Genomic DNA, 144,179 nt, shown 5'->3' on the forward strand with positions numbered 1-144,179 from the left:
GCTATGCAGCTACTTATCTGAGTTAAGGTGCTCTAGGATGTTGAACAACAATTTGTAAGTACCCTCCTACTCCAGCATGCTCCAAATTGGTCTTACAACTGTGATAAATGTTAGATTTCTCTGCCTAGCCTAGTCCATTGGTCACGGACACACAGATTCGCCGATTTAAGCAGTGTGTAGATACTCATCTTGGTGCAAATCCGCCGATTTAGGCAGCACATTGATAAATCTCAAATTCATGATTTTTAAGCAATATCAAATGCAAATACGCCGATTTAGGCAGCATTAGTGTAGATTCGCCGATTTAAGCAGCACGTCTTATTGGTGTAGATTCGCCGATTTAGGCAATACCAATCACAAAAGCATGCTACAGTGGCTGGCCACCACTGTAACTGGTATGATTTTGTTACCCGGGTATAGAATTTTTTTTGGATTTGGAATTGGAATTGGATTTGGAATTGGTATATGATGCTTTTTTGTCGCGATAGTATTTATGGATTGGACTTGAGATTGATGAGAATTGATTATTGAACGATGAGTGTGACCAATGATATCTTGATTCATAAGGATATGACACATACTGCTTATTCTAGTGGTATGGGACACTAGAATAGGTAGTCTGTGGATGACGGCAGGCATAAGCAATGTTGTTTCATTTTATGGATTTTTATTTTACTATTTGATACAGATACCTAATCCTTGTTTTTGACAAGTATTGTTTGCAAATTTTTATCCTTACAACCGAGGACAGTTGCTTTCCAACGGAGAGGTATGTTTTAGAATTAACATTTTATTACTTATTGCAGCTGGCAGGTGGAACAGACTGGACCAAGCTAGGTCTATGCGAATGGAAATATATATATTGTACATCCTATTATTCAAGTGCTCTTTTATGAGCTTTGGCCATTTATGACCGGCCGGCCAATTTGTAGTCACATTTGAGCATTCAAAAAATCTATAAAACAAATACGTGCAAGAGGGAAATGGTCACTCTTGCACGGGGGGAGATTGCACCCAGTGTTTGTGTTATTCTCCTCTCTTCTCCCTTCTCTCTCGCCGTGCCGGCGTAGCACTCCACTCTAGGAGGTGTGTCTGCACGTGCTATCTTGCTCTCTCTCGCTCTCTATCTCTCTCTGTTTGCATACGTCGTGGTTATGTGCTATGGGAATCGCCAGGTATGCAGATTTGTCCGTTTATGCTAGACATTGTGTTATCTTGGGTATTTTGCAGGGCAGCCATGTTTCCGTCTGTAGCACTAGGTATGGGAGAGTCCTCTTAGGTTGGGTTCAGACGAGATGGAGGCAGAGGAGAGAAAAGGAACGTGAGCTGAGCAGGCCAAATCGGATTGGATGCAAAAAAGGCTCAACAGCTTCCCGACCCACCTTCCATATTTCGAGCCCCCCCTCGGAACACTTCTGTGCTACCTTCGCTTCGAAGTTGACTGGCTGGAGCAACGGGACCCTTTTTCCCATGCCAATGGAGTTGATCCTCATGTCATCGTCTATCGCTTTTTGTGAACATGGTAGAGCACAGAAAGAGCAGTAGCAAGAGTTTCCGCCGCCGCCATCTGAACCCCAGCCTTATTAGCGAGCATATAATTGGCTGCCACGTGGACGTGCTACCATTGACATTGGCCTTACTAAACGTTCCTTTAAGCCCTTTCCTCTTCAAAATTTTTGCCCTGTGAAGAAGCTCTTTTAATTGTTGTGAACCTGCGCACGAGTCTCCGGGGGCACACGCGCGCACACACACACACACGCCCAGCCCGGACGGCAAGAGAGAGTAGCGCAGGCCCCTCCTACGCTGCACAGCAAATACGTACCGCGCGTCTTTGCATACCAAACATCGGGCTCAAACAGAATACTCTTTACAAAGCTGCGCTTTTTATTTGAGACACACTCCTGATCTCTTTGTTTGTGGATGGTCCTGCCCCTTTGGGATTTGTTCCCCTCTCTAATGGCTACATGCCCCTGAGAGCTTGTACATTCCAGTAAGTATGGTCATCGTTTGGGTTCTTTTTCGTGTTTTTTGTCTTTCAGTCTCTGCAATATTTGGGGTTGCTGCTTTTGATGTTTCTGACAAAGAAACTCATGCGGAAGTGGATCGAAGGCATGGTGGAGACACATCGCTCCCAGATTTTCCATGCAGTGGCAGGAGCTGGGGCAGGTACATGCTTGTATTTTGCTCAACTTGCAGCTCGCACGTAGCACGCTTGTGAAACATAACACCTTATCAGTGAATTTATCGATATTTACAGAGTGCTCAGTGACAGAGGTTTTGAAATCTGCAAACTGCATGGCAATGCATGACCATAAATGTGAATCATGCTCAGCTGAAATCGTATCATTACTTGAACTAACAACTGGGCCTATCTTTTTGCGCAGGTGCTATTGCTGCCACTTTTGTCTGCCCCCTAGACGTGGTCAAGACGCGATTGCAGGTGTATGGAAATTCTGATCGAGCTTTTTCAAGGGGTCAAGGTAAGTCAAAATGACCACATTTTTTACCTCTTTGGCTGTTGATTTGATAAGTGTTATGATAGTTATTATACCACATTTGTATTGCAAATCTGTGGTGCAATTCGATAACTGAACTAAGATATATATTTCTTCATTTTTCCTAGTTGTCAATGGATTCACTGAGTGTATATATCTTGGTTTCTTTGGTACTGGCTTTGTAGCAGGAGTTATCCTTCAGGAAAGAATAACTGTACGATGTATCTGGGTTGTGTATCCAGCTGTCTTATACGTATTATGCCTATAAAGTTTCTCAATCATGCTTCTTTTATAGCATGGAGTGCTTTCGAGCTCTTTTGCAAAGAGTTCTTCAACATCAGTTCTTTTGTTTGCTTTTTTAAGAAAAGTCTCTTGCTCGTTAATGGTCTCCGTTCTCAACTACGTTTTGTCACTTTTCATCCCACCGTGTCTCTTGTATGTAAGGCAAGGTGTTGAAGAATGGAAGGCATTTGTGCCTGTACAACTTCGACAGCTTTCTTTGTGGTGCCAATGCAGAGAGTATTTTTCAGGGCAAGTCCAACAGGCTCGACACCTCCATCCATCACTGTCATAGACGCGTCTCTACATGAGGAACTTTGGCGTCACAGTCAGATGGATGCCCTAGGGCCATCGCCATATGTAGAGTGAGACGTCCACGAGGACATTGCTTACAGCTTCCTCATCACCAGCAGATTCTAGCCATGATTGTTTGCCATTGTAAGAATACTGTAAGGTGACTTGATGGACTCTTCTTCTTGAGGCAACCATTCATTGAGATTCTAGGTTAAGGAGAGACTACTTCTACAACTTGCAAGCTGGATCTACAACTTCAGAGTCTTTCATGAGTTTTTTCTTTTCTATTTTAGCTAGGGATTTAGTTGGGACTACACTTTGTGAGGAGAGATTTCATCATCAATTGTACCTTGGTTTGGTCTTATGGGCGCCTTTAAGAGATGTTAATACATCTGTCTTCCTTTCTTTCCTTTATGCTTTCTTATAATGTAGACAAATAGTTTCAGTTTGATGTTTCACATAGAGATGCAATTTTCAAAATTCTTAAGTAGTCATTTGTTGACAAATTTGTCGTGGAATGCAGGAGGCATAATAATAGGAACTTTGCGACAAATATTGAGAGATGAGGGATTTAGGGGCTTGTATCGTGGTTTGTCACCAACAATGTTTGCATTGCTTCCAAATTGGGCAGTAAGTATCTTTGCTTCATATTGTAGGTCTTTTTGTTTGGATGGCGGAGGGATTCAAATTCAGGTCTTTTTTGTTCACACAAGCATGCGAACCATCCATGAATCATGAATTGTGTTGGCAAGCCTTTGAAAGATGGTTGTGCATTGTTCTTGTATAGTCATCTGCTCTATACCGTTGGTGTTTTAATTTGAAGCTTAGGGTGCTTGCCAGGATCTCTCATATAGTTGTCCCACATTTTTCTTACCTGGTTTCGATGGTAATTTTGTACGTTGCTCTCATCAGCTAGCATGATATTGAACTCTAATTACATTACATCTTTGCTTTTAGTTTGTTTATATGGTGTTGTGCACCACAGATACACTATCACTAGACAAGTGCCCTCGGCCCCTGCCTAGCAAATGAGGGCTGGGAATAAACTCAACCCATAATATGGGAAAACCTATGAAGATAGGATAAATGGATGCAGGCCAAAAACTGTGCGACCTAGAGACGCTAGCCGTACAAGCATGCTTAGACCATCATGAAGCAACAGAGTGGCGTACAAGCATGCTTAGACCATCATGAAGCAACAGAGTGGCGTACAAGCATGCTTAGACCATCATGAAGCAACAGAGTGGCGTAAGTCTCCCCCCACCCCCCCCACCCCAGCATCTGTTGCTAAATAAATTTTTAGGAGCCGAAGATACGAGGCCTCGAATGAAGATGTCTATTGCGAAGCAACAGTCTTGGGAACTCCATCCGCAAAGAAATCCGTCAACCAGACAAGGGTGTTTGTGGATAAGCCAGACTAAGAAGTCTCCGCTGTCAAGATCCTCTTAGAAGAGGGTTTCCAGATCAACCTGTCTGAGCCAAAATGCCTATCTCTTGCCTTCAATTCTCTGGTTTCAACCAAAGCACGATCCACACCGAGAAGCTACAAGACCGCAAGTCAGATTGACTATCCTTCCATCAGGCTGGGAGATGACATCTGTACAGGTCGAGGAATGTGTATGTTGCAAGGTTACCGAAGGTGAACTCTAAAGGGGAGAATCCAAGGATCGAGAGAGAAGGAGAGCAACTATACAGCGGAGCAAGTAGTCAAAACGTGTATGATCCCTTGCATCTCACTAATAAACTCTAGAAGGAAGTCCAAAGTATCGAAGCTCTACTCTAGCCTGTAGATTAAGGTCGAGAAATGCTCCTCCAAGGTGATGTACATGTCGTACCAAGGTCCAATAGAAATCTCTGTTTGCATGTGGATGGTGTTGTCTTCTTTGGGATGTAAAAGTTCCCATATGCCATGAGAACAACCATCTCTCTCGTAAATTCACCTGTATGGTATGTACCGATCAAACCATATGTCATACCCCCTGTTGAGTCACAACCATGGAAGTCAAATTGGAATGAAAGATCCCCGGTAAATCTCATGCCAAATAGTGTACGTATGCACGCATCCGTGTGTAAGGGGAGGAGAGGGAGGAGTCACTCAATTGGAGGCAGCTTGAAGGTCTTAATTGATGAGGGTCATCCCTTGGGGGTTGCATCTTCTTGGTCACCATGGGCTGATGCCCCGTTTCTTTTGCAATCTCTCTATCCCTCTCTTTCTCTACCTTCTCCTCCTTGCTTTTGCTCCACTTTGACAAGATGCATACGTCTACCCATCCCTTCCACGGACCTTGGTTCCATAAAAAATCGGTTGGGGCATGGACAAGCCGATTATAGATAAAATGTTCTAGTCACTCATCTCTCAAACTCATACATCCTACTAGTATTGCCCTCATGATTTTCTCAAATTTTGAGGTTTTACACTCCTGCAATAGAATTTACACGTACATGCTTCACACAACATAAAAAGTCTCATAGACAAAGTTTATCTAGCAAGTTCCCGAACAAAACAGTAAGACAAACAACACCGCCTTGCTTGAAAGGGAATTAAACTTCAAACGAGGCAAAGTGGCACGGAGTTTTTGTCGCAAGTTTGTGACGTTGCATGACCGGAGGCCTCCCCAACTTTAGATTGTTCGAGGGGACTAGAAGGGTTATGATTCAATAATCTAGCCCTTCCCAACTTATCAGAGAACAGTGGAGGGGCCTTAAAACCTAAAAACAATGCAAAAGCGTAATTGTGGCTAACCCTCCGCAAATTGTGGTTGCAAATCACACCGAGTGATGACGTGGCTCTACGTCAATTTGTGTTAGCTTTTGGAGGCATAGCTTTTAGAAGTAAGAGCTTTTTGGGGTGCTGTGCTTTTGGGCCCTCTTTTAACCTTTATAAGTGTGCCAAGCCCTCTTCTCTTGACAAATTAACTTGGGAGCAATCGCAAAGAGAGGACCCTTGGACAATGTGCCTTGTGAAGCATCAATAATAAAGAAATAGTGGAAGGCCGCTAGTCTTTGGGGCCAGTGCATATGGAAGCGAAACTTTGCGGGTGAGAGCGCTAGGGACCTGATGCTTTTGAGATTGAAGCTTTTCATGTATTGCTTTTGGGAGGCCATGGGGCCTATTAAATTGTATCAAGGGTCTCTTTGTTTCTCAGTTTTGCCTGAGAGCACTGAGCAAAGAGGACCCTCACTTTGTATTTTGCTCAAGCATTAATATAAAAATAAATACTGAAAGGGGCGGTAGACTTTGGGGCCAATACCTCTAGGCACGGAACTACATCGGGCCGTGTCGTATCTATGGAAGTGTGATAAAGTTTGTGAAGTAAATTCAAGTGATTTATCGTGTGTCGTGCCGGATTTGCAACTTGGGGTGTCCAAGTCTGCTACAGAACCACCCGCTTAATGAGGTCCATTCACGATGGCGTGATGCCACCCTCTCACTTAGCTATGAAGAAGAAAGAAAAGTGCAAAAAAGAAAAAACTGTACTCACAAGAAGAGTTCGATGATTCTCTTGAGCAGAAGGTGAATAAACTAATGAATACTACAAAGCATTCTCAAAAGAAGAGTTGTTCAATTGATTATCTCGGCTACTTAGGGTGAAAAGCTTCTTTCAAGGAAGCAAGCAAATCCAAGAAGTGTGTTCGCTTTGAGGATGATCCTAGTTCGTCGTCTTCGTCTTCAGAGAGACTCAAAAAGGTAAGAGAAGAAGTCTAGAAAGCACCAAAAGCATTCTAGTAGTTCCAACAAGCAAGACCTTATCCTCTGATGGTTTGGACACTGACATGTCATTATCTATTGTAAGGTGCAGCGGAATGAATGTTGTTCTTTCTCAAGATGAGTGCTCCATAATGTGCTCAAGGTTCCTTTTTGTTCTTATGGAAGGGAGAGCCTTCCGTCTTTAATGAGAGAGTGCAATGATCACGAACAAAGTGAGTGGACACTGTGCGTGCAAATGTGTGAGACTGAGAGATAGAGAGAAGAAATACGACACTAGAGACGTAAAACCCTCCTCCGAAGGCCCCACTCGTTGGCGAGAGTGGTCTACGATTGATTGCACAAACTGGTACAAAGTGTATGCATGAAACTGATGCAAGTCTAGACTAGGTCGATGTCGACGACGGGGGTGACGAGACAGACGTTGTGGCTGAAATCTGATGGTCTTTATCTGCTGTCCAAAAAACGCTGCTGGCTGAATTCTGTGACTGCTGAAAACGCTGATTTTTCTGGTCTTATGGCTGAAAATCTGCTGGTACTGTGGGGCTGAAATGGCTATGGAAAGGGACTGAAAACAACCTGCTGAAAATCGCCAAATGCTGAAATCTACAACGGGCAATGCATGGATGAAAAACGCTAGGTTGGATGACGCTTGGCGATGGGTGTTTTGCTGAAAACGCTAGGTCTTGTGATGGCTCTGCGGTGATGATCTGATGAAATCGCCAGGTTGAGGGAGGCTAGGCGATGATGATAAAAAACGCTAGGACTTGCTTGAGGGGAAAATCGCCCAAGTGGGAGTCTTGCTGAGAGAGAGGGAAACCTGTTGCCAAAGGCCTGCATTCTCCTTGCTCATCTGCCAAATAGTGCTGAGCTTGGTTTGCTTATATATTATCTTACCCCATTTGCCCTACCTACTTTCCAACAAAAGTCACTTAAATTAATAAGTGAAAAATGTCAAAAATAGGTAAAATAGGCTAAATGCGTTGGAAAATTCCCCTGAAGGATTCTGATGGAATGCTTATGATCATGCTGTGTGCAACCAGAGGATATGCATCTACACTAAGTGCCTGGTCATGCACGGTCTGCAAACAGACTCACAAAAGTGCCAGAACAATTCTAATCTAGACTTATTGGACTGACGGAACCCTTGTTATCAAGTAGCTTGTCCACGGACACATAGATGTGTCACGTGACATCCCCTCTTTTTTAAAGTGAGGTATTGGTACCGAGCTGCATGGCTTCCTTGTAGTCTGCCAACAACTCTGGATAATCCTTGAAAAACTCTTCGTCGACCAACACCGCTTCGCGGGTTCCTCGATCCTTGAACTTCAAAAAGTATTGTCTCACTTGCTTCTTCGAACCATGTCGAAACCGATGCAACAACACTTGCTCCGGCTCCCTGACTTCAGCTTCATCGATGATCTCCGGCTCTTCTTCTTCCGAAATGTCCTTTGGAGGTGTTCCCTGAAACACTTTCAACCAAGACACATGGAAAACGTTGTGCATTGACCATGAGTTAGGCAACTGCAATTTCATTGAAACCTCATTTATCTTTTTAATGACTGGAAATGGACCATACATACGAAAAGACAACTTTGGACACTTCTTTCCAACTTGTTGAAGACGTTGCTTCATGATTCTTAAATACACCCAATCTCCTTCCTTGATTGAAACCTCCTAACGATGCTTGTTAGCTTGCCGTGAATAAGATTCTTGAGCCTTGCTTAGCCGAAGCTTCACACTCTCAGAAATCTCATCCAATGACTGACTTTCAACATTGGCATCACGCATTTGCCGTGAATAAGATTCTTGAGCCTTGCTTAGCCGAAGCTTCACACTCTCAGAAATCTCATCCAATGACTGACTTTCAACATTGGCATCAAGCATTTGCTGTGAATAAGATTCTTGAGCCTTGCTTAGCCGAAGCTTCACACTCAGAAATCTCATCCAACGACTGACTTTCAGCATTGGCATCATGCATTTGACTGACCGAGCGAGTCAAAAGTGACTGGAGCGGACGGCCAAAAGCTGACTCATACGGAGTTCGACCAATGGCAGAAGAAAAAGAGTCATTCAAAATAGCCTGAACCAATGGGAGATAGAGCTGCCACTGAGACTGCTGATCATGCATATTTGACTTTAAAACATCAAAAGCCAATTGATTGTGAATTTCTGTTTGACCATCTGACTGTGGATGAAAAGTCGATGAAAAATTCAACTTAGTGCCAAAATTTTCAAAGAGTGCGCGCCAAAAATTGGACGTGAACTTATCATCCCTATCTGAAACAATTGATTTTGGCAAACCACAGAGGGGGTACCAATGCTTAATGAACAACCGTGCTACATCTTGTGCAGTAACTGTGGCTTTACAAGGAATCAACATGCAAAACTTGCTGAAACGATCAACAATTGTCAAACATTGAGTGTTCCTTGAATGCAAACTTGGTGGTCGGTTAGTCACAAAATCCATGGAAACATCTTGAAAAGGTTTATCGGGAATAGGCAGCGGAAGCAAGAGGCTTTGCTGCGTACCTCGATGAGCTTTTACTTTTTGACATATAGTGCACTGTGTGACATAACGATACACATTTTTTCGCATTTTAGGCCAATAAAAGAATCTTTTAATTTTTTCCAAAGTGGGGTTCATTTCCTGTGCTCACCCGTGAGAGAATCATGTGCATCATGCAATATGGTTGGCCTAAGAGAGGGCAACACACATAAACGTTGACGAAAATACAACAAAACATCATGAATGAGATAGTTGCTTCGCCCTTGGGAAGCAAGAGCCTGCAACCAATGCTTACCAAACTCGGAATCCGCATACTGATTCTTCATGCTGTCGAAAGACTCACCCTAAATAGAAAATGTGGATCTTGACTCAAGAGCCAATATCTGTCCTTTGCGACTCAACGCATCTGCAACAGGGTTAGCTTTTCCAGGCACATACTCAATCAAACCTCTAAATTGCTCAAAAAATTGTGACCACCGTGCTTTGCGATCACTCCAATGTACACTAGGCATAGAATGGAGCCACTTGAGGGCTTGATGATGTGTGCGAACTGTAAACTCTCTACCACAAAGAAAATGCTTCCAATGCTTAAGAGAGTGAATGACAAACAAGAGTTCTTTATCATAAATTGAATAATTCTTTTCCGCACTATTGAGCTTCCGGCTAAGGAAAGCTACAGGACGACCATGCTGTTGAAGCACAACACGTATGGCGACATTGCTCGCATCCGTCCATACCTCAAAGGGATCATCCCAAGAGGCAAGGATAAGACACGATGCTTCTGTCACCGCAACCTTGAGAGCTGCGAAAGCCTCAATGGTTGCTTCGGGCAAGTCTACGCACTGACGGCGAGTATTTACCCCTTTCAAAACATCAGTCATAGGTGTAACAATGTGTGCAAAATTCTCTATGTGCGAACTATATGCTTGACATAAACCAAGAAAAGAACGCACATCATATGCAGTTTTGGCCAAATCCCAATTACGAACCTGTTCCACCTTCGAGGGATCTAGCTTGACGCCTTCTGCAGAAATGATATAACCCAGATAAGTGACTTCAGTAAGAAAAAATTCAGACTTCTTAGCTGCAATGTACAACTGACACTCATCCAAACGGGTTAGTACCCTTTCGACATCTCTTTCATGTTGCTCCCACGATGCAGAAAAAATGAGAATATCATCCAAAAAGATGAACACACATACACCGACCATATCACCGAAACGACCTACCATGAGACGATTAAATGTACCCATGGCACCTGTCAATCCAAAAGGCATAACAATATACTCTCATTGCCCTCGCTCGGTGCGAAAAGCTGTCTTGAAAATGTCGCCTTTGAATACCCGTACATGATGGTATCCACTTTTGAGATCGACCTTGCTGAAAACCTTTGCCCATTGAGCCTATCGAGGATATACTCAATGTGTGGCATCGAAAACTTGTTCTTGACGGTCATCTTGTTTAATGCCCTATAATCAACACACAAACGAGACGAACCATCCTTCTTGCGAACAAATAAAATAGGAGCAGCAAAAGGACTTACACTAGGACGTATGAATCCTCTAGCCACCAACTCCGTGAGTTGTCGCTCTAACTCTTCCTGCTGTGTCTTGTTCAAACGATAGGGAGCCTTACGGACAGGCTGTGCCCCCTCCATAAGCTGGATGCGATGGTCCTCCGGCCGCTCAGGTGGGAGACGAGGTGGAAGATCATCCTGCAAAAAGAGATGTTTAAACTTCGTAAACAAATCTGAATACTTAGCTGGAGCCTGAATGCTCTGGGAAATTGGAGCAGCATAGATGAATGTTGCTTGTGCTCCTTGTTGTAATTCGCGCTTTACCTGTACATGAGAGATGAGAGGCAAAGAATACAAGCCCTCCTCAGCACGAATGATGAGGTGGGAGTCAGTTTTGGCATGCAAAGTGAGAGTGTTAGCCTCCCAATCAATGAGAGGGTTAAGCTCACGAAACCATTTAATGCCCAAAATCATATCACATCCTAAGAGAGGAGACACAAGAAATTTCCGACGGAAAGCAGCTTGTTGAACGGTAAACATCACATCGAGGCACTCTTTCGTGATGAGAGAGTCCATACCAGGAGCAAAGCTAGAAACCTCGAGAGGAGATTTTTGACTAACCTCTAGGCGGGCTCTCTCAACAAGAGAGGGACTGATCACATCATGCATACTACCTGGATCAAACAATATAATAAGACGCTAATCCTTTACACGACCATAACACTTCATGAGAGACTCATCAATGTGTGTGTCAGAGTCATGAGAAGATTCAGCTTGGTTCACTATAGTACTTGTGGTTGTTGTGGGTGCCTTTGGTTCTTTAGGTGGGGCCGTCTTAGGACAAGCCTTCTTAATGTGACCCTTGACGTGACATTGATAACATCTACCTTCCTTAGCATAAATCACTTGTTCTTCAGCCGTGATGTATCCTCCTACAATTCCTTGTGCAGCTTTTTCATATGGGGTTAGCTTAGGTTTTGCAGGTGCTTTAGTTTTACCCTTAGATTCATTGCTAAGAGTTCTTTTCCGAGGAATTAGAGGAAGAAGAGCTAGAAGAGTTACCATTCTTACCATTCTGCGTGTTCTGAGAATTCTGAGGGGTTCTGTATAACAGACTTGGACACTCCAAGTCAAGAATCAACCGCGACAACACCAAATAACCACTTCAAAACAATTCACAGATCACAATAGATTTGCACTGGCCCGGCGGAGTTCCGTTCCTAGAGATATTGGCCCCAAAGACTGGCGCCCCTTTCGGTATTTCTTTTTGTATTAATCAATCATCAAAGTACAAGAGAGCGGTTAGGGTTTCACTCTCAGACTCTGCGTCCAGATGCTCTGAGAAGTGAGGCCCTCACCACTAATTTAAAGGTTACAAGGGATGCCCAAAAGCAGAGCCCCAAAAGCTTGAAAGCAAAAGCAGATTCTCTCTCTCTCAATGAGAGTCAGTAAAAAGCAAGTTCTCTTTTTCTCTTTCTTTCTCCCATTTTTTTTTAAATTTTAATATTTTGCCTCCGCGATTTCTGGAAATTAGGGTTTCTGGCAAAAACTAGGGTTCGCAGGAATTTTAGGGTTTTGCCAGAAATTAGGGTTTCTGTTGTCCGCCACGTCATCACTATGTGACATACCCCCCTCTTGAAAGCATTGTAATCGACCGTGATTACGCCTGCAAAACCGACAAAAGCCATAAACCGTCTTAGCAGACACTGACTGTTAGTATCTACGTACTAGGAACACACATCTAGCACATGTACAAAATCGATAGTCACATCACACGACATCACAGGACATCACCAGACATCACAGGACATCACATGACATTCAACATTCATTCGGATCTTAGACCATGATTTATCGGCAATGTAGCTAGCAATCACATCTAGGTCCAATCGGGACCTCAACGATGTCCGATTGTCTAACCCCTATTGCAACCATGTCTATTCGAGATCAATCAGACCAAAATGCTGCAGTCATTTCGGTTATCAGTTCCTGCACTCACAAGAAGTCAAGAACAAATCAGTATCATAATCAGGAATTCCATTTCATAAAGTCATCCAGCAGAATACTGTCAGCTCTCAGTATCCCCGAACCTCAAAGAGACATCAGTGACTTTAGTATCAAAATCGAGGCATCTGTTGACAAAGGAGTGGAGTAACTCCCCTCTTGTGCATCCCATTGCACCAGATCTCCGGCCAAGCTGAATTCTGGGTTCCGTTTGGAGTAGACTATGCTAAACCAAAGCATTGAGGTAAAGTTTCACAATCCGAGGAGTATCTGCTAGGTCCTCCTCCTCCATCCACTTCGCATCAAATGCAGGAAAGTTCTTGAACTAAACCAGGAACCGCCTTCAGACTTTACCTTTCTTCGTATCATTATGTGCCAAAATCTATTCAGGAACAAGGATCTCCTCGTTTTCTTCCACTGCGGGTTGCTCATCGGGCTCCCCATCATTAGGCACATCACCCTTAACAGGGTTCAAGAGACTCACATGCAATGCATTATGAATCCTCCAAGTATCTGGCAGTTCCAATCGGAAGGAGACATCATTTATCTTGTCAGTGCTCTGGAAAGGTCCGTAGTATCACATACTAAGCTTTGGAAAAAGCCTCTCCTTTCCCTTTTTCTTTCGCAGGCGTGCCTTCTCAAAAGTAAGAGCACCCAATCATCCTCCTTCAATTTCAAGTCGCGACAATGGCGATCTGCTGCCTTTTTCTGTCGTTCTTGAGACTCTTGTAAAGTCTCGCGAACCTTGGCAAAAGCCGTATCCAGATCTCGCGAATATTCATCCGCTTCCAATATCTAATCTTTCGTGCTCAAGAAGGATGGAACCTTCGCAGCACTTTCAACAATCTCACATGGCGTCGTCCCCGTCAAAGAGTGTATCGTGTTATTGTAGGCAAATTCCACCAAAGGTAAGTTCTTTTTCCATTGAGTCTTCTGATCCGAGATACAAGACTTCAATAAATCTAAAATCACTGAATTGGCAATCTCAAATTGCCCATCAGTCTGCAAGTGGAACGATGACGAGAACTGCAACTGCGTGCCAATGTTCTCCCAAATTGCCTTCCAAAACAAACTCATAAATCTGGGGTCTCTGTCGGAGACAATCTTCTTAGACGTGCCATGTAATCGAGAAATCATCGTGATCTTTCTGTGTTCTCGGGAGACCAAAAATGAAATCCATTGCAATACTTTCCTAGGGGTGGGTGGGTACGGGTAAAGGCTGTAACAATCCCTGTGCCTTTTGCCTGTCAAACTTGACCTTCTGGCATACCAAGCAACTGCGCACAAACTCTTCCACATCCTTTTTGAGTCTCGGCCCAAAGAAGTATCTCTCTACCCCCTTCATGGTGGTAGCAATGCCGCGGTGACCCGTAAAAGGTGGATAGTGGCATTCAATCATAACCTTATCCCTCAACGGCTGTGTAACGCACAACATAGTCTTTTTCATCAAGTAGCCTTCCCGAAGGGAGTATCCCGCTACTGTCTCCCCATCTCGTATCCGTGTGAAAATATCTGCAAAATCTGTATCTGTGGCATACTGATCGACCATATCCTCGAAGCTCTTATGATGTATCGCGGAAATAGCCAGAACCAACGGTTTTCGAGACAAAGCATCTGCCACCACATTCTTCTGTCCTTGCACATGGACAATCTGGAAGTGGAACTATGACAAGATGTTCGTCCATCGCATCTGCTTTTCTGAAAGCTGCTTGTGTGACAAGAAGTAGCGCAAACTCTGATGGTCTGTAAAGACAGTAAAATCTGCTCCGAGTAGGTAATGCCGCCACTGAGTAAGAGCATGGATAACCGCCAAAAGCTCTTTCTCATAAATCTGTGCTTTCATCTCCGGCCTAGAGAACAAACGGCTCTCGTAAGCTATGACATGGCCTTCTTGCATCAAGACCGCACCCAGACTACAACCACAAGCATCACAATATACTTCAAATGACTTCTGCAAGTCCAACAAAGTCAAAATAGGTCCCGTAGTCAATTTCTCTTTCAGTATCTGAAAGGCAGTCACCTCTGTGGGTCCCCACGAAAAAGGTACTCCTTTTTGTGTCAAGGTATGCAAAGGGGAAGCAACCTCTGCAAACTTTTGTATGAACCGCCTGTAGTACGAACACAATCCCAAGAAGCTTCTAACTTCATGGACATTCCTCAAATCTGGCCAATCACGGATAGTCTCTATCTTGGCCGGGTCCATTTGCACTCCTGCTGTTGACACAATGTGTCCCAAAAAGTGTATCTCTGGTAGGAAAAATTCACTTTTCTTTGCATTAATCACTAACGTGTGATCTCGTAATGCCTGAAAGACTTGAAGCAGATGATCTCTGTGTTTTGCCTCATTCTTGGAGAAAACAATGATGTCGTCAAAGAAAGTGCCAACAAATAGCCTGTACTCTCGAAAAATCCTATCCATCATCCGGTTAAATGTCGCAAGAGCATTGGTTAAGCCAAAAGGTATCACCAAAAACTCAAATAACCCAAAAGTCGTCCGAAAAGCTGTCTTGTAGACATCTCTTGGCGCTATCTTGATCTGATGATATCCACTCTTCAAGTCAATCCTGCTAAAGCACGAGGATCCCTGTAACCTGTCAAGTATATCATCGATCCTAGGAATCGGAAATCTGTTCTTGATGGTGATTTCGTTGAGAGTGCTATAATCGATGCACATTCTCCAAGATCCGTCTTTCTTCAAAACCAACAACACTGGAGAGCAATACGGTGAAGTACTAGGTTGGACAAGACCCTTTTCCAAGAGGTCTTTCACTTGGTTCATAATCTTTTCATTCTGTACTCGGCTCACACGATAAGGTGGCCGATTCGGTGGCGTGCTTCCAGGTATCAGATCAATGGTTTGATCTTCAGGCCCTCTGAAAAGCAATCGGCATGAGTGTGGAGAAAAATCTTGGCGTTCTTTCGATCAGGTCAAAACATATTCAACCTTTATCCATCGTTCAGTTCTCTTCCAAAAGAATGAGTAAGAAACTGAAGTTCATCAAGTACAATCTCTAAGCCCTTCATTTATCAAAGTCGCTTTCTCGGCCCGGTAGTCAACCACGGCGTAGTTCTTGTGGTACCAAGGGATCCTGAGTAGAACGTCACTCGCGTGCCCTGAACACCCCTGTCATTGCAAACGAAGTTTGCCAATGCTCGGTGTAATGGCAACATCCCATCCGGGTGCCAGTCGAACTACCTCCGCCTATGGCATCAGTCTATTGGGCGTAATTCCAAATCGAGCCGCCAATTCAAAGTGAAAAGAAGTTGGCCTTGGCTCCTTCAAAAGAGCTTCCTGATCCTTCACTTTGCCCCAAAAGCGGCAAAGTTTGTACTTTCATTCATTAGATTCGATGCAGGTCCCACGCCATGTGGTACTAGTTCTGTTTTTCTATCTGCCTTTTCTGCCACGTTCCTCAGCTGCTCTCGAACTCTCAGGCCTGTCGTCGTCTTTATCATGCTGTTCTTTCTGTGCCTTTTTAGGCACTTCGCGGAGATATGTCCCTGTTCCCCGCATCCAAAGCACTTCCCCTCTCTGATGAAGTGAGCTCTCTCCTCAGGAGTAAGCTTGGGTCGTGCATCCTTTTTTCTCTGGGTTGCTCTTTTTCTTTCTACTTTCATTCCGAAAAGTTTGTTCGGCTCGTTGTGTCATGGCCTCATCTCTGGGGTAGGTCAGACTGCCAGAGTGAATGGCAAAGCCCCTCTTCGCATGACTCATCAACTCCTGAATAGAAGCTGACTTCTGTTCCAAGCAGTGATCTCGGATCTCTGTAGGTAGACCCAAGGTAAACCGCTCAATCTGTTCTCTGAACGAGATCTTCTTGAATGAAGAGGCGGGTAGAAAAGAGCTCCAGAATCTTTCACAATAAGCATTGATTGTATCTTTCTTGGTCATCCGAAGATGGTTCCAGATCTTGGAGTGCTCTGAATAGCGTCCTCCCGCGAAAGCGATGTCCAATTGCTGTATAAAAGACAAAGCCTTCGAAGCATCTGAGTATCCTGAAAAAGTATCAAACTTGAGCGAGTGGCCACCTTCCTTAAACTCTCGGACTTTCTTGCTTTCATCTTCGAGAAAGTCATACTGGTTGGCTTTGTAAAAATTCTTCTTGTTCGCATAAAACTTTCCGTCATCGGAATCTGAGCTGTCTGTAGACGAGTCCTCAGTAGAACTGTTAGTCTCTGGGCGAGATGTAGCCTTCTTTGCCTTTTTCTTGCCCTTTCCAAAGCTTTGTTTCTTGCTTCGCTTTTTGCTTTTCCTGTCTTCTTCGCTCGAGTCTGAAGAGCTAGAAGAACTGTCAGAAGAAGAAGAAGAAGAAGAAGAACTGGGTAGGCCTTCAAACTTGACGCGCTTCTTCAGTTTCTTTGCCTTGTCGAATGTCGACCGACGACCCAAATATCCCGGGAAGTCAGTGCCTTTCTTCTGCTTTTTTCCGTGCTTTTTGTCCTTCTTTTGCACGTCGAAAAGCTGAGCAATCCGTGCATCAACCACATTCTCTAGTTCCTTCTCCGTATATTTCTTGGAGGCAGAAGATTTCTTGAGAGCGGGTTTCGGGAGTGGTGTTGTGGTTCTCTGCCACTCTGTCTGTACCTCTTCCAAAGAGGTCTGGTTCATATATTTTGCCATCTTCGGGTCCTTGGCAAAATTGAGCATCATCTTTGTTGCATCGCCGATCAACTGGCGACGCTCTATCTCTCGCCGCTCTGCCTAAGTAGGCCAAGGCGAGCCATACTCTCTGCCTGAATCTTTGTTGTGATCCCAGCCCGCATCTCCAGATGCAGAGGGAGTCAACTTTTTGCTTTTCCTGTCTTCTTTTTTTTTATAAATTTTAATATTCCGCCTTCGCGATTTCCAAAAATTAGGGTTTGCAGGAATTTTAGGGTTTCTGGCAGAAATTAGGATTTCTGCTGTCCGCCACGTCATCACTTTGTGACAGAATCCTTGAGAAGTCTTGTTTTCCTTAGGCTTTCCCTTGTGCTTTATCTCGTGTGCGAGAGCAATCGCTACTGCCTTGTTGAGATTGATTGGATCAAGTACCTCGACATCATACTTGATATACTCGTCCAATCCATAAAGGAATGCCTCCTTGTGCTCCACATCCGATTTGCGTAATTGAGTGTCGAGCTGCAAAACACGATTAGAGAAAGACATAACCAGCATACCATTTTGCTTGAGAGCGCGTATATCGTCCTTCAATCGTGCGAGGTACTGAGGTGGCATAAACCGCTCCTTGAGCTTGTCTTGGAAATTAGCCCAATTGAAGGAATGGGGCGTGAGTTCGTCGGCTTCCTCTAGGTGCGCGGCTAACTGTGCCTCTTGACATGCGTGGTACCAATTGATGGCATCACTGGCAAGGTACATAGCTGCCGTCAAAACCTTGCTATTCCCTGTCTTCTTAGTTGTCGCAAAATAAGCATTAAATTGATGCAATCAAGAATGAATAACCATAGCATCCATCTTACCATCATACCTACTGAAAGTCGGCTTCTCTGTGACTAGATTGTTGGAGTCTGCATCATGGCTTGCGCCACTTGAGGAACTACCAACTTCTTTGACTGGTTCAGACTTCGAGGCAAGAACTTGTCGAGCCAATTCTTGAGTGCGGAGTTCTCTTTGAGCCTCACGCTCGGCCTCCAAGGTTGCTCTTTGAGCCTCCTGATCGGCCTCCCAAGCCGCTCGTCTTGCTTCAGCTTCCTCCTTTCTTTGTGCTTTTCTTTCTTTTCATTCATCGCGCTCGCGTTCCAAGGCAATGCGAGTCGCTTCTTGTTTGGCCATCATGTCCATCATCGTCTTGACCATCGCCTCCATAGGATTTGGTACAATTTGTGGTGTAGATGGCGAAGGGGGAGGGTCGGAAAAATCTCTTAGTGGGGAAAATTCTTCGTCGCCTCTCTCATGCTCATCACTTGTATGCGAAGTATCCATTCCGCTTCTGGTGATGACCATGCACTTTGATCTTTGGTTCTTAAGTTTACGAGGAACTTGGGTTCTTGAGGGTCTTGAGGTTTTTCTTTCGCTTGCAATTTGTGTTTGAGAAGGATCTTCTCTTCACTCGAGTTCTATTCTTTTCCGCGGGCCCACCCCTTGGCGGCCTTGCGCTCACACCAAGGTTGCTTTTTCCCACCTCACGTCGATTGGCCGCTAAGTGCACGGTCCGCTCTCAATGAGTGAAAAGAGGCACAAGGGGAGGCTGGACAAGCCCTTCTTTCTTGGGATTCCTATCACTCTTCAAAAACACGATTAGGAATCGACACGCCCAAGCGAACTTGGGTTCGTGCGACCGCAACAAGCAAAAAAATTCTTGTGATTCTTGTGGTTCTTTCCTTGAGTGATACAGAACAGTGCCAAAGCTATGATACCATTGTAAGGTGCAGCGGAATGAATGTTGTTCTTTCTCAAGATGAGTGCTCCATAATGTGCTCAAGGTTCCTTTTTGTTCTTATTGAAGAGAGAGCCTTCCGTCTTTAATGAGAGAGTGCAATGATCACGAACAAAGTGAGTGGACACTGTGCGTGCAAGTGTATGAGACTGAGAGATAGAGAGAGAAGAGAAATACGACACCAAAGACGTTGTAAAACCCTCCTCCGAAGGCCCCACTCTCGTTGGCGAGAGTGGTCTACGATTGATTGCACAAACTGGTACAAAGTGTGCATGAAACTGATGCAAGTCTAGACTAGGTCGATGTCGACGATGGGGGTGACGAGACCGACGTTGTGGCTGAAATCTGATGATCTTTATCTGCTGTCCAAAAAACGTTGCTGGTTGAATTCTGCGATTGTTGAAAACGTTGTGGAAAACGCTGATTTTGCTGGTCTTTATGGCTGAAAATCTGCTGCTACTGTGGGGCTGAAATGGCTATGGAAAGGGGCTGAAAACAACCTGCTGAAAATCGCCAAATGCTGAAATCTACAACGGGCAATGCATGGATGAAAAACGCTAGGTTGGATGAGGCTTGGCGATGGGCGTTTTGCTGAAAACGCTAGGTCTTGTGATGGCTCTGCGGTGATGATCTGTTGAAAACGCCAAGTTGAGGGAGGCTAGGCGATGATGATAAAAAACACTAGGACTTGCTTGAGGGGAAAATCGCCCAAGTGGGAGTCTTGCTAAGAGAGAGGGAAACCTGTTGCCAAAGCCTGCGTTCTCCTTGCTCATCTGCCAAATAGTGCTGAGCTTGGTTTGCTTATATATTATCTTACCCCATTTGCCCTACCTACTTTCCAACAAAAGTCACTTAAAGTAATAAGTGAAAAATGTTAAAAATAGGTAAAATAGGCTAAATGCGTTGAAAAATTCCCCTGAAGGATTCTGATGGATTCTAATGATCATGCTGTGTGCAACTAGAGGATATGCATCTACACTAAGTGCTTGGTCATGCACGGTCTGCAAACAGACTCACAAAGTGTCAGAACATTTCTAATCTAGATTGACTGGACTGACGGAACCCTTGTTATCAAGTAGCTTGTTCACGGACACATAGGGTTGGATGTGTCACGTGACATACATACATACATACATAGAGAGAGAGAGAGAGAGAGAGAGAGAGAGAGAGAGAGAGAGAGAGAGAGAGAGAGAGAGAGAGAGAGAGTAAATACATAGCCACTTGTGGATTTTCGTGTATCCACATCACCAGCCATGTCAGAGTCACAAAATCCCTTCAACTCCATTGGTCCTTTACCATAGCAGAGGCATTTGTTTTTAGTCCCTTTCAAGTACCTCATAATGGACTTCACTGCATCCCAATGTAACCTGGCTAGATTAGCCATAAACCGGCTAACAACTCCCACTGCATGGGCTATGTCAGGCCTAGTAGCAACCATAGCATACATAAGTGAACCACAAGCTGAAGCATAAGGCACTTTGCATGTCATTGGCTTCTTCCTTTGACTTGGGACAACCATCCTTGGAAATTTTAACATATGGTTGTAATGGCACACCAAGAGGCTTTGCTTCAGCCATGTTAAATCTGTCCAGCACCTTTTCAATGTACTTTTCTTGCGACAAATACAATAGGCGCTTGTCTCTTTGCTGTGTTTGTCTCTTTGCTGTGCAATACGCACTCCAAGTATATGTTCAGCTACCCCAAGGTCTTTCATAAAAAACGCAGATTTCAGCTGCCCTTTAAGAGCATCAACAGTGCTTCTTTTCTTTGCAGCTATCAACATATCGTCTACATAGAGCACAAGAATGATAGGGTTGCCATCCTCATCACGTTTGGTATACAAACAATGGTCTGCATGGCTTCTTTTGTAACCATGTTTAAGCATGAAGGGATCAAACTTCTTGTACCACTGTCTACATGATTGTTTCAGCCCATACGAGCTTCTATCGAGCATACATACCAAATGTTCCTTGCCAAGGATGACAAAACCCTCGGGTTGCTTCATGTAAAGCTCTTCTTCCACATCACCATGCAAGAAAGCGGTATGTACATCCATTTGGTCCATTTCCAAATCAAGAGCAGCCACAATGGCAAACAATACACGCAAAGTGGTCATCTTCACAACAGGAGAGAACACTTCCTGAAAGTCTATGCCCTTGGTTTGAACATATCCCTTTGCCACAAGCCTTGCCTTATACTTGGGTTTTGCATCAACAGTTTTGATTTTATACACCCATTTGTTAGGAATAGCCTTCCTTCCTTTGGGCAATTCAACCAAATCCCAAGTATGATTAGCATGCAAAGCTTTAATCTCTTCCTGCATAGCAAGCTCCCACTTGTCGCTGTGCTCACATGTCTTTGCCTCTTTATACGTAAGAGGCTCTCCCTCATCTGTCAACATAATGTAATGCAAAGAGGGGTCATATCGACTCACATGCCGTCTTTGACGAGTAGAGCGCCTCACCCAATGATCCACATTATCCGGCAATGGGTTTACATCAGGTGGCACTACAAAATCATCAACAATGGGCTGCTGTACATCATTTTCAGCACCATTTTCAGCATTGTTTCTTGGCTGCAAATGCCCTTTAGGAGCCTCAATTTGCTGTCCAACATTATCTGGCTCAAACACCACACTTTGGCTTGCATGGCAGGGTTTCCCATAGCTTGTTGCAGCCTAGTAACAAGATAGTTCACAAACATTGGGGCATCATCGATAGCACCTTCATGTGCAAAATCAAAGTTGCCAATATTCATTATATTATCTTGATTATTATCGGCCATGATAATTAAACTTATTTGTATGCTACTTTGCGCTTTGGTACCCTCAAAAACCTTAGTTTCTACTCTTCTTTACCTTTGAAAATTAGCTCTCAAGTAGCCACAGCAGTGGTTGCAAAGAGTAGTGGAGAGAGTCTAACATTGCCCGGTTGATTATGGTTCCTGTTGAGCTTGCTAGTAGCTCAATAATGGTTAAGCCAAAGGCAAACCCCGAAAGACTCAATTATTAAGTCTATAGTTCCCAACGGTGTACCTTGAACTAAGTCCTTTTCAACCAAGATAATAGATCCCTGTCCCACTTACCCTCTTGCAATGAATAGGTTCAAACTTTCATGGAAAACTTAATGACCTCTATTCTTAAGTAAGAAAAGAGAAACCAATAGCTTTGATACCAATGTAATGGAAAGCCTTCTTCACCATATCCCATGAAGAGGCCTTTAATGGACTTCGCATCTAGTTTACTCCTCAACTCAAGTCTACATGCACAAAAGCTTCACAACCAAAAATGCGTAAGTGATCATATGAAGCAGGCTTGCCAGACCAAACCTCTTCAGGGATGTCACCTTTCAAAGACATGTGAGGGGATCGATTGCATATATGCACTGCAGTTTTCAAAGCTTCTCCCCAAAATCCATGAGAGAGATTAGCTGTGGATAGCATGCATCTCACCCTCTCACAAAGTGTCCTATTAAATCTTTCAGCCACACCATTAGAAGAGGGGCTGTATGGCACAATAAGCTCCCTCTTAATGCCCAAATTTTCATAAAACTTGTTAAAATTCAGAACTTGTGTACTCCCCCCCATTGTCTGTACGCAAGCATTTTAGCTTTCTACCTGTTTGGGTGGTCACAAATGCATGAAATCTCTTAAACGCAGCAAAGGCTTCATCCTTAGACTTAAGCAAATAAACCCAAATTTTCCTAGAATGATCATCAACAAAGGAGACAAAATAACATGCACCACCCATAGACTTAGTAGGCATGCTACATACATTAGAATGTACAAGATCAAGCACACAAGATTTACGAGAGACACCAGAGTAATAAGAACACTTTACTTGCTTGCCATATTGACATTCATTACAAAAATCAAGCTTTGTGCCTTTAGCATCAAGCTTGTTCAAAGTTCGAAGCTTAGAAAGGCCCTTTTGGCTCATATGGCCAAGCCTCTTGTGCCACAACTCCATGTGAGAGTTAATTTCAGCCAATGCAGTAAACTTGCCCAACATGGCCTTTCCATGCATGTAGTAAAGTGTCCCTTTCTTTGTGCCCTTTACAATCAGCCTTGAGCCTTTGGTCATTTTCCATGACCCTCTCTCAAACAAGATGCTGTAACCATGCATATCCATCTGACCAACAGAAAGCAGACTCTTCTTGATTCCCGGCACATATCGAACATCACGCAAGACAAGCTCATTTGTGCCATCTATGGAGAGATGCACAGTGCCAATACCCTCAATGGAACATGCATGATTGTTTCCAAGGTATACATGGCCACGCTTGCCTGCATCAAAAGTAGAGAAAAAGGAGTCACATGAAATGAAGCACCGGAATCAACAATCCAAGTCTGGGACAATGCATCATTGACAGTCAACAAAGCATCAATAAGATCACTCTTGGTGATCTGCATGTCCTGTGAATGAACATTTAGAGAGGCATCAAAGTCATAAGCATCATCATCTGACAAAGTGGCACACAAGATGTTCTCTACATCTGACAGCTCCTCAATCACGACACTAGAAGCCACATTGGCCTTCTCTTTGTCCTTTGAGCTATCCTGTGCGTCTGCCTTGACTTCCTTCTTCTCTTTCTTTTTGTCTCCGCCTTTCTTTTTTCTTTCTAACTCAGCTTTATAGTACCTGCAATCGGGTTTCTTGTGACCTTTCCTTCCACATTGATAGCAAGTCACATCACCCTTGCCTTTGCTTGCATTTCTCCTTTCTTTACTCTTACTCTTACTCCTTTGTGCATAAGCATTCTTCTTTTCTGTCCTGCCTCTAACCATGTTGGCAGAGCTGCCTCCCTCACCACTTGCTTTCCTCCTGATTTCTTCATTCAAGATAGAACCTCTAACACCATCAAAAGTCAAATTGGGGTTATTGGACAATGAAACCACCAAAGTTTCCCATGACTCAGGTAAGGTCATAAGCAAGAAGATAGCTTTCAGCTTATCATCAAAAGGGGGCAAGCCAGAATCGTGTAACTGCGACAAAGTACTTGCGAACAATGACAAGTGCTCTGCCGCGCTCTTGGACTCATCTAGTTGCATGCCAACAAGTTTTCACATCAAGTGCACCTGGTTGACAGGTGTTGTATTTTCATACATTCTCTTTAACTTCTCCCACACATCAAAAGCAGTCGTGAGACCTTTCACATCAATGACGGTCTCATCTGTCATGGCCATTTTAATGTATGTAACGGCTTTCCTGTTCATGCTAACCCATGCTTCATCTGTCATATTTTGTGGCTTCACCTGTTCAAGTGCCCCTTCGCAATCCTTAAGAAATAGGATTCCCTGAATCCTGTCTTTCCAAAGATCAAAACCTGTACCATCAAACCCTCCTAATCTCGAAGAGGTTCTTCACATCCGAAGAAGATGAGGCCATAGTTGCACGAAATAAGAGGGATAATACGCTGAATTTTTGGGCAAAATGCGCAAAAATCGGAGTATAGCCTCACAGACATGTGCACTAGAGCTCCAAATGGTCACAGGAGCAATTTGGGGCAAAATAGGACGATTTGGGTACAAAATTTAATTTTTGAAATTTATGCGCTGGAAATTTCAGCGAGCGAATTTGTGCTCGAAAACAACGAATTTAGTTGTTTTTAGCCTCAGAAGACATACATAAGGCTAATACACAGCCTTTAGAAGCATGTAAGCGCAAAAGCCCCAATTTGTAGCATCAAAATTGCATGAAATTGAGCCACAAATGGTCATACATCGACAAAATTTGTCAAATGTGTGTAGATTGCATCAATTTGCACTTTCCCGAATGTAATCGCACCATAAAAACACTTGCAAAAACCTGCGTAAATCTGAAATTTGCTTAAAACATCTGTCCTAGGGCTTGTTTTTCGGCTTCAGGGTTTTCGGGTAGCGGAGACTTAGCAAAAGTATTCCCACACCTTAATACATCATTTGCAAAACTTGTATTTTCGTTGTCATAACCTGTAATTTCCTGTTTTTGACCTAATTTCAGCCTGTTTTAGGTCAATTTGGGTTGCCGGGAGCTCTCTAGTGTCCGGGGATGAGTCCTTTGGCGACGAAATTGCAAAATCTCGCGATAAAGTTGACCTTCTTGGTTGAAATTCAGCGTTTGCAGGTTTGGGGACAAACCCTAATCGGGCTCTGATACCAGTTGATGAGCGCGCGGCGGTGTATGCAAGTGAAAGAGCACGCGAGGAAGTGCAGTGTGTGTGCAGAGAGGGGAGGCGAAGAGTAGCAGGAGAGGAAGCGCTAGCAGAAGAAGAGGGAGAGAGAGAGGGCTCACGTTTTTGGGGAAAACTCACTAAACTCAATAAGTGAGTTTTGGGTTTTCCCACTTTTATTATAAGTGACCTTTAAAAAATGTACAAAAAGGGGGTTATTTAGGCCTTTAACCCAACAAGAGAGAGAGTATTTTTGCTAACAGCCTTGGGATATAGATGGGGCACACTGAACATGGTGCCTTCTTTAGTACATGAGTTTGACATACAGCCTCGTGATATTCTATTTGCTACGATATGCAGCATAGTATTGTGGATTATATGGAAGGCTCGCTGAGCTCAGGTTCTAAGTGGTCGTCCTTCCCATGTGACCACTACTTTGGATGCAGTTTGGTCTGAGCTTTTGCATACCTTGCGCAGCCAATGGGATTCTTCATCAGCTGGCCTCTCTAAGGCAACAGAGAGGAGACGACATCAGTTTCTTCGACTATGGGCGTGTACTACAATTATTTTTAGTATTGATTGAGGCACGATCACGTGGCATTACGTCCCTCCATGGTGGTTTATTCATCATTCTTCCCACCTTGATGTACATACAACCTTGTCAGTGATCATCCACAGTTTGTAGAAGACAGGCTCTCTTGAGCATCTCTAGAAGTCTCTTTGTACTCAGTATATAGTAACTGTTCTTTATATATATATATATATATATATATATATATATATATATATATATATATATATATATATATATATATATATATATATATATATATATAGAGAGAGAGAGAGAGAGAGAGAGAGAGAGAGAGAGAGAGAGAGAGAGAGAGAGAGAGAGAGAGAGAGATATTTTGGTCATGCATCTGGACCATCTGGATCAATTGCATGATATTTTTTTTCATGTGGATGATAGCACATGCAAGGTTGCTTGTTGGTACTCAATAGGCAATCACCGATCATGACCTGACTTGTTGGAGATGTACTTTAGAGCGTGAGTCTTTGAGGCACTGCTTTTGGGTTGTCCTTATGTGTAGCCAGTGTGGATGGCAGCTTGTTGTTTGTTGATTAGAGTGGGCATTCAAGCTCTCTGAGAAGTACTAGTAGATATATCTGTCACAAGGCGGGCACCACGTGCCAATAGAAAAGAATAGACTGAACAGACTTTTAGTACTTCAATAACAACTGAACTGAGAGAGAGAGAGAGAGAGAGAGAGAGAGAGAGAGAGAGAGAGAGAGAGAGAGAGAGAGAGAGAGAGAGAGAGAGAGAGAGAGAGAGAGAGACGACACGCGAAACGGAGTGTTGACCCAAACCTTGGCGCCCCTTTCGGTATTTCTTTATATTGCATCACCATAGTACAAGCCAGTACTCCAATCTTTGCATTTTCTTCGGGAAGCATGCTAAAGAATGAGCCCTAGCCTCATATTAAAAGGCCCTAGGCCCCAAAAGCAGTTTTACATGAAAAGCCTTCAAACTCAAAAGCTTCTGGTCCAAAAGCAATGCCAAAAAGCTGCCAGCGTAAATCGCGGAATTCCGTACAGCAGTCAGCGCAAAACGTGGAAATCCGTACAGCCTGCCACGTCATCACGTCAACGCAATTTCGGGAATTTTTGTATAGTTGCCATGCCACCAGTTGCTACGTAATTCTCTGTGTGTGTGTGTGTGTGTCCTGCTTTATTTTAATTCTTTATGTCACTTGGGGCCCCATCGAACGGGGTACCCATAAGTTGGTAGACTTCTTCTTCTGTTACTTGTTCTTCTTAGGGTTTAGGCCCCTCGGCCAGGATCTGCAAGTTGGCTCCATTATTCAGGGCTTTTTGACACGTCAGTAGTTTGTGACATCCCCCCTTCTTGAAAGAAAGTAATCATCCGCGATTACAGCATATCTGCAAAACAACTCAAGTTAGCTCAAAAATTTTCCGAGGGACAATCAGTTTGCTCTTTTTGTTAAGGAGTTAGCTTCTCCTTTCGGCTCTTTTGATCAAGGAGTTGGCTTCTCCTTTCGTCCAGATCGGAAGTCCTGATATTCCGGCGTAGAAAAATTAGCCATCACACCCAGACCGCATTGATCTTCCATGGGTGTCTTGATGCACTAAAATTACATACCCAGGCAATCTCATCCAATTAGGAATATTCAGTGGTTGGCACATCACAATGCAACACAAATGCTCACATGTGCATGCTACAAGACATAGAAACATAAAGCCGCTGATGAACACCCCCCCGCAAATAACCATCTAGGTCTGGGCCATGAGCTGTTCAACAACTCCCTCATCACTCCTCCCGCAAATTACCTAAAAAGGTCCGGGCCATGAGATATAGAGGCCTTATACAACCAAACGCCCCCTAGACCGCAGCCTGCGTCTTTTGGAGGTGATGAGAGTAACCACTGCTCAGACTTCCTAATACTCCTCCCGCATGACCATCCAGGTCCGGGCCGGGAGTCACAACAACAATACCCCCCCCCCCCCCCCCCCCCCCCCGTAAATAACCACAAGGGTCCGGGCCATGAGTAAAAACAACACTTTTCAATCATTCAATATTCCCCCTGCAAATAACCACAAGGATCCGGGCCACGAGTATGAATAGCATTTTCAAACATTATTTCTCACTACTCCACCCTGGAGTAAAATCACCAATCATTGAAAGGAGTATTAAAACCAGAGTCAAACATTTCAAATCGGCACCAAGACAGGCTCAAAACAGATACCATCCATTTCAAACAAATTCCAATCAGGATCACCAAACAAGTTCTCAAACAGATTTCAAACTTAAAAAGCAATCTCGACATCAGTCGAGCTCGAAAGGTCGACTGACTTTCCATCCTGAAACCTACACCAAAAAATTAGGGTTAGGTTCATTCCATAGGGTCGTAGCCGAGCACTGTATGGTCTATCAGCTCTTGGACAAACAGTGTTTCTTTGGCGGCGATGGTAGTCCCAAGATAGCAATTGCACTAAACCTCCAAGGTCATGTGCTCGTGAAGAGACATCTACTGGGAGATGTCGAGAAATTTCAAGTTATAATCTGGTAGGGTTTCTGAAACCGGCCTGTTCAATCCAAAAAGGGTGGTAGACTTTACTTCAAACCTTTGATTTAGCTTTCACCCATTATTAGTCGTCTATTGTACCTATACTTTCAAGACACAACAAAAGGGGAGAGGGATACAGGCTGCTAGATTGCACCTGTATGAGTAGACCGACACCAGATTGGCCCCTAACTTAGGCGCCCCTTTCGGTATTTCTTTATTGTTCAAAAGAGGGAATAAACGCTGTGGATCCCTACAAGCTGCCCCGCACAAACTCGGCTGAATTTCAACTGTTTCGGCCCGATTTCGGCAGCATAACTGTACTAGGACCCCTCACAGTCAGTATTCCCACGCATTGACTGACTTTCCCGATGCATACAGGCACTTTGCAAAACCTGGCGAGAATCTGCAGCACACTGAATTCTCTGTTTTCAGCCCCGAAAATGCACCAGATTGCCTGTACAGCGGTCCCCTTGTGTCCCCGAACATCCTGGGGGTATTAGGGTCCGTTTAGGGCCAAAACCCTAAACCTGCAAAAATACACAGCAGGCTGTAATTTACTGTTTCGGGCTCCGTTTCGCGTGCTGGTCGCATCCATAGCAAGTCCTCGAGCTCCCGCACCTCTAGGGCTACTTGCCCTTTGAATTGGACGAGATTTCAGGCGTAAAACCTCTCCGAATTCACCTGTACCTGTGGGGGGATTAGCCGCTAGCTAATCCAGTACCTGTGCAAGAGGCTCTTGCCTCGGCAGTCGCGCATGAACCCACACAACTGTACATTGGTCAAACGAAGAGCCCACTAGTGGGGCATAACATACTGCCATAGAGGAGAGAGAGGGTAGTGCGTAGCGTGCAGGGCATCACTCCTGGCACTGCACTGTGCATAAGAGGGAAAGCAAGCACTCCATAGCTCTTAACCTGTGACAGAGACTTGCAAAATGAGCTTCCCAGCTATAAATCACGTTTTTGCCTTCTCTATAAGTAGTAAACTGGCCTCAGAGTGCCAAGTGTCACTCATTTGTGCATTTTCCCGCTTTAGACCCTTGGGTCTAAAAATATCTCACCTGCAGCCTCTGTTGACTTGGCCACAGAGTAACAAAATGATCCCCATGTCAAACTGCACGTAATGACGCGAAGACATTTTCAAGTCCCAAAGTAGCAGTTCCCTAAATTTTAGGAGATGCTGCCATTGTATCTTTCTAGGTCATCCGACCCTCTTTGTACACTGCGGCCACATCCAGAACTGAAATGTAGCCTCTGTAGCGAAGGATTCCACTTTGGCTAGTCAATGACCCCACTTTGGCTAACCATAGTCTTTGTCCAACCTTAGTGCTCTCTTGCCCTCAGGCCTGGACTCCCTCTGGACAGTTCGACACAAGCTATGCAATGCAGGGCAGTTAGATTTCCCGAGGGGTGTTTCCAAAAAAGTAAATAGATAATAAGAAAGAAATCAACAAAAAGGATAGATAGTAGTCACACGCTGGTGACAGTTTCCATGGCAAGCATTTCAGGATACCCCACTTTGTCACAAACCATATAACTTCGGGCAAAGATTTTCTTGAAAGCTTGCCAAGTCCTTGGAGTGTGTTGCTTGGTAGCTATAGACATCAACATTTGCATGGCACTGCTTTTGAAAAAAACAGTGACTCGAAACAAATCTTGGATCCTTCTTTTGCAAGTGATCTTTATGGCTTATGCCTTGTAAAACATGAGCGGTGAAGACGGGAGCGCGCTCGATGCGCGATGAAGTAAGGGTGGGAGTCGCTAATAGGTCCGGGTCCGGAGCACGAAGATTCTTCAAGTAAAAATTCCAAGAGCTCTGTCTGCTCTTTTGTAGGACCGGTGTGCTTTCAGAAAAGCACACGCTTGATGCTCTGATACCACTATCACAAGGCGGGCACCACGTGCCAATAGAAAGAATAGGCTGAACAAACTTTTAGCACTTCAATAACAACCGAATTGAGAGAGGCGACACGGAGTGGCGGAATTCTACCCCAGAGAGTATTGGCCCCAAACCTTGGCGCCCCTTTCGGTGTTTCTTTATATTGTATCAACACAGCACAAGCCAGTACTCCAGTCTCTGCACCTTCTCCAGGGAGCATGCTAAAGAATGAGTCCTAGCCTCATATTTAAAGGCCCTAGGCCCCAAAAGCATTTTTACATGAAAAGCCTTCAAACTCAAAAGCTTCTGGTTTAAAAGCAATGCCAAAAAGTTGCCAGCGTAAATCACGGAATTCCGTATAGCAGTCAGCGCAAAACGTGGAAATCCGTACAGCTTGCCACGTCGTCACGTCAGCGCAATTTTCGGAATTTTTGTACAGCTGCCACGTTATGAGCTACTACGTAGTTCTTTTTGTGTGTGCGTGGGTCCTGCTTTATGTTAATCCTTTATGTCACTTGGGGCCCCATCGGACGGGGTACCCATAAGTTGGTAGGACTTCTTCTTCTGTTACTTGTTCTTCTTAGGGTTTAGGCCCCTCGGCCAGGATCTGCAAGTTGGCTCCATTCTTCAAGGCTTTGACACGTCAGCAATTTGTGTCAATAACAATGCACCGTTTAGTAATTTATTAGATGATGTCACTTGCCTGGATTGGTGACGTGGGGAGCAGTTGCATGGCCTTTGCAATTTCCGGGGTCACACCTTTTTTCAGGGATTGCCTACAAATCCAGTCTTCTTGCTTACTCCCTTAGGTTATAGACGGGGCACTCTACAAATGATCTTAGATGTAGGTCACCAGTTGGGTTTTTGCCAGCGAGACAATTTTGACCACAATATCTAGCATCACCCTTTGGACCAAGTGAAAGATGTGCCCATACTCTGGGCTCACAATCCTCCCCTACATCCACCATTTTAACAGCCATTTGGAGAGAGCTGCTGCATACTTTTCGCAGTCAGTGGGATTCTTTAGCCGGCTCCTATAGGGAGGGTTGATGCGTCCTCCTTCACACATGGGCGCGGTTGACAGTTCTCCTCCGTCGGGATCAGGTTCACATCACATGGAATTATGCACCCTAAGGGTGGTTTATTTTACATTCATCGTACAAACCACCTTGATGTTTACAAAGCCTACGCATTGTCACTCTTCTTTTGTACTTCTTTTGGGTGATAGACCATTGAGTATCTCTCGAGGTCTCATGTACACAGAATATAGTCCTTTATTTGAGAGAGAGAGAGAGAGAGAGAGAGAGAGAGAGAGAGAGAGAGAGAGAGAGAGAGAGAGAGAGAGAGAGAGAGAGAGAGAGAGAGAGAGAGCTATGTCTCGCTTACAGGAGAGGGGACCTGGCTAAGACATTGTCAGTATGGGCGTCTGGTGTCTGGGCGGATGTAGTGTGAACCCGGCCAGTGTGGCCGGCCACTATCATAAAAGGGAGGCCAAGGCCTCATTTGTAGTTATTGACCCCCACTGGCAGAGTGCCAGTGATCAGCTCGTGAGGCTAGGAGTGTGCTAATCACTGGCAAAGTGTCAGTGATCAGCTTGTGAGGCTAGGGGTGTGCGAGGTCACCTCGAGGAGGTGAGGCCGGGTGGTATGGGACGCTCGGTCTTACAGGTGCACGCCTACGTCCTTGGACGCTGCCCCAACACGGGGGTGCTACTGAATGGTGGCTACGGTTGGGTGGTTCGTTTGTTGACGCGTGTCTATAGGTGGCCCGTATAATCGAGAAATCCTCTCCGCGTCTTTGTTTTATGGTATCTGAGCCGGCTTGGCTGCAAGAAGGACCACGTGCACACCTATGGATTTGTTCAAGTCGGATTACCTTGATGTAGTCTAATTTTTAATGACTAATTGTTGAAATTGTTTGTTTTTCTTCTTGTAAGCACTCGTGCAGGTGAAAATTAGCACAGAGGTCGTCAGTTTTTTTCAGTTGGGATCATGCCCACATCACGTGGCATTCATCGCACAAACCACCTTGAGGTTTACATAGCATGCACATTGTTACCACACTTTTGTACTTCCTCTAGGCAATAGGCATTGAGCATCTCTAGAGGTTTCTTATGTACACAGAATACAGCCCCTTCACACACACACACACACAGAATACAGCCCCTTCACACACACACACACACACACACACAGAGCGGTTCTCCCTTGCCTCTCTTACAGTTTGGTCGCCTCTTGGGGCCACCAAGAGGCATGCACTATGACACTGCCAGCAGTACAGGTGGGCAAAACAATGACGAAAACAGACGGCAAATGAGAAAAATATCTCCAAAAAGCCCTTATTGCTAGTGATCAGTCCCTGGGAGATACAGTAGCAGTTTGGCAAGGACTGGCAAGAGAGGTGTCAAGCTCCCAAGTTCTGGTTTCGTTGTTGGATGTTGGTGGCCTGTTTCATTTGGGTGTGCAAATCTTACAAACAGGCTCACAATAATGCCAAATAAAGATCCCCTAAGCTATCTTAGACTCTCACGGGCTTTAAGTTTGTACTATATGTCCCCATGACACAACACATGCAATGCCCATCGCGCATCTTCAATCTTCATGCAAAAAGTAGTGTATGTGTATGCTTACATTCTACATATGCTCCAAAAATTGTTTTTCTGTAGTTTCTTTCTATTTAATACTTTTTTAGTTCTAGGGTTCACTGAGGTTGAGTCCTCGCATATCTGGAGCCATGACAGAGATTTGGTACACAGACTGCTGTATTCTTTTGTGTGCGTGTGCGTGTGCGAGTGCATGGTGTATATGTGTGGAACTTCATTATCCCAAGTGTTCCAGGCATGACTGGAAGATAGCTTACATATACGGAATTTTTGAAAAACATTTTGGGATCAGCACCAGTGCATTTTTATGACTGGCAACAGCTACACATGCTGAATCTGGTAAAAACAGCAGATTTTGATGTTTTAAGAATGTGAATAGACAGTTATTAGTGATTTTTGATCCTGCCCAGAAATTTACAATCATGTCTCTCTGGACGGGCTGCGGTTTGTTACGATTGTACTTTTTGCAGGAAGAAACTTACCACTTCCTTTAGTGGAATGAAAAAAAATGACTATCCAAGGACTTCCTATGTTTGGTTCAAAATGCCTTTCATTGCAGTGTCTTTATTCTTTGATACATATGTAGTGAGCTGCCAACTTGGTGATAGGCATATTTAAGCTGGAGTTATGCTTCGTTCTTTGTTATTCCAGTTTTGGGAGGCTGTTTCTCTTGATTTTGTTGCAAATTGGAATTCTAATTAGATCTATTTTTCACTTTATTGCAGGTCTATTTCACAGTATACGGCCACTTAAAAAGTCGGTTGGAGACGGAGCATGTTTTTATTGATCGTAAGTAGCTATGTACATGCCTTTACGGATGAAATACTTGTGTCTTCTTGGATAAACAACTACATTTTGTGTCTATAGTTGCTCTTAAAAGTACTCGTTAGCAGTCATTTTAGAGCTGTTGTAATGAGGTGATATTGTGCTGACTAGAAACTTTCAGTTTGGTGTGGATTTCAGTTTATAAAGTGTCCATGTACTCTAAAGATAGTTTAGTTGCTTCTTTTTGCAAAGAGCTAGAGAGATTGACTCCTATCCCGCTAAGTTATTTCAGGAAATTTTTTGCTAATATAGAAAGAAGTATATTAGCTTTGATTCCTTATTACTGATGCTGTGACTCCTTATTACTGATGTCTCTCTCCTTATAGAAAAGAGGGAGAGCTGCTAGAAATCTGTTCTTTAACTAACTGCTGTTCATGACTTCAAAACATCTTTTTGGTGTACAGAACATGGTAATCAGGTGAAAATGAAGAAGGTGTCGCTAGGTGCCAACATTTTGGCTGCAGCTGGAGCTGGAGGTGCCACCAACATTGCCACTAATGCCCTTTGGGTTGTGAAAACGAGATTGCAGGTTGAACAACTTCATTTGTGACTAGTTAAATGTGCTCTCAGTATTGTAATGGATGGTCCAGTTTTGGAATTTGTGGACAACTTCTCTTCCTATGCTATGTGCGTGGTTGTGCCCATGTTAATCTTGTTTCCAAAGCAGTCATTGATGCCAATGTATGGCTACGTAATCTACTTCACGCTTTCAAGCCGTCTTAGATCTATTAAGGAGAGCTGTATTGATGGATAACACATGGTGGCACTTATGTGGAGATTGAGTGAGACAAAAGTGTTGACGTGGCAACTTCATTGAAGGAGGCCTGTTCTAAAGTTCCTGAAGTGGTTGGACCAAAAGTGAACCATAAAAAGATGCTGACGTGCAACTGTATGGATGTCGCGTTAAACACGAACTATACGGACGACTCGAAAAACAAGGAAACAGCCTCATGGGTGTCAACTTTCAAGAAGTGATGCTTTTGGGGATCTAGCTTTTCATATTTGTTGCTTTTGGGGCCAAGGGCCTTTAAATACAAGCCTTGGGGGCTCTCTCTGGCATTCTTGCGTGTGAAGAAGCAAAGTTAGAGCTCTTTGCGGTTACATCTTTTGTCAAGCAGTATAAAAGAAACACCGGAAGGGGTGCCAGGGTTTTGGGGCCAAGGCATCTCGGAGTGGAACTTTTTGTTCTTTCAGTTGGCACGTGCTGCCCCATGTCGGTTACAATGGTATCAGAGAATCAATTGTTTGCTGTTCTGACAAGCAAACCGGTCCTCCGTGAACTTACAACGGCAAGTTGTGGAGGCGGATGAAGAACAAATGACAACAAAAGGAGGAGACAAAGAAACATGAATTCGTTTTTGCCCTTGAAAGCTCTGAAAAACATGCTTTTTGGCACTTTTGTGTGTGGTAGAGGTCTCTAAAAATCTCTTCAACTAATGAGAATTTTGATACGAGGTAAGAAGACAAAGTCGTGCCTCTCAACGAGCCCCTGTGTATTTACGTGAACGGATTTTGATTCCGACAATTTAAAATATAAGAAGGGTTTTCAGAAGCAAATTAGGGTTTTTGCACTATGTTTCAAAATTGTAATGTGTAGCGGAAGTGATTGATGGTGAATGCTCAGGATGAGTGCTCAGTGCATGCTCAAGGTTCCAATTTACTGAATGAGAGAGTTCCTTCTACTTCATAAGAGATGTACAAAGACTAGAGGGAGAAGAGTATGGTATTGTGAGGGAAGTTTTTGTGAGTGAAAGAGAGAGAGAAAGAAGACTAACACTAGTGGGGTCCCAAACCCCTCCCCTTTCTATCGCTAGAGAGGTATTTGCTTTAGATTGCACAAGTGTTGACACAATGGTCCTAGATGCTTAGATGCCGATGGGATCTTGCTACTGGTGCTTGGATCTCAGAGGCTAAAGGCAAAAAACTAAAAATGCAAGGGCTGATTTGGGTTGGGGCTGCGATTTGACGACGAGGCTAGGGCTGAAAACTGAAAACGTTGGTATAGATGGCTGGATTTGGGACGAAACGGCGAGGTTATGGCTGAAAACTTAAAGCGTTGGGGCTAATGGGGTATTGTAGTCACTTATAATACATGGAAATAAAGGCGGGTCTGGCAATGCCACTAAAATTTCACTTATTAATAAGCTAATAAACTCACTTATAAGAGGTGCTTCACATGCAGATAAATATCTAGGTTGGGTACTAATGCAATCGTATGGGAATAATCCCCAATGCCTACATCTAGCACACACTGGCTATGGTCATGTGCAATTAGAAGGTATGCAACTACTCTAAAGTGTCTCGGCATGCAGGTCCAACATACAGGCTCACAAGGGTGCCAACGGAGCGATTAGAGGGCCAGTCTTTGGAGAGCATCTGAACATAGAGCCTTAGAGAGAACTCGACCCTTGGGGAGTTGCATCTTTGTGTGTCACGTGCACATCTGACGCTATGTGCATGTGGACAAGCTACTTCATGACTAGGGTTCAGTTCAGCTTAGAAAGTATTCTGGCACCTTTGTGAGAATGTTCGTAGGTTGTGCATGTCCAGACACTTGGAGTAGTTGCGTTTCCTCTGGTTGCACACATCATGATCATCAGATTACAAGCTGTACCCATCAGGAGCATTTACAGTGCAGAGAACCCATTTTCCTATTTTAGCCATTTTTCACTTATTATTATTAAGTGACTTTGTTGAGAAACTGGGTAGGGCAACTTTGGCAAGTTAATATATAAGAAAGCTAGCGCTAGCACTTTCTGGCAGAAGAGGCTGCAGGAGTCCAACCACTCACAGTGCACCTTCTCAGCAAGACCAACGTTTTGGCTCAGGACCGGCCTAGCGTTTTTCATTAGATCAGCCCTGACGTTTTGCAGACAGTAGGTCAGCCCTAGCGTTTTTGCAGATCACAGATCAGCCTAGCGTTTTTGCAATTGCAGATCTACATTAGCGTTTTGCAAATTCCCGGCGACAGAACCATCCCTAGCAATAGCGTTTTCAGTTTTCAGCAGTTAAACTCCGCACACCGCAGCCCCCCAACCTCGTAGTTCTCACATGATTAGCCAGCACGCATTGTTCGAGTGTTTCATTCGTGACGATTTCTTGTATTTTCGTCACCGTCTTTATGTGTTCCCTTTCCACAAGCATGCCATATTGTACGATGCACATGATTCACTCATTGATGAGCACGGATGTATGCGGAACTCACTTGAAAAGAAGAAAAGTTTGCATTCAAGGAATTCACATTCCATGTCTCTTCCTTGGCATGACACAATCACCGAAAGGGCACAAAAGATTGACCATCAAACATCGGCATTTCCATTGTGATTTGCCACAGTTGATAGATTTAGATCAAAAAGACAAGTTTCGATTCCAATTTTTGCGTATGTTTGATGAACGGTTTGGCACTCCGTCTCTTTGTTCATCTACATTGCATGCACAATCTTTTTCAAGTCACTCTACATAGAATGGGTATGTTCATGTTTTTGTGTTGGAAGTGGTTTCAGGAAATTTTCTCCTTGGGAGATTCTTGATGAAGGTGGACCTACGTCCATAGACGCTGTTGGATCATTGAAGCAGCCACAGACCCCTTTGTGTTGCTTTCGGCGCGGCCCAAAGAAGCAAGGACTGCACACCTTTATGAAGTTCTAGTATTTCATGATCCACGCATCAGAGTGGGCCGGCGAAGAGTCCTTGAAACCGGCCTGTTCAATCCAAAAAGGGCGGTAGACTTTAAACATAAACCTTATTTCCTTTCGCCCATTTAATTTGTTGTCCACTTTACCTGTACTTTCAAGACACAACAAAGGGGAGAGGGATACAGGCTGCTAGATTGCACTTGTATGAGTAGACCGACACCAGATTGGCCCCTAACTTAGGCGCCCCTTTCGGTATTTCTTTATTGTTTAAAAGAGGGAATAAACGCTGTGGTTCCCTACAAGCTGCCCCGCACAAACTGGCTGAATTTCAACTGTTCCGGCCTGATTTCGGCAGCATAACTGTACTAGGACCCTTCACAGTCAGTATTCCCACGCATTGACTGACTTTCCCGACCCATACGGGTACTTTGCAAAACCTGGCGAGAATCTGCAGCACGCTGAATTCTCTGTTTTCAGCCCCGAAAATGCGCCAGATCACCTGTACAGCGGTCCCCTTGCGTCCTCGAACCTTGTGGGGGTATTAGGGACCGTTTAGGGCCAAAACCCTAAACCTGCAAAAATACACAGCAGGCTGTAATTTACTGTTTCGGGCTCCGTTTCGCGTGCCGGTCGCATCCGTAGCAAGTCCTCGAGCTCCCACACCTGCAGGGCTACTTGCCCTTTGAATTGGATGAGATTTTTGGCGTGAAACCTCTCCGAATTCACCTGTACCTGCGGGGGATTAGCCGCTAGCTAATCTAGTACCTGTGCAAGAGGCTCTTGCCTCGGCGATCGCGCATGAACCCACACAACTGTACATTGGTCAAATGAAAAGCCCACTAGTGGGGCATAACATACTGCCATAGGGGAGAGAGAGGGCAGTGCGTAGCGTGTAGGGCATCACTCCTGGCACCGCACTGTACATAGGAGGGAAAGCAAGCACTCCATAGCTCTTAACATGTGACAGAAGCTGAAAATGAGCCTCTCCCAGCTTAAAAATCAGCGCCACTTCTTGTTGCATGAGGAAAGTGCACCAGAAGGTGCCACTTAGCACATTTATAAGCATTTTCCCGTTTCGGGGTTGCCGCCTAAAAATCTCCCAATCGGTTGCCCAGTTGACTTCACGACAGAGTAAGAAAATGTTCCCCTTGTCATTCCGGAGGTAATGACGCAAACACATTTTCAAGTCCCAAAATAGCAGTTCCCTAAATTTTAGGAGATGCTGCCATTGTATCTTTCTAGGTCATCTGACCCTCTTTGTACACTGCAGCCACACCCAGAACTGAAATGTAGCCTCTGTAACAAAGGATTCCAGTTTGGCTAGTCAATGACCCCACTTGGCTAACCATAGTCCTTGTCCAACTCTAGTGCTCTCTTCCCCTCAGGCCTGGACTCCCTCTGGACAGTTCCACACTAGCTATGCAATGCAGGGCTGTTAGATTTCCCGAGGGGTGTTTCCAAAAAGTGAAAGTAAATAGATAATAAGAAAGAAATCAACAAAAAGGATAGATAGTAGTCACACGTTGGTGACATACCCCGCTCTTGAAATCTCAAACGTCCTCGTTTGCATCTATGTCGTACATGCTCACGGTCAACACTGATGTATTCAACACCTGTCGACACATGTACGACACATACATGCTCATTGTCAACCCTGGTGTAGTCAACACCTCGTCGACTCATGTATTGCCTGCGTGTGAACCCTGTCCCAGTGACATAGTGGTAACTTCGCACTCTGCCATTGCTTTGAGTCGCTAACTTTCCAATGACAAAATGGTAGCTGCACATTTTGCCACTGTCTTATAGTACACCTTGGATCCCGTAAGACTTCGAGCATATCCAAACCGACAGTTTAAGAATGCAGTTACACATGTACTCTTTAATAGAAGCAATTACTGTATCCTTGACAAACTGACAAGAGATACTCACTTCTATAGCACTAACCAAACTTTTGACATTCCATAAGAGCAATTGCCAAACTGACAATCTGTACAGCTCTAACATTCATGTAACAGGTATTTCATTTGAGCTCACTTTAAATACCATGTACATCATTTGTTTCAAAAGCCATTGTCACACTGACAATCCATGTAGCTCTGAAACTCAAGGGGTCAAGGTAGGTTGCAAATCGAAGGCTTCCAGTAAAGTGATAACACAGTTGGTGACTCTGCAAGTTCACCTTCTTCCATCCACTTAGCATCCATTGGTGGATAGTTTCTGAACTTTACCAAGTAACGCCTAGCAACCTTGCCTTTCACTTTTCTTTCCTTATGTGCCAAAATTTGTTACGGACCAAGATCTCGTCAAGTTCCTCGACTTCCGGCTGATCTTCAGTTGGCATATCCTCTGGCACATCACCCACATAGGGTCTGAGAAGACTAACATGAAACGCATTGTGAATCTTCCAACTGTCAGGCAATTTCAGCCTATATGCAACATCACTGATTATGTCGCACACTTGAAAAGGCCCATAGTAACGCATGCTGAGCTTTGAAACAGTCTTTTCTTGCCCTTCATCTTCTTTAACCTTGCCTTTTCAAAGCGCAAAAGGACCCAATCACCAAGTGAATATACCACTTCACGACGGTGACGATCAACTGCTTTCTGTTGCTTTGCTTGAGTCTTTTCTAAGGCCACTTTGACCTTCTTGTACATTTCATCCATGTCATGAACATACTTATCTGCTTCAAATATCTTGTCCTTTGTATGCAGTATGGGAGGAACTTTCTTGCCACCTTCAACTATCTCAAAAGGTGCCTTGCCAGTTGATGAATGCACTGTATTATTGTATGCATACTCCACCAATGGCAAATACTGCTCCCACTTACCTTTATGCTCTGACACATAACACTTCAGCAGATCTAGGACAATAGAATTTGCCTCTTCTGACTGCCCATTTGTTTGAGGATGAAACGACGAGGATAATTTGAGCGTTGTGCCCATATTCTCAAACAAGCCTCTCCAGAACAAACTTGTCATGCGTGGATCACGGTCACTAACAATTGACTGTGGCATGCCATGATACTTGAAAATATTGCTCATAAACAAGCGTGCCATCTGATCTGGCTTTATCTTCTTCCTGACAGGAATAAAATGAGCCTGTTTGTTGAATCTACAAATAATGGTCCAAATACCATCGTTTCTTGTCTACGTTCTCGGAAGATCAAAGATAAAATCCATAGCAATACTTTCCCATGGTTTATCTGGAATAGGTAGTGGTTGCAATAACCTTGGTGCCTTTTGCCTGTCAAACTTGACCTTCTGGCAAATTAGGCATTCTCGCACAAAGGCATCCACATCTCTTCTCAATGTAGGCCAGTAGAAGAATGTCTCAACCGCTTTAACTGTAGCATCGATATCACGATGCCCTGCATACGGTGGGATATGACTCTCTTCCATAACTTTGCGTCACAATGGCTTTGTGACACCCAATCTGCCATGCATCATCATGAACCCATCTTTGAGAAGATAGTGTTCATGACGTTGTCCATTCATTAGCTGCTCGAAGACCCTTGCAAAATCTTCATCATTTGCATACTGTTCTCTCATATCATCAAGTTCATGATAAGGAATTGACACAGCTGAAATTTGTGGCTTCCGACAAGGCATCAGCCACAACGTTCTTCTTGCCTTCCACATGCACAATCTGAAAATGGAACATGGACAAGATATTTGCCCATCGCATATGCTTCTCAGATAACTTTGTGTGTGTCAAGAAGTATCGCAATGTCTGATGGTCTGTTTGAACAACGAAATCTGCACCTAGTAGGTAGTGTTTCCAACTTAAGAGCGCATGAATCACAGCCAGTAACTCTTTCTCATAGACTTGCATGGTCATCTCTGGCCCTTTCAAAATTCTGCTCTCATAGGCTACTACCCTGCCATCTTGCATTAGCACTGCACCAATGCTACTACCACAGGCGTCACACTTGACCACAAATGACTTCCTAAGATCTGGCAACACAATGACTGGATCCGAAGTCATCTTTTCCTTTAAGAGATTAAAAGCTGAAATCTCTTTCTGTGTCCATCTAAAGGTGACTGCCTTCTTTTCAAGAGCATGTAAAGGTGAAGCAATCTCAACGAAATTTCGGATAAACCTTCTATAATAGGAGCATAGTCCCAAGAAGCTTCGGACATCATGCACCGTCTTCAAATCTGGCCATGACTTGATCGCTTCAACTTTTGCAGGATCCATTCTGACACCATCCTTTGAGACAATGTGTCCCAGAAAGTGTATCTCTTCCAGAAAAAATTCACTTTTCTTTGCATTGATGAGCAACCTATGACTGCGTAGCTCTTCAAACACAATGGCCAAGTGATGCCTATGCTCCTCTTCATTCTTTGAGTAGACTATCATGTCATCAAAGAATGTACCAACAAACTGCTAGTGTGGACGGAAAATTTTGTCCATCATCCTATTGAACGCAGCAGGAGCATTTGTGAGACCAAAGGGCATCACTAAAAATTCGTAAAGGCAAAACGTTGTTCTAAAAGCAGTCTTGTGCACATCCTCTGACCTAATGCGGATCTGATGGTACCCACTCTTTAGATCTATCCTGCTAAACATAGCTGCTCCTTCTAATTTGTCCATAATATCATCAATTCTAGGTATAGGGAACCTATTCTTGATGGGATTCTTGTTCAGTGCACGGTAGTCGATGCACATACGCCATGAGCCATCCTTTTTGTGCACGAACAACACTGAAGAATAGAATGGGGATGAACTGGGCTGAATCAGTCCCTTTTCTAACAGCTCTTGTACTTGGCCCATTATCTCTTTCTGCTGAGCCGCACTAACCCTGTACGGAGGCTTATTTGGTGGGCCACTGCTTGGCACCAAATCTATCGCATGGTCCTCGGGTCTCTCTGGTGGTAATTGAGACCGTAATGAATCAGAAAAACAGTCACTATACTGTTGTAAAAACATTGACCTTTCTTTATCTAGCACAGATAAATTTGATTCATCACAATCTGACACTTCACGTGCAAAAACCAAGTACGCAGAAAGATGCTTTTTCATTACAGAAGTAATAGCAGAAGCTGATACAGTGGGAATAGACTCCCCTTTAAGCTTTACATCCAGAATTTGAGTCTTTCGCCTGCTTTGTACAGTGATCTTTTTGTTGTAGGCATCGATGATTCCCTCCCTGTACACGAAACAACCAAGGAATACCTAACAACACATCACATCCGTCCAGTGGCATGATGTAAAATTCTTCAGCATCTACATAGGACTGGATATGTAGACGCAACTTTCCAATGATGGGTGTCACAGCCTCTGTATGGCTAAGACATGCCAAACCTGCCTCTGCTGTATACACCATCTCTTCAGGTCTGATTCCTAACTTTGAAGCCAATTCTGGGGAAATGAAGTTGGCTTTGGCACCTGGATTAAAGAAGATAAGCACCGTGTGATCCCTGACCTTTCCCAATGCTCTGCAAAGCTCACTTGCATCTGAATTTGGCTTATCGCCCACCATATCTGGCACTAGACCAGCCATGGGCTTCTTTCCTTTTCCTGTCCTCCTTGTCTTCAGAATCAGCTGACCTTTTCTTTGTAGGACAGTTGTAAGCAATGTGGCCAGGCTGCTCACAGATAAAGCATTTGTTCTCTGACCTCAGGACCTTCTTTTGCTCTTCCGACTTGTGAGGAAAACGTCTTTTCCATTTCTTCGTTTGTCCCTTTTGTGATTCAGCCGTGGCTTTATCTTTCCCTGTGTTGGCTGGCTCCCGAGTCCCTTTCGGAGCCTCCTTGGGAACATACTTCTTCGTTGAATTTTTCTTGGTTGATCCTTCCTTGACGCCAGTATTGAATTCACAGTCTTCTCCCTTGAGCAAACCATTGCCAGTGTTTGCTACCTCGATGAGCTGCGTCAAAGTAGTGACTTTGGTCTTCGTGCAGTATTTTCTCAATCCTTTGGGTAGGCCACAACAATACTTTTCAATCTGTTCTGTCAATGGCACAAACCTATAGGACGTTACTGGAAGTAGAGCTTTCCAAAACTTCCGATTGTAGTCATCGAGATTCTTGCAAGTAGCAGCATTAAGTTGGTGCCATTCTATCATGACATCTGCTTCAAAGTCATCAGATAACCATGCTGCTGCAAAAATCTGCTTGAAGTAAATCCATGTGGACGGAGCTTGGCCTTGAAGCAATAAAGTTGTCCACCATTGTCACGCATTCCTTGTCAAGAAAGTGGCTGCCTTGCGGACCTTTGAAGCCTCTGTAAAGTTTCCCCCTGCATAGGCCTTGTCAAACTGCTGGAGGAATGAGAGTCTAGAGAGCCTTCTTCCTGTCATCAAACCCTGTAAAGGTCATGAAAGTTACACCTTTGCCACCTTCTTTGTACGGAGTTGGCTTTTCCAGCGGCGTTAAATTGTCATATGGAAGTGACTGAAACATGGGAACACTGTTAGGGTTTATTTGTGTTCCCTGACCGCAATTAAGTTGACTTGGAAATGCCATATTTGGTTGCTGATTTGTAATTCCAGCCATACCAAAATTTGCTTGTGGCATCCCAAATTGGCCCTGAGTGCTCTGAAACCCTGGTAGCATGCCCGTGACACCATACACGGGGTTAGGCATCATCGTTTGAGCACCCCCTGAACACTGTTCCTGGCGTGTAAAACTGATTTCCAGGTGGATGACCAGCCATGCTCTGGAATATCGATCCACCTCCAAAATAGCCAGGGTGTATTGAAGGTGGTGGGAAGACCTGTTGCATAGCCTGTAGGTTGCTTCCCTGCCCATTAGAACCAGCTATAGGCTGCTGAAAGGTGGCGGGCTGAACTGGTACAACTTGAAAGACTGGCATCTCAGCCACCTGTTCTTGCACCTTAGGCACAGGTTGTGGAGACTGCATGTTCTCTGTCAAGTGTACAGGTGTTTCCATTTACTGCGCAGTATGAATCACCTGTGCTTGAGCCTTAACAGGCTTTTGAATATGATCCAGTGACTCAACTTGCTGAGACGCAACAGGAGGTTGCAGAAAGGCTAAAAACCTCGGGTTCTGCATTACTTGTGTCAACATAGCCACAACAGTAGCCAACTGGGTCCTGAATATATCATCATCCGTCTGTGGTGATCTTGAGGACTCACCCACTTCATGTGTCTGTTGACCCTGTGAAGAGGAAACCTCTTCAGTCACATCATCTGGTCTGTCAGCCATAATTGCAATTCCCTGTGTCTGGTCTATGATCCCCTGTGTCTTCAAGCCCAAACTGACCAAGGCTCACTTCTATGGGAAAAAGTGATTTAATCCCGTCGATGGAACCATGAAACCGGCCTGTTCAATCCAAAAAGGGCGGTAGACTTTAAACTTAAACCTTATTCGCTTTCACCCATTTAATTTGTCGTCCACTTTACCTGTACTTTCAAGACACAACAAAGGGGAGAGGGATACAGGCTGCTAGATTGCACCTGTATGAGTAGACCGACACCAGATTGGCCCCTAACTTAGGGGCCCCTTTCGGTATTTCTTTATTGTTTAAAAGAGGGAATAAACGCTGTGGTTCCCTACAAGCTGCCCCGCACAAACTGGGCTGAATTTCAACTGTTCCGGCCCGATTTCGGCAGCATAATTGTACTAGGACCCTTCACAGTCAGTATTCCCACGCATTGACTGACTTTCCCGACGCATACGGGCACTTTGCAAAACCTGGTGAGAATCTGCAGCACGCTGAATTCTCTGTCTTCAGCCCCGAAAATGCGCCAGATTACATGTACAGCGGTCCCCTCGCATCCCCGAACCTTCTTGGGGCATTAGGGACCATTTAGGGCCAAAACCCTAAACCTGCAAAAATACACAGCAGGCTGTAATTTACTGTTTCGGGCTCCGTTTCGCGTGCCGGTCGCATCCGTAGCAAGTCCTCGAGCTCCCGCACCTGTAGGGCTACTTGCCCTTCGAATCGGACGAGATTTCTGGCAGGAAACCTCTCCGAATTCACCTGTACCTGCGGGGGATTAGCCGCTAGCTAATCCAGTACCTGTGCAAGAGGCTCTTGCCTCGGCGATCGCGCATGAACCCACACAACTGTACATTGGTCAAATGAAAAGCCCACTAGTGGGGCATAACATACTGCCATAGGGGAGAGAGAGGGCAGTGCGTAGCGTGTAGGGCATCATTCCTGCCACCGCACCGTACATAGGAGGGAAAGCAAGCACTCCATAGCTCTTAACCTGTGACAGAAGCTGAAAATGAGCCTCTCCCAGCTTAAAAATCAGCGTCACTTCTTGTTGCATGAGGAAAGTGCACCAGAAGGTGCCACTTGGCACATTTATAAGCATTTTCCCGTTTCGGGGTTGCCGCCTAAAAATCTCCCAACCGGTTGCCCAGTTGACTTCACGGCAGAGTAAGAAAATGTTCCCCTTGTCATTCCGGAGGTAATGACGCAAACACATTTTCAAGTCCCAAAATAGCAGCTCCCTAAATTTTAGGAGATGTTGCCATTGTATCTTTCTAGGTCATCTGACCCTCTTTGTACACTGCAGCCACACCCAGCACTGAAATGTAGCCTCTGTAACAAAGGATTCCAGTTTGGCTAGTCAATGACCCCACTTGGCTAACCATAGTCCTTGTCCAACTTTAGTGCTCTCTTGCCCTCAGAGGCCTAGACTCCCTCTGGACAGTTCCACACTAGCTATGCAATGCACGGCAGTTAGATTTCCCGAGGGGTGTTTCCAAAAAGTGAAAGTAAATAGATAATAAGAAAGAAATCAACAAAAAGGATAGATAGTAGTCACACGCTGGTGACAGTCCTTCACAAGATTCCGGACACTGTTGGCGATCTCCCTCGATGCCATACAGTTCGGTACCAGTACTTCACTTTAAAAAGGAGGGGATGTCACGGGTACATCTAACCCTATGTGCATGTGGACAAGCTACGTCATGTCTAGGGTTCAGTTCAACTTAGGAAGTGTTTTGACACCTTTGTGAGTCTGTTCGTAGGCAGTGCATGTTCGGGTACTTAGAGTAGTTGCATTTCCTCTAGTTGCACACAACATGATCATCATATTACAGTCACTACCCATCAGGAGCATTTTACAGCGCATAGAACCTATTTCCCCTATTTTAGCCATTTTTCACTTATTATTATTAAGTGACTTTGTTGGGAAACTGGGTAGGGCAACTTTGGCAAGTTAATATATAAGAAAGCTAGTGCTAGCACTTTCTAGCAAAAGAGGTAGGAGGAGTCCAACCACTCACATTGCACCTTCTCAACAAGACCAGCGTTTTGGCTCAGGACCAACCTAGCGTTTTTCATCAGATCAGCCCTGGCGTTTTTGCAGACCACAGATCAGCCTAGCGTTTTTGCAATTGCAGATCTACATCAGTGTTTTGTATATTCCCGACGACAAAACCATCCCTAGCAGTAGCGTTTTCAGTTTTCAGCAGTCAGACTCGGCACCGCAGCCCCCAAACCTTGCAGCTCTCACCTTCCTGCAGCAGCAGATCCTCGTGGCACGGTCAGATTAGCCAGCGTTTGCAGATTCAGCCCGCTATTCACAGATTTCAGCATCTGCGTTTTCAGTGCATCGTCGTCGTGTCGTTGTCATCGCCGTCGTCACCGACTTAATTGAGTGTGTGTGTGTGTGTGTGTGTGTGTGTGTGTGTGTGTGTGTGGGCTCTATTTTATTTTAATGTCTTTAGGTCCCCTTGGCCCATCGGACGGGGTCCCATATGTTGGTAGGACTTCTCCTTCTTTTGTTGTTTCTTCTTCGTAGGCTTTAGGCCCCTCGGCCGGAATTTGCAAGTTGGCTCCGTTATTGAGTGGCTTGACACGTCAACGGTTTGTGACTTTGCATCAAAGGTCGAAAAGTATTCTTGACTAAATTATCCGTTGGACCTAGAGGCTAGCTTACCTTTATGTTCTTTTTTGTGCCCTGCGACCTGTTGGTAGCCCCGTTGGCTTCCCCGATTCATTGGTACCTCAATCTAAATGGTTTGAATTCTTTGATGAACCATCAACTGAGTCCCTTGCTTCATTGGAACCCTCAGATGGACTATCATCTGATTCCTTACTTCTATGGAATCCTCTGATGAACTTTCATATGGTTCCCTTGGTTCGTCGAAACCTTCCGACGCACTATCATCTGATTTCCTTACTCATCCAGAATCCTCTGATGAGCTTTCATCCAGCTCTCGTTGTTTTTTCTCTTCACTAGAAGACTCTTGCCCTTTTAAGGTGGACACTTGCTTGTCCGTAGGATAAGTCAATGAGCCGGCATGCATACCTCCGTAAGTAGAATTAGACATTTGTTGCAGACAATACCGTCGAATCTTTTTTGGCAAACCACAACAAAACCGCTCAATCTAGTCCCTCACATTGAACCTCCGAAACGAGGACACTGGCAAATAGGTATCCCAAAATCTCTGGCGAAGAAAATCTGGGTCATCTTTGAAACGAACACACTTCTGGGATCTTCTTACCACCTCAAACTAGAGAGGAGCTTGTATGGTGAAGAAAAATCTAGATCATCCTTGAAACGAACACACTTCTTGGATCTACTTACCACTTTGAAAGTCGACTTTCGGCCCAAATAATTGGGGAAATTTGTTGACTTCCTCTTCTTTCGAGAGTGCTTCTCGGTCTCGATCAATGTGTTGACTCGTGGCTCTACAGCTTCGTCAAACTCTTTCTATGAGTACAACTTCTGCTTTTTTGCACCCAATTTTTATTTTTGCTTCCTTACCGACTTGAGAGGAGCTTGTGTGGCCTTGCGCCATCTCGAATGCATCTTATTAAGCGGGTAATTCTTCAAGTGCACATATTTCGGTCTTTGGAATACCTGATCAATCTTTTCATAGACGTCTCAACCTGCAGTTGACGTTCCTAATGATTGGCCAACATCTTCGGACTCCCTAGGAAAAGGCCTACTCCCGTTGGAATCTCTGTTGGTTCTCCAGCTCCCACACTGGGTTACTCTTTTCTTCACCTCCGTGGCGACCAAAAGTCATAAGGGTGTCGTCTCTGTTAGATTCTCTGCGAGAATCCATGTGTTGTAGAAAGGATCGGACCCTCCATAGAAGAAAAATTGGTTTGATTGATACCACTGTTACAAGCTTACTCCAAGCGAGAAATCAATAGCAACACACGAACAGAAAGTGCAGAATCACTGAAGTTGACTAGAGAGAGGGAGAGAGAGGAGAGTCGACACGGCACGATGGAGTTTCGAGCCAAGACGCACTGGCCCCAAAGACTGGTGCCTCTTTTGGTGTTTCGCTCTTCGCAAAGTACAACTCTCGAGGGTCCAACGCTGCCCCAGATGTCAAGCTTTTGATAATTTTGGATTAGGCCCCTCTGCCGGTGCTCCATAAGTTGGGTAGGGTTAGGTTTTTTTAATTAAAAACCCTAATCCCTTCTGTTTAGGCCCCTCGGCCACACTTTCTCAGTTCAATTCTTCAAGTTAGAGTCCCTCTTGTCCACTTGACCATTTCTCTTCTAGTTGGCACGCCACATCATCGCTTTGTGACATGCGTCCTATGTACAAGACTTCTAGTATGATTAGTAAGGTGCATCGGATAGAATTAGTTAGTGGACCTCCACAACTCTTTTCCTATGCTGCCAAGGCTTCTAGCCAATTTGTTGACTCTTCATGTTTCAATTTTGAAGCAAAGTCTCAATGCTTATGAGGTGCTAAGCTAATGTTGACTTTTTTTTTTGTCATGCCAAAAGACTAGACCTAAAAGAATAATTAATGCTTTTTTTCATTGTACGTGATGTGCCAGCTTTGACTTAGTCCATTCTGTACCATTCTATTAGCAGGCGATACTAGGACCGAACACTTAGACCTGTCAAGTATGGCCTGAACGCTCAGGAATGGGAAAGCACGCAGATTGGCACATTTAGCTTTAGGATGATTTGGTGTACAGGCTCCCAACCTTGAAGAGTTTGTCTCGATGTCCTCCTATCAATACGACAGGGTGGAATGCTAGTCGCTTGCTTACTTGATGATATTTGCAGAGGTCAGGATGATTTGAGGATCAAAGCCTGTGTCTACCATGGGCTCGCCTCAAGACTATTAGTACTTATGTGTTCCTGTGGAACACTTTCATTCATATGGGATGTTGGGGAGCTTAAGCTAGTTTGGGGAGGCGCATAGGATTACTGTGTCAAGAGTGATGGGACACTGATCTATAGAGTCATTTTTCTTTTCACATTCAGCTCTCATCGTACATAGGAGCCTATTACTAGTCGTATTTGTGTAGTAATCTGTTGATGGAATTAGCTGTTGAGAATTTTGGTCTTCTACACAGACACAGCAACTGAGGCCAGGTCATGTTCCCTATACTAGTACTGTCAATGCCCTTCAAAGGATATATACTGAGGAGGGTATTCGTGGTCTTTACAGGTGATTATAATGTGTCTCTTCCTTATATTCTACTTCTAAGCAAGGAATGCTTTGACTGTATTTCCACCTTGTGATCTGGCAGTGGAATTGTACCAGCTTTGGCAGGAATCAGCCATGTTGCAGTGCAGTTTCCAGTTTATGAAACATTGAAGGAACGTATTGCTGAAAAGAGTGAGTTTTATTTCAAAAATTTTAATGCTGTTCCTCTAGTTTTTTCATGTTTTTTTGGTACTTGTTTTGTGAAGGGTGCTTTTAACTGTTTCATCGCACGGAGTAGTTGTGATTGAAATTTTTAAAATCTCTACTCTAGTTAGTGAATTGTTTAATATGTATGCCCATAGCTGGAGTTGTTCTGGAATTAGAGACTGCGACCCTAAGGTATGGAAGGACTGCAGATTTTTAAATGCATGGAGTAACGTGTGAGATACACGGTTCTTTCCCGGTCTCTTGGAGTGGTCTTCAGGTTTATTTGCATTTGGCAGCTTTCCTATCACTTATAAGGGGGGAGACTCTCATTCTTTACCTTGATTTTCCTTGTATGTAAACACCAAAGAACCTTTGGTCGTCTTTTTGGCTCTTAATTTTTTGCAAATTTCTCTTTATAGTTTAGTTACTTGTCTATGGAGCCATTGATCTAGTCTGTTTGTTATATTTCCAGCTGTTTGGAACAGAGAGTTTCTTTAATTTGTAACATTTGGGGTGTTTCTCCTGTTTTATTTTTTGATCACTAAAATTGTCTCTTTGAATCCCCAAAAGAGGGGGTTAGCACAGATCACTTAAGTAGTGGGGATGTTGCCCTGGCCTCATCAATTTCCAAAATCATGGCATCAACACTGACGTATCCACATGAGGTATATTAGGGAAACTTTTATTTAAGTTGCTTTTGAGAATTGTCGTTTATTCATGCCAATCCTTATGCAGGTTGTGCGATCTAGATTACAGGAGCAAAGCCACTCCAAAAATGCAGAAATTCGTTACAGAGGAGTTCTCGATTGTATAAAAAAAGTGTATATGAAAGAAGGTGTCCGAGGATTTTATAGTGGCTGTGCAACTAATCTTATGAGGACAACACCCGCGGCAGTGATTACATTCACCAGTTACGAGCTCATTTGCAGAAAGCTAGAAAAACTGTTTCCTCCTCATCAACAGCCCACATCCAACTCATCTCAAAGTTATCCCAATGTTGGGAAAATAGTCGAGCATCCGGTTCCACTGGAAGACGGAAGAGTTACTCATTTGCAAAAGTGAAAAACCGGTCCATTGAAAGCGCGTGCGCTCTTCACGTCATAATTTTTGTACAACGGAGGACTTGTATGTGTTTTGAGTTCTTTTTTTTGTGAGGGGTGCATGGTGCTTGATTTGTTTAGAGGGAGATGGGCATGAGCCGGTGTCTGTACAGTACATTGGCTTCCCGCTTGGCTTCAATTTCCCGGAGGGGCAGTTGCATCAAGGCAGGCAGCAAGGTCTCACATTATGTTGATTAAGCATCTGTGGAACACATTTTCGCCCAAGCAATTTTAGTATTCACTTGCCTCATTGTGGCAAGCAGGTGGTGGTTGCATCAAGCGAAGTTGCTTGATCCATACAAGTGTGTATTTTACAATTCTGTTAGTGTCCGAGCACGGTAATATCAATCTAGATCATTTATGGAAACTTACGAAGACATTGTCTTGTGATATAATGAATCCCACTCATGCTACTTATGTAAAAGTTATTAAAGCTGTTTACTTTTTGTAACCATGGCTATTGGTTAGTGAGTGCTTTGATATTGGAGTTTTTTGAGAGTTGTCATCAGAGCAAGGAAGGTTTATTTCTATTAAAGTTTTGTTAGTGGTGGCAGTGATTCTTGGAACTTGGTTATTGGAATTTTCTTTCTCTGTTCATTTTAGGGGAAGGATTTTGCACACTCGTGCTTTTTTTTTTTTGATTTTTTTTTTGAGGTACAGCTGAAAATTGAAAGATGCCGCCTGTTATCGAACCTGGGTTTTTATGGACAGACGTCCACCATAACCGCTAGATTGTGGCACGGTTGGCTTAACCACTTCTGTTCACAATAGTTTTAGGAACATGAAGCTTCCTGGAGATTGCTTTTCCTTAGTCATCATCATCTCTATATTTTGGTTAATGTTGCTACTTCGAACTTCGGTTTTGTTTGTTTTACAAAGTGAGCAAACAAATCATTTCTTTACTTCGAGCTTGCATCATTATTACTTCTTTAGGCATTGGATGAGGGACTGTGTCATTGCTCATATAAGGAAATCTGAATTGGGTGGTTGTTACTGTCTGTCAAGGTACAAAAGCACATTCACCATCTGGAAAAGTGTGCCTCAGCTTAGCCTTGAGCTGGTTGAAAAATCAAAACTCCGCTTGGAAAATTCAAGGAAATAGAGGTGAATGGTAAAAAATACCAATTATTTGTGAAAAATTTCCTCTTAGAATCTATCCTATAGGGAATTTTGTATGTTTGTGAAATTGATTTTTCCTGCCCACTGCTCGACCTCTCTCTCTCTCTCTTGCCACACACATGGGTATCATGCACCCCCTCTTGGAGAGCGTGATCTTGAGTTCCAACATATTGAGTATGCAAGTACTTTTATCGATTGTTTGCCACAAAGACATGTTTGATTTAACGTTTAAGAAATCAAGTTTGACCACAATGAATGCCTGTACATTAATAATTCTTTTAGGATTTCCGTTCAAGGGAATTAATTCAAGATAAGGAGAGGGTATGTTGTACCTCCTTGCATATTCACATGAGGCAAGAGATACTAGCAACTAGGTGGGAATCTATTTTGGCCCGATGTACATTCTAATTGATTTTGGTAACTAAGAAGTAGCTACTTTTTGATGATTTTCAAGTTGAAGCACATGCTTATTGAACATAACAGCAAAATGTTCATCTTTCTTGTTTCTAAATTTCAAATTCAAACAGATGATCAATTATTTATTACTGTAAGATGTTGCAAGGTGAGCTGTGGTCCCCTTAACCTTGTAAAGAGACAATGGCTTGTTTACTACTCCAATAAAGATCCAAGAGCTTTCAATAAAGCCCTTTCAAAAAACATGCCCCACACTATTGGAGTCGGGTGTACAGGAAAATTCAATTCACAAACATACAAAATTCCCTTAAGAGTAGATTCAAAGAGGAATTTTTTCACAAATTAAGTCTATTTTCTTGAATTTTCCAAGCAGGTTTTCCCCCTTCAACAGGTTGTTTTGATATTTCAGCCGGCTCAAGGTTAAGCTGAGGCACACTTTTCCCGAACATTAAATTATTAAAGAGAATAAAAAAGCTTGCAATTTCTAGGCAAATTTTGCTATTTATTAAAAACGTGAATTTGCTAACGGACTTTTGAATGCAAAGATGGAAGTTTGTTATAGTTTTTTGTTATCATATACAAAAGTTATGTTGATATTACTAAAATCTTGGCATGAGTCACTTTTTTAGACTGCTACGAGAGACCATTGATGATTAATCTATATCTGATTAGCCAAACTTCATTGAGAGGCCCGGACTTAATCTACAGTCCCTCATGACTTGCAAACGTGAACCACAAGAAAATGGCAAGTCTTTTGCACTAAAAAGATTAATACCATGTCTTTAAGGGTTAAAGTGTAGTAAATTCTTACCTAAAAGCTTTAGTCATTGACAATAGTAAAGACAGAACAAAAGCACTAAAATATCATGCAACTATAATGTTTGTTACTGATCAACATTTCAATCTTTTTTGTAGCAAATCATGAATATCCCGTGCGAGGTGATACAAATGTTGGTGAGCGCTACAAGGTCACTTGGTTGCACTTGAACCAATTACCCGGATCACGAGAGCCGAGTGCTCAACCGACCAAGCTAGTTCCTTTGGATGAGACATTTCAAATCTTTTTTTTTTTCCAACTCATAATAGTGAGTGTATATGTATATGAAACAAAAATGTTACAATGAAAGCCATGCTTGGATCGAGCCATGGCATCTACCGACAACCAACTATCCTAACCATAAGACCATCACATACATCAGGTGAAAGAGGGAGCCATCCTAAGACCGTAAACCGCGGAGCCATGACTGTCTTGAGGTTGCCACCAAGGAGAAGGGCTTGTCACAACAAACCCCTTGACCCCAAGCTAGAGCACTTGAAACTAACTGTTGAAAAAAGAGTCATCGTCTCTTCTTCTTTTAAGTAAGCTAACATTGCTAATGCTAATCTTTTCTCCCTTAACCTTAACAATATGGTTGACGAGTTCTATTTTTTCATCCTGAGCACCACTTGCAGTCAGCTCAAGCTTGCAAGATTCATTGGACGCCGATGTCTCAATGGCAAAGTTATCAATCGGCTCAGGTCTATCCTGCATCTCCTCAGTCGGGCTCTCATTCTCTTTGCTTTCCTTACCAACACGTTCGACCGGCACAAATGGTTCCTCTTGCACCTCCACTGCAGGGCAATCCATTCATCTCTTTAGCCACCTCCTCGCTTGCCCCACCCTGTCCACTAGTATTTAATTTCATTATAGTGGCATCCGTTGAAGGCTTGACCTCCCTAGTGAGTTGCCTCTAACTTGTCCTAACCCTCGGAATAGGGACAATTTTTGCCTCAGGACAGTCCCTAGCATAGTACCCAATTCTACAACACTTGTAGTAGCATTCGAGAACAAAGGTATGCGCCAACACTACCCATGTTCATATCCATATATTCAGGGATATGTTTGCTCATATTCCACAGTGTGCACGCCTTAATGTCTAGGCTCGGCCTTACTCGATGCAATTTCGGAATAAACAGCTTCTTGCACAGCAAAGCAAGTATAGAGTCAACATAATCCTGCAATCAAAGAGGAAAGCTGTTGAGCGTTACCCACACCGGGCAGTAGTCCATAAACTCTTTGTTCGGAAAAGACTCGGGTGTCCAAGGCATAGCGTAAGCAAAATGCGAACCTCCCCATATGCTTCCTCTCATAGCCAGACCTTGAACAATTTGCTCTGAAGCACATCCTGTCAATAGAAGCCTTTTCGGACTACTATGAAATGGCAGACCGCATTTATGTTGTAGTCGCCGCCACCCACTCTCATAAGCCTTGGGTTGTCATTCGCCGGCCCATAAAATATAGCACTACTAAGTGAGTTGAGCATATCTCTAAGCTTTGAATCGCGCTTCAAGACTAAAATCCTTCTGTATCACATAACCATCTTCCACTTTATTTTATGACTTTGCCCGATCGCTTCGTGCAATTTCTTCTAACAGTGTTGAGACAAAAGGCTTCAACATCTTCTCCGGATTGGCGGTATTTGTCTTTGCATCACTCATACTTTTCCTCCCCTCCGCTAGGAAAACGAAATCTGCCCCCCACCCATCGGGATTAGACAACCCCTTGCCATCTAGACGGTTGTGAAAAGAAAAGAAAATAAGCGTGCTATTACTCCCCGCTCCCCCGACACCTCACTACCAAGCACCAAGAGACGTGCCCGCCAAGCATTTCTAACGTATCTCCAAATTCCTTCAGAGGCACCCACTGAAGCCACTTTTACAAGCACAAAATCCTTCCTCAAAGCCCTGCTGCCACACAACCCGCCGCCTCCTAGCAACCCCCAACCACTAGAGCCCCTCCCTCCGCACCAACATAGTCATCGGCAAGAATCCCTTACACTAACCCTTACGGTTAAAGCCCCTTTTACGAATTGCATCTAAATGGGAAAAAATACCTCTATAAATTCCACCATATAGCACTAATCAACAAGCTTAAACCAATGTTCCTCATTGCTCCCAAAGGTTCCAAGAATCCCCTTTTGTAGTCCAAAAAGCAACGCAATGGTTTTGGAAGATTATTGACCACTTGCTTTCTTTAATTTCACAAATGATGGGACATCACTTTTGAAATTTTAACATGAATAGGCCTCAATCCTTGACATGCGCACCTCCTTTCCAAGGTATTACGGTTTTTGCACCTGTTTCATTCCTCGACACTAACACATAACATAAATGAGGGTGAAATCTTGAGGCCGGGTAAACCTGTGCAGTGATAAAAATGAGGTTATACCCTCCCACCCCCGGCGAGCCGGGGCTTGAACCTAGGACCTCACGATCAAGATTTCAATACACTTGAGTTAATCACTTCACCCACATTTGTAATCTTATATTGTGTGAGTAAACATGTGTTGCTCCATTTTTGGGCTGTCTGGGTTTAGTTTTTAACACATCTAGATTGTTTTATTTTTCGTACGTGGACTTTGATGTCGTGTGGATCCCTTCACCCCCTTCATTTAATGCAATGTGGTATTTAGTCCTAAGGCATTTCATTTGCTTACTTGTTTGTGTCTTTGACTATGCCATATGAGCATTGATTGCTTCAGACTTCGATTGAATTATTTTCTAAAGTCAAGACCTTGGTGGATGCAAGGCATGCATTGACTACCACCACAACAATAAGGAATTCTCAATGTGCTACCTCCCCCCCCCCCCCCCAAAAAAAAAAAAAAACCAAAACCAAAAAAAAAAAGGTGATCTAGACTATTGTCAAAGAATGCCTTTGACTATGTGTGATGTAGGAATAACTCAGTTTTCCCAATCGTTTCCAAGGCACCACACATTTACATACAATTAGCACTTTTTTCTTGCAAAAGCACCTTTTGCAAGTGTGCAACTCTAATGCTAAGCTACTACCACATTTGGTACATATCGGTGCACTACAAACCTAGCTTGTTTTGTCCTTGACCAACACATCATGAAAGGTTGTAAGGACCCTACCATGATAGGGACAAAGCTAGATGTGCCCATTAGTTCTTTAAGCAATCCTATTTTAGCACAAGCCTTACATACTTTGAAATTTGAAGTCAAAATCAATAAGGTTTACACTAGTAATGCAAATTTGCCACCACTTTTTCAAACGTCAAGACTGCAAGGTTTAAAATAAACACCACATGATCATGTTCTAGGTAGTTTTCAAGAGGGTTCCATCTGTAGAACGAGATAATTCATAAGCTTTTAGAGCCATATTTGATTGATATAAGACCTTCCCTAGTGTGAAACACTCCTCGAAAGAAACCATTTTCTTGGCATGTTGTTAAGGGCAAAGTAGTCAAACAATCGCGACTTATGCCAACATCTATAGTATTTGTTAGGATTTATAAGTAAAGCACCAAAATATTGACCAAGGTCTAATGGAATTACAATTAGGAATTTTCATTTGGAGCTTCATGCCATTTGCATGCTTGCTCATTGAGCATTCATCATTGACAATCAAAATAGTGTGGACTAGGAGGACAAAGTAAACTCGTATTAAACAAGTAACATTTTAGAACTATTCAAATTTATTTCAATTGAATTTTTGAAGTGTTTTTGTATGCACAAAGTTAGCTTATGATTTGAAACAAATACTTGGCATTTTTTTGGGCTATAGATTCCACCTTTAACCTTGTGCTTGCAAAAGAGTTTTCAACCTGAAGTGTACAAAAAAATGTGTCAAGTTTTTATCCACTTTTTATAATATTAGCAAATGACCATTCTCAAAGTCATATTCAATTTAGAGCACTAGTAATCTCTATCATGTTTGGATGCTTTGAAGGAATAGAATATGTTTGTTTTCAATTTATGGCCTATTCATGAAAATTTGCATGTGATGATTTATTAACAAACTTTGATTTTTTATTTTTTTTTAGCACCTTAAATGCAATATAAACAAAGGGAGGATTGTGCAATCGATTCCATATCATATAAACATTTTGAGTTCTGCATAGACAAAACTAGACAACATTGTTGGTTTTATAGAATCAAGTTCGTGCTTAGAAACAATTATATTTAATTCAAGATTTTCTATATGATAGATGAAAAAAAAAAGTAACTGTGTAGCTTACATAAAAGTTTCATCAAAATTTTCAGATCGACAGTGTTGGCAGCTTTCCAAAGAATTATGAAGGCCTCATCAAGGAAGCTAGTTTTTTCATACATGCAATCTGAAACCATCATGATCATGTCAAAATTATCTTAAGTAGAAATGTTTTGAAGCATTTTTCACTTTCTACGGATACATATGAATGCAAAGGGCTAATAGAGGAAATATTGTTTGAATGCAACAACAAAATTGATGATATGTCAACAAAATGAACAAAATGTGATTTTTTGTACCAATTTCTATGTTAGAAAAAAGTATGGATTACAACCTCCATAAATTCTAATTATCAACTTTTGAAGTTTGCAAAAGAAATAGGTTGGTGGTGTAGAAAATTCCTTAAAACCTAGAGAATTGTTGCTCTCCATTAAACAGCACAATAGATCAATTTTTGAAACATACTATGACCAAATAGTGAGAAATTTTGAAGGTTAAATCATTTTGACCACAAGGACAGGTCTTTTAGTTTCAAGTAATGATTCCCTAAAAATAACGTGTCGACTAGGAGTGTTGGATTATTTTTTTTAAGCGGCCACTTCTATGTCCTTTCCGAACCCAAACTAGTGTTGAAACTTCAAATTTTGAATAGTAGAGGATTTTGGCAAGTCCACTTAATTAAGCTGGCCTTAATACTCCATCTAGTACACCCACTCCTAATTATCTCAACCTCCAAGCAAGACATGACACATGAAGCAGCTCACCCCCAATGAATGCCAATAGCGACTCTGGGAAGGGGGAAGATGCAAGCAAGGAGTTGATTCACACCTCTTTTGTATCCCACACAAACTTACGAGCATTGAAATATGATCCAAGTAACACAGGCTCTCAACATCCAATACAATTTAAATGAAGTATTCTGCCACCCAAACAAACGCCTCAACATTTAATACACAGTCCAAAAGTATGCATGGAAGCTCTGGGCACCCATGTTGGTAGCTTTTAGACCACCGTCCCTCAAAGCTGAAATGACCATCGAGTTCATCTTGCACACCACCAATGCATGGAGTGAGCAAGAATTTGACTTACAATAAGAGCCTCAGCCACAATACTTAAGACACAAACATAAGTTTCAGCTCAGCTTCAGCTATCCAATTTTTTTTTGTGTAGTCTACAACTGCATTAATGAGCTATGAGGTAGCCATGATCCATCCACTTCAACAAATGTATCCTTCATCTTGGAAAGCAATCCAAATGATGCAGAAAAAATCCAAATTTTATCATGCAATATTGAAGATCACACTAATCGAGCATCCATGAACAGACACTCTAAAACCAATATAACCTTCAACATGCATCACGAACAGTCACCAAGACACATTTTCAGTAAACTGAATAACACACAATATTGAGACAAGCTCAGCCAAACCGAGGATTAACACCGACCTACATGCCTCGGAGCCACATACAAGGTCCCTTGGAAACACACTTTAGCAGCACTAGAATAAGTTGCTTGCGTACAAAATATCGTCCAAAACAGGGCCATCTGAATTTTTTCACATCTTTCTTCATATTGCTACTTGAATGGAAAGAGATAGCTACTCGAACCGGATACCCTTAATATTCTCAGTTTACGAGGTGGAAACTCTTTTAATGAGTCTAGAATTAACTTCATTTTACCGTCTCCTGCAGTCCTCTGCAAATGATAGTTAACGAGAGTGATTAAAAAATTGCAAACAGTCCGCTCATACAAGTTCACTGACTGATGATATGACACTAATCCATCATGCCAAGCTGTCCAAGCGTACAAAGCCTAAGCATACCTAGGCAGAGAAGGAGACCCCTTGTGTAAGAGGAGAAAGCCTTACTCTGCATTGTCAAAGAGGGCCAAATGCAAAGGCTCCCAGAGAATCCTTCATAGCCATTTGAAGAATGCTAGCAAAGCATGTGCGAGGAGGCCATTTCAGCTTTCAAAGCCTTAATAACTTGGACAGACTTTGACTGAAATGGCCTGGATATATACATAACACTCCTTTTGATCGACATGCTCCTCCATTCACCTCACTAATGTCACATAATCTATAAACCAATGTAAGGCTCCCACACGATGACAAATTGGCAGGGAAGGGCAGCAATGATGGGAGGCCCAAAATGCCCTATCCAACAGGACCGGTCGACCATACAACAACCACACAAGGCATCTCATTCACAAAGGTTGAAACAAAAGAACTAAACCTTGAAGAACTTTTTAAAAGTTTGTGAAACAGACCTTATGACATTGCCAATAGCAGCTGGAACATACATTAGAAAATCATCATTATGCTTCCAGCCATCATATAACTGCAAGCCTTTTTCCTTCACACTCCCTTTCTCTTCTGTCTCAGGGCTGTCCGTTGCAGGTCTTTCAAGGGTTTCAGCTCCCTTTGCTTCACCTGACTCACCAAATCCCATACCTGCTGTTCTTTCCTCAGTAGCTGAAGTTCTTTTCACTACCATGTCTGCGCAGCCATCATCCTCCTTGATAGAGCTTAACCCGTCATTTGTGCCCTGCGCTGGTTGGGACAAACCACACCGTTCTGCTCCATTATATTCTGGCTCTTCATTAAGTGATCCTACATCATTCCCAGAAGGCGATTGCCCAATTACTGTCTCTTTCAATCTATTCCTAGGATTCTCCTCGTGTGGCATATCCACTGCCTGGAATTCATGATACGATAGAGAGTGACTGCCCTCCAACATCTTTTCTTGACCACCATTAATTGTGTTGTCTGTCACAGGGTTGTTCTTAGATTCCTCACTACCAGAAACCTGTTCACTCTCCGCTATTCTGAAGACCTCTGATCCTGTATAGTTAGTCTCTTGATTAAGTAATCCCTCACCGTTGCTACTATGAGTGAGCTCAGCTAAGTTGGCTCTTGAGCTGTGCATAGTATTGCCCTCCAGCGCAATAACCATTCCTTGGCAATTGGAAGGGAGGGAGCAGCTATCCTTGGACCTCCTTTCTTCAGCAATGGCAGTTGTGTTGATTGCCACAGGAAGGATATTAGAAACTTCACTACCAGTAATTTGCTCTATCTGCGTTGTGCTGAAGACTTCTGCTCTTGTGGAGGCAATCTCTTTGTTAGGTAATCCTTTATCATTTTCACGGCACAAATGCCCACCTAATACCGGTTCAGAGCTCTGCCCAATACTATGATTGAGCACTGTATCCATTCCCTGGACTTCTAAGGAAGGCGACGCGTGAATGTCTTTGAAAGTTTTCTCTTTAACACCACCCACGATATTGCTTGCCACATTAGTACTCTTCAAAATTTCTTCACCAGCAGCTTGTTCGTTTTGCGTTTCATTAAAAATCTCCACTGCTGTGAAAACAGGTTGGCTAGTTGCTCTGTGGCCTTCGCAAATTTTTTCTTTGGAGGTTGATAATTCAGTATCAATTTGATGAGTCTGTGCATTCTTGCATTGATGTGTTTCTTGCAAGGAAGCTACGGTACCAGCAACTCGCCCTCTCTGCTTTTCATGTGTCTCTTCTGAAGATACAGACAAGACACTTTCATTAGTAGTGTCTCCCGCCTCCAGGTTGATTTTCAGAGTGACATTTTTGTCAATGCTGCCATACTCCTCTGTAATAGGAGCGAAAGCTGCAGAGCCAGAAACTTGCTCGCCTGGCTGTTCTTCGCTCACATTGCCTTCTTCAGATGCAACACTTGCCCTGAGGACTTCATGTATTTGTGTTGCAGGAGCTGTAATGCCAGCAACCTGGCTATTGTGCCTTTGATCTTGTAGCACATTTTCCACAGATGATGCAGCACCAGCAAGCTTCGCACTTTGCATTTCATAAGAGACTTCCAGTCCTGAGGATGAAGAACAGCCATTTTCTCTGGCCGATTCGCCTACAGAAGCTGTAGCACCAGCAATCCATTCAACTTGCTTTTGATTGGCTTTTACCTCTGTGGAGGAAAATTGGCTGCTTTTTCTATGACATTCATGAGAATCATCTTCAGAAGCAGAGAGGTGACTTGCATCGGTGATCCCTCGGACCTGTGATTTTTCTTTCAGGGGGGATTGCATGCCCTGGCCAGGTAGCATCTTTTTGAATTCAGTGACCTCACCTGTATCATCAGAAAAATGGTTTTTAAAACATAGCCATGTTGACAACTGGAAAATAAACATCTTCATATAAACCATTCTATTTGAAACATAGTGATAATTTGTAAACATATTGACAAAATGGAAATACACACCAGCATCTTCAATAAAACCTTCCTTTAGAGCATCTGCACTATTATTGTAAAGCGCATCCAATAAATTGTAGATAGATTGATCCAGGTGGAATAGCAAAACCCCCGTGGCCTTCCTTTCATCCACACTCATGGACCAATAACTCGACATCTCAGGTGTCTTTTCTTGTTCCCAGAATTTGATCTGCAAATATGTCAACCTTAGCCTCCTCCACCTGGTCCTGCATTGCTCAGCAGACCGCTCGACTCCTCTCTGTTTACAAATGGTCTCTATCTTCTTCCAATTGATATTAAACTTCTTCAGTTCAGCCCCAAATGTTTCTCTGCTTTCCAATTTCTCCAGATAATCCTGGGCTTTTGCCGCAACGAGTATCTTAGTCTCCATCTCCTTCCAATCGCTTCTAGCCTTCTTCAGTTGAGCCCAAAATGTCTCTCTTTGTTCCAATTTCCCCAGACAATACTGTTTTTTTGCCTCAATGAGTATCTTAGTCTCATCTGCCTGCCATCGCCGGTATTTAGTGTCATCGGCTTCCACCTCCTGTACACCAACAGCTTGAGAACCCATAGTTCTACCATACCTCACATAAAGTGGAGCTCTGCATGAAATATGCCATAGGGATGATCTAGAAAGAATCTGTTTCATCTTGAGGTGTCTCTGCACATGTAAAACCATTCATTGGTCAAAGAAACACCAAAATACACCTTTAATACAAGAACTTGTGGGGAGAAAATGCATAATTTTGTCATAAAAAAATAGAACAGAAAGGTTTCTTATGTTTTTGCCTCTTCTGGGTAGGTTCATGGTAGTAATCGATCCTTGAAATTGTTCTTTTAGATGTTAGTCATGTGGACTCTGATTTCTAGGATTAAGTCTTTTTGATGTCGTGTCCTTTTTAGTTTAGAGTTGAGTACTTGTTTCAAGTTTTAGTCAAGTAAGCTTCTTGACTTTATTCTCGAAAAAAAGCTTCTTTATTTTATTTTACTTCTGCCTTTCCCAAAAGCATTTAGAAGTGAAGAATGATTTGTTTTTATCTGGTTTTGTTTAGTAACAAACAAAGTGATTTAGTTTTTCCTTTTTCAGTTTTGTTGTGTCCCCTGCTTTTTAACTTTTGCTAGTGTTTTATCCTCTCTTATAATTCATAAATTTAGACTATTCCGATCTGATCTTATGAAGAAATACATGGTCACAAATTGCTGACGTGTCAAGTCACTGAAGAACGAAGCCACCGGCCGAGGGACCTAAATGTAACAAACTTGGACACTCCCAAGTCAAGATTCTACCGAGACACAACAGAGATTCACTTCAAAACAGTTCACAATTCACAACTGATTCGACACGGCCCGGCGGAGTTCCATGGCTAGAGATATTGGCCCCAAAGACTAGCGCCCCTTTCGGTATTTCTTTTTGTATTAATCTGAGTCAAAGTACAAGGGAGTGGGAGGGTTCTCACTCTCAGCCTCTGCGTCCAGATGCTCTACAAACTGGGAGCCCTACCCACACTTATAAAGGTTTACAAGGGATGCTAAAAGCAGAGCCCCAAAAGCTGCCAATTAAAAGCAATCAAATAAAAGCAATTCATCTCACAAGCTTGCTTAGTAAAATAAAGCAACTTGAGTAGATTTTCAGCCAGCCCTGCGTAGAAGAAAAAGCATCCGTACTGCTGCCGTAAAACTCGGAATTCCATACAAGCATGCCACGTCAGCATTCGGGTCGTTTTCCGTCGCAAATTGGCCGCCTGCCACGTCAGCATTTCAACGTGCTTTTCTTTCCGGGACTGCCAGGGTGTGTGTGTACTGCTGGCTGCCACGTCACTGGTTTGTGACATACCCCCCTCTTGAAAGCATTGTAATCGTCCTCGATTACGCCTGCAAAAATAGACAGAGGCCATAAACTGTCTTAGTAGACACTGACTGTTAGTACCATCGCACTAGGAACACACATCTAGCACATGTACCAATTGACAGTCACATCACAGGACATCACATGACAAATCACATTCAAAAATGCATTCGGATCTCAAACCATGATTAATCGGCAACGTATTTAGCAATCGCATCTACATCCATGTCCGATTAACTAATCCTTATTGCAATCACGTCTATCGAGATCTTTCAAACTGAAATCCTGCAGTCATTTCGTCTATCAGTTCTTGCACTTATACAAGTCCATAACAAACCAATATAATATTATCGAGAATTCCAATTCATAAAGTCATACAGCAGAGTACTGTCAGCTCACAATATCCCTGAAACTCAAAAGAGACATTAGTGACTTTAGTATCAAAAATCAGAGCAATCTGTTCACAACGGAGTGGAGCAACCCCCCTCCTGTGCATATCCACTGCACCAAATTCCACCCAACTGAGTTCGGGGTTCAATTTAGAGACTATGCTAAGCCAAATGCTTCAAGGTAAAGGTTCACAATCTGAGGAGTATCTGCTAGGTGCTCCTGCTCCATCCACTTCGCATTCACTGCGGGATAATTCTCAAATTTAACCAAGAACCGCCTTATCATTTTACCTTTTACCTTTCTTTCTTTATGTGCCAAAATCTGTTCTGGAACGAGTTTCTTCCACTTCGGGTTGCTCATCGAGCACATCGCCTTTAAAAGGCTTCAGGAGACTCACATGAAAAGTATTGTGAATCCTCCAAGTATCAGGCAGCTTCAATCTAAAGGAGACATCATTTATCTTTTCAAAAATCTGGAAAGGTCCATAGTATCTCATGCTAAGCTTTGGAAAGAGCCGCTCCTTTCCCTTTTTCTTTCTCAAGCTGCTCTCAAAACGTATAAGCACCCAATCGTTCTCCTTTAATTTCAACTCGCGACGATGTCGATCTTCTGCCTTTTTGTGTCTTTCTTGAGATTTCTGCAAAGCCTCCCGAACCTTGGCATAAGCCGAGTACTCGTCGGAATCAAAAAATTTATCTTTCGTACTTAGGAAGGATGGAACCTTCGTAGCACCTTCAATAATCTCAAATGGCCCCTTCCCCGTCGAAGAGTGAATAGTGTTATTGTAGGCAAATTCCACCAAAGGTAAATACTTTTCCCATTGATTCTTTTGATCCGAGATGAAAGACTTCAATAAATCTAGTAGCACTGAATTAGAAATCTCTGATTGTCCGTTAGTCTGTGGGTGGAACGATGACGAGAACTGCAACCGCGTGCCAATGTTCTCCCAAATAGCCTTCCAAAACAAACTCGTGAATTTGGGGTCTCTGTCGGAGATAATCATCTCAAGTATGCCATGTAATCTGAAGATCTCGGCCACAAACAATCTCGCTTAGTGATCCGGCTTGACTGTTTTCTTCACTAGAATGAAATGAGCTTGCTTGCTAAATCTGTCAATAACAATCCAGATACCATCGTGCCCACTCTGTGTCTCGGAAAATCAAAAATGAAATCCATTGCAATACTTTCCTAGGGGCGGTTGGTTATGGGTAAAGGCTGTAACAATCCCCATGGTTTATGCCTGTCAAACTTGACCTTCTGGCATACCAAGCAACTACATACAAAATCGTCCATGTCCTTATAGAGTCTAGGCCAAAAGAAGTATTTCTCCACACCTTTGAAGGTGGTAGGCAATGCTGCGGTGACCCATAAATGGTGGACATGGCATTCGGTAGAACCTTTTCCCTCAACGGCTGTGTAACGCACATCATCATTTTCTTCATCAAGTAGCCATCCCGATGCAAAGTCTGTATCTGAGGCATACTGATCGACCATATCCTCGAAGCTCCTATGATGTATTGCGGAAATAGCCAGAACCAACGTCTTCCAGGACAAAGCATCTGCCACCAAATTCTTCAGTCCTTGCACATGGACAATCTGAAAGTGAAACTGTGACAAGATGTTCGCCCATCGCATCTGCTTTTCCGATAACTGCTTCTATGACAAGATGTAGCGTAAACTCTGATGATTTGTGAAGATCGTAAAATCCGCTCCGAGTACGTAACGTCGCCACCGAGTAAGAGCATGGATAACCTCCAAAAGCTCTTTCTCATATATCCGTGTTGTCAATTCCGGCCTTGAGAACAAGCGGCTCTCGTAGGCAATTACTACGACCACAAGCATCACAATATACTTCAAATGACTTTTGCAAACCCGACAAAGTCAAAATTGGTCCTGTAGCCAATTTTTCTTTCAATGTCTGAAAGGCAATCACCTTTGTGGGTCACCACGAGAAAGGGACTACTTTCTGTGTCAAGATATGCAAAGGGGAAGCAACCTCTGCAAACTTTCTAATGAACCGCCGGTAGTACAAATATAAGCCCAAGAAGCTTCTAACTTCATGGACATTCTTCAAATCGGGCCAATCAACGATAGTCTCTATCTTGGCCGGGTTCACTTGCACTCCTACTGCTGAGACAATGTGTCCCAAAAAGTGTATCTCGGAGAGGGAAAATTCACTTTTCTTTGCATTAATTGCTAACTTGTGATCTCGTAATATACCTGAAAGACCTGTAGCAGATGTTATCTATGTTCTGCCTCATCCTTGGAGAAAACAATGATGTTGTCAAAGAAAGTGCCAACAAATAGTCTGTACTCTCGAAAAATCCTGTCCATCATTCAGTTAAATGTTGCTGGAGCATTGGTTAGGCCAAAAGGCATCATCAAAAACTCAAATAAACCAAAAGTCGTCTGGAAAGCTGTTTTGTAGACATCTCTCGACGCAATTCGGATCTGATGATATCCGCTCTTCAAATCGATCCTATTGAAACAAGAGGATCCCTGTAGACGGTCTGAAATATCATCGATCCTAGGAATCCGAAATCTGTTCTTGATGGTGATTTTGTTGAGAGCTCTATAGTCAATGCACATTCTCCAAGATCCGTCTTTCTTCAAAACCAACTACACTGGAGAGTAGTAAGGTGAAGTACTCGACTGGATAAGACCCTTTTCCAAGAGATCTTTCACTTGGTTCATAATTTCTTCATTCCGAGCTCGACTCACACGGTAAGGTGGCCGGTTCGGTGGTGTGCTTCCAGGTATCAAATCAGTGGTAGGATTTTCAGGGATGAGCTGGTGACAACTCGCCTGGCAGGCCCTTAATAAAGCAATCAGCATGAGTGTGGAGAAAATCTTGGCGTTCTTTTTCTAGATCAGACATATTTGTCCTATGATCATCATTCAACTCTTTCAAAAAGATGGAGTAAACAAACAAACTAGATTTCAGTAATTTTGAAACGGTCGAAGCCGATACAATAGGAACAGACTCGCTCTTAAGTTTCACATCAAGTACAATGATTCGGCCCTTTTCTGTAGTCAAAGTCGCTTTTCTCGCCCGATAGTCGACCACGGCGTTGTTCTTATGATACCAAGGAATTCCCAGGAAGACATCACAACCTTCCAAGAGCATTATGTAGGAGTCCTCGCGCCCCAAATACCCCTGACAATGCAACCGAAGTTTGCCAATGACAGGTGTAATGGCTACGTCCATGCCGTGGGCCGCTAGAACTACCTATGCTAGTGGTCCCATCCGATCGGGTGTAATCTCGGGCCACGCTGCCAATTCAGGTGAAATGAAGTTCGCCTTGGCTCCTCCATCAAAGAAAATCAGGGCTTCTTGATCTTCTTGATCTTTCTTGATCAGGTGAAATGAAGTTCACCTTGGCTCCTCCATCAAAGAAAATCAGGGCTTCTTGATCTTTCACTTTGCCCCAAGCTCGGCAAAGTTTTGTACTCTCATTAATCGTGCTTGGGTCAATACCCACGCAATCTTGAACCAGTCCTGCTTTCATCTTGACTTTCTGGCATGTCTTCATCATGATCTTTCTATGCCTTTTTAGGGCACTTCGCGGAGATGTGTCCTTGTTCCTCACATCCAAAACACTTCCCCTCTTTAATGTAATTGGCTCTCTCCCGCGGAGTGAGCCGGGGTCGTGCATCCTTATCTTTCTGATCTTGGGGGCTCTTCTTCTTTCTACTTTCATTTTTAGAAGTCTGTTCTGTTTTCCATGTCATGTTCTCATCTCTGCGGTAAGTCAATCTGCCTGAGTGTATGGCAAAGCCCCGTTTCGCATGACTCATCCGTTCTTGAATAGAATCTGACTTTTGCTCTACGCAGTGATCTCGGATCTACGTAGGAAGTCCCAAGGTAAACCGCTCAAACTGTTCTTTATACGAGATCTTCTTAAATAAAGAAACGGGCAGAAAGAGCTCCAAAATCTCTCGCAATATGGGTCCAAGGTATCTTTCTTGGTCATCCGGAGATGGTTCCAAGCAGTTAGTATGTCGCGTTCGTACTCCCAAGTCAACCAAGACGAAATAAGTAGCCTTTTACATTTCAACCATTTAACTCGAGCTTTCTTATTCAATAGAAGAGTGGACCACCATGTTCGAGCATTTCCCTTGAAGTAAGAGGTAGCCCTCCGAATCTTGGAGTGCTCTGAGTAATGTCCTCCAGAGAAAGCTATATCAAACTGTTGTATGAAGGCCAAAGCCCTCGAAGCATCTTGGAATCAGAAAAAGTGTCAAATTTGATTGATTGTCCACCTTCTTTGAATTCTCGAACTTTCTTGCTTTTATCCTCCAGAAAGTCATATTGGTTGGCTTTATAGAAATTCTCCTTCTTTGCATAAAATCTGTGATCATCGGAGTCCCGACTACCTGAGGACGAGTCCTTTGTAGGACTGTCAGAAACCGGACGAAACTTAGGCTTCTTTGCCTTTTTCTTGCCCTTTCCGAAGCTTTGCTTTTTGCTTCACTTTTTCCCTTTCCTGTCTTCTTTGCTCGAATCAAAAGAGCTAGCAAAACTGTCAGAAAAAGAATAAGAACTATATACTCCTTCAAATCTGACACGCTTCTTTTGTTTTCTTGTCGAGGCAAAAGCAGATTGACGACCCAAATAACCCGGGAAGTCGGCTCCTTTCTTCTACTTTTTGGCTTTTTGTTGGTTGCGTTAAAAAGCTGAGTAATCCATGTATCAACCACCTCTTCTAATTCTTGCTCTGTAAACATCCTCGGTGTAGGAGTTTTCTTGAGTGCCGATTTGAGGGGTGGTTCTCTTGCCTTCCGCCACTGAGAGTGCACTTCGTCGAAGGATGTCTGCGTCAAAAATTTTGCAAATTTGGGATCCTTCGCAATGTTGATCATCATCTTTGTCGCATCGTCAACCAATTGTCGACACCTAATCTTTGCCTGAGTAGGCCGAGACGGGCCGTACTCCTCATGAAAATCTTCTTCGTGATCTTTTCCAGCAACCCCAGATGCAGAGGTAGTCGACCGATCTCTGTTTGAATCCATTAGTGTCGCGATAAAAAGGATCAGATTTCCCGGTAGAAGAGAAATCAGTCGCGCTCTAATACCACTGTATTAAACTTGGACACTCCAAGTCAAGATTCTACTGCAACACAACAGAGATTCACTTCAAAACAGTTCACAATTTACAATTGATTCGACACGGCCCGACGGAGTTTCGTGTCTAGAGATGTTGGCCCCAAAGACTGGCGCCCCTTTCGGGATTTCTTTTTGTATTAATCTGAGTCAAAGTACAAGGGAGTGGGAGGGTTCTCACTCTTAGACTCTCCGTCTAGATGCTCTGCAGAGTGGGAGCCATGCCCACACTTATTGTTGCTAAATTGGCTTTATCTTACAGAAAAATAATTCTAAATGAATTATTGGAATTTTAAGTGAGGGTTTTTCTCACAAGAGACATCCGAGTACAGAGTATTCCTAGTGCGTCATTCAAAGTAATGACGGGAACATTGAGAACGGGAATATCTGTAAGGCCACCAGGAACGGGTACTTCTGATGCGTCACATCGGATGGGTGAAAGGGAGCATCGGGAAGAAGTATCCGACCATCCGGGAACGGACATCTCTGATGCGTCATAGGATGGGTAACATAGAGCATCGCGAAGGAGATTGTACCGTAAGTTCGGTAGGAAAGGGCTAGGTGATGGGTATTCCTGATGCATCACAAGGTGGGTGACGGGTGCATCGGAAAGGGAATATCCATAGTCGGGAGGAAATTCCGAACTGTGTTAGAATTGTGCACAAGGAAAAAGCAAGCACTTGAATGAAGATGGGTTCAGAGGAAACTTTGAGGAAAAACAGATGCTTTTTGAGAAAGCGGGATTGCTTTTCAGGAAAGCAGATGCTTTCCCGCGAGGAAGTCTATGTCTGCATTGCAACTGTGCATGTGATTGCATCCAGGGACGCCTGGGAAGTGCTGTGAAAGCATTGTTTTTAACTTATAAGGTTTTATTGAGTTTTTGGGCAGGTTCATACTATTTTTAAAATACGCCGACCGCCCACTTAATAAGTGGGCAGCCATCTCATAAATAAGGCAACAGATCAGCCAGCGTTTCTCTCTCTCTCTTTCTAGCAGAACAAAAAAAAAAAATTGAATTAAAAAAAAAAAAACGACCGCGATCTCTACGCGAGCAGCTATTCGTGCCCGTGGCTAGGAGCTATAAAAGCATCACATGCCCTCACTCAAAGGGGAGGACCAATCTTTGCAAGGAGGAGATGTTGTTGTGCAGATTTCAACCGTAAAGAAGATGTTGCCAGTGATGCCCATGGCTGCCCCAAGTGTACCAGATGTCGCCAAGACCCAGTGCGCGAGTTCCCTCGCGAAGAAGTGCCCACGAAGCGTGTTTCCATCGCAACAAGTTGCTGTTTTTCTCTGTTTTCAGCCCATGAACGTCGTAGACGGGGCTGATTTACGAGAAGGAACCCGGAACACACCTCTTTTGTGTGTAGGACTGGAAGAGAGGATTTTCTATGGAGTGATCTTTTCCGGGGAATTGCTTTCCGAGAAAGGAGTTGCGGTTCGAGCGTCGAGACTTTGAAGGTAACGATTTTCATGTTTTGATCTCTAAGTATTTGATTGCAGGTATACTTTCTCTTCGTGAGGGAGTAGGAGCAGAGGAAGGCATGAGCCTCTGCACGAGAAAAGCGCTCTGAGGAACTAGAGCCAGATCAGCCCAAGGGTTTCGTACCCGAGTTTGGGAAGTAGATCCACGGATTGGAGAGAGGTAGTCTCTCAAGTTGTGATCCGGAAGTTGCGATTCCCAAGTAAGGACTTCGTGTCCGGGAAAGCAGAGTTGTTCTGCGGGAAGAGGACTCTGGAAAGAGAGTTGGAAAAGAGTTGCAGGGATGCCATGCCCTGAGTCTGGAAGGTGAGATCCAGAGGTGAGAACCTTGATTCTCGAGGAATTGGAATAAGGAACGGAAGTTCCTTGGAATAGGGTTTTGCCCTAGGAATTGGAAGCTGAGGCTTCCGGGAACCATCAAGTCTTATTCTAGAACGAACGTGGTAATACGTTCGGTTCAAGTGCTTGTATGGACTTATCCTCAGTAATAAAGATACTCTTACGGGGGAGGGGGGACCAACCCATCTTCTGGTCCCAGTACTATGTCGATCTTCTGATTCTCTATTTATTTCTCTCTATATCCTCTGGCTTCAGTAATAAGTGATAAATCCTATTTATCCGAATGTATTTTATATTGTTATGCGCTTCCGTTTGTGACACTTATAAAGGTTTACAAGGGATGCTAAAAGCAGAGTCCCAAAAGCTGCCAATTAAAAGCATTCAAATAAAAGCAATTCATCTCACAAGCTTGCTTGGTAAAATAAAGCAACTTGCATAGATTTTCAGCCACCTTGCGTAGAAGAAAAAGCTTCCATACTGTTGCCCTAAAGAACAAGGAATTCCGTACAAGCATGCGAGGTCAGCATTCCGGGTTTTCCACTGCAAATTGCGGGCTTGCAACGTCAGCATTTCAACGTGCTTTTCTTTCCAGGATTGCCAGGCTGTGTGTGTACTGTTGGCTGCCACGTCATTGGTTGTGACAATAAACCCTAAGTGAAGAAGCAAAAGCAACAGATTTCCGCAATTCACGTTGGCTTGCTGACATGGTAGATTGTACGGATTTCCGAATTTTGCGTTGGCACAGTGACGTGGAAGCTTGTACGGATTTCTGTGAATTGCGTTGCTGACGTGGGAGTTGTACGGATTTCCATAAATCACGCTGGCAACTTTTGGGCATCTGCTTTTGGACCAGATGCGTTTGAGTTTGAAGGTTTTTCATGTAAACTGCTTTTGGGCCTAGGGCCTTTAAATATGAGGCCATGGGCTCATTCTCGGGCATGCTTTTGGGCCTAGGGCCTTTAAATATGAGGCCATGGGCTCATTCTCGGGCATGCTTTTGGACGAAGGTGCAAAGGACGGTGTACCACCTTGTACTTTGATGATGCAATATAAAGAAATACCAAGAGGGGCACCAAGGTTTGGGGCCTATACTCTCTGGGGTGGAATTCGCCACTCCGTGTTGCGTGTCATCTCTCTCTTAGTTCAATTGTTATTAAAGTGCTAAAAGTCTGTTCGATCTGTTCTTTTCTATTGGCACGTGGTGCCCGTGTTGTGACAATACACCCACACACTTTTTTTTTGTAAATCTTGTTGATGCAATTTACAAGAGGGAAACCTCAAATAAAGGAAAACCCACGAAAAATAAGAGATACACAAAGCGGAGGACCATGAGGCTCCAAGGGCTAAAAACAATCAAAGTAAATCCTATAGGCATCAAGAGTGATTTCCCCAGCATCATAACCGAAATGCACCACTACCAAGCCACAATTTAAAATAGGAAAATGGGTCAGCATCAATGCCTTGAAACATTAATGCGTTCCGGTGCTGCTAAATGGCCCGCGGAACCCACAATCTGACTCAATTAATAAATACCGCAAGGTGAGATTGAAGAGACTGACACACCACAAAAAGCGAAAACCGTTTGTGAAAAGTGCCGGAAGGAAAACACGACCGAAGAGCAACCGACACTTGCCAAATGAAGGATTTGGAGCAGTGACAACCCCACAATAAGTGTGGCACAATCTCCTCAGCTTCATGGATTGTGCATGCAATAAGCTGCCAGTAGGTAGAGCTCCCACCAACTAGTGCCACAAGAAAATACGTTCCCTCAGAGGTAGATGACTCTACAAAATACTAGAAAATATTCATTGCCACCACAAGGATGACTTGAAGAGTGACCACAGCGACCAAGTACCTCTGTTCAGAGGCCAAGGTACTGCAGACTTGCTTCGGTCCTCCCTTTGGATGTGCCTCCTCCAGGTAACTTATCGCTCACTTCACTTAACTGCCTTTGAAACTCGACAATTTTTGTCACCAACGTGTGACTACTATCTATCCTCTTTGTTGATTTCTTTCTTATTATTTATTTACTTTCCCTTTTTGGAAACACCCCTCGGGAAATCTAACTGCCCTGCATTGCATAGCTAGTGTGGAACTGTCCAGAGGGAGTCCAAGCCTGAGGACAAGAGAGCACTAAGGTTCGAGAAGGACTATGGTTAGCTAAAGTGGGGTCATTGGCTAGCCAAAGTGGAATCCTTTGCTACAGAGGCTACATTTCAATTCTGGGTGTGGCTGCAGTGTATAAAGGGGGTCAGATGACCTAAAAAGTTACAATGGCAGCATCTCCTAAAATTTAGGGAACTACTATTTTGGGACCTGAAAATGTGTTTGCGTCATTACCTCCGGAATGACAAGGGGAACATTTTCTTACTCTGCCGTGAAGTCAACTGCGCAACCGGTTGGGAGATTTTTAGGCGGCAACCCCGAAACGGGAAATGACTTGTAAATGTGCCAAGTGGCACATTTCTGTCCACTTTCCTCATGCAAGAGAAGGTGGCGCTGAATTTGAAGGGAAAAGAGGCTCATTTGCAGATTTTGTCACAGGTTGAGAGCTATGGAGTGCTTTCTTTCCCTCCTATGTACAGTGCGGTGCCAGGAGTGATGCCTTGCACGCTACGCACTGCCCTTCTCTCTCCCCTATGGCAGTATGTTATGCCCCTCTAGTGGGCTTTTCAATTGACCAATGTAGAGTTGTGTGGGTTCATGCGCGATTGCCGAGGCAAGAGCCTCTTGCACAGGTACTGGATTAGCTAGCGGCTAATCCCCCACAGGTACAGGTGAATTCGGAGAGGTTTCACGCCAAAAATCTCGTCCGATTCAAAGGGCAAGTAGCCCTACAGGTGCGGGAGCTCGAGGACTTGCTACGGATGCGACCGGCACGCGAAACGGAGCCCGAAACAGTAAATTACAGCCTGCTGTGTATTTTTGCAGGTTTAGGGTTTTGGCCCTAAACGGTCCCTAATACCCCCAAGATGTTCGGGGACGCGAAGGGACCGCTGTACAGGTGATCTTGCGCATTTTCGGGGCTGAAAACAGAGAATTCAGCGTGCTGCAGATTCTCGCCAGGTTTTGAAAAGTGCCCGTATGCATCGGGAAAGTCACTCAATGCGTGGGAATACTGACTGTGAAGGGTCCTACTACAGTTATGCTGCCGAAATCGGGCTGGAATATTTGAAATTCAGCCAAGTTTGTGCGGGGCAGCTTGTAGGGAACCACAACGTTTATTCCCTCTTTTAAACAATAAAGAAATACCGAAAGGGGCGCCTAAGTTAGGGGCCAATCTGGTGTCGGTCTACTCATAGAGGTGCAATCTAGCAGCCTGTATCCCTCTCCCCTTTGTTGTGTCTTGAAAGTACAGGTAAAGTGGGCGACAAATTAAATGGGTGAAAGCAAATAAGTTTTAAGTCTAAAGTCTACCGCCCTTTTTGAAAGTACAGGCCGGTTTCATGGTTCCATCGACGGGATTAAATCACTTTTTCCCATAGAAGTGAGCCTTGGTCAGTTTGGGCTTGAAGACTCAGGGGATCATAGACCAAACACAGTAATTGCAATTATGGTTGACAGATCAGATGATGTGACTGAAGAGGTTTCCCCTCTTCACAGAGTCAACAGACACATGAAGTGGGTGAGTCTTCAAAACCACCACAGACGGATGATGATATATTCAGGACCCAATTGGCTACTATTGTGGCTATGTTCACACAAGTAATGCAGAACCCGAGGTTTTTAGCCTTTCTCCAACCTCCTCTTCCGTCTCAGCAAGTTGGGTCACTGGATCACATTCAAAAGCCTGTTAAGGCTCGAGCACAGGTGATTCATACTTCAGAGTCAATGGAAACACCTGTACACTTGACGGAGAACATGCCGTCTCCACAACCTGTGCCTAAGGTGCAAAAACAGGTGGCTGAGATGCCAGTCTTTCAAGCTATACCAGTTCAGCCAACCACTTTTCAGCAACCTATAGCTGGTTCTAATGGGCAGGGAAGCAACCTATAGGCTATGCAACAAGTCTTCCCACCACCTTCAGTACACCCTGGCTATTTTGGAGGTGGATCGGTATTCCAGAGCATGGCTGGTCATGCACCTGGAAATCAGTTTTACACGCCAGGAACAGTGTTCGAGGGTGCTCAAACGATGATGCCTAACCCCATGTATGGTGTCACGGGCATGCTACCAGGGTTTCAAAGCACTCGGGGCCAATTTGGGATGCCACAGGCAAAGTTTGGTATGGCTGGAATTACAAATCAGCAGCCAAATATGGCATTTCCAGGTCAACTTAATTGCGGTCAGGGAACACAAATGAACCCTAACAGTGTTCTCATGTTTCAGTCACTTCCATATGACAACTTAACGCCGCTGGAGAGGCCAACTCCGTACAAAGAAGGTGGCAAAGGTGTGGCATTCACGACCTTTACAAGGTTTGATGACAGGAAGAAGGCTCTCTCGTTCCTCCAACAGTTTGACAAGGCCTATGCAAGGGGAAACTTTACAGAGGCTTCAAAGGTCCGCAAGGCAGCCACTTTCTTGACAGGGAATGCGGGACAATGGTGGACAACTTTATTGCTTCAAGGGCAAGCTCCGTCCACATGGATTTACTTCAAGCAGATTTTTGCAACAGCATGGTTATCAGATGACTTTGAAGCAGATGTCATGATAGAATGGCACCAACTTAATGCTGCTACTTGCAAGAATCTGGATGACTACAATCGGAAGTTTTGGAAAGCTCTACTTCCAGTAACTTCCTATAGGTTTGTGCCATTCACAGAACAGATTGAAAAATATTGTTGTGGCCTACCCAAAGGATTGAGAAAATACTGCACGAAGACCAAAGTCACTACTTTGACGCAGCTCATCGAGGTAGCATACACTGGCAATGGTTTGCTCAAGGGAGAAGATTGTGAATTCAATATTGGCGTCAAGGAAGGATCAGCCAAGAAAAATTCAGCGAAGAAGTATGTTCCCAAGGAGGCTCCGAAAGTGACTCAGGAGCCAGCGAACGCAAGGAAAGACAAAGCTACGGCTGAATCAAAAAAGGGACCAGCGAAGAAATGGAAAAGACGTTTTCCTTGCAAGTCGGAAGAGCAAAAGGTCCTGAGGTCAGAGAACAAATGCTTTATCTGTGAGGAGCCTGGCCACATTGCTTACAATTGTCCTACAAAGAAAAGGCCAGCTGATTCTGAAGACAAGGAAGACAAGAAAGGAAAGAAGCCCATGGCTGGTCTAGTGCCAGATATGGTGGGCGACAAGCCAAATTCAGATGCAAGAGAGCTTTGCAAAGCATGGGGAAAGGTCAAGGATCAAACAATGCTTATCTTCTTTGATCCAAGTGCCAAAGCCAATTTCATTTCCCCAGAATTGGCTTCAAAGTTGGGAATCAGACCTAAAGAGATGGGGTATACAGCAAAGGCAGGTTTGGCATGTCCTGGCCATACAGAGGCTGTGACACCCATCATTGGAAAGTTGCGCCTACATATCCAGTCCTATGTAGATGCTGAAGAATTTTACATCATGCCACTGGACGGATGTGATGTGTTGTTAGTATTCCTTGATTATTACGTGTACAGGGAATCATGGATGCCTACAACAAAAAGATCACTGTACAGAGAAGGGGAAAGACTCACATTCTGGATGTAAAGCTTTAAGGGGAGTCTATTCCCACTGTATCAGCTTCTGCTATTACTTCTGTAATGAAAAAGCATCTTTCTGCGTACTTGGTTTTTGCACGTGAAGTGTCAGATTGTGATGAATCAAATTTATCTGTGCTAGATAAAGAAAGGTCAATGTTTTGACAATAGTATAGTGACTGTTTTTCCGATTCATTACCGTCTCAATTACCGCCAGAGAGACCCGAGGACCATGCGATAGATTTGGTGCCAAGCAGTAGCCCACCAAATAAGCCTCCGTACAGGGTTAGTGCGGCTCAACAGAAAGAGATAATGGGCCAAGTACAAGAGCTGTTAGAAAAGGGGCTGATTCAGCCCAGTTCATCCCCATTCTATTCTTCAGTGTTGTTGGTGCAAAAAAAGGATGGCTCATGGCGTATGTGCATCGACTACCGTGCCCTATACCTAGAATTGATGATATTCTGGACAAATTAGGAGCAGCAGCTATATTTAGCAAGATAGATCTAAAGAGTGGGTACCATCAGATTGTAGCGCAGATAACTTGTCGTGCTCTCTACAGTGGGTGGTCCTCAGTGCAATGTGCGTGACAATCTCACTCAAACAGACTGAATCTCCCTCAAACAGATGAACAGAAAGGAAACAATAAACGTCAACAGAGCTCTCAAAGACACAACAGCAGACCAGAACATATGACTCGACTATCTCAAAGACTAATACAGACTCTGGCGTGGCAGCACACTCAGCTCCAGCCCAGGACTCTCAGGTACAATGGGGGTGTCGAGGCTCAGATGTGCCTGGATGGTGCAGACGTGCTCTGTGTAAAGACCCACTCTAGACGACTACTACGTACAAGATAATGCCACTGGCCCAGAACGACTACTCATATGTATCACCATAAAGAGCCACCAACGGCTCATAAATGTCAGCCATGTGGTGACCTGGCCACGAGGTCCACTAGACCACCGTCGGTAGGTACCTTGCCACGTGTCACTCCCAGACCAGAGGGTCCGTCCAGTGTGAACCAAACCAAGTGTAACCAACTGTCCAACTGTCTGTCCTGTGAAATGACACTGTAGCCCTGCTACAGGTTGCCCGCCACAAGACCGCTCACCGTCTCGGTGAGAGGAATACTGAAAAAGCTGTGAAGGAAAACCACTAGGTACTGCATCCGTAGATCTTTCTTGAAGTAGTGACCATACATACCTCAAAAGTGGAGCTAAAACATTACACTGCTTGCAATCGCCTTAAGCCTCTAACTAGGCAAGAACCCACCATCCTGCCACGTGTCTCTGCCCAAGTGGAACCGACCAGATCAAAGACCAACTGTAAACTACTGTCGTGTGAAAGTGAAAGTGACACTGTAGCAAGCTACACTTTTTTTTTTTTTTTTTTTTTAGGGCGAGGGCGAGGGCGAGGGACCAGGGGCTAGAGGCTAGGGGCGAGGTAATAGGGGTTGAGGGAGAGGGATAAGGGGGCGGGGGCGAGGGACTAGGGGCAAGGGTCTAGGGACTAGGGGCTAGGGGACAAGGGGAGGCAAGGGCGAGGGGTAGGTAGGTGGGAGGGGGAGGGGGAGGGCTAGGGCTAGGGCTAGGGCTAGGGCTAGGGCGAGGGCGAGGGGGTAGGTAGGTGAGAGGGAGAGGGCGAGGGCGAGGGCGAGGGGGTAGGTAGGAGGGACTAGGGGCTAGGGACTAGGGACTAGGGGACAAGGGGAGGCAAGGGCGAGGGGTAGGTAGGTGGGAGGGGGAGGGCTAGGGCTAGGGCGAGGGGGTAGGTAGGGGGGCTAGGGCGAGGGGGTAGGTAGGTGAGAGGGGGAGGGCGAGGGGGAGGGCGAGGGCGAGGACGAGGGGTAGGTAGGTGAGAGGGGGAAGAGGAGAGCGAGGGCGAGGGGGTAGGTAGGTGGGAGGGCGAGGGCGAGGGGGTGAGGGGGAGGGTAAGGCAAGGGGTAGTGAGGGGGAGAGAGGGAGAGGGGGATAGGGTAGATAGGTGCACATAATGAGCAAGCAGTTACCATGAGCAATACAGCGATCATGATATTAGAATTCATCTTGCAGGACGGGCTCTCTGAAGGGAGTTTGTTATACACAAAGGAGAGCTTTGTTCTGGTCGGAGAAGCAGACACCAAAGGTGTTTGTAGAGGAGATTTCTTATTGCTTCTATACTTCTTCATAGGCTCCGATGGCTCATTTGGTGTAGTTATTGTGGCACCATTTGAAGAGGGTGTACCTTCATGCAAAGAGTGAATAGAGACTCCATAACAAGGCATAGATTTGGTAGCCTCCAACCACTCCAACAGATCTTCATTTGACCCTTCACGTGTAGTAGACTGTTCTTGTTCAGGTTTGGTTTCCATTGACAAAGAAACTTGCTGCACCACGGGATCCATACCACCTTCTAAGAGAATGGGTTGCATCGAGGAGCCACAAGTAAGTATCCACATTGCGTCGTTTCCCCAATCATGAAGTGCCTTAGTGTGTCGCAGGCATGGTCTTCCAATGAGCAAAGGAAATCCGCCCTCAACCTGGGGAAGACGAACCACAACAAAATCCAAGTTAAAAGTAAAATCTTGTACCTGCAGAGGCACATTGTCCACTATGCCCACTGGGTAGACTGTCCTTTGGTCGGCCAATGTTACTGTGAATGGAGCAGGGCGAGTAGGCTGTAGACCTAGAGCTAACATAGTGAACTCGGGCATCAGGTTGATGCCAGATCCACCATCCACTATCACTCCTGAGAATTTTCGACCCAAAACGGACACTATCAGGCGAGGGCTTCTATAATCAGTGAGTGGAGCAGCGGGATTCGATATCATATAAGACTCTGATGGTCGCACTGGGAGGTGCCCGCCACTAGGACCTGCTCCAGGATAAAGTGACTAAATAACAGCAAGGGTGTCACTTCTAAAACTTGCATCTAGCCGCAGAATATCATAGAGGGACACTTTTTGGAAGGTGTTCTTCAAGACTGTCTCTGCTGTAAGCTTTTCTTGTTCTACCTGTTGTTCCTCTGGTACCTTGATCTTCTGTAGATCGGAAACAGCTTCCAAGAAGGCTTCATCAATATCTGAGAGCAAGGATTTGGATTCCTTCATGGCCTGGGGGATGGCTTGTTTACAGCTGCAGGCAGGGTTTCCACGGGTGTGAGAATGTGTGGGGGAGTTGAACTTGATGGAATGCTAAGACCAAGAGCGGCTCTCTGGGCCCGGGTGAGGACGCCCGATGGCTCCTCTGCCAACTGTGGCGGCTTATTTTTAGGGGTAACCACGTGGGTAGAAGGGGGCGGCTGAGAAACATTGCTAACTGCTATCAAATTGAGCTTGGGAAAGGCAAACTCAGTCTGGCTTTGACTTGGGTTCGAAGCCGTAGATGCACGAATTTTAGGGCAATCCTTACTGTAGTGATCCTTCATATCAGGGCAATGACGGCAGGGAGGAGACCCTTCGGGCAGAGGGCATTTGCTTTGGTAATGACCATATTCCCCGCATCTGTAGCACAAAATGGGCCAATTCACTGGACGAGTCGAAGGACGAGGTGGTCCTTGCTCCATGGAGTTGGAGGTGGAGGCATAGAAGCTGTGAGGTGGTGAGGGAGCATGGGTATGATAAAAGCTCTGAGAGGGAAAAGTGCTCTGCATACCTTGCATAGGAGGGGCTGTCAGCAAAGGTGGCATATGGTGTGGATGGCCACAGGGAGAAACCATGTTGGATGCAGGTGCTGGCCCTTGCTGAAGAGAAGGACCAAGACTTTGTTGTATTTGTCGCAATCCCTTGAGGTAGTAACAATCCTTGTCCTCGTGTCCAGATTTTTCACAGAAGTGGCAGTAAACCCGGAGGGGGCATTCCTGTGGAGGGTGCCCTGGAGAGCGGCATGAGCTACACCAAACCGTAGCCTTAGTCTCTTGCTGACACTTGAGCTCTTCTAGCTCGCGCTTAATAAGTTCTAATGCCTCGTGATGTGGAGGCTTCTCTTGTCCAAGAGAGAAGGACCTCTCCTCTTGAAGAGCTCGCTGTAACTTTAGGGCTTCCAGTTCCCTGCATAAAGAAGATAAAGGATCAGAAGGACTGTCCAAAAACACAAAGGGGGTCTCTATGTGAGGGGGGCTGGTGAACAGCTTCCTAGCCCCCTCTATCCTCGTAGCAGCGGCGATGAATTCCTCCAGAGTGGCGTCGGGTCGGAGGCTCTCCCGGAGTTTTTGTTGAGAGGTTTTGGGAAGCGCCTTCTCCACCCACTTCTTAACCATGAATTCACCGGATTGCTGGGGAAGCTTGGCAACCAGAGACTTGGTTTTGGTCATAAGCTCTGCAAAAGTCTCCTTTGGTTGGAGCACCATGTTGGCCAACTCATCCAACACTTTCTCTTGGTAGTCGCCCGGCCTGAAAGCTGCACAGAACTGTTGTCTTAAGTCTGCCCAAGTTGCAAAATGATTCTGTGCAAACTGGCTGTACCATTTGTCTGCTAAGCCATCCAAGGTGGATGGAAAAAGTACCAGATAAGCATCTTCCCTGTTAAGACCACGTCCTCTACAGAGATATACGAACCTCCGTGCATGGTCGTCCGCATCTTCCGAGGAGAGTCCTTTGAAGGTGGGGAACTTGATGTTTACCTTGGCCAACACACTAGCCAACGCCTCCATGGCCCCTTGTTGAGCCTGTTGCTCAATAGCTTGCTGTAGCAGAATAGGAGAGAGCTTTGCTGGAGAAGGTGATCTGGAAGATGTGGAACCGGATGAAGGAATGGGCGATGTCATATGTGGAGGTATGGTTGATGAGGTTAATGGACTTCTACTAGATACCATAGGGCGTCTTCTGTTATAGTGCTTCAGAGGGCTCAGTAGTGCGCTTTGACGCTGAACTGACCGCCTTGTATGTGTCATGCAGTGAACAACACAGGTCTAAAACAGAACAAGTGAGGATAGTGACTAGACCACCTGGTCCAAGACCAGTGACTAGACCACCTAGCTGGCAGGACGAGGAGGGCTGGACCAGAGCGAGGACTAGACCAGGACCAAGGACCAGGACGAGGACTAGACCAGGACCAAGGACCAAGGACCAAGGACCAGGACGAAGAGGGCTGGACCGGGGCAAGGACTAGACCAGGACCAAGGACCAAGGACCATGGACCATGGACCATGGACGAGGACTAGGACTAGGACTTGGACCAAGGCTGGACCAGGGCGAGAGACTAGACCAGCTAGGTTAAGCTGTCAAAAGACTAGACCAGCTAGATTAAGCTGTCAATGGGTGAAACTGGACCAGACCAACCGACTGCACAGGCGAAGCGAAGAAACCAGCTACTCAACAGAGTGAGACTTCAGTTGAGGTCCCACCGTGATCGCCAGAATGAGAGCACCTGTAGCGCAGATAACTTGTCGTGCTCTCTATAGTGGGTGGTCCTCAGTGCAATGTGCGTGACAATCTCACTCAAACAGACTGAATCTCCCTCAAACAGATGAACAGAAAGGAAACAATAGACGTCAACAGAGCTCTCAAAGACACAACAGCAGACCAGAACATATGAATCGACTATCTCAAAGGCTGATACAGACTCTGGCGTGGCAGCACACTCAGCTCCAGCCCAAGACTCTCAGGTACAATGGGGGTGTCGAGGCTCAGATGTGCCTCGATGGTGCAGACGTGCTCTGTGTAAAGACCCACTCTAGAAGACTACTACGTACAAGATAATGCCACTGGCCCAGAACGACTACTCATATGTATCACCATAAAGAGCCACCAACGACTCATAAATGTCAGCCATGTGGTGAACTGGCCACGAGGTCCACTAGACCACCGTCGGTAGGTACCCTGCCACGTGTCACTCCAAGACCATAGGGTCCGTCCAGTGTGAACCAGACCAAGTGTAACCAACTGTCCAATTGTCTGTCTTGTGAAGTGACACTGTAGCCCTGCTGCATAGATCCACATTAAATCAGAGGATGTGCACAAGACTGCTTTTAGAACAACGTTTGGCCTTTACGAATTTTTAGTGATGCCCTTTGGTCTCACAAATGCTCCTGCTCCGTTCAATAGGATGATGGACAAAATTTTCCGTCCACACCAGCAGTTTGTTGGTACATTCTTTGATGACATGATAGTCTACTCAAAGAATGAAGAGGAGCATAGGCATCACTTGGCCATTGTGTTCGAAGAGCTACGCAGTCATAGGTTGCTCATCAATGCAAAGAAAAGTGAATTTTTTCTGGAAGAGATCCACTTTCTAGGACACATTGTCCCAAAGGATGGTGTCAGAATGGATCCTGCAAAAGTTGAAGCGATCAAGTCATGGCCAGATTTGAAGACGGTGCATGATGTCCGAAGCTTCTTGGGACTATGCTCCTATTATAGAAGGTTTATCCGAAATTTCGTTGAGATTGCTTCACCTTTACATGCTCTTGAAAAGAAGGCAGTCACCTTTAGATGGACACAGAAAGAGATTTCAACTTTTAATCTCTTAAATAAAAGATGACTTCGGATCCAGTCATTGTGTTGCCAGATCTTAGGAAGTCATTTGTGGTCAAGTGTGACGCCTGTGGTAGTAGCATTGGTGCAGTGCTAATGCAAGATGGCAGGGTAGTAGCCTATGAGAGCAGAATTTTGCAAGGGCTAGAGATGACCATGCAGGTCTATGAGAAAGTGTTACTGGCTGTGATTCATGCGCTCTTAAGTTGGAAACACTACCTGCTAGGTGCAGATTTCGTTGTTCAAACAGACCATCAGACCTTGCGATACTTCTTGACACAGACAAAGTTATCTAAGAAGCATATGCGATGGGCAAATATCTTGTCCATGTTCCATTTTCAGATTGTGCATGTGGAAGGCAAGAAGAACGTTGTGGCTGATGCCTTGTCGGAAGCCACAAATTTCAGCTGTGTCAATTCCTTATCATGAACTTGATGATATGAGAGAACAGTATGCAAATGATGAAGATTTTGCAAGGGTCTTCGAGCAGCTAATGAATGGACAACGTCATGAACACTATCTTCTCAAAGATGGGTTCATGATGATGCATGGCAGATTGGGTGTCACAAAGCCATTGTGACGCAAAGTTATGGAAGAGAGTCATATCCCACCGTATGCAGGGCATCGTGATATCGATGCTACAGTTAAAGCGGTTGAGACATTCTTCTACTGGCCTACATTGAGAAGAGATGTGGATGCCTTTGTGCGAGAATGCCTAATTTGCCAGAAGGTCAAGTTTGACAGGCAAAAGGCACCAAGGTTATTGCAACCACTACCTATTCCAGATAAACCATGGGAAAGTATTGCTATGGATTTTATCTTTGATCTTCCGAGAACGTAGACAAGAAACGATGGTATTTGGACCATTATTTGTAGATTCAACAAACAGGCTCATTTTATTCCTGTCAGGAAGAAGATAAAGCCAGATCAGATGGCACGCTTGTTTATGAGCAATATTTTCAAGTATCATGGCATGCCACAGTCAATTGTTAGTGACCGTGATCCACGCATGACAAGTTTGTTCTGGAGAGGCTTGTTTGAGAATATGGGCACAACGCTCAAATTATCTTCGTCGTTTCATCCTCAAACAAATGGGCAGTCAGAAGAGGCAAATTCTATTGTCCTAGATCTGCTGAAGTGTTATGTGTCAGAGCATAAAGGTAAGTGGGAGCAGTATTTGCCATTGGTGGAGTATGCATACAATAATACAGTGCATTCATCAACTGGCAAGGCACCTTTTGAGATAGTTGAAGGTGGCAAGAAAGTTCCTCCCATACTGCATACAAAGGACAAGATATTTGAAGCAGATAAGTATGTTCATGACATGGATGAAATGTACAAGAAGGTCAAAGTGGCCTTAGAAAAGACTCAAGCAAAGCAACAGAAAGCAGTTGATCGTCACCGTCGTGAAGTGGTATATTCACTTGGTGATTGGGTGCTTTTGCGCTTTGAAAAGGCAAGGTTAAAGAAGATGAAGGGCAAGAAAAGACTGTTTCCAAAGCTCAGCATGCGTTACTATGGGCCTTTTCAAGTGTGCGACATAATCAGTGATGTTGCATATAGGCTGAAATTGCATGACAGTTGGAAGATTCACAATGCGTTTCATGTTAGTCTTCTCAGACCCTATGTGGGTGATGTGCCAGAGGATATGCCAACTGAAGATCAGCCGGAAGTCGAGGAACTTGACGAGATCTTGGTCCCGTAACAAATTTTGGCACATAAGGAAAGAAAAGTGAAAGGCAAGGTTGCTAGGCGTTACTTGGTAAAGTTCAGAAACTATCCACCAATGGATGCTAAGTGGATGGAAGAAGGTGAACTTGCAGAGTCACCAACTGTGTTATCACTTTACTTGGAAACCTTCGATTTGCAACCTACCTTGACCCCTTGAGTTTCAGAGCTACATGGATTGTCAGTGTGACAATGGCTTTTGAAACAAATGATGTACATGGTATTTAAAGTGAGCTCAAATGAAATACCTGTTACATGAATGTTAGAGCTGTACAGATTGTCAGTTTGGCAATTGCTCTTATGGAATGTCCAAAAGTTTGGTTAGTGCTATAGAAGTGAGTATCTCTTGTCAGTTTGTCAAGGATACAGTAATTGCTTCTATTAAAGAGTACATGTGTAACTGCATTCTTAAACTGTCGGTTTGGGTATGCTCGAAGTCTTACGGGATCCAAGGTGTACTATAAGACAGTGGCAAAATGTGCAGCTACCATTTTGTCATTGGAAAGTTAGCGACTCAAAGCAATGGCAGAGTGCGAAGTTACCACTATGTCACTGGGACAGGGTTCACACGCAGGCAATACATGAGTCGACGAGGTGTTGACTACACCAGGGTTGACAATGAGCATGTATGTGTCGTACATGTGTCGACAGGTGTTGAATACATCAGTGTTGACCGTGAGCATGTACGACATAGATGCAAACGAGGACGTTTGAGATTTCAAGAGCGGGGTATGTCACCAGCGTGTGACTACTATCTATCCTTTTTGTTGATTTCTTTCTTATTATCTATTTACTTTCACTTTTTGGAAACACCCCTCGGGAAATCTAACAGCCTTGCATTGCATAGCTAGTGTGGAACTGTCCAGAGGGAGTCCAGGCCTGAGGGGAAGAGAGCACTAGAGTTGGACAAGGACTATGGTTAGCCAAGTGGGGTCATTGACTAGCCAAACTGGAATCCTTTGTTACAGAGGCTACATTTCAGTTCTGGGTGTGGCTGCAGTGTACAAAGAGGGTCAGATGACCTAGAAAGATACAATGGCAGCATCTCCTAAAATTTAGGGAACTGCTATTTTGGGACTTGAAAATGTGTTTGCGTCATTACCTCCGGAATGACAAGGGGAACATTTTCTTACTCTGTCGTGAAGTCAACTGGGCAACCGATTGGGAGATTTTTAGGCGGCAACCCCGAAACGGGAAAATGCTTATAAATGTGCTAAGTGGCACCTTCTGGTGCACTTTCCTCATGCAACAAGAAGTGGCGCTGATTTTTAAGCTGGGAGAGGCTCATTTTCAGCTTCTGTCACATGTTAAGAGCTATGGAGTGCTTGCTTTCCCTCCTATGTACAGTGCGGTGCCAGGAGTGATGCCCTACACGCTACGCACTGCCCTCTCTCTCCCCTATGGCAGTATGTTATGCCCCACTAGTGGGCTTTTCATTTGACCAATGTACAGTTGTGTGGGTTCATGCGCGATCGCCGAGGCAAGAGCCTCTTGCACAGGTACTAGATTAGCTAGCGGCTAATCCCCCGCAGGTACAGGTGAATTCGGAGAGGTTTCACGCCAAAAATCTCATCCAATTCAAAGGGCAAGTAGCCCTGCAGGTGTGGGAGCTCGAGGACTTGCTACGGATGCGACCGGCACGCGAAACGGAGCCCGAAACAGTAAATTACAGCCTGCTGTGTATTTTTGCAGGTTTAGGGTTTTGGCCCTAAACGGTCCCTAATACCCCCACAAGGTTCGAGGACGCAAGGGGACCGCTGTACAGGTGATCTGGCGCATTTTCGGGGCTGAAAACAGAGAATTCAGCGTGCTGCAGATTCTCGCCAGGTTTTGCAAAGTACCCGTATGGGTCGGGAAAGTCAGTCAATGCGTGGGAATACTGACTGTGAAGGGTCCTAGTACAGTTATGCTGCCGAAATCAGGCCGGAACAGTTGAAATTCAGCCAGTTTGTGCGGGGCAGCTTGTAGGGAACCACAGCGTTTATTCCCTCTTTTAAACAATAAAGAAATACCGAAAGGGGCGCCTAAGTTAGGGGCCAATCTGGTGTCGGTCTACTCATACAAGTGCAATCTAGCAGCCTGTATCCCTCTCCCCTTTGTTGTGTCTTGAAAGTACAGGTAAAGTGGACAACAAATTAAATGGGTGAAAGCAAATAAGTTTTAAGTCTAAAGTCTACCACCCTTTTTGAAAGTACAAGGCCGTTTCGGTTTTCCCCTAGGAAATGCCATACCCGCTTGGAAGGGCGTTGGCTCGTAGGTGGCGTCCGCCGAGGTTGGTGGTGTCTCCCTTTTGCACCTCCCAACCCCTTTTAGGTGAAGTTGACCCCCCCGGGGGGGAATGGCACTTGGGCGCTCTTGTAGCTCATCTGGCTTCGCTTGGGGAGAATTACGTCATTTCCTCCGGAAGGGATCGGATTCAAAATAACAGCATAGGAAGGGGAGCATTATCTTCCCATCCGCCTATGCAAAGCACCCAAGTAGCGGGGTACAACTTCACTGAGGAACTTCGCCACAGGCACGTGCCCTGCGGTTCCGTCCCATGAGTGCGGATCACGACGTACCCAAAAGGGCATCTGCTTCCCGCGAGCCTCCCCACCAAGGAGCATAATGGTCCTTTCTTCAAGTTCCAACGAAGGGTCGATTATGTTGAAGGTGGAGTTGAATTGATCCAACCATCTCTCCCTAGATTCATCAACTGCCAAACAATTCATCAGCAAATACGAAAGCGAATGACCCTCTAACTGGGAGCACAGCGTGCAAATGCTATGTCCGCGCATGTAACTATCCGCCAATTTGAGCCTACCTACCCTCGCGAGAGCCAGCATTCTCTCCTCCTTCCTTTTCACTATAGTGCTCCTATTGAGCTGCAACAGGTATCCACGAGTTTGTTCAAAGCCGGCCTCCTTATAGGGCTCCAACTCCAGGCACGAATGCCTCTCGTCCCACTTGTCCCATGCGTGGTAGCGGACTGAGCTAAAGTCGGCCGCTGGGATATACTTATTCATCCAATTTTGCGTTCTTGTCGTCCAAGTCCACTTCTTGAACGGTTGGTTCTTAGGCTTCTTGTTTACCAAGGAGCCTATCCATGTAGATGAAACCAAGCGGTACTTGTCAAAAGCCCTTGCTCGTTGTCCCCCACAAAAGGCAGGTACGGGTGGTATGTTAAACTCGTAATGGAGAGTTGTCGTCCCTACACAGGTTGACCTTGCTCCCTTTCCGAGTAACTTTCGCATCCCAGTGGCGACGAGGCGCTGCAGAGAGTGAAGGACACGCTGATTGTGGGCCCCCATAATTTCCACGCCATAACAAATCACTAACGCCTTAAAAACAGTCAGTCAAGACCATATAGGGATGGCTCGGTTTGCCAGTAGGTGCTGACATGCGAATAGGCTTTTCCTCCCCTTGTCCGCTCGCTCCTTGACTATGCGTTCAATAGAAAAGGTCAAGTCTACGTCGATGCCAAGGTACTTGTACCTTTCACCTACTTCAACCATCTCACCACCCAGAATAAAGATCCTCATAGAGAGATCCTGCAGGTCTCCGTGGAACACCGTGACCATGCATTTATCAATTCCAAAGGTCATGCCCCAGGACTTTACCCATTCACTTACCTTGTCAAGGCTCATTTGTAGGCTTTCAGGAGAGTCAGCAAGTAGAACCAGGTCGTCAACAAAAAGGAGTCCTTTAATTCTCTTGAGGAGGTTAGGTACTTCCAAGCCCCATGTTTCCCCATCTGCGTCTAAAATATCGTTAATGTATATATCGAATAGACAGGGCGATCTCGGGCATCCTTGGCGGACTCTCCCCTGCATCGGAATCGAATTCGACAGTTGTTCCATGTGTCGGACTTTAACAGAGGTGGACTTGTAGAGCGCTTGGAAAAATCTAAGTGCTCGACCTTGCAGGCCAGCCGCAGCGAGCTTTAGAAACAACGCCTCGTACGGTACTGTGCCATACGCCTTCTTGAAATCAATGTAGGCCGCATAGGTTGGTTTCCCATCCTTATGACGGAGTTTCATGATCTCCTTCAGACATGCAACTTGCCCTATGCATTCCTCATTAGTACGGAATCCTCCTTGGCTGGGATTGAAGAAGTTCCTCTTTTCAAGTATCTTAGTAATCCGCCTAATTACGACCGTAGTGAGGACTTTTATGGCAACGGAGATTAACACGATCCCGCGATAGTTATTAGTGTTGGTCAAATCACCCTTCTTGGGGACTGACACAATCACTGTGTCGCTAGCGCCGGCCGGGATGTCTCCGATGTCGTAAACGCCCTCAATCATGTGCAAGTAAGCCTTGCCCATCTCCGATCATGGCTTACGCGGATCCGACCTAAGCCCCTTATCTTTCACAAGCAGCTTAAAGAATTCGGGTGGTAAACCATCGCCACCCACTGTCTTGTGCCTCTTCAACCACCGACAGACCTCCCATACTTCATACCAGTTCAACGGGTCACATACCAGGCATACCAGGCCAAATGCACACGTGTTTGTTGTACCATTCAAGCGGATCCTTGCTAGTACCGTCCGCATCGACGAATACCTTGGAGTAGTGACCCTCCCATACTTGTAATTGCCTCTCTGGTTCCATTACTAGCTCCCCATTTGTGTTCAAAGGTTGATTGGCAATAGTTCCTTGCCCCTTCCTAACTATTTTCTTGAGGTGGGTAAAGAATTTCTTCATTTGACCCTCCCTCAGGAGCTCATTCCCTTTTTCCACGAAGCGCTCGAAGGATCTTTGGTTACTGTCACGAACAACGGCCTTCGCACGAAGTGCTATTGCCTTGTACTCCCTAACCGCTTGCCGGCCAGCCCTAGTGTTCGCAGATTTGTTCCTCACCTTATTCCAGGCTTTCCGGCGTGCATTAACGAGTCTCCGAGCCCGAGGTTCGAGTCGACAACCTGACCTTGGCCTCGGCGGGGGCTACGTGGTAAGAGCTCCTGCCTCCTTGGCAATTGATGTAGCAACGGAAACAAACTTGTCATAGCATTGTTGGGTCACACGTCCGTCCTCATGCTCAAGGTGTAGCAGAGTAATCCATCAATTGTCCTCAAGGAACAACCTGCAATTCACATCCATCTTACATGCGTCCAATTTGGGTACAGATGGCAAAGTAGCTTTGGCTGCTACTCCCGAATCCACAAAATGTAGGTGGCACACTAGTGGCCAATGGTCTGACAAGTCTATCCCCCTCTACACTGTATTGTTGAGAAGTTGTCTCGCGGTGGACTCGTTCACGATAAAGTGATCGATGTCTGACTTTCCCTTCCCCCACCTCGAATGGTACGTGAGGTTCGAGCCTCGAACCTTTAAGCTCTCGAATCCTCTTCCGCATCTCAGTAGCCACTTCTTCAATGCCCCCGTCTTCATGTTGAAGTCACCTCTGTTCGAGATGGCCCCCAACGTTCGGGCGAGGGTCTTCAAAGCGACTGTCCTGGCTTCGCCCAACTGGCGCTGCGGAATGTAGACATTTCCATGAATCCAAGCCATGAACCTTTGGGAAAAATTGTACAAAAATCTGATTCGGGGAGGAGAAGTTGAGCTCAAAGGGCCTAAGCTCAATTGTCACGAGGACGAGGCAACTGCTAACCTTAGTTGTTGGTTTCTTTCCAATGATTTTTGTTTAATTTTTGAGACCCTCTTTTTGAAGTTGCAAACGGTCGGACATTGTATGGCCAATGTGAACGGTAGTTTCACCCGCAGACGAGAAGTTGGTCGGCACTGGAACGCGTAAAGTAAAAGAATGTCTAGGCTCAGTTCAAGATCATGTAGGTCCCCCCGTCGCACTTAGCAAGTTCGTGGATGCTAGGAAGTGAACTCAATAAAGGCATAAGGTCAAGGTGGGATCACCAGTAGAAAATATCCGACAGTTGGGCCACATTGCATTTTTGGATGCGGTCTCAATGAGGATAGATGGTCAGAAGACTAGTGAGACCCCAACGGAAGCATCTCCTAAAAATTAGGGAACTGCTATTTTGGGCCGTGAAATGTGTTCGCGTCATTACCTTCGGTATGGCCAAGGAAACATTTTGTTACTCTGCTGCAAAGTCAATTGATGCACCGGTTGGCAGGAAGCCCAATGCAGGGAAATTGCATGTATGAGTGCCAAGTGGCACTTTTTGGCCATTTTACCAAGTCTGGGAGAACAGAACTCGTAACTGACTTTCTGGAGCAGTTTTGGAGGCTGTTAACGCTGATTTTCAGCCATTTCTCTCCATTTTTGAGCTTCCCATGACTTTGCTTAGGTTCAAGGAGCTCATTTTCAGTATTGGAAGGCATCAGATGCGTGTTTACAAGGCTGTTTTGCTGCCTTTTTAGTGATACGCAGGTTTTGGCAACCATGGAAACCTTCCCCTTTTTGCATCTATTTGTTCACAGATGCATTACAGGTCAAGGACAAAAGAGGGGGCGCTCGATTTATGCTGGGGGATGCTTCATTGAGAACCTGTCACACAGATTAAGAGCTATGGAGTGCTTCCTTTCCATTCTATGTACAGTGTGGTGCTAGGAGTGATGACCTGCACACTACACACTGCTCTCTCTCTTCCCTACGTGTAGTTATGTGACGCCCCACAAGAGGGCTCTTCATTTGACTGATGTACAGCTGTGTGGGTTCATGTTTTTGTGTTGAGGCAAGAGCCTCCTTGAGCAGGAACAGGGGTAGCTAGCTGCTACTCCAAAGCAGGCACCGGTGAGGGTCATAACCTCACCGTACATGTGCAAATTCAGCACTGTGTATGCGCAGAAAATTGACTGTTTTTCAGCCATACGGATGCCAGAACTCTTGGGAATCGTGCCCCAGTGGCAGAGGACAGCTAGGGGACTGTTTGGGGCTGAAAACAGGGCAAAAACCAGTAAATACAGCAAGCTGAATTTACTGTTTTTGGGCAGGAATTAGAGGGTTTACGCCACTGCAAGTGAGATCCAGAAGGGGAATTGATTTCGCGCAAGTTTTGGGGCTGTTATGCTGCCGAAATTTGGCCAAATCAGGTAGTATCTAGTGTGATACAGGTAACTCCCATGACCTTACTCTGCATACCTAGATGAATCCAGGATAGGCTCAGATTCACCCTTAAAAGGAAAGTGCAAGGTACAGACCCATGATAGTCACCCACAAGACAATATAACCATCAACTCCATCATGCATAGTATTGACTAAATACCACGACATCCCCACTAACGTCGTCAATGCCCAATAGTGGGTGTAGAACTAGGTACTAACATATGCTCCCAAACACAACACACACCACACACACACACACACACACACACACACACACACATGAGCATACATCAACACAAAGTTCAACGTATTGAGTTTCTATCATGACTCCGGAGATCAAGGGCAGACTCAGCCATAATGAATCCTAGCACTAAAAGAAGCATTAAATCGAAAAAATTAGCACAAAAATGAGGTAGTTGATAGGGCATACGCACCGCAAAAGATTGAAAGAATTAGAACAATATCAACTAGTGGTAACTCGGACGAAAACTTCACAACGTGAAGTCTGCATGTCCACTATACGACTAAACATATACCTAGAGGAATCCAGGATAGGCCCAGATTCACCCTTGAAAGGAAAGTGCAAGGTTCAGACCCATGGTAGTCACCCACAAGACAATATAACCATCAACTCCATCATGCATAGTATTGACTAAATTCCCAGGACCTTACTTTGTAATTTACCCTCTCAAAGAATAAAGAAATACCGAAAGGGGCGCCAATCTTGGGGCCTACAGGATGTCGGCGTCTGCTCGGAGCATTCTAGCTTCCGAGTCGTGTGTGTATTCAAGTGTTAGTTCCCGTCGGAGGCTTCCATTGCACGTTCTCCCTATGTGTGTCTAAATTAAAGAATTTCGGGTGAAAGCCAAAGCCTACCGCCCCATGGGCCAGTTTCATCAATTGCGACTAGAGACACCATTCCACGTTCTCCTGGTCTTGCGGTGCCTAGGGCATTAAAGACCACGTGACCGGGGAGTCTAAGAGGCCAACATCCTTGGAACCTTTGGGTTTCTTGCACCCCAACAATGTTCCATTTTCCGGTTCCCATCAACGATCCAAGCTCGCTCCTTTTATGTCCGAGTCCGTTAACGTTGAAGGTGGTTATTAACCATGGTTAATAACGTTGAGGACGTGGCAGTTATTAACCATGTCACAGAGATGTGGCAACTGCTAACCTTGGTTGTTGGTTTCTTTCCAATGGGGTTTATTTTATTTGTTTTGAGACCCTTTTTTTTGAATTAGCAAACGGTCGGACATTGTATGGCCAATGTGAACGGTAGATTCATCCGCAGACGGGAAGTGGTCGGCACTGAAATTCGTATGGTAAGAGGATGTCTAGGCTCAGAGCAAGATCATATAGGTCCCCCCATCGCACTTAGCAAGTTGGTGGATACTAGGAAGTGAACTCAATTAAGGCGTAAAGTCAAGGTGGGACTACCAACAAAAAGTATCCGACAATTGGGCCACATTGCACTTTTGGATGCGGCTCCAATGAGGATAGATGGTCAGAAGACCAGTGGGAACCCAACGGAAGCATCTCCTAAAATTTAGGGAACTGCTATTTTGGGCCGTGAAATGTGTTCGCGTCATTACCTCCGGTATGACTAGGGGAACATTTTATAACTCTACCACGAAGTCAACTGGGCAACCGGTCAGGATATTTTTAAGCGGCAAACCCGAAACGGGAAAATGCTTGAAAATGCGCCAAGTGTCACATTTTCGTGAACTTTCCTCTTGCAGAAAAATGGGCGCTGATTTTTAAGCTGGGAGAGGCCTCATTTGCAACCTGTCACAGGTTAAGAGCTATGGAGTGCTTCCTTTCCCTCTCATGTACAGTGTGGTGCTAGGAGTGATGCCCTGCACACTACACACTGCTCTCTCTCTCCCCTACGTGCAGTTATGTGATGCCCCACAAGAGGGCTCTTCATTTGACTGATGTACAGTTGTGTGGGTTCATGCTTTTGTGCTGAGGCAAGAGCCTCCTTGAGCAGGACAGGTGCTCCAAAGCAGGCACTGGTGAGGGTCATAACCTCACCATACAGGTGCAAAATCAGCGCTGTGTATGCGCTGTATATTTACTGTTTCTCAGCCATACGGACGCCAGGATCATTGGGAATCGTGCCCCACTGGCAAAGGACAGTTAGGGGACTGTTTGGGGCTGAAAACAGGGCAAAAACCAGTAAATACAGCGTGCTGAATTTACTGTTTTTGGACAGGAATCAGAGGGTATACGACAGTGCAAGCGAGTTCCAACAGGGGAATTGGTTTCGCGCAAGTTTTGGGGCTGTTATGCTGCCGAAATTTGGCCAAATCAAATGGTATCTAGGTGGATACACGTGAAGGATTCCCAGGACCTTACCTTGTAATTTACCCTCCTAAAGAATAAAGAAATACCGTAAGGGGCGCCAATTTTGGGCCTACAGGTTGTCGACGTCTGCTCGGAGCATTCTAGCTTCCGAGCCGTGTGTGTATTCAAGTGTTAACTCCCGTCGCAGGTTTTCTTTGCAAAGTGTTGTGTGTGTGTGTATAAAGTAAAGAATTTCGGGTGAAAGCCAACGCCTGCCGCCCTACGGGCCGGTTCCATGGTTCCATCGCCGGGATATCAATCACTTTTTCCTCAAAGACTGAGCCTGGATTGTTCAGGGTAAAGACACACAGTGCAAGAACACGGGGATTACACTATGGCCGACAAGGGGAAGGGAATTATGGAAGAGGGTTCCTCTCCAAAGGAGAGGCAGGAGATTCCTATGGTTTTTGAGATTGGCGAGAGCTCACGGTCACGTCAGTCTGTACCTCCTGTCAACGTGAATGTCCCTCCAGTAGTACAGGGCTTTATGACAGGGCAACTTGAGGATGATGCGTTTAAGACTCAGTTAGTTGCCGCGGTGAATGTCTTTTCGCAGCTGGTGCAGAATCCGAGGTTTATGGAATTCTTGCAAGCGCCACCAGTGCAACATCAAAATAGGCAACCTACGCCGCATACGGAGCTTGTTGAAGCTCAAGCCGAGGTACTTCATGAGGCGCAGGAGGAAAGGGAACACTCGCATGTTGCGGAGTCGGGGGCTCCAAAGCAGGTTCCTCCCGTGCTTGAACAGGTGGCTAGAACGCCTATTCCACAGGTTATGCCAGTTCAGCCCGCCACCTTTCAGAGCCAGCATGCTGTCTTGAATGGACAGGGAGCTGGATACCAGGCTATGCACTCAGTTTTTCCACCACCCACGGTACATCCTGGGTATTTCGGAGGTGGATCAGTGTTCCAAAGTATGGCTGGTTATGCGTCTGGAAGTCAGCCGTACATGCCAGGAACAGTGTTCGGGGGTATGCAAGGCATCATGCCAAACCCCATGTATGGTACTATCGACATGCAGCAAGGTTTCCACGGCAACCAGGGCCAGTTTGGGGTGCCACAGGCTCATTTTGGCATGGGTGGTTTTTCGGGACAGCAGCCAGATATCGCACCTCTGATGCAAAATGTGAATGGCCAACACGTGCCGATCATGCCTAGTACAGTGCCCATGTTGCACACCATCCCGTATGACAACTTGGGGGCACTAGAGAAGCCGAAGGCTTACAAAGAAGGTGGTGCAACGGTAAAGTTCAGTACCTTCAGTGGTTTCGAGGACAAGACAAAGGCACTCACTTTCCTCCAGCAGTTTGATACAGCTTATGCGGGAGGGAATTTTACAGAGGCCTCGAAGGTTAGGAAAGCTGCCACTTTCTTTAAGGACAATGCGCTTACATGGTGGACGACATTGTTAATGCAAGGACAGGCACCCGCCACTTGGGTTTACTTCAAGCAAATGTTTGCATCTGCTTGGCTATCAAATGAATTTGAAGCCGATGTCCTGACAGATTGGCACCGGCTTACGGCAGCTTCGTGCAAGAGCTTGCTGGAGTACAATAGGAGGTTTCGTAAAGCATTACTCTCAGTGACCTCCTACAGATTTGTGCCATTGACAGAGCAGATAGAGAAGTATTGTTGTGGGCTGCCTAAAGGGCTTCGTGATTACTGTACAAAGAACAGAGTGGCTACCCTTACTTAGCTCATGGAAGTTGCGAACACTGGTCTTGCCCTGTTGAAAGGAGAGGACAGTGGATTTCCGAGCAGTGACAAAGGAGGGCAGCAAAAGAAAAATTCAGCGAAGAAGCCCTTTGTGAAAAGGGCTCCTGATGCGTCACAGGGGTCAGAACAGGCCACCAAAGATAAGGATTCAGCTGGGACTTCTGGAGCGCAGGCAAAGAAACAGAAAAGGAAGCCTTTTGTGCGCAAGTCGCTCGAGGAAAAGAAGGTCCTAATGGCTGAGAACAAATGCTTTATATGCGAGCAGCCTGGTCATATTTCTATCAATTGTCCACAAAGGAAAAGGCCAGCTGACTCAGAGGATAAAGAAGATCAAAAAGGCAAGAAGCCAAAACCCACGGCAGGTTTAGTGCCAAACATGGTGGGTGACAGGCCCAGCACAGATGCCAATGAGTTATGCAAGGCATGGGGTAAAGTTAGGGATCAGACGGCACTCATCTTCTTTGATCAAGGTGCCAAAGCCAACTTTATCTCACCAGAGTTAGCTATGAAGCTGGGCATCAGAGCTGAAGAGATGGGGTACACAGCAGAGGCAGGGTTGGCATGTCCTGGCCACTCAGAGTGTGTTACTCCCATCATTGGAAAACTGCGTCTGCATATTGAGTCGTATGTGGACACTGAAGAGTTTTACATCATTCCGCTAGAAGGTTGTGACGCCTTGTTGGGGATCCCGTGGATGTTCCGAGTGCATGGAGTCTTGGATGCCTACAACAAAAAGATCATTGTACAGCATAGGGGCAAAACTCACATCTTGCATGTAAAGCTTAAAGGAGAGTCAGTTCCTATTGTATCTGCTTCTGCTATCACTTCTGTAATAAAGAATCATCTTTCTGTGTACTTGATTTTTGCACGTGATGTCTCAGATAGGGATCAGTCAAATTTATCTGTGTTAGATAAAGAAAGGTTAGCATTTTTGCAAAAGTTTAGTGACCGTTTTTCTGATTCATTACCGTCGCAATTGCCGCCAGAGAGACTTGAGGACCATCGGATAGATTTGGTGCCAGGGTGTAGCCCACCAAATAGACCTCCCTACACGGTTAGTGCGGCGCAGCAGAAAGAGATTATGGGCCAGGTTGAGGAGTTATTAGAGAAGGGGCTGATTCAGCCTAGTTCTTCACCCTTTTGCTCCCCAGTGCTCCTAGTGCAGAAGAAGGATGGCTCATGGCGCATGTGTATTGATTACCGTGCGTTGAATAAGAATACCATCAAGAATAGGTTTCCTATTCCTCGCATTGATGATATTCTCAATCGTTTAGAGGGTGCTGCAATTTTCAGCAGGATAGACCTTAAGAGTGGGTACCATCAGATTCGTATAAGCCCAGAGAATGTGCACAAGACTGCGTTTAGAACGATATTTGGTCTTTATGAGTTTCTAGTGATGCCGTTTGGGCTAACAAATGCTCCTGCCACGTTCAACAGAATGATGGACCGGATTTTCCGCTCGCATCAACAGTTTGTTGGAACATTCTTCGATGACATGATTGTGTATTCGAAGAATGAAGAGGAGCATAGGCGTCACTTGACCATTGTGTTCGAAGAGCTGCGCAGTCACAGGTTACTTGTCAATCCTAAGAAAAGTGAATTCTTCCTCGAAGAGATCCACTTTCTGGGCCACATAGTCTCAAAGGATGGTGTTAGAATGGATCCCGCAAAGGTCGAAGCTATCAAGACATGGCCAGACTTGAAGACTGTGCACGATGTCAGAAGCTTCTTGGGATTGTGTTCCTACTATAGAAGGTTTATCAGAAATTTTGCAGAGATAGCATCGCCTCTTCACGCATTGCAAAAGAAAGAGGTCACTTTCAGATGGACCCAAAAGGAGATTTCAGCTTTTAGTCTCTTAAAGGAAAAGTTGACTTCAAATCCAGTTATTGTTTTGCCAGATCTTAGGAAGTCATTTGTGGTTCAGTGTGACGCGTGTGGCAGTAGCATCGGAGCAGTGCTAATGCAAGATGGACGGGTAGTAGCCTATGAAAGCCGAATTTTGCAAGGGCCAGAGAGGACTATGCAAGTCTATGAGAAAGAGCTCTTGGCCATGATTCAAGCGCTTTCTAGCTGGAAGCACTACCTCTTAGGTGCTGATTTTGTTGTCCAAACAGATCATCAGACCTTGCGATACTTCTTGACACAGTCAAAGTTATCCGAAAAGCATATGCGATGGGCAAACATTCTTTCCATGTTCCACTTCCAGATTATGCATGTGGAAGGCAAGAAGAATGTTGTGGCTGATGCGTTATCAAGAAAGCCACAAATTTCAGCTGTGTCAATTCCTTATCATCATGAGTTAGATGACATGAAGGAACAGCATACTGCTGATGAAGATTTTGCAAGGATCTTTGAACAATTACAAGAGGGGCAACATCACGAGCACTACCTCCTCAGAGATGGTTTTATGATGATGCATGGCAGACTTTGTGTCACTAGGCCACTGCGACATAAGGTCATGGAAGAGAGTCATGTCCCACCGTATGCAGGGTATCGAGCATTGATGCAACATTTAAATCGGTAGAGTCGTTCTCTATTGGCCTACCTTGAGGAGAGATGTGGCTGCCTTTGTGCGAGCAGGCAAAGTTTTGCCAAAAGGTCAATTTGACAGGTAAAAAGGCACCAGGGTTGTTACAACCACTGCCGATTCCGGATAACCATGGGAAGCCATGCTATGACATTATCTTTGATCTTCCAAGGACGCCAACAAGGAATGATGGTATATGAACCATTATCTCCAGGTTTTCAGCAAGCATGCCCCATTTAATCCTGTCAGGAAGAAGATAAAATCTGATCAGATGGCACGCTTGTTTCATGTACAATGTGTTAAATACCATGGTATGCCACAATCGATTATCAGTGATCGTGATCCTCGCATGACCAGTTTGTTCTGGAGAGGATTGTTTGAGAAAATGGGTACTACGCTCAAGTTCTCGTCTTCGTTTATCATCACAAACTGATGGACAGTCAGAAGAGGCTAATTCTACTGTCTTAGATCTGTTGAAATGCTATGTGTCAGATAATAAGGGCAAGTGGGAACAGTATTTGCCTATGCTTGAGTATGCGTACAATAATACGGTGCATTCGTCTACTGGCAAAGCACCTTTTGAAATTGTTGAAGGCGGTAAAAAGGTTCCTCCCATTTTGCACACAAAGGACAAGATCTTTGAGACAGATCAATATGTTGAGAACATGGATGACATGTATAAGAAGATTAAAGTTGCCTTGGAGAAGACTCAGGCAAAACAGAAAAAGGCTACTGATCGTCACCGTCGTGAATTGTTACTATCACCTAGTGATTGGGTTCTCTTAAGGTTCGAAAAGGCAAGGTTAAAGAAGATGAAGGGCAAGGAACGGCTGTTTCCTAAGCTCAGCATGCGTTACTATGGGCCTTTTCAAGTGCTTGACAAGATCAACGATGTGGCTTACAGGCTGAAATTGAATAATGCGTGGAAGATTCATAATGCGTTTCACGTGAGTCTTCTAAGACCCTTCGTGGGTGATGTGCCAAAAGATATGACAGTTGAGGATCAGCCAGAAGTTGAGGAACTTGATGAGATCCTGGTACCTGAGCAAGTTTTGGCACATAAGGACAGAAAAGTTAAAGGACAAGTTGCAAGACGCTATTTGGTGAAGTTCAAGAACTATCCACCTATGGATGCAAAGTGGATGGAAGAGCATGAACTGTCAGAGTCACCAAATGTATTGCAGCTTTACCTTGAAGCCTTTGGGTTACAGCCTACTTATGCCCCAACCCAACGTGTGCAAAGGAGGGGTAATGATAGAGCTAGTACATCAAATGTACATATGAATTCAACGCCATAGATGGAAATGGCAAAAGTATGAAGGCCTCATTAAGTCATTTATATCTATGTATGATACGACCTTTCTTGCGGATACATGCGATGATAAAAGAGTGTTAATAGCACAAGATCATCAGTGGCGTGTATTTATGGTATGCAATCGAGGACGTTTGCGATTTCAAGAGGGGGGTATGTCACGAGGACGTGGCAGTTATTAACAATGTCACAAAGATGTGGCAACTGCTAACCTTGGTTGTTGGTTTCTTTCCAATGGGGTTTATTTTATTTGTTTTGAGACCCTTTTTTTTTAATTAGCAAACAGTCGGACATTGTATGGCCAATGTGAACGGTAGATTCATCCGCAGACGGGAAGTGGTCGGCACTGAAATTCGTATGGGTAAGAGGATGTCTAGGCTCAGAGCAAGATCATATAAGGTCCCCCCATCGCACTTAGCAAGTTGGTGGATACTAGGAAGTGAACTCAATTAAGCGTAAAGTCAAGGTGGGACTACCAACAAAAAGTATCCGACAATTGGGCAACATTGCACTTTTGGATGCGGCTCCAATGAGGATAGATGGTCAGAAAGACCAGTGGGAACCCAACGGAAGCATCTCCTAAAATTTAGGGAACTGCTATTTGGGGCCGTGAAATGTGTTCGCGTCATTACCTCCGGTATGACTAGGGGAACATTTTTATAACTCTGCCCCGAAGTCAACTGGGCAACCGTCAGGATATTTTTTAAGCGGCAAACCCGAAACGGAAAATGCTTGAAAATGCGCCAAGTGTCACATTTTCGTGAACTTTCCTCTTGCAGAAAAATGGGCGCTGATTTTTAAGCTGGGAGAGGCCTCATTTGCAACCTGTCACAGGTTAAGAGCTATGGAGTGCTTCCTTTCCCTCTCATGTACAGTGTGGTGCTAGGAGTGATGCCCTGCACACTACACACTGCTCTCTCTCTCCCCTACGTGCAGTTATGTGATGCCCCACAAGAGGGCTCTTCATTTGACTGATGTACAGTTGTGTGGGTTCATGCTTTTGTGTTGAGGCAAGAGCCTCCTTGAGCAGGAACAGGGTGCTCCAAAGCAGGCACTGGTGAGGGTCATAACCTCACCATACAGGTGCAAAATCCGCGCTGTGTATGCGCTGTATATTTACTGTTTCTCAGCCATACGGACGCCAGGATCATTGGGAATCGTGCCCCACTGGCAAAGGACAGTTAGGGGACTGTTTGGGGCTGAAAACAGGGCAAAAACCAGTAAATACAGCGTGCTGAATTTACTGTTTTTGGACAGGAATCAGAGGGTATACGACAGTGCAAGCGAGTTCCAACAGGGGAATTGGTTTCGCGCAAGTTTTGGGGCTGTTATGCTGCCGAAATTTGGCCAAATCAAATGGTATCTAGGTGGATACACGTGAAGGATTCCCAGGACCTTACCTTGTAATTTACCCTCCTAATGAATAAAGAAATACCGTAAGGGGCGCCAATTTTGGGGCCTACAGGTTGTCGGCGTCTGCTCGGAGCATTCTAGCTTCCGAGCCGTGTGTATTCAAGTGTTAACTCCCGTCGCAGGTTTTCTTTGCAAAGTGCTGTGTGTGTGTGTGTGTGTGTGTGTGTGTGTGTGTATAAAGTAAAGAATTTCGGGTGAAAGCCAACGCCTACCGCCCTACGGGCTTCCATTGACATGGTTGACGGACTGCTCCCCGTCGACGGAGGTGGAACTTGGTCTACAGGCCCGGTCCTTGTACGGTCTCGACAGTCTGCATCTCCATCTACTGAAGCGTTGTTTGCATCTAGCTTACCTACAAGCGCTTCAACTGCGCTAAGAGAGTGTGCATAGAGATCAAAGCGTACACTCCTACATTGCATGCTGGACTTCTACATTTTCAGCCCTTGGCAACCTCAACCTTCAGCGTTTTCAGCCCTTGGCAACCTCAACAATTCCAGCGCTTGTAAAGCCCTGCAATACAGCGTTTTTGTCACGTGACACATCCAACCCTATGTGTCCGTGGACAAGCTACAACATGATCAGGGTTCAGTCAGTCCAGTCAGTCTAGATTTAGAAGTGATCTGGAACTTTTGTGAGTCTATTCGTAGACCGTGCATGCCCAGTCACTTAGTATAGATGCATATCCTCTGGTTGCACACAGCATGATCATCAGTATTCCCTTCAGAATCCATCAGATTCAGTCAGGGGAATTTTCCAGTACAGACAACTTCTCAGGAGTACCCCTCAAGGACCCCTAGCGTTTTCTATTCCCAGCAGTAAAACCTCATCCCTGGCGTTTTCCTCACTGGCAGTCATCGCCATCGCCATCACCCTCAACACCCTAGCGTTAGCAGATTGCTGCCATCGCCAGGAGTCATCAGCATTAGCGTTTTTCCCACAGTTCAGCCATTTCAGCGTTTTTGCTTTGAAGATGCGGATCAGCCTAGCGTTTTTGGCAAGAGACATATCCAGCCAGCGTTTTTGATATTCAGCCCAAACCAGCAGCAGAGACTCTGCAGTTTTCAGCCTATGCCACCGCAGTAGATCACCCCCAAGACGGTTGCAGATGTTCCCCCATTTTCAGCCATAAAAACGCAGCCAAAACAGTCATTTTCAGCCACCGAAACAGTCCCGAAATTCAGCAATTAGAAGATCTCAGATTTCAGCCATTAAGTCGCCGTCGTCATCACCATGGTCGTCACCGGCATAGTCCCATTGCATCAGTCCATTGCATTCGCATTGTACACCTTTGTGCAATCAAAGAAGACCACTCTCGCCGACGAGAGTGGGGCCTTCCGAGGAGGGTTTTACAACCTCTCGGTGTCGTATCTCTTCTCTCTCCTTCTCTCAGTCTCATTCACTTGCAAGCACAATCACCACTCACTTTGTTCGTGATCATAGCACTCTCCATAAGACGGAAGACTCTCTTCTTCCCTAAGAACTAAAAGGAACCTTGAGCAATAAAGATCACTAATCTTGAGAAATTACAACATTCGTTCCGCTGCACATAACATTGGTATCAGAGCTTTGGAAGTGTTCTGCATTACTCAAGGAAAGAACCACAAGAATTCTTTTTGCTGGTTGAGGTCGCACGAACCCAAGTTTACTTGGGCGTGGCGATTCCTAATCGTGTTTTGTTGAAGAGTGACAAGAATCCCAAGAAAGAAGGGCTTGTCCAACCTCCCCTTGTGTCTCTTTTTACTCATTGAGAGCGGACCGTGCACTTAGCGGCCGGCCAATCGACGTGAGGTGGGAAAAAGCAACCTTGGTGTGAACGCAAGGACGCCAAGGGGTGCGCCCGCAGAAAGGAGTAGAACTCGGGTGAAGAGAAGATCCTTCTCCAACGCGATTTGCAAGCGAAAGAAAACCTCAAGAACCCAAGACCCCCAAGAACCCAAGTTCCTCGTGAACTTCAGAACCCAAGACCCTCAAGAACCCGAGTTCCTCGTGAACTTAAGAACCCAAGAACCCACGACTTCAGAATGATCATCACTCGAAGCAGAATGGATACTTCGCTTGGAGGTGATGAGCATGAGAGAGGCGAAGAAGAATTTTCCCCACCAGGAGGTTTTTCTGACCCTTCCCCATCTACGACATTGATTGCACTAACTCCAATGGAGGAGTTGGAATTGTTGTTTATGGAACAGAATTTACAACGCAAAGCAAGAAATGCCGCAAGAATGGCAGCCATAGCGCGTGAGCGTGAGCAAGCACGCTTGGAAGCCAAAGAACGACAAGCTACATTGGATCGTGAATTCAAAGAAAGAAAAGCACAAATGGAACGCAGACACGCAGAGAACCAAGCAAGACAAGCAGAATTTTATCGCGAGAACAAAGCACGACTGCAAGAGATGTTGCGACTCTTTTCTCAGGTGCAAGCACCGATGCAAGAGATTCGGGAAAAGGAGACTCTCTCGGTCTCTTCTTCTCCATCGCATGATACACATGATTTGCATGATTGTATGAAGCATGATGATGTTTTGAGCGACAATGATAAGCACAATGATTTGCATGATGATGAGAAGCATGATGAATTGAATGATAATGATTTGCATGATGATTTGAATGACAATGATAAGCATGATGATTTGGATGCCAAAGATTTGCATAATGATTTGGATGACAATGACAAGCATGATGATTTGCATGATCAAGATGTGATTTCTCACAAGCATGATGAGTTGCATAAAGATGATGTGATTGTTCACAAGGATGATGTGTTAGTGGATGCTTTTCCTAGCGAAACTAACCTCGTAGATTCGATCAATCACGAAGATCCGATCTTGGCTTTCCAGTCGAGGACCAAAGAACCCCCACAGGACGATTCGATCATTCAGAAAGAACAGATCTTGGCTCTCAAGCCTAGGTCCATAGAACCCTCACAGGAAGTATTGTGTGTTCGCATGATTGATACGCACGCATTGTTCGAGTGTTTCAATCGTGACGGGTTCCTATATTTTAGTCAACATCATTATGTGATCCCTTTTCCTAGGCATGACATATTGTATGTTGAGCATGTTTCTATCATGGATGAGCACGAATGTATGCCGATTGTTCATGAAAATCTGAAAAGTTTGTATGTAAGTAAGTCACATTCCATGTCTCTTCCTTGGCATGACAGTTTCCGAACGAGCACATGAAAGTATGAGCACCAAGCATGGGCATTTCACTTGTGAATTGCCAAAGTTGATTGATTTTGATCATAAGAGAAAGATTCGATCTCATTGTTTGTGTGTGTGTGATGAACGGTTTGGCACTCCGTCTCTTTGTTCATCTACATTGCATGCACAATCTTTGAGGAAGACAAGATTTTTTCCACTCACTTTACATGGAATAGGTATGTTCATGTTTTTGTGTTGAAAGTGGTTTCAGGAATTTTCAGTCATCGAGATTCTTGAAGAAGAAAGAAGCATGACTCTAGCCAAAGTTGAAGCATTGAAGGAGCCACAAAAGACTTTGTGTCGCTTTCGGCGCGGCCCCAAGAAGCAAGCGTTGCAGACCTTTATGAAGTTCAAGTACCGCACGACCCACACATTAGAGTGGGCCGGCGAAGAGTCCCTTCCAGGATTCCGGATGCTATTGGCGATCTCCCTCGACGCCATACAGTTCGGTACCAATACCTCACTTTGGAAAGGAGGGGATGTCACGCGACACATCCAACCCTATGCGTCCGTGGACAAGCTACAACATGATCAGGGTTCAGTCAGTCCAGTCAGTCTAGATTTAGAAGTGATCTGGCACTTTTGTGAGTCTATTCGTAGATCGTGCATACCCAATCACTTAGTATAGATGCATATCCTCTGGTTGTACACAACATGATCATCAGTATTCGCTTCAGAATCCATCAAATTCAGTAAAGCGAATTTTCCAATGCATTTAGCCTATTTTCCCTATTTTTGGTATTTTCACTTATTATTTTTAAGTGACTTTTCAACAAAAGTAGATAGGGCCATTTTGCTAAGTTAATATATAAGCAAACCCAAGTTAGCACTTTCTGGCAGAAGAGGCAGCAGGAGCTTCCCGCTCAACAGGCAACTTCTCAGCAGTACCCCTCAAGGACCCCTAGCGTTTTTTGTTCCCAGCAGTAAAACCTCATCCCTAGCGTTTTCCTCACTGGCAGTCATCGCCATCGCCATCACCCTCAACACCCTAGCGTTAGCAGATTGTTGCCATCGCCAGGAGTCATCAACATTAGCGTTTTCGCCACAGTTCAGCCATTTCAGCGTTTTTGCTTTGAAGATGCGGATCAACCTAGCGTTTTTGGCAAGAGACATATCCAGCCAACGTTTTTTATATTCAGCCCAAACCAACAGCAGAGACTCGCAGTTTTCAGCCTATGCCACCGCAGTAGAGCACCCCCAAGACGGTTGCAGATGTTCCCCCATTTTCAGCCATAAAAACGCAGCCAAAACAGTCATTTTCAGCCACCGAAACAGTCCCGAAATTCAACAGTTAGAAGATCTCAGATTTTAGCCATCAAGTCGCCGCCGTCGTCACCGGCATAGTCCCATTGCATCAGTCCATTGCATTCGCATTGTACACCTTTGTGCAATCAAAGTAGAACACTATCGCCGACGAGAGTGGTGCCTTCCGAGGAGGGTTTTACAACCTCTCGGTGTCGTATCTCTTCTCTCTCCTTCTCTCAGTCTCATTCACTTGCACGCACAATATCCACTCACTTTGTTCGTGATCATAGCACTCTCCATAAGACGGAAGACTCTCTTCTTCCCTAAGAACTAAAAGGAACCTTGAGCAATAAAGATCACTAATCTTGAGAAAATACAACATTCATTCCGCTGCACATAACAGTTTTCTTTGCACCTGCTGGGCACCGTTTTTCACTCAGCCTATTAGCGTTTTTGGACAACGTTTTTGGTGAGCAAGATCAACGATCTAAAACCCACAACTTAACGTTTGTTAGCAGCCACAGACCAGCGTTTTGCATCAGCAAATTCAAAAGATAGAAGCCCAACAGATCCAGTGATTCCAAGCAAGAAAGGACAGCCCGACAAGAAGCATTCAAAGAATTCAGTTTTCAGCCATAGTCTCATCCTCGTCGTCCACACCGTCGGCCTCGACATAGCCCCATTAGATTTGTATCAGCCATTATATCAGATCGTGCAATAAATAGTAGACCACTCTCGCTATCGAGAGTGGGGCCCTTGGAGGAGGGTTTTACGTCTCTGGTGTCGTATTCTCTTCTCTCTCTATCTCTCAGTCTCATGCACTTCCATTCACACTGTCCATTCACTTTGTTTGTGTCCATTGCACTCTCATTAAGAACGGAAGGCTCTCCCTTCCCTAAGTAAAAGGAACCTTGAGCACAATTGGGAGCACTCATCTTGAGCAAAGTTCAACGTTCACTTCCGTTGCACCTTACATTGGTATCACAGCTTTGGCAGTGTTCTGTATCACTCAAGGAAAGAACCATAAGAACCACATTAACATTTTTTTTGCTTGTTGAGGTCGCACGTAACCCAAGACCTCTTTGGGCGTGTGGATTCCTAATCGTGTTTTTGAAGAGTGACAGGAAACCCAAGAAAGAAGGGCTTGTCCAGCCTCCCCCTTGTGCCTCTTTTCACTCATTGAGCGCGGACCATGCACTTAGCGGCTGGCCAATCGACGTGAGGTGGGAAAAAGCAACCTTAGTGTGAGCGCAAGGCCGCCAAGGGGTGCGCCAGAGAGTAGAACTCGGGTGAAGAGAAGATCCTTCTGTAACACAGATTGCAAGCGAAAGAAGAACCGCAACAACCTCAAGAACCACAAGAACTCAAGAACCCAAGAAGCTCAAGACGAGAAGATCCTTCTCTAACACAGATTGCAAGCGAAAGAACAAATGCAAGAACCAGAAGAACTCAAGAACCCAAGAAGCTCAAGACCCCCAAGAACCTCAAGACCCTTAAGAACCCAAGACCCACAAGAACCCAAGTTCCTCGTGAACTTAAGAACCAAAGATCACAGTGTATGGTCATCACCCGAACGGAATAAATACTTAGCATGGAGGTGATGGGCATGAAAGTAGTGAAGAAGAATTTCCTCACCATGGAGGTTTTCTGGACCCTCCCCCTTCGCCATCTATGCCAAGGGTTGCACCAAATCCTATGGAGGCTTTGTCAAGTCAATGATGGACATGATGGCACAACAACAAGAAGCGAATCGCGTTACTTTGGAATGCGAGCGCGATGCACGAAAAGAAAGAAAAGCACAAAGAAAGGAGGTAGCCAAAGAAAGACGAGCGGCCTTGGAGGCCGATCATGAGGTTCAGAGAGACCTACGCAAGCAAGAATTGGTTCGACAGGTTCTCGCCTCGAAGTCCGAGCCAACCAAAGATGTTGGTAGTTCCTCAAGTGGCGCAAGCCGAGATTCGGACTCCAACAACCCAGTCAAAGAGAAGATCCAGTTCAGTACGTATGATGGTAAGATGGATGCTACGGTTATTCATTCTTGGTTGCATCAATTTAATGCTTATTTTGCGACAACTAAGAAGACAGGAAATAGCAAGGTTTTGACGACAGCTATGTACCTTGCCGATGATGCCATAAATAGGTACCACGCATGGCAAGACACACAATTAGCCGCGTACCTACAGGAAGCCGACGAATTCACGCCCCTTTCCTTCAATTGGGCTAATTTCCAAGACAAACTCAAGGCGCGATTTATGCCACCTCAGTACCTAGCACAGTTGAAGGACGATTGGCGCGGTCTCAAGCAAAATGGTATACCAGTTATGTCTTTCTCTAATCGTGTTTTGCAGCTCGGCACTCAATTACGCAAATCGGATGCGAAGCGCAAGGAGGAATTTATTTATGGATTGGACGAGTATATCAAGTATGATGTCGAGGTGCTCGGTCCAATCGATCTCAACAAGGCGGTAGCGATTGCTCTCGCACAGGAGATGAAGCACAAGGGAAAGCCTAAGGAAAACAAGACTTCCACAAGTACCTCTCACATTGCTCAGAACCCTCAGAACGGTAAGAACGGTAACTCTTCTAACCAATCTTCCAATAGTCTCTCAAAAAAGAACTCTCAAAATGAACCTAAGGGTAAAGCTAACACAATTGCTAAACCTAAGGTCACTCCAGATGAAAAAGTAGCACAAGGAATTTTAGGAGGATACATCACGTCGGAAGAGCAAAGCACTTATTCTAAGGAAGGTCGTTGTTTTCATTGTCACATTAAGGGTCACATAAAAAGAACATGTCCTAAGCTTGAATCGAATGAATCTAAAGAATCCACAAAACCCACTTCCTCTGTCAATGCGATAAATGACAACATGAGTGTGCCCCAAGTTTCTCATGACGCTCCCATTGATGAGTCTCTCATTAAATGTTATGGTCATATGATAGGGCAACGTTTTGTCATATTGTTTAACCCAAGCAGTATGCATGATGTGATTAGTCCCTCTCTTGTTGAGAAAGCCCTCCTAGAGGTTAGTCAAAAATCTCCTCTCGAGGTCTCTGGCTTCGCTCCCGGTATGGACTCTCTCATCACAAAGGAGTGCTTTGATGTGTTGTTTACAGTTCAATAAGCTGCTTTCCGAAGAAAATTTTTAGTCTCTCTTCTCTCAGGATGTGATATGATTTTGGGCATTCGATGGTTTCGTGAGCATAACCCTCTCATTGATCGGGCGGAAAATACGTTCACTTTCAATGCCAAAAGTGACTCTCCCCTTGTCATTCGTGGAGAGCAAGTTGTTCATTCTCCATCTCTCATTTCTAATGTGCAGACGAAGATTGAACGGAATCAGGAGAAGGAGACTCTCTCGGTCTTGTCTTCTCCAAAGCATGATACACAGGATTTGCATGATGATAAGCATGATAAATTGAATGATAATGATACACATGATGATGTGGATGACAATGACAAGCATGATGATTTGCATGATCAAGATGTGATTACTCACAAGCATGATAATTTATACAATCAAGACGTGATTGTTCACAAGGATGATGGTTTAGTTGATGCTTTTTCGAGCGAAGCTAACCTCGTTGCAGATTCGATCAATCACAAGGAATCGATCTTGGCTCTCGAGTCGAGGTCCAAAGAACCCCCACAGGAAGATTCGATCAACCACGAAGAGCCGATCTTGGCTCTCGAGCCTAGGTCCAAAGAACCCTCACAGAAAGTATTAAGTGTTCGCATGATTAGTCAACACACATTATACGAGTGTTTCATTCGTGATCGTTTCCTGTATTTTAGTCAACGTCTTTATGTGATCCCTTTTCCTAGGCATGACATATTGTACGTTGAGCACGTTTCACTCATGGATGAGCACGGATGTATGCAGATTTCTAACGAAAAGAAGAAATGTTTGCATTCAAGGAAGTCACATTCCATGTCTCTTCCTTAGCACGACACAGTCGTAGAAAGAGCACAAGAAAGTATGAGCACCAAGCATTGGCATTTCCATTATGATTTGCCACAGTTGATTGATTTAGATCAGAAAGAAAAGATTCGATCTCATTGTTTGCATGTGTTTGATGAACGGTTTGTCACTCCGTCTCTATGTTCATCTACATTACATGCACAGTCTTTGAGGAAGACAAGATTTTTTCCACTCACTTTACATGGAATGGGTATATTCTGTTGGAAGTGGTTTCAGGAATTTCAACCTCGAAGATTCTTGAAGAAGGTAGACGCATGACTCTAGACGAAGGTGAAGCATTGAAGGAGCCACAGAAGACTGTCACTTTCAGCACGGCCCAAAGAAGCAAGCGTTGCAGACCTTTATGAAGTTCAAGTATCGCACGACCTACACCTCAGAGTGGGCCGACGAAGAGTCTTTTCAAGGATTCCGGATGTTGTTGGCGATCTCCCTCGACGCCATACAGTTCGATACCAGTATCTCACTTTGGAAAGGAGGGGATGTCACGTGATACATCCAACCCTATGTGTCCATGGACGAGCTACAGCATGACCAGGGTTCAGTTCAGTCAAGTCAGTCTAGAATAGGAAGAGTTCTAGCACTTTTGTGAGTCTCTTCGCAGACCGTGCATGACCAGTCACTTAGATTAGATGCATATCCTCCGGTTGCACACAGCATGATCACCGGCATTACCATCAGAATTCATCAAGGGAAATTTCCAATGGATTAAACCTATTTTCCCTATTTTTGACATTTTTCACTTATTTATTAAGTGACTTTTGTTGAGAACTAGGTAGGGCAATTTTGCTAAGATAATATATAAGCAAATCAGAGTTAGCACTTTCTGGCAGAAGAAGAAGCATCAGGCACTCAGTGCAGCAGGCCTCTGGAGACCCTTCTTAGCAAGAACAAGAAGCACCTCAGCCTGGAGTTTTCAACAAAGGACTTCTGCGTTTTCAGCCCTTGGAAACCTCAGCCTTCAGTGTTTTCAGCCTTGGCAACCTCAGCCATTCCAACGCTTGTGAAGCCCTGCAATATAGTGTTTTCTTTGCACCTACTGGGCAACGTTTTTACTCAGCCTATTAGCGTTTTTGGACAGCATTTTTAGTGAGCAAGATCAACACGATTTAACACCCGCAACTTAGCGTTTGTTAGCATCCTCCTTCAGTTTCAAGTCGCGACGATGGCGATCCGCTGCCTTTTTCTGTCGTTCTTGAGACTTCTGCAAAGTCTCGCGAACCTTGGCAAAAGCCGTATCCAAATCTCGCGAATATTCATCCGCTTCAAATATCTAATCTTTCGTGCTCAAGAAGGATGGAACCTTCGCAGCACTTTCAACAATCTCAAATGGCGTCTTCCCGTCGAAGAGTGTATCTTGTTATTGTAGGCAAATTCCACCAAAGGTAAGTTCTTTTTCCATTGAGTCTTCTGATCCGAGATACAAGACTTCAATAAATCTAAAACCACGGAATTGGCAATCTCAGATTGCCCGTCAGTCTGCAAGTGGAACGATGACGAGAACTGCAACCGCATGCCAATGTTCTCCCAAATTGCCTTCCAAAACAAACTCATAACTCTAGGGTCTCTGTCGGAGACAATCGTCTCAGACGTGCCATGTAATCGTAAAATCATCGTGGTCATTCTGTGTTCTCGGGAGACAAAAATGAAATCCGTTTCAATATTTTCCCAGGGGCGGGTGGGTATGGATAAAGGCTGTAACAATTCCTGTGCCTTATGCCTGTCAAACATGACCTTCTGGCATACTGCGCACAAACCCTTCCTCATCCTTTTTGAGTCTCGGCCAAAATAAGTATCTCTCTACCCCTTCATGGTGGTAGCAATGCCGCAGTGACCTGTAAAAGGTGGACAGTGGCATTCAGTCATAACCTTTGCCTTCAACGGTTGTGTAACGCACAACATAGTCTTTTTCATCAAGTAGTCTTCCCGAAGGGAGTATCCAGCTACTGTCTCCCCATCCCGTGTCCGTGTGAAAAATATCTGCAAAATCTGTATCTGTGGCATATTGATCGACCATATCCTCGAAGCTCCTATGATGTATGGCGGAAATAGCCAGAACCAACGGCTTTCCAGACAAAGCATCTGCCACCTCATTCTTTTGTCCCTGCACGTGGACAATCTGGAGGTGAAACTGTGACAAGATGTTCGCCCACCGCGTCTGCTTTTCCGAAAGCTCTTCTGTGACAAGAAGTAGCACAAACTCTGATGGTCTGTAAAGACAGTAAAATCCGCTCCGAGTAGGTAATGCCGCCACTGAGTAAGAGCATGGATAACCGCCAAAAGCTCTCTCATAGATCTCTGCTGTCATCTCCGGCCTAGAGAACAAACGGCTCTCGTAAGCTATGACATGGCCTTCTTGCATCAAGACCGCACCCAGACTACAACCACAAGCATCACAATATACTTCAAATGACTTCTGCAAGTCTGGCAAAGTTAAAACTGGTCTCGTAGTCAATTTCTCTTTCAATGTCCGAGAGGCAGTCACCTCTGTGGGTCCCCACGAAAAAGGTACTCCTTTCTGTGTCAAGGTATGCAAAGGGGAAGCAACCTCTGCAAACTTTCATATGAGCCGCCTGTAGTACGAACACAGTCCCAAGAAGCTTCTAACTTCATGGACATTCCTCAAATCGGGCCAATCACGGATAGTCTCTATCTTGGCCGGGTCCATTTGCACTCATGCTGTTGACACAATGTGTCCCAAAAAGTGTATCTCTGGTAGGAAAAATTCACTTTTCTTTGCATTAATCACTAATGTGTGATCTCGTAATGCCTGAAAGACATGAAGCAGATGATCTCTGTGTTTTGCCTCATTCTTGGAGAAAACAATGATGTCGTCAAAGAAAGTGCCAACAAATAGCTTGTATTCTCGAAAAATCCTGTCCATCATCCGGTTAAATGTCGCAGGAGCATTGGTTAAGCCAAAAGGCATCACCAAAAACTCAAATAACCCAAAAGTCGTCCGAAAAGGTGTCTTGTAGATATCTCCTGGCGCTATCCTGATCTGATGATATCCACTCTTCAAGTCAATTCTGCTAAAGCACGAGGATCCCTGTAACCTGTCGAGTATATCATCGATCCTAGGAATCGGAAATCTGTTCTTGATGGTGATTTCGTTGAGAGTGCTATAATCGATGCACATTCTCCAAGATCCGTCTTTCTTCAAGACCAACAACACTGGAGAGCAATACGATGAAGTACTAGGCTGGACAAGACCCTTTTCCAAGAGGTCTTTCACTTGGTTTATAATCCCTTCATTCTGTGCTCGGCTTACACGGTAGGGTGGCCGGTTCGGTGGCGTGCTTCCAGGTATCAGATCAATGGTTTGATCTTCAGGCCCTCTGAAAAGCAATCGGCATGAGTGTGGAGAAAAATCTTGGCGTTCTTTTGATCAAGTCAAAACATATTCAACCTTTATCCATCGTTCAGTTCTCTCCCAAAAGAATGAGTAAGAAACTAAAGTTCATCAAGTACAATCTCTAAGCCCTTCATTTATCAAAGTCGCTTTCTCGGCCCAGTAGTCAATTACGGCGTAGTTCTTGTGGTACCAAGGGATCCTGAGTAGAACGTCACTCGCGTGCCTTGGACACCCCTGTCATTGCAAACGAAGTTTGCCAATGCTCGGTGTAATGGCAATATCCCATCCGAGTGCCAATCGAACTACCTCCGCCTATGGCGTCAGTCTATCGGGCGTAATTTCCAAATCGAGCCGCCAATCCCAAGTGAAAAGAAGTTGGCCTTGGATCCTTCAAAAGAGCTTCCTGATCCTTCACTTTGCCCCAAAAGCGGCAAAGTTTGTACTTACATTCATTAGATTCGGTGCAGGTCCCACGCCATGTGGTACCAGTTCTGCTTTTCTATCTGCCTTTTCTACCACGTTCCTCAGCTGCTCTCGAACTCTCAGACCTGTCGTCGTCTTTATCATTCTGTTCTTTCTGTGCATTTTTAGGACACTTGGCGGAGATATGTCCATGTTCCCCGCATCCAAAGCACTCCCCCTCTCTGATGAAGCAAGCTCTCTCCTCATGAGTAAGCTTGGGTCGTGCATCCTTTTTCTCTCGGTTGCTCTTTTTCTTTCTACTTTCATTCCCAAAAGTCAGTTCGGCTCGTTGTGTCATGGCCTCATCTGTGGGGTAGGTCAGACTGTCGGAGTGAATGGCAAAGCCCCGCTTCGCATGACTCATCAACTCCTGAATAGAAGTTGACTTCTGTTCCAAGCAGTGATCTTGGATCTTTGTAGGTAGACCCAAGGTGAACCGCTTAATCTGTTCTCTAAACGAGATCTTCTTGAATGAAGAGGCGGGTAGAAAAGAGCTCCAGAATCTTTCACAATAAGCATTGATTGTATCTTTCTTGGTCATCCGAAGATGATTCCAAGCAGCTCGTATATCTCGTTCATATTCTTGCGTCAACCATAAAGAAATAAAAATCTTTTTAAATTTCAGCCATTTAACTGGCGCACTCTTGTTTTAAAGAAGCGTGGACCACCAAGTGCGAGCATTCCCCTTAAAATAATAGGCAGCTCTCCGAATCTTGGAGTGCTCTGAATAGCGTCCTCCCGCGAAAGCGATGTCAAACTGTTGTATAAAAGACAAAGCCTTCGAAGCATCGGAGTATCCCGAAAAAGTATCAAACTTGAGTGCTTGGCCACCCTCCTTAAACTCTCGAACTTTCTTACTTTTATCTTCGACGAGTCATCTGTAGAAGTGTCACTCACTGGGCAAGACTTAGACTTCTTTGCCTTTTTCATGCCCTTTCCGAAGCGTTGTTTCTTGCTTCGCTTTTTGCTTTTCCTGTCTTCTTCGCTCGAGTCTGAAGAGCTAGAAGAACTGTCAGAAGAAGAAGAAGAACTGGGTAAGCCTTCAAACTTGACGCGCTTCTTCTGTTTCTTTGCCTTGTCGAATGTCGACCGACGACCCAAATATCCCGCGAAGTCAGTGCCTTTCTTCTGCTTTTTGCCGTGCTTTTTGCCGTTCTTTTGCAGGTCGAAAAGTTGAGCTATCCGTGCATCAACCACGTTCTCCGGTTCCTTCTCCGTATATTTCTTGGAGACAGAAGGTTTCTTGAGAGCGGGTTTCGGGAGTGGTGTTGTGGTTCTCTGCCACTCCGTCTATACCTCCTCCAAAGAGGTCTAACTCATATATTTTGCTATCTTCGGGTCCTTGGCAAAATTGAGCATCATCTTTGTTGCATCGCCAATCAATTGACGACGCTCCATCTCTCGCCGCTCCGCTTGAGTAGGCCAAGGTGGGCCATACTCTTTGCCGGAATCTTCGTTGTATCCCTGCCTGCATCTCCAAATGCAGAGGGAGTCGACTGACCCTTGCCTGAAGCCATAGATGCCGAGGGAAAAAAAAATCGGGGATCGGATTTCCCGTAGCAGAGAAATCGACCATGCTCTGATACCACTGTAATAGACTTGGACACTCCAAGTCAAGAATCAGCCGCGACAACACCAAATAACCACTTCAAAACAATTCACAGATCACAATAGATTTGCACTGGCCCGGCGGAGTTCCGTGCCTAGAGATATTGGCCCCAAAGACTGGCGTCCCTTTCGGTATTTCTTTTTATATTAATCAGATCAAAGTACAAGAGAGTGGCTAGGGTTTCACTCTCAGACTCTGCGTCCAGATGCTCTAAGAAGTGAAGCCCTCACCACTTATTTAAAGGTTAGAAGGGATGCCCAAAAGCAAAGCCCCAAAAGCTTCAAAATCAAAAGCCTAAAAATAAAAGCAAGACTCTTTATCTCACAAGCTCTCTTGAGCTTTTAAAAATAAAGCAAAGGGTTTCTTCTCTCTCACTCTCTTTCCCATTTGCGTGGAAAAAGCAAAAAGCATCGCCCAAAAGCTGTCAGCGCAAATCCCGCCACAAATTCCGGAATTCCGTACGGTTGCTGACACGTGGCACCCCCGACAAAAATTAGGGTTTGCTGACATAAATTAGGGTTTCAGCCTGTAATTAGGGTTTCTTGCAAATTAGGGTTTTTGGCAGATTTTAGGGTTTGCAGGAATTTTAGGGTTTCAGCCAGAAATTAGGGTTTTTGTTGTCCGCCACGTCATCACTTTGTGACACTTGGTACTTTGTCTAGTGAAGCTAACCTCGTTACAGATTCGATCAATCACGAAGAACCGATCTTGGCTCTCGAGTCGAGGTCCAAAGAACCCCCTCAAGAAGTTTCATTCCCTCACGAAAAACCGGTCTTGGCTCTTGAGCCTAGGTCCAAATAACCCCCACATGAAGTATTCTGTGTTCGAATGATTAGTCAGTACGCATTGTTAGAGTGTTTCATTCGTGATGCTTTCCTGTATTTTAGTCACTGTCCTTATGTGATCCGTTTTCATAGGCATGACATACTGTACGCTGAACACGATTCACTCATGAATGAGCACGGATGTATGAAGATTACTCATGAAAAGATGAAATGTTTGCACCCAAGGAAATCACATTCAATGTCTCTTCCTTGGCATGACACAATATCCGAAAGAGCACAAGAAGGATTGAGCATCAAGCATCGACATTTCCATTGTGTTTTGCCACCTTGATTGATTTAGATCAAAAAGTAGAGATTCGACTCCATTGTTTGCATGTGTTTGATGAACGGTTTGGCACTTCGTCACTTTGTTCATCTACATTGCATGCACTGTTTTTTCGAAAGAATAGTCTTTTTCCAATCACTTTACGTGGAATGGGTATGTTCATGTTTTTGTGTTGGAAGTGGTTTCAAGAATTTTCATCCTCGGAGATTCTTGAAGAAGGTAGGCGCATGACTATAGACGAAGTTGAAGCATTGAAGGAGCCATAGATGACTGTCGCTTTCGACGCGGCTCAAAGAAGCAAGCGTTGAAAACCTTTGTGAAGTTCAAGTATCGCATGACCTACGCATCAGAGTCGGCCGACGAAGAGTCCTTTCCAAGATTCCAAACGCTGTTGGTGATCTCCCTCAACGCCATACAATTCGATGTCAGCACCTCACTTTGAAAAGGAAAGGATGTCACGTGCACATCTAACCCTATGTGTACGTGGACAAGCTACTTCATGACATGGGTTCAATCCAGTTCAGTTAGTCCAGAATAGGAAGTGTTCTGGCACTTTTGTGAGTGTTCGCAGACCGTGCATGTCCAGACACTTGGAATAGATGCATATCCTCTGGTTGCACACAGCATGATCATCAGATTTCCATCGAACCCATCAGGAGCATTTTTACAGTATATAGACCTATTTTTTCTATTTTAGCTAATTTTCACTTATTATTTTTAAGTGACTTTTGTTGGGAACTAGGTAGTGCAAATTCAATAGCCAAGTATATAAGAAAACCTAGCGCTAGCACTTTTGGGCAAAAGAGACAACGGGAACTTCGGTTCAACAGGCAACTTCTCGGCAAGAAACTCTCCCAAGCAGACCTAGCGTTTTTGCACCAAGACAAAGATCAGCCCAACGTTTATGCATTGCAGCAACCCGGCGACAGCAAGACAACAAATAAGCTCTAGCGTTAGCAGATTCTCTGCAGCAGAACAGTTTTTCAACCCTAGCGTTTTTGCATCGACATAGCATTTTGCAGATTCACCGTGACGGATGTCACGTGACACATCCCAACCCTATGTGTCCATGGACAAGCTACACCATAGCAGGGTTCCCGTCAGCCAAGTCAGTTAGATTAGCAGTGATCTGGCACTTTTGTGAGTCTATTCGTAGACCGTGCATGCCCAATCACTTAGCATAGATGCATATCCTCCGATTGCACACAGCATGATCATCAGAATTCCCATCAGAATCCATTAGCATCAGTTAGGGAAATTTTCCAGTGCATTTAGCCTATTTTCCTATTTATTGGTATTTTCACTTATTATTTTTAAGTGACTTTCCAACAAAAGTAAGTAGGGCAATTTTGCTAAGTTAATATATAAGCAAACCAAAGTTCACACTTTCTGGCAGAAGAGGCAGCAGGAGCACCTTGCTCAACAGGCAACTTCTCAGCAAGACCAACCCCCGCGACTACTCTCGCGTTTTCTCCACAGAAGACCTAGCGTTTTTGCATCAGATCGGCCTTGACGATTTGTGCACAACAGATCAGCCCCGGCGTCATCACGACACAGCAGATCAACCTAGCGTTTTTGCATTTGCAGAACCCCGACGACAAAAGGACCAATTTCAGCCCCTGGCGTTTTTGGATTTCAACAGCAAATTAAGACCGGCAATATTCACCTAAAGTGTAGCAGATTCAGCCCGTAAAGACCATCAGTTTTCAGCCCTAAGAAACCTCATTTTTCAGCCATAAAAACGCAGCCAAAACAGTCATTTTCAGCCACCGAAACAGTCCCGAAATTCAGCGATTAGAAGATCTCAGATTTCAGCCATCAAATCGTCGTTGTCACCACCGTCGTCGTCATCGGCATAGTCCAAGTTGCATAAGTCCATTGCATACGCATTGTACACCTTTGTGAAATCAAAGTAGACCACTCTCGCCGACGAGAGTGGGGCCTTCGGAGGAGGGTTTTACAAACCTCTCGGTGTCGTATCTCTTCTCTCTCCTTCTCTCAGTCTCATTCCCTTGCACGCACAATATCCGCTCACTTTGTTCGTGATCATAGCACTCTCCACAAGACGGAAGACTCTCTTCTTCCCTAAGAACTAAAAGGAACCTTGAGCATCTTGAGAAAATACAACATTCATTCCGCTGCACCTAACAACGGAACACCAAGAAGCACCAACGTTTTCAGTTTTCAGCAGTCAGACACCGCAATAGAATCCCCAAACCTCGCAGATCTCACCTTCCTGTAGCAGATCCTTGCCACACGATCGGATCCAGTGTAGTTTGCAGATTCACTCGAAAAACGCAGATTTCAACATCTGCGTTTTCGACGCGTCATCGTTGCATCGTCGTCATCACCGACATAGAGTCAGAATTCAGCCGATAAAGATTTGCAAATTTCAGCCCTTAGAATTTTTAGATTTCAGCCCATCTCGTCGTCGATAGACATCGTCAGCAAGCCAAAGCATTGTAGAGATATATGCAATCGATAGTAGACTGCTCTCGCTATAGAGAGTGGGGCCTTCGGAGGAGGGTTTGACGACATTCTAGTGTCGTATTCTTCTCTCTCTATCTCTCAGTCTCAGTACCTTCATTCACAGTGTTTGTCACTTTGTTTGTGATCATTTGCACTCTCTCACTAAAGGAACAGAAGGCTCTCCCTTCCGTAAGTAAAAGGAACCTTGAGCACAGTTCGGAGCACTCATCTTGCATTCACTTACGCTGCACCTTACATATACCATGGAAGCAAAGTATATTGCGGCATCATATGCCAACAAACAAGCTATATGGCTTACTTGTCTAGTGGAAGATTCGCGCATCAATGCAAAGATTCCAATTTTGCATTGTGATTGACTGCTATCTAACTAGCATGGAACACAATGTTTCATGCGAAGACAAAGCACTTCTTTCGTGAGGTGCTTGAGGACAAGTTTATAGAATTTGTCAAGACCATGTTCATCTCTTAACCACGGATCTATCCTTCAAGAACTTAAAAGTTTGAACACGATCGAGTGCTTATGGGCGCTAGATAGAGATCTAGACCCTTGTACATATGTCCATAGCTTGCTTATACATTGGCCTTTGAAGATTATTGGGGTTAAAGGGCCCCGACTACCCATTAACCCAATATACTAACCTTTCATTGTTATCTCAATACATTAGATGGATAAGGAGTTGCAACAGGACGTGTTGCTACAATGAAGCTCCGTCCACATTTTGGGTGTCCTCCCCTCTCTCTCGCTCTTCATGCATATGCATACACTTGCCTACATCAAAGTTATGGATTTCAATCAAGCTCCCCTAACTAACTACATCATCCATTGATACTAGTCTAATGTCAGCACTACCAATGAGCTCTTTTGACTCTCATATTGCATCATTCGCCTTGGTATGCTACCTCATCAAGCTAACCTTATAATCTTTGGGTGCAAAAAGGTTTATGATACAAAAAGCTTTGCATTATAAAAGGAATCTGGAAAAGGCGTTTGTACATTACAAAGGTTACCAACCACTTAGCCTTTTCCTTGCCATTGACATAAGGGGCTCCTCGAACTCCTGAATGAAGCGAATCTAAGTAGCACTGCAAACAATGCTGACGTGTCTCTGCAAACTGCCTGTTTATAGGAGCTAAACTTAGCACACCTTGAGACTGATAGATTCAACAGTAGTTATTTAATTTTCCTGGTCTTCACTGATATAGATAGGCGTACACATCACGTTGTCAATACGTTTGCCCCTGGGGTAGGAATTCCTTCCATGTACTATCAGTGAAGGAGCTAGCTATAAAACTGTGAAGTGCCCAAGCATGCTGAAGAATGGGTAGCAAATGCAACAATGAGCCTCTCTCTCTCTCTCTAGTTTCCTACGACGTTAAAATTCTCTTCTCTCTCTCTCTCTCTCTCTCTCTCTCTCTCTCTCTCTCATATTGACACTCACAGGTAAATGACCTCCTGAAGCTACGGAATACTGCCCAGCAGCATCAGATCCTGTCGAAAAGGGACATGCATCAGCTCTCCACCGTTGTGGGCATATGTTTGTGCACGAAAGATGCACGCACCGAAACGAAGAGGGGTGCGGGTGCATTCGTAGAATACCAGGGTTTAGGTTATACTACAAATACCAGGGTTTAGGTTCAAAAGGCAGTGTCGTCTCTCTCACACGCACTTGCTAGGGCATGCTGACACCACTCAATCATTACTTAAGTGCACACACAAATAGCTTATGAGTAAGAGGACTAAAAGGACACTAGTATGTGACCCGCGCATTGCTGCGGCCAAGAGGAAGCAAGTCCCAACTGTGATTGCCTCCCCTCTAAGGTGATGATTTTTTAAAACATAACATATGCATCCGTGAGGTAGTCACAATTATATCCATGCTTCATTATCACATAAAACGATCCTTCTAAGCTCTGATAAGGTTTTCCATCTGACTATTAATAGTCTCATCTTATGTAGAAGGATGGAAGAGATAAAGTCTAGAAACTCTCAAAAGATAACCACATCAGATGCTTCATCTGAACAGAGAAGAGAAGCATTAGTAGATGTCTTCATGCTAATCAAACTACACTTGGCTAAATATCGGTCCAAGGGATTTCAAAGCATGAAGTTTTTTTTTCAACAACCCCTAACTAACCATCCCATCATGGATTTGTTTGCCCGGCTCATTGTCTTGAATGATGCAACATGCCTTGAATACTCAAGCGCAGGTGATTGTATTTGGAGAGGATCCATGTCCTCACATTTACTAAAAACACCTTAGGACTTCCTTGCTTTGCCCTTGTTAGTCATATCCTACAATCAATGCAGCCTAAAAGCGGCATGCCACATTAGGAGTCTATCAGAAACTCATTGTGCTTTCAAAAGTGCACTACACTTGGCATGCATGTCAACCAAAACTCCCTCGGGCACAACATTTTTCCATAGCCCCTAACTATTAGTCTCATTCAAAATTTGTTGCCTGTGTCAACTTCTTCCTTATGCAACATGCCTTCAAAGCACACCAACGATTGATTTGGAAAATCTTTGGCTTGGCATTCACTAAAAAAAATAGTATGGACCTACCTAGCCTTACCCAAGTTGGACCTACCCAAGTTAGATATACCCTGAAATGAGTGTAGTCAAAGAGACGACATCTAGATAGGATGCTTGTGTGCTTCCAACCGTAAAACCACACTTGACATGGATTTCAATCAAAGCATTATCAGCCACAATTGGTTATTTTCCAAGAGCAATTAACAATCTCAATGTGAAATTATTTTCCCATGTCAACAACTTACATAACACATGCCTTCGAGATGAAAGCATAGGCATTTGAGAGAGTCCATCACTTTGCACTAGATGAAAACACCATCGAGCTTACTTGTTTTGTCCAACATACCACATTTGCCATACACATCGACCAAAGCATTGCTAAGCATGATACCTTTTTTCAATCGGTTGACTAACAATCTCACCATGGAAATGTTTGCCCACATCAATGCCTTGCATGTTGCATCGTTCAGAATGCAAGCATTTGTGATCGCCTTTGAAGAGAAGCCCGAGCTCCACAATCAATTGAAAAATAGCATCGAGCTTCTCGATCTTGCCCTTGTTGGACATAGTTTGCTATCAACATAGTTCAAGAGATAGCATTCTCCACTAAAAGCATAAAAATTTGAGCTTTTAAAATTATGTACCACTTTCCATACGGAAACCAAAGATCCACCAAGTGCATTGTCACTTTTCATTAGCCCCCCAAGTATCAATCTCATCTTAATCCTTTTGCCAATGTCAAGAAACCAAAGATCCACCAAGTGCAATGTCACTTTTCATTAGCCTCCCAAGTATCAATCTCATCTTAATCCTTTTGCCAATGTCAAGTTCCTGCATTTATGTGGCATGCCTTGAAATGGAAGCATCAATAATCACATTTGAGAGAACCCCTCGCATGCCCTAAAAACAATCGAGGGCTTCCTTACGTTCGCCATATTGGAAAATAAGGGTAGTCCTTGAATAGTGATCTCACGAAAATGATGTCGTGCTTTCAAAAGTAAACTACATTTGGCATACATGTCAAAAAAGTTTCCCTAAGCATAATGTTGTCTTCCAACAACCATTGATTGATGGTCTTGAACAGGAATTAGCTCATCAAAGCCTTCATGCTCTCAAATGTACATCACATTGATGTACATGTGGATTGAAGCATTGCTACTATCAATGTAGTTATAGAGATAAAATTCTCCACTAAAAGAATAAAAACTTGAGCTTTTGAAAGTATATATCAATTGCCATATGGCAATCAAATCTCCACCATGTGCAATATCACTTTCGATTTTCCCCCCTATGTATCATTCTCATTTGGATCTTTTTTCCAATGTTACGTTCTTGCATTATGTGGCAATCCTTCGAATGGAAGCATTAGTGATTGCATTTTGAGAGAACCCTGGCCCCACATGTGCTAAAAACAGTTGAGAGATTTCTTACGTTGGCCATATTGGACAATAAGGGTAGTCCAAGAAATGACATGATTGAATAGAAAGCTCACAAAAACCTTGTTTTGCTTTCAAAAATAAACTACACTCGGCATACATGTGAAAAACATTTCCCTAAGCATAATGCTTTCTTACAACAACCATTGATTGATAATCTCAAATAGGAAGTTCATCAAAACCTCCATGCTCTCAAATGTACATCACAGTGACGTACATGTGGATTGAAGCATTTCCCCTAACTGATACAATATCATGCATATGTTCACTTAGGATGTAAGTATAGGAGAGGTTCCTCGCTTTGCATCAACCTTTAGCTTAGTTCTTGAAGCATGACTCGTTTTGAAGTGACCCACTGTCTTGGTACAAAAGACAATATCAAGCATTGTGTTTTTTTGCAAAAGCCACATAAAAATATAAACATGAGTTTATATGCTAGAAATCAAATTCTTGCAAGTTGCTAGATGCACAAGAAAAGGTGATGGTGATGGAGAAAAAATTTGACAGGAAGATTGTCAGAACTACTTTCAAATGTGCCTCATATTGGTATACATGTTTGGAAAAAGCAATCATAAGCACGATCACTAACAAATTCATCTAGAGTTTGTTTGCCATGTTAGATTCTTGCTTAGCTTTCCATGCCTTCAAATATGTAAGCATAGTTGGAGAGAAACCTACATTTTGCACTCGCCAAAGTTAGCGTAGTGCTTCTTTGCCTCCACCCTTATTGGACATACTTTTTAGACATTGCATTCAAGAGATCGCATTGTGGATGTGACGCTCATCAAGGATTTTGTGCTTGCAAAAGTGGCTTCAGTGGGTGCCTCTAAAGGGATTTGGAGATACGTTAGAAATGCTTGATTTTGATGTCGACCTTGTTTGGTTGATACTGGCACAGTCCCCTAGAGTGGTGGAGCCCAACCCTCCCTCTGGTTTGCTCCCGGAGCACCCTTGTCCACTCTTTTTATACCTGCTACCGCCCGTCAGCAACCCTCGCCCACAACTGCTCCCCGGTGCCACCCCTGTTCCTGATCTCCGCCTACTACACCTACTTTGCCTCCACCCTTCGACACGCCCATCTTCTTTGCTATGTCTGCAAAACAAGCTTCTCTCTCTCTCTCTCTCTCTCTCTCTCTCTCTCTCTCTCTCTCTCTCTCTCTCTCTCTCTCTCTCTCTCTCTCTCTCTCTCTCTCTCTCTCTCTCTCCACACACACAGCTCGGAGGCTGCAATTCTTGACATGCTGACGCAATTGTAGCCTAGCCCTGCCTTTGGTTTGCGCTCGGTCCTTGTCTGCTCTCTCTACTCGTTGTAGGCTAGGTTCACCTCCTGCTGCATGTCAAAATCCTCCCTGCCTCCCCTATTCCTACAGTCCCCGCCTACTTCACTTGCCGCTCCTCCGTCGCCTTCGCCCTTTGATACACATGTCTTCTTCTATGCTTGAGTTGGTTGACGTCGACCTTCTTCGATTGCTATGTCCGCATAGCCCCCTATAGTGGTGGAGCCCAACCTTCCCTCTGGTTTGCTCCCAATACACCCTTGTCCACTTTCTCAACCACTTGTTGCGTGCCAGGTCCACGTGTTGCTGCCTTCAGCAACCCTCGCTCACAATTGCTTTGCGACACCACCCCTATTCCTGAAGACCCCGCCTATTGCACCTACTTCGCCTCCACCCTTCGACACACCCGTCTTCTCTGCCCCATCTGCAGAATAGGCTTCTCTCTCTCTCTCTCTCTCTCTCTCTCTCTCTCTCTCTCTCTCTCTCTCTCTCTCTCTCTCTCTCTCTCTCTCTCTCTCTCTCTCTCTCTCTCTCTCTCTCTCTCTCTCTCACCTATAGTTGCTCCCCAACGTCTCCCCTGTTCCTACAGCCCCTGCCTACTACACTTGTTGCTCCTCAGTCGCCTCTGCCCTTTGACACACCTGTCTTCTAATATGCCCAATCTACAGAACAGGCCTCTCTCTCTCTCTCTCTCTCTCTCTCTCTCTCTCTCTCTCTCTCTCTCTCTCTCTCTCTCTCTCTCTCTCTCTCTCTCTCTCTCTCTCTCTCTCTCTCTCTCTCTCTCTCTCTCACACACACACACACACACACCTTGAGTTGCTCCCCAACGTCTCCCCTGTTCCTACAGCCCATGCCTACTACACTTGCTGCTCCTCCGTCGCCTCTGCGCTTTGTGACACTTGTCTTCTAATATGCCCCACCATCTAAAGAACAAGCCTCTCTCTCTCTCTCTCTCTCTCTCTCTCTCTCTCTCTCTCTCTCTCTCTCTCTCTCTCTCTCTCTCTCTCTCGTGAATAGAAGCCCTTCCTTAGAGACCAACGTTTGACACTCGCAAGAGTCATGTCGCGTTCTCTCTCTCTCTCTCTCTCTCTCTCTCTCTCTCTCTCTCTCTCTCTCTCTCTCTCTCTCACACACACACACACAATGCTGTAGTAGTGGACTCTAGACATTGATCGTGGAGCTCTCTCATGCATTCTCTCTCTCTCTCTCTCTCTCTCTCTCTCTCTCTCTCTCTCTCTCTCTCTCTCTCTCTCTCTCTCTCTCTCTCTCTCTCTCTCACAAACACACACACACACACACTTATATACTGTTCATTAGTTATATTTGATTAAAGAAAAACATCCAAAAAAGAAAAACAACCCCCCCCCCTTCCTTTTAGGCTCCTGCTGCCTGGAACATACTAGGTCTAAAAACTTAAATTGATTGTTTATTTTGACCACTACTATCGGGGGGCCAAGCCCTTTACTGAGTGATGATGCTCTGTCGAGCGTGATCAATGTCTATTGCCCTCAGGGAGTAGCGAAGGCGGCCCTCCTCCTCCCCCTAGACTGTCGATCCCCATTCAAAGTTATGGGCGTGCTACACGATGCTGTATCTCATACTCATGGTGGAGCGTGGCCTTCCTCTCTCGATACCGTGACACTGCACAAGGGCAAGACTTGCCTCCTCCTGCTATAAAAACAGGTGAGGGCGCATCTCTACCCCTCACTTAGCTATTGTGGGTGTGTTGAGTTATTTTGTGAAACACCTCCTGTCTACTTTCTACTACCAAGGAGAATGGAGCTCTCCTCGGAGGTGACTCAGGTGTTCAATCCTACCTCTACTGAGTTTATTGTTTTATTGTACCATTTTTTGCACATACTAAGGTTTTAGTCCTACCTTTTGCTTGGTAAAAGCACGCATACTGTGTAGGTTCTTTTGGCTATGGGCTTCTTGCAAAGACTGTGCAAATAGTATTTAATATTTTTAAAGGGCTGGATATGGTAAAACTAGGATTGGAGCATCCCTGCCATGTATATATAAAAAAATTGCTCCTGACCTTGAACTGGTTGGGCTGGGCTGCCTTTGTGGCTTACTGTAGGCTATGTCGATTGCTGCAGGTTCATATACTTATAAGCTTGACTGGCTTTTTTCCTGCTAAAAGCCTAGACACTATGGCTAGCCGTGGGTCTCTTGTGCATAAAAAATGTTCATCTATGATTGTCTGCATAATGGGGTGGCCTCAGGGCGCAGAGATTTGACTGCGGTAGTACTTCACCTCCACATAGAACTGCTTGTGCATGTATGGTAGTATGGGTTGGTGGGTATATGGTGATGAGTATGAGGGGTGTCTTGATGGCCGTTCAGGCTACATTTGGATATGTAGTAAAATGCGGGTTGTTACTATGTACCGACTGTGTAAATAGTAGCTACAAGGGATGATGGCCAATGGGCCACTTGGCGAAAATAAACAGCAGGATCCTGTCGCTGTGATTACTGGTTTTTTCTATCTGACAGATCTCGAAATCAGTGGGTTCTTTTTTCTGTGATTAACTGGTTGCTTAGCATAATTGGGAGCTCATAGGCCGGACATTGCATATCGTAATAACCTGGCATTTTTCTGAAGGTAAGTATATAGCAGATCATTCTTTTGGCTTTTGAAATAGGCTATGGTTGGTATGGCTGGACACTACTATTCGAGATAATCGATAATGACTCTTTGGATAAAAAAGGTAAGTATATAGCCGAGGATATTTTGGCTTGGGTATAGCTTCCAAGCGTTTGGCAAAAAAATGACGAGATTTCAAAAAAAAGAAGAAAGGGGGGGAGTCTTGCTACTCTCTTAACTAGTTACATTGTTGTCTTATTGGTTGTAAAAAAAAAGAGGTAATCACCACCAGCATCTATAACCTCTGGTTAACAAAAAGATGTCAAATTTCGCATCTCTTTTTCTAAAAAAGTACCTTTGTTACCATGGGTTCTACTGATTGAAAAAGGTAAGTATATGGTTGCTTCTTTATGCATAGTCACTGAGCGGTGGCTCTTGGTGTTACTTTTGATAGACTCCACCATAGTCTATAAAGTAATATGAAAGACTGCTAACATACTAAATGAATAAACTAGCTTGTCTAAAGTAATTAAAACCTATAAGATGGACATGGATAACAACTAATATAGTCCATTGATACCTATAAAACACATCCAAGGCTAACAGAATTGTTGTCTTGTTTGGATGGATGCAGGTAAGGACTCTATCTTATCTTGGATGGCTTTCTTTTCTTTGGCAAGCAAGCTTTCTGTAATGAATTACTCACTTAGGAACGGGGAAGATCTTCTACTTCTAGTCTTACTGAAAGAGGATCTCTTTCTTACAATCATTGTACCTAAATAATTATAATATTGAGTTATTTTTGTACATATTAGTTCATTTATTCCTTGGCCAGCTGTCTTTTGAATGTAAAAATTCAATTATGTCTTATTAGTTAAGATTTAAACAGCTACACACACATCCTATACATAAGGTTTCTCCTTTTGGGGGGAAACCGGGATGCTGGCCTAGGAAATTTTCTTAGGAATGGAGCTCTAAATTGGACCCACAATCGATAAATCCTTCATTGGTAGACTGGTGTTAGGTGGCCCCTTTTAGACTCTTTTTCTAGGTTCCCTGCTCACGGCTACCATAGTCTCTGACTTTGCCGGTTGAAGGTTTGCAGGACCAAGTATACTTTACAATTTAGACACTTTTTGCTAATCTTTATGTCACTTTTTTCCAGGATTGCTCACTTAATACTATCCACTCACAATTGTGAGTTTTGCAAATTTAAAAAAAAAAAGGATACTGTGGAGTCACCTTAAAGCGAGCTGACCATCCAACAAAAGCACATGCCTAATGTTGAGCCAAGGGACACAAAGGAGTCATTCCATTTTTGGAGAGGATTGCAATAGTACAAGGGCGCATAAGATATTCCTTAAAATATAAAGTTGTAAAAAATAGTTATATAATTCAGTTTAATTTATGGATAGTTCGTGAAATAGATGTAGCAATTCATGGTTTTTAGAAAATAGTGCAATAAATGTTGTTTTTTTACCTATCTTTATTTTTTCTTGCAAAACCTTGAATACGACATGTGGTGCTTGGTTTTTCAATAAACTTCATCAACATGTAGAATTTCTTTTTTCTTGGAGGGAAGTTTACATCTATTGTTCTTAATCTCCTCGAGGACGGAGAAACCCCAAAAATGTAAGTATAGCGCGTGAGTTCAAAATTATGATTTTTTAAAACAAAAATAAACAGAATCATACTTAAATAAGGGGGGTTTTATTACATTTTGGAAAAAAATAATCCATAAGTTTTAAAATGTTAATGCATTTAGTGTGTGCTTAGATCAGTTTTACAATTAACAAGAAATCGTTTTTAGTGCTTTGTTTTTGAGAAATACTTTTGCAGGTAAATCTAAGTACAATGCTATCACACCATAGAACCTCGAGGTATGAAATTTCTTGATGCATTTTGATAATATCCCTCTACCAAAATCATTTCAATTATCCATGATAAGTAAGCTCTCTCTCTCTCTATGTATCATTAGACCTGAATACAATATTATCTAGTTCACCACCCAAGTGCTTATTGGGGGATATTTTTAGGTGATCAATTTTTGGCAAGCACTTTTTAGGAATCAGGCGAGCATATTTCAAAAAAGATTCTCTCTCTCTCTCTCTCTCTCTCTCTCTCTCTCTCTCTCTCTCTTCTTTCGCTCCGCCTTCATGCACCTTGGCATCAAATCCTTTAGTGTTTTGTAACCTCTCTCTCTCTCTCTCTCTCTCTCTCTCACACACACACACACACACACACACACACATTCCCCTGTTCCTCCTTTACGAGTATGTATGCCATTAAAGGCTTTCAGAAAAAGATGTCGTGCTTAACATTGCCTTGGTCATGATGTATGTCGAATGTGGGACCCTTACAAAAGCACATTAAGTTCTTGATGAGCTTCCGGTTAAAAGGGTCGTCTCTTGGAGAACATTGGTTGCAGGGAATTCCCAACATTGTTATGGTAAATAAGCTCTGGCTCTTAAAGTGGATGCGACTTGAGGGTCTCTCTCCAAATGCTATCGTCGGTCCTTGTACCTTGAAGCCTTCCGATGGCCGCCCATATGAGCCAATGGGTGGCCACCCAAGCAAGTTTTTTTTAAGTGTGAAGGTGGGGGAAAATAAAGAAAGGATGGAAGGGGGACGCAGGCAACGTGAAGCATAGAAGAGAGGGAGAGATGATCTCGTAGTAGACGGCACGAGTCTTAGACGAAATCGATCGTGAAGAAGTTTCTCAGCGGCTTTGGTGCCCCTTTTCTGTCCTATTGTCAACGGGTTTTGCATTGTTCCATCCAATTGGCTGCCATGTCATCACAAGGTTTCATGTGCCACATCAATCATGGCATCATGACTGATGGGTAGGAGCAAAATTTGGAAAAGAGGGGGAGTATATTGGGTGTGGAGTGGGTTACGAACAAGGAGGTAACGAAGGGGAGAGAGAGGAGCAGGAAGGACATGAGTCGGAGATGAACATCTCTCTCTCTCTCTCTCTCTCTCTCTCTCTCTCTCTCTCTCTCTCTCTCTCTCTCTCTCTCTCTCTCTCTCTCTCTCTCTCTCTCTCTCTCGGCTTAGGATGCAAGAAAAGGGGGAAGAGCTCAGCTTTAGCTCACCCTCTCTCTCTCTCGACTTAGCAAAGGGATGTAGACAATGGTTGGTGGATTCAAGCTGCCAACATGCTTCCAAGCGATCTTTACGATGCATGTGCAAATGTTAAGGTAATTATTGGGGATGTTTGTGATGCACAAAACTTTTTTATACAAGAGCATTCTTCCTATCCACTCATATTGGGACAGGAGGTGGTTACATCTTGGACTATAATGCCATGGGAAGTAGGTATTTCTACAGAAGATCTACTTGCTTTGCGTATTTGCCAACTTGAGAGGCGTCAAGAAGATATCAAGCAAGCCAAATAAAAAAGCTCAAGAAGGCAAGGTTGAAGAATAAAGCAACATTTGATGAGAAGCATAGGTTACAATTTTATGCTCTCAAAGATGGAGATTGGGTACTTGTTTATGATAGTAGCTTGGAAAATCAACAGTCTGCTATGCGAAAGATGGTCAAACGTTGGTTTGGGTTGTATGTTGTACTTCATGCTTATGACAATGCAATATATAAATTATGTGAGCTTGATGGCATTGAGCTTAGAGTGCCTATTGCAGGGAAAAGGATCACACTGTTCAAGAAACGGGAAGGTGAGTTCGATTTTGAAGATCAAATCTTGGCTCAACAACCAAGGGATGATTATGATATGTATGCCACAGATGATATGTTTGATAAAGCTTTTGATGATGCAAATTAATGAAGAAGACGGTTGGCACATCACGGAGGATGTGCAGGTTTAGAGGGGGTGGATGTCGTGATGTTGTGCCTCTAAAGGGGGAAACTCAGAGAAGATATCTCTTCCTGGGTGTTATCAGCTTTCAGATAGATTGTTGGCAGTCTTTATTGGATTATCGTGGTTGATATGTATTTCATATGATGAGGACTCATGCCAAATATGGTGTACTTTAGAGGGCAATAAGTGCTTGAGCACCATCTTGTTTGGAATGTCATCTCTTATAGTGCATTGATAGCGGGGTATGAAAGCAAACTTGTGGCAGCACCGTGGTTGAGATATATGCCTAATAAGGTAATTTAGTGATGCATGGTTGGAAATAATTGAGCTTGACATTGGTTTGGTTGATATTTTAGCCGAATATGGTGCATTGGGCAATACCCTAGTTGATATGCATGCAAATAATGTGCACGTAAGAGTGCAAAAGATGCTTTAGGAGCTATTGAGTGTGAGATTATGCCAAATGGGGCAAGGGCAAGCGGAGCTATAGGGGGAAAATGTTGTGCTTAATTATTGCCTTGGTTGACATGCAAGTCAATTGTGATGTACTTAGAGAGGCCAAAGCAAGGCCGCCCCGCCAAATGGTCGCCCACCACAAGAGGAACTTATTGACCATGCCTAGTGGTACTTGGTCGAGTCTGTATGCCATTAAAGGCTTTGAGAGAAAGATGTCGTGCTTAACATTGCCTTGGTCATTATGTATGTTGAATGTGGGACCCTTGAAGCACCTTAAGTTCTTGATGAGCTTTTGGTTAAAAGGGTCATCTCTTGGAGAGCATTGGTTGCAGGGAATGCCCAACATTGCTATGGCTCTTTAAGTGGATGCACCTTGTAGGTCTCTCTCCAAATGCTATCATCGGTCCTTGCACCTTGAAACCTTTTGCCGGCCGCCCGTATGAGCCATTGGGTGGCCTCCCAAAAAAGCTTTTTTTAAGTGTGAAGGTGGGGGAAAATAAAGAAAGGATGAAAGGGAGTGCAAGCAGCATGAAGCGTAGAAGAGAGGGAGAGATGAGCTTGTAGTAGATGACACGGGCCTCAGTCAACATTGATCGTGAGGAAGAAGTTGCTCAGCGGCTCTTGGCACCTCTTTTTGGCCCTATTATTTGCGGGTTTTGCGTTGTTCCATCCAGCTAGTTGCCACATCATCACAGGGTTTCATGTGCCACATCGTCGGACTGATGGGCAAGAGTGAAAATAGGAAAGAGAGGGAGATAAGGGGGAGTATATTGGGTGTGGAGTAGGTTATGAACCAGGAGGTAGCAAAGGGGAGAGAGGAGTAGGAGGATACGATTTAGAGAGAAATCTCTCTCTCTCTCTCTCTCTCTCTCTCTCTCTCTCTCTCTCTCTCTCTCTCTCTCTCTCTCTCTCTCTCTCTCTCTCTCTCTCTCTCTCTCTCTCTCTCTCTCTCTCTCTCTCTCTTTGTGTGTGTGTGTGTGTGTGTGTGCGCGCGCTTAGGATGCAAGCAAAGGGGAAAGCGCTCAACTTTAGCTCACCTTCTCTCTCTCCTAACTTAGCAAAGGCATAAGCTCTCTCTCTCTCTCTCACTCACTCGGTTTCGGAGAAGGAGAAGGAAGAAAGCTCTTTCCCTCCCTCTCGACTTAGCAAATCAAAGAGGAGGAAGCAATCTCTCTCGTTTCCTTATTCAATCTCGACAAAGTGGAAGAATCTGGCCTTGTCTTTCTTCATTGACTCAATAAATCAAGCAAAAGGGCAATGGAAGTATCGACTTCTTTCTATTCGACCTAAGCAGAGGTGCACCAATTTTAAAGCTCTAATAAAAGGCACACTATAGCAGTTAAGCTTTCAAGGTGTAACCAATGTTATTTACACTCTCAGGTGGATTTCGGGAGGATTAAGCTCTCATCAGGTCGGTAATTGATACAACAGTGCCGTTAACATAAACTTTTGTAATCAAATTCCACTTTGGTCAACCATTAACAGCTTGAGGCTTTCAGTGTGTCAACTTTAAGTAATTTAAGTGTTATTCGAGCTGTTTGCTTGGTGTAGTGTGTCTTGTCTCTCTCGTTTCCCACAGCGAGCATCCCGGTCTTGACTCGACTCACCTTGCGATCCCTTTATCCCCAACACCGCTAGAACAGGCTGATGGATAAACATGTTCTCATTTTGGCTTAGCCCTAGCACATGCAAAAAAAAAAAACAAGTGTTTGCATGCAAGATATGGTTTTTGCTTTGTCACCCGTTCCATGAAGTCTGGATATGTGCACGATGGCTCCTTGCAAATACAAACAATGCACAACCTGACATGATCATCTTCACTTTGGGTCTCTAATTTGAAGACCTCATGAACACCATCTACCCCACATATCTCCTCTACCACCTTGCTCTCAACACTAGCGCAAGACTGATCTTGCATGCAGCATCTCCCAAAATGGAAGACGATATTGTACATGCACACCATCTCACAATGTCGCTCGTGCACTACCTTGAGGAGTGGATGTATCATCTGACCTAATAAGAGTGTTTGTGTGGTTTTGTGTAGGAGAAATTGGCGACACAATAGAGTTTCCTTCATTGCTAAACTCCACTTTATACCCCCCTTCATATAATATTTGCATCTCATCCCTAGTTAGGTTGGTGCCCACATGCATGGGCCAAATGTGTGGTGGTTGTTGAGGTTGTGGCTCTATATTCTGGTCTACTATATGGCAATTCAAGACATAATCTGGGAAAAATCAAAACCATTGACACACCACACCTTTGGGATGCTTTTGATATCCTTCAAGATGGGGCCGATACACAAAGGCTTGAACCTGTAGTATTTCGTCCACACCTTTGTCCTCCTCTTGGCGTGCCACTACACGTGTCCTTGTTACCTTGCAGAGTGTATAGCCCACATTGTTTTGTTTACCTTGCATTCCATTGCATACTTCCCACCTGAATCCATCCTTTATTCTGGGATATGTGATGTGCTTTCTTGCACAAAGTGGATCTTTCAGGGCCTTCCACACTTCTTATAATCTTTGCTAGACGAGCTGTACTCAGACCTGTGTGATGCATCATCTTCCGCATCAATAACTTCATTTGGTCTTTGCTTCCGCCTTGATGTCTCCTTATCTCTTGTCAGTGGAGTGCATACTTTGTACATTGGAGCGCCCTCAGTATCCTCATTTACCGTCCTTATTCCTTGGCTAGGACGACTTCCATGGCATTCCACAAGCTTTTTTATCGATGGACCCTTTCCAATGTGTTTTCCATGGTTGTACGAAATGGCCTTTGTGCTTTGTAGAATAGAATTTGCTAGGTTGGTTGTACATGCATGGTACAATAAGATGTGTTTATGAGAACCCTCTCTTGCAAGCCAGCTACCATGCTTGCCCTCGATGAGGTTTGTGCATGGAGTGTTTGGTCCATCAAAGCTTCTTTCTATACATGTCATAATGCCACCCCAATGTGCAATACGCCTTTCCCACCAGCTCAGCCATGAATCTATGTATGGAATATTACGGTTTATGCAATGACCGCTGCGCCACCATTGGAGTATCAGGTGAGCCTCTAGTGTTGCAACCTCCTTTGTTGACACATGACTCCACTTCTCACACATTTCTTTGTGTATGTGTTGAGAAGCTTGCGCCACATACTTTGTTCTATGTTGATTCAAGCTTTGCTTCCAATAAAAAAGGCAAGAATGCTCTCGACCGCTCATTATGTTATTCTTGTCGCCACCATTGAAAACAACTCGAATTGCATTTCAATTTGCTTCAAGTTGCTTGGGCTTTGTCCACCATGAATCCAGCTTTTTCACACCCATGTGACATCATTACCTCATTGAGGCACTTCCAAAACAAACATTGAGATTCCATATCTTCCTCCTTCATTTCACAAGTTGCAATAGTGAGAAGGTCCTACATGCTACAAACAAACTATCAGAGGGTGTGTCAAGTGCGACCCACATTGCTGCCAAGGTTGCCCACATACCTTGGATCATAGACGTGACAGGCCATGGTCACACAATCGTTCATGTGTCTTGCTACAGCCGAAAGCCTGGCTGCCCTGCAAAATACTCAAAAATAGCACATAGCAAGACATAAACGACTAAATCTACCATAACATACCTCTCCGTTGGAAAGCAACTGTCCTCAATTGCGAAGAGAAAAAATCTGCAAACAATACTTGTAAAAAACAATGATTAGAAATCTGAATCAAATAGTAAAAAAAAATCCATAAAATTAGACAACATTGTTTATGTTAGGAAATAAGACGTAGCTAAATAGATAATTGAGTAGATTACTTAATGGAGAGAGACAGATTTATATACACGAGATTATAGAGTAGAGAGAGAGAGAGTACACACGATATACGTGGTTCACCCAATGTGGGCTACGTCCACGGGAAAGCAACCACTCAATGGCTTTAGTACTTCAAAACAAGAAGTAGTTTACAAAGGGATTATACCCTTAATGGAGCTCCCGCCTTGCTTCACTCTCACCACCTCACACTCACCTTGTTGCATCAACTTCACACTATAAAATGTGTGTATAAATGGCCTCCTTTTATAGGCCAAAAGGGCTGCCCTCTCTTATGAGAGACAGCCATGTGTAGCCGCCCTTGTGCAAATAAGTCCAAATCGGACCCTCCAATCCGCCCATGTGTGGCCGCCCTTGAGAAGACAAGTCCGCTTTTGAATTCGGCCACCGGCCACCGGCCATTGACTTCCGACCACCGGCCACCGGCCATTGACTTCCGACCACCGGCCATTGGCCATTGACCACCGGCCACCGGCCAACCGACCGGTTGTTTTCCGACCACTTTCCGGCCGCCGTCCGGCCATAATATTCCAGCGAAAAATAATATTCCGGCGAAAAAAAGTCTCGGGGGCCTCCGCCCCCGAAGCCTTTAAAGTTGCCCCTGATTCTTGTCCGTGAAATTTTTGGTTTTCGGTGAGTGATTTTCCTTCACGCACGATGGCTTCTCCTCATAATGGGGGCCTTACAAATGTGCGCTTTTACCACAGAAAATTACAAGGGTAAATCAGGCTCCATACTTAACAGTTTATGCCTGCCGTCATCCACATACTACCTATTCTAGTGTCCCATACCACTAGAATAAGCAATATATATCCTACCCTGATGAATCAGGATATCATTGGTCACACTCATCATCAATCTCATAATGTCAAGTCTCATCACATAAACACTATCGTAATAATCACCAGATACCAAATCCCAATCCAATTCCAATTCCACAATATAAGTCCAAATCCAAATCACTTTCATTATGTACCCGGGTAACAAAATCATACCAGTTACAGTGGTGGCCAGCCACAACAGCATGATTTTGTGATTGATGTTGCCTAAATCGGTGAATCTACACCAATATGACGTGCTGCCTAAATCGGCGAATCTGCATTTGGTATTGTTTAAAAAGCATGAATCTGTAATTTTGAATGTGTTGCCTAAATCGGCGGATCTGCACCAAGATGAGTATCTACACACTGCCTAAATCGGCGAATCGGTGTGTTGGTGACCAATGGACTAGGCTAGACATAAAAAGGACAAAGAATGTACTACCTGTGTGACACCACATTGAAGTATAGTTGAGTAGCAGAGTACTTGCAAATTGTTCACTAACTCAAAGCACCGCCGCTCATATGAGTAGTTGCATAGCTTAATGCAAAATCCGCTCAATAGAAAGTACATGCAGTGCAAGCACACTGACGCAGAACTTTAGGGATGCTTAATTTCATATGCCATAAGAAAATACAAAGAAGGAAAAGATCTTTTTGCTTTCAAATTGTCTAATGGTATTATCCCTATTGGAAACTGCTTGACTTTGTGTCCTTAAATATATGCAGCAATAAACTTCCAAGCAAGTCGAGAAAGTGAGTAATATTGTATGAGTATATTTTGGGATGTCATTGCGGTATAGGCAGATGAGATATGTTGTGTAATTGAGGAGATCTTAAGAAATATGATAGCCATAGATATATTTATAGGAATGGATGCATTAAGGAGAATTAAAATACCGTGAAAAACAACGATAAATTACGTACCTGGAGGTGGTTTGAAGAAGTGACTAGTATCCAAAACGTCAAATGCTAAATAATTTCTTGAAAACAAAGGTCAACAACAAAATTCATCATTTGAGTAATGTTATGCAAGTTAGAACAAACCAAAGTACAAATGCCATAAAGTTCAAGTCATACAGATGGGTGTCAAATATCAGTGAGGTGAATTGTATATGTGAGTAAGTTTTTAAACCATTGATTGTTGTCACAAGAAAATTAGAAGCTAGTAAAATTTCGCTCGTGTTATTGAAACTGGCTAAAATAGCAAAACATCAGCTAGAGTCCATGATTTCCTTCAAGGAAATCGGCAAAGTTTTACAAATTTTAGTGTGAATACTTGAAAATCTTTGAATTTTGATCTAAAAACAAAACAGCTTTAGGTGTGCCCTCATTGTCTTCAGTTAGGAAAATTGTTTTTGGTAAGCCCTAACTCGATCGACAAACATTGCTATGAGTACTCTGGTCCAAAGAGAATTTCTTGTGAAAAATTTCGTAGGAACTACTTTGGATGGTCATCTTAATGGATACAATAAACACTAAAATACCAAGAGACATAGCAGCACTTATCTCCACCTTAAATATAGACACACAAATCGCAGACTGCGTAGCCACGAGCAATAACTACAAGCTATGAAAGACCATATAGAACACTTACAGTAGTGTGTGTGTGTGTGTGTTTGTGTGAGTGTGTATGCGTATGCGTATATCATCGGAATTGACGAGTGAGTGTGTGTAGAGGACAAGAGGTCATCGACTTGCAAGGTTGGGGTAATCGAATACAAAGGTAGGGTGTGCAGTTTGGTTGAGGGGGGAAAGAGAGGGAGAAAATGAAATGAAATGTTATATTAACCATCTTAAAAATGTGAAATTAAGTGTGAGAACAACTGATACAATCCTTATGTATCTATCCTTATGAATCTAATACAATGTCTGGGTACAAAAATAAAATGAAGCAAAGTGAAAGATTTTCATTGAAAGCCTAAAACGCATCATTATCGTCATCGTCAATGCCTGAGGATGTCTGACAGCCGGCCTAGTCGGAGAAAATATTGCAGCCGTCGCTGAAGAGCTTTGTGACACGCATATGATGTTGATCATGGTGATGTTGATGATGATGGGATCGACCTGATCCGCCTTGGATCAAAGAATATTTCAGAGTGCATGAGCTGGAACTCGACATAGGCAGGACCATCATTAGTAGTGCATCATCGAGGAGGGGGGGATGATATGGTTAATATGTGGTAAGAGATGGGGGGATGCAGCATGGAACGCCATAATTCACGGAGAGGTGAAGGGGATGGCATCACTTAGTGGGGGTATTGTGAGAAGGTGGGTATATGGGGTTTTTTTTTTGAGGACCTGGGAGTAAAGATGATGGCAGGCAAGCAAGCAAGCAGCCATGGAGGTCGTTTCAACTTGTAGCTATAGCGAGCAAGAACTCCACAACCTACAGTTGGAGGTAGGTGCAAGCTCAAGCAAGGGATGGGTTGTAGATGCTTGATAAAGGCCTCGGGCCGGTTCAACTTGCAGCTGCCGAGTCAAATACTGGAGGGAATAGCCAATCGGAGAGGGGTCGCAATAGCTCAATGGAAATGGACAGAACCTTGCGCAATAGTTGTAGAGGACAATAATGGCTCCAATAGGAGCTCCGAGAGGAGACGCCTGAGAGGATTGGTTGGCGGGACGGAGAAAGAGAGCCTCGCAGATGATTGACAATGGCTGCATGGAGGTGAGAGGGAGAGAGAAATCTCCTTACGATGGTATATGTGTGTGGTTGGGCACCATCATGCTTCACCCAAAGAGGTGGGTGGTCAATGTGGGCAACTCATGGCTGCAAAAGGTGTTGGCATCATGAGTCACAGACGAGAGAGAGAGAGAGAGAGAGAGAGAGAGAGAGAGAGAGAGAGAGAGAGAGAGAAAGAAACAGTCAGTTGGAGTGGGTAATTGGTGGAGCATCCCAGGAAAGAGAGGTAGAGAGAACTCTAGTTTGGGAGGGGGTGCGTCGTTATGGCAACTAAGAGTTTAGAGCGCGGAAGTAACGGTTGGTGGCTTCTGCATGAGACACTGGTACTGATCGAAGGCTGATCAGGGCGGCTATAGGAAGGGGAGCAAACTGTAGCCCAAAGGGAGGGACCTGGGGCCATGTAAACAGGTACTACTGTGCACTACCATGCAAACGTTGATGAGTGGGAGAAAAAGCGTGGACGGCAGTTGCATGCCGAAGGCAAGACAACTTGGGGAGGGTGGTTGCAAACGAACAGTCGATGGCGGCTGAGGGTTTGCAAGGGGAGTCAACTAGTTGTGTGGTCTGTGGTTGGCAAGAGGGAATTGACATGCGGTGTGTGTGTGGGGCTGGGCGACGCCATGCACACCACGAAAAAAAAAATGGCCAGGATAATTGGAAGGCGACCAAGAAGGTCGGTTGCGTGTGAAGGGGAGTGAGAGAGAGAGAGAGATTAGTGGTTGGCCGCAGAGTTGAGAGAGAGGCAGTGGAATTGGCGGCTGCAAAGGAGAGAGAGAGAGACAAAGTGAATGTGGTTGGCAGCTAGATAGAGATAGAGAAAGATCACGAGAGGGGGGAGAGAGAGAGACTCGCCACAATATGGAGGTGGCATGTCGACCTAGAACTGCAACGTTTCTGGCCCTGCGATGCCAACTGTGCCCTACGATCGACTTCATGGTGTTTGATACATGAAAGTTATATTTCCTCTCTTGGCCATGTTTTGTATCCTTATCCGAGCCTTGTTTGGAAATGCTTACTTTAAATAAATTGCAGGAGCCTAGCCTGTGCTCTGATACCACTGCTACAGCCGGAAGCCTGGCTGCCCTGCAAAATACTCGAAAATAGCACATAGCAAGACATAAACGACTAAATCTACGTACCTGCCGACTCACACAAATCCATAATCGAGCACAACACAAATAGAGAGAGACAGAGAACGGGAGAGGGCAAGAGAGCGCGTGCAGGCGCACCTCCTGGAGCGGAGTGCTACGACGGCACGACGAGAGAAAGAGGAGAGAAGAAGTACATGGACACTGGGTGCAATCTCCCCCCATGCAAGAGTGACCATTTCCCTCTTGCACGTATTTCATTTTTAGATTTCTTGAATGGTCAATGTGAGTACAAACTGGTCGGCCGGTCATAAATGGCCAAAGCTCATAAAGAGCACTTGAATAATAAAATGTACAATATATATATTTTCTTTTCGCAAATTCCTAGCTCGGTCTAGTCTTTTCCACCTGTCACATCTGCAAGGAATAATAAAATATCAATTCCATAACATGTCTAGTGTGATCAAAGTGAATCCACGCACGTCAAAGATCACCGTCCCAATCGTTCACGTGTCTAGTGTGATCAAAATTGAATCCACACACGTCGCCCAAGCACAAGTATCGATGTCGTCTTGGCATCATCGACAATGGCTAATTCGGATTCTTTTGCCTTTTGATTTTTTGATCATTTAGATTATGTTAAACTCTTGCCTAATTCCTTTCATTCTTCTGCATTCATGTGCTTCTCCATTTGCATGGAGGTTCCCAAGATTGCATCATCATGCAATGTGCGCTTTTTCTATTGCCTACACCCCGGGCTTGGGAGGGGAGAAAGAGTAGTTTCCTCTCACCAAGGGCGCGATCAAGCAAGTTGTAAGACTCAGTGGTGGGAAGGAAGGTCAACCTTGCAATAGCCGGTCAAGATGGCTATCACTAGCGGGTAAAAAAATATTAGATCACCGTCCTCATCTTGTCTCATTCAATTCACCAAGTCCACACCGGATGTTGGACCTATTGTGGACATTTTGAAGACAAAAAATTTCTCTCCTCCTTTCCTTGACCAGGAAACCTGCTACCATGGAAAAAATCATATGTGCAGTCTCGCTTGAGTTTAAGGAGTGTATCAATGCCAAAAGACTCGTTGCCTCCACCTCTCCGTGAAACAAACACTGAACAGAGACTGACCTTTGAAACCTGCCAAGCTCATAGCGTTTAGAGTAAATATACACAAGAATTGAGTTTTGCATTGAAACAAGAAATTGACAAATGCACATACCAATTATCTTGCACCAAGGGTTCCAACTCCTTTGCGATTGCAAATAGCTATTGCTCACCTAAAATTTTGTTGTCAATGTTGGTGCAAAGAATTGTTCTACTAATGGTTTCCTTTGCTAAGCACATTTGAACCTTCCTGGCTGCTACGTGTGTGTCCATAGTCAAAACCTTTGCACCATCAACTCGGTGCTATCCTTTAGTGTCTTAGATGTTCCACCATGCACATCATGTATATGTCTGCCACGATGAATCATGAGTCGGATGGCCGTCTCATCCGTTGGCATGACATAGTACAGTACACACTCACATGATGCAATGCAGAAAGCAATTGCCTTACATAAGTGGCATGTAAGGCTCTTATCTCCCATGTCACAATATTGCATGAGTGTAGGGGGATTTCCTATGTAGCCATTGAAATGGCTTGTATTGGAAATATGATAATTAACCAAGTGGGCACACTATTCATTCATGCACTTCAAAGACCCTAGACAATGACTAAGATCTACCACTCGAGGAAAAACTATATTGGATTCTAGAACAAGGTCTCCATTATACGCTCTTGGAATCTCTAAACGTTGCTCCACCCATTGTATTTGCACTATAAGCTTTGTCAATGTGCCCATCTTTTTGGCTTGGAGAAGTTTTTGCATTGTACTCCTCTTGAAGCTATTAGGGAGCAAAACTTGAGGCGGTTGCTAAAATCTACTATCTCCTTTTGGTCAGCTTGTATTGGGGGACTATTTATGGCTGTAGAGTGCTCAACATAGCTTACGTTGACCTTGTATTTACTTGAAAGCTACTCATCTAATATATAGGTCACTTTACCCAAATTATTCAATGTCCTTTCAAGAGGCAAAGTCATTTCAATATCTCCCACGTCGATCACAACATCTACTATTGTAAATTGCATTAGATGAAATTTTTTTGACAAAAAAGATTTTGATGTTATAAATTTACCATTGTAAAAAGGAAAGGAAAGCTCTAAGAGGAATTTAAACAAGAAATTAATAAAGATCTAAATTAATTAAGTATAAGAATGTATTATAATCACTATAAACTTGTTTATATACCCACATATAATAAGGTAGCGGTTATGATTTTTAAATTAATATTTTTTAAATAAAAATATTCTTTTAAAAATAAAGTTTATTTAAACATACACCACTTGAAGAGCTCTTTCCTCTCTCTCTCTTTCCCCTTATCTCTCTTCTCTATCTCTGTCTCTCTCTTTCCCTGCCTCCTTCTATCTCTCCTTATCTCCCTCTGTCCCTTTGCCTCTCTTTCACTCCCTCTTTCTAATGCTCTATCTCTTTTTATCTCCCTCTCTCTCTCTCTCTCTCTCTCTCTCTCTCTCTCTCTCTCTCTCTCTCTCTCTCCACGTGACAAGTGCCATGTGTATCATCAGTGTCCGATGGTACACGTGGCACTTGCCATGTGGCCTCCAAGGGGCTTTCATGGTCACCATTGCCAATGACCACGTGACCACCAGCTTATTGGGCCACATGCAAAGTGGCCTTATTGACCACGGTTTGCCACGTGTTTGGGTTGGCCACATTGCGCATGGCCCATTTGGCCGGTGGTTCATGGGCCATTGGCCTTTTAGGCCACGTGCATGGCCACCCGTCCATTGGCCAAGGGCCTCGCAAATTGATATGGCGTGGGCTACGTGTGCCATCGACAGTACATGTGGCCACTGCACTGGCCATGTAGGTTCGCGCAGTGGCTACATGGTTGGCGTAGTGGACACAACGTCCATGCGCCAGCACGTGGACCGTTGACTGCGCCAACGTGTGGATCGTTGGCCACGCACCAGGTACGTGTGTGTGTGTATGCGCATTGGAATGTGTGCATACACACACACACACACTCACACACATGCGTGCACGTGCACACACACACACACACACATGCTTGTCGCGCCCCCCCCCCCCCCCCCCCCCCCATGTGCACGTCCACACACACATTTTTGTTTAAGAAAATAAAAAATAGAATTTTTGATTCAAAATTAAGAAGAGATTATAAATAGGTTCATTTGTAGACTTTCTTTCTTAAGTTTCATTCTTCTCTCTCTCTCTCTTTCTCTCTCTCTCTCTCTCTCTCAAGCTCTTGATTTTCCATCTCTATCTCTCTCTCAACCTTCATCTCTCTCCCCCTCTTTCTAACTGGTGCAATTAAGCTCCAACTCTCAACTCCATCTGTCACCTCTCTCTCTCTTTTTCTAATTTGTGCAATTAAGATCCGTCTTTCCACATCTCTCTCTCTCTCTCTCTCTCTCTCTCTCTCTCTCTAATGTGGACACTCAAGAATTGCAAGAACAACAAAAACACTCAAAGAACATCGTCATTCGTGGAATCAAGGAGGAAAGCATGGAAAAACAAGAAGTCCCTCACTCGGGAGAAAGACCTATTGTATGTACCATGGGTGATGAGGTAAAGAGAAAGATCATCCTTGATAATAGTTGGATCTACCTCAAAGGAACGGATTGTAATGTATATGAGGATCGCACTCTTATGCAACAAAATGTACAACGCAAAGCATATGAGGAAAGAAGCAAGAAGGTTAAGGTGTCATCTCAAGAAGAAAAGCCACTTGAGGAGGATGCAAGTCGACCCAACAAATAGGGACACAACGATCTATGAGACCAACTCACGCTTGCGAATAAGCTTTTGGAATTGTAACGGGTATCCATGGAATGCGGAAATTGGCATTAATGAGCTTACCAATGACTCCGATGTGATACTTCTTGTCGAAACATGGGAGCATGATGCGCAATGAATTCTTGGATTTGACAAATACTATGTGCATTCTTTGATCTGGGCCAAAAATGCAAAGCAACGAAGAGGCCAAGGAGACGTAGCATGTATGACCAAAAAGGGTTTGAAAGATGTTTCCATTGTCAAAGAAGATAAGTATAAACGCTACATAAAAATCAGCCCACCAAATGGTCAAGTCATGTTTGTGGCTGGTTGCTACATTCCTCACTATGTATCCAACTTTTATGCTCGCTTGAATATGGATAGAGATCAGCCCTTTGTTGAACTAGAAGAAGACATTGCTCATTACAAGGATCAAGGTGAAGTCATTGTTTTTGGAGACATGAATGCTCTCAAAAATACATTACAACACGACACACAACAAGCGACATGTTGTATGTCACAAGAAGAATGGATGACTCATACATGTACAATCGAAGTTCTAATGATGCAAAAGAGCTGGATCACTATGGAAAGTCACTTCTACAGATGTGCAATAGTACCGGAATGCTCATTGCAAATGGTGTATCTCTATGGCAAGCCACCAATGACTTTATATGTAGAAAGCACAATGGTGATAGCGTGATTGACTATATGTTGTTCTCGGAAGCCACTCTAGAATGCATACAAAGCTTTACACTTGGTGAATGGAATCCGGAATCGGATCATAGGATGTTATGTATTGACCTCAAGTGTGGTAAACGGCCCGAGCATGTAGCCTCCAATCATTATGTGAATCATTTCTACCTACGTCTAGACTTCAAACGAGCACTTATATATGCTCATATGGTGGACCAAATGTTAAGCATGATAGAGCACCAAGAGAGCCCAACATTAGAATGCATCTGGAAAGTTTTCAAAGAAGTAATTTGCTCTTGTGTGAACGAATGCTTTTTGGTGAAACACATGTCTTGCAAAAGGTCTAAGAAGGGTAGCACCAAGAAGAAATGGTTTGACATGGAATGTAGTCAAGCCCGAAAACACTTGCTAAGACTGGATGCAAGCAAAGACAAGGAAGGTTACTTGGAATGTTCACACACATACAAAGCACTTGTTCAAAAGAAGAGGAGAAGGTGGGAAGTTCAAAAACAACTTCTTTTAGCGCAAGAGAAAGCACATGCATGTAGCAAGTTTTGGCAAAATCTAAAAGGCAAGCGCATTGAGAGCTTTGGTGACTTGACTCTTGAGGATATGTATATGCATTGCAAGAA

At 44.3% G+C, this 144,179-nt stretch overlaps 2 protein-coding genes across 7 annotated transcripts; one reads left to right on the top strand and one right to left on the bottom strand.

The window, feature by feature from the left end:
* The first annotated feature begins 1,673 nt into the window (after positions 1-1,673).
* On the top strand, positions 1,674-51,447 carry LOC147445801 (nicotinamide adenine dinucleotide transporter 1, chloroplastic-like). 3 transcript variants are annotated; one of them, XM_086525185.1, is made up of 10 exons: positions 1,674-1,990; positions 2,085-2,166; positions 2,385-2,480; positions 3,592-3,698; positions 33,618-33,681; positions 34,122-34,246; positions 49,613-49,707; positions 49,790-49,878; positions 50,464-50,558; positions 50,629-51,447. In XM_086525185.1, the coding sequence occupies exons 2-10, from the start codon at positions 2,091-2,093 to the stop codon at positions 50,953-50,955; spliced, it is 1,074 nt and encodes a 357-aa protein (XP_086381311.1). In that variant the 5' UTR covers positions 1,674-1,990; positions 2,085-2,090; the 3' UTR covers positions 50,956-51,447. The 3 variants fall into 3 exon arrangements, with proteins under 3 accessions (XP_086381311.1, XP_086381313.1, XP_086381312.1); XM_086525187.1 differs by having other exon boundaries at positions 2,110-2,166; XM_086525186.1 differs by having other exon boundaries at positions 1,675-1,990; positions 2,100-2,166.
* Positions 51,448-58,938: 7,491 nt separating this feature from the next.
* Positions 58,939-120,176, bottom strand: LOC147445802 (uncharacterized). Of its 4 annotated transcripts, none has more exons than XM_086525190.1 (5): positions 119,930-120,067; positions 119,503-119,607; positions 61,764-62,415; positions 59,789-61,631; positions 58,939-59,675 (listed from the first exon to the last, which is right to left on the bottom strand). In XM_086525190.1, exons 3-5 carry the CDS (start codon positions 62,401-62,403, stop codon positions 59,576-59,578), a joined length of 2,583 nt encoding a protein of 860 aa, XP_086381316.1. In that variant the 5' UTR covers positions 62,404-62,415; positions 119,503-119,607; positions 119,930-120,067; the 3' UTR covers positions 58,939-59,575. The 4 variants fall into 4 exon arrangements, with proteins under 4 accessions (XP_086381316.1, XP_086381317.1, XP_086381314.1 ...); XM_086525191.1 differs by lacking the exon at positions 119,503-119,607 and adding an exon at positions 63,420-63,626 and having other exon boundaries at positions 119,930-120,060; XM_086525188.1 differs by lacking the exon at positions 119,503-119,607 and having other exon boundaries at positions 119,930-120,176.
* Positions 120,177-144,179: the final 24,003 nt, after the last annotated feature.

Source organism: Adiantum capillus-veneris, chromosome 12 (assembly GCF_014529385.1).
Source record: "Adiantum capillus-veneris isolate H3 chromosome 12, ASM1452938v2, whole genome shotgun sequence".
In the NCBI taxonomy this organism is placed as follows: domain Eukaryota; kingdom Viridiplantae; phylum Streptophyta; class Polypodiopsida; order Polypodiales; family Pteridaceae; genus Adiantum; species Adiantum capillus-veneris.

Bases quoted from the DNA above. Each gene is read 5' to 3' on its own strand.
- LOC147445801 (XM_086525185.1), top strand. From the start codon at position 2,091: ATGCGGAAGTGGATCGAAGGCATGGTGGAGACACATCGCTCCCAGATT. The intron at 2,167-2,384 runs GTACATGCTTGT...CTTTTTGCGCAG, and splicing joins AGTGGCAGGAGCTGGGGCAG to GTGCTATTGCTGCCACTTTT. The intron at 34,247-49,612 runs GTTGAACAACTT...TCTTCTACACAG, and splicing joins TTGTGAAAACGAGATTGCAG to ACACAGCAACTGAGGCCAGG.
- LOC147445802 (XM_086525188.1), bottom strand. From the start codon at position 120,076: ATGCACCCGCACCCCTCTTCGTTTCGGTGCGTGCATCTTTCGTGCACA. The intron at 61,632-61,763 runs GTGTGTATTTCC...CTGATGATACAG, and splicing joins AGGTTTTATTGAAGATGCTG to GTGAGGTCACTGAATTCAAA. The intron at 59,676-59,788 runs GTCTGTTTCACA...CCTGTTGGATAG, and splicing joins GCTATTGGCAATGTCATAAG to GGCATTTTGGGCCTCCCATC.